Source organism: Dicentrarchus labrax, unplaced genomic scaffold, assembly GCF_905237075.1.
Source record: "Dicentrarchus labrax unplaced genomic scaffold, dlabrax2021, whole genome shotgun sequence".
Lineage (NCBI taxonomy): Eukaryota > Metazoa > Chordata > Actinopteri > Moronidae > Dicentrarchus > Dicentrarchus labrax.
This window is the reverse complement of record NW_026136713.1, coordinates 31983799-32127977: the sequence shown is the minus strand read 5'-3', so window position 1 is coordinate 32127977 and position 144179 is coordinate 31983799. Positions and strand designations below refer to the sequence as shown.

The window sequence follows — 144179 nt, the reverse complement described above, 5'->3', positions numbered from 1 at the left end:
TTCAGAGCTTTATCAACACACTGTATCTCTCTGAATGTAGACAAGGGAGCCTTTCACTCTCACACACATACGAGCACACAATTGAGGCTAAGTGCAATGAAGGTCACACACATCTAATATATACAAACACAAATGAAAACACAGATGCAGGAACATATTTTAGCCAAAACACAGTCGTACTTGCACATCATCATCATCTCACACACACACACACACACACACACACACACACACACACACACACACACACACACACACACACACACACACACCACTCACAGGTCTTGCTGTGCAGACATGAAATTGTGTCTGATTCTCTTTGTGTTGAGTTATACAGACCACATAGGAAGGGAATGTTTGTCTGCTTTGCATCTATTTCAAGTAATAAAAAGTCAAACTGAAAGCCCACACACACACACACACACACACACACACACACACACACACCACGCACACACTCAATCACACAATTTTCTGTGCATGTACTGTAAATAGTCATTCATATAAAGCACACACACACACAAACACGGTTCTCCCCCACATCTTATCTGTCCTTATCACAGGTGTTAAAAATGATACTAATTGAGGTTCAGTTCCATTTAGTGTAGCAGAGTCTTTTCAGTGAGACTACATGCACAATAGCAGCTCCCTGACTCTGTCTGACCTGAATGGAACAAAACCTGAAGTATCATAGCACTTGTCTTTACTATTTCATGTGAATGTCCTTGCTTGTTCTGGTCAGACTTGTTCAAACATAAGACAGCATTTGAAGAATAAGCCTATTTTATTGCCGACATGTGCAGCATGGCTCAGTGTCTACTAGTTCTGCTCCTTCTTTAGATGGTGGTACTGGACCAACTTGAAGGCAAAAATGCAATCTTATATATGTGAGAAGGACTATTGTGCCATCCTGTCTTAGATTTTAATTTATTTTTGTATCGTTAAAGAAAAAAGGATTACACCAAAGAAAAATGTTTAATTGTTTCACATGTTATCGAAAGCATGCATGGAGTTGAAAGGCAATCCAACTAGTGGAGGACAAAGTAAAAAAAACTAGATACATTAGTACTATTAAGGTTAAATACTGGATAAATTAGAACTATTAAGGTTAAAAACTGGATAAATTAGTACTATTAAGGCCAAAAAAAGGAGTGCAATGTGATAGCAGTTGAGCCCCGAGGAGCTGAGGAACAAATGAGGCAAGCACCACAGCACATTAGGGAGGTCAGTGTTGAAGTCAGTCCTGGGCCCGATGTCAGGATTTAAACTATTTCTTACAGAAAATCCTATATGCAGTAACTACTAACACGTGTTTTCAGCATAAACAGTGTCACATAAATACAAACGAATAAGTACAAATGAAGAAAATAGTTTTGCTAGTGACTGTGTGTGTGTGTGTAATCAAGACACCAAAGAGGCTGTAACATGTCTTTCTCAAATTGGAGACTCTAAGTCCATTTGTCACAATTAAAGCCTCAGAGGGCTTCTCAGGGTCCACATCTCAGACAATAAATGAAAGTGACAACCTGGAGATGCATTTAAGTTGGCTAAAATTCCTGATAAATAAATTATCATTGAGATGGCGAAACCCAAACCTTGCACTGTGTGGCTCATGTTTTAGCCACGTGGCCTTTGTGATGCCATATCTGTAGATGAGACAGTAAAAATCTCCGTCCAGGCACAGTGGGTTGAACTACTTTCCCGAATTAGACATTACCTTTTGTCTGGTGGAAAGCTAGGTGGGTGGTCAGTAAGAGGGTAACAAATTAGAGAACTGCTTTCAGAACTTATATCCTTCACAACTGCCCTGATTATGTGGCTTGTTTCTTCCCTTACAGACACAGTACTTTCAAGCCAAAGATGATGTGTAAAACTAAACATGGGACCCAGAGGAGCAGGTTTCTAGGGCGCCTTCGAGTCAACCTGGAACTAATGTGGCCAGGAACATATTGTTATAAGCAAAACAAGAATTGTGAAACCATATGACTCTACTGAGACTAACACTCCAGTATGTACTTCCATGTTATAGTCATAACCATCTTTAGTTGAAAAATAGTATTAGTGGAGACTTTCGGGCACATACAGTACTTCCAGAGAGACAAATAGCGAGAGCAGAGAAAGACAGACACATAGAGGAAAAGGATACGAGAGTGAGACCATTTAATCACATACTGTAATTTCAAGAAGGAGGTGATGAGATGGAATAACCAGACATGAAACAGGATTTCTGCCCCATTTATCATCTGATATCTCCTTCAGGGAGTTCCCTGACCACCCAGCCAATGGGTTTACAGTATCACTCACAGATACTAACGAGAGAGGTTAGTTTACACCAGTATCTGAGAAACTATCTGGTATATCAACGGACTGATCACAGTCTTGACACAACAACCAACATATTTATAGAAGTTACAGCTGCCCGGCGTCAGTCCTCCTCTCTGGATCAGGTAGTGGAGAACATGTTGACAATTCAAACTTCCAGTAAATTCACTTATCACTTGGAATCAGCTCGTGATTGCTCAATTTGTTTGTGGTCGGTCTGGTTGAGAAGTTAACAGAGGCAACTGTATGGTCTGGAGTGGATAAGCAGCTTTACTATTTAATACAGATTGTCTAAATCTACACTTCCACAAATGGTAATGGAAATACAAAAGAGATCACCAGATATCTAAAAATAGACCCATCTGGTCAGTCTAAAGCAAGGCGGGGCTTATCAATCAGACATACTGATAACCTTTTTCATTGAAATGAAACTCTGATGTTCTCAAAATGCAAAGAATCAAGTACAGTAAGTATCCATATTTGGATAGTAGGAGACATTTCTGTTTTTTTAAAATTTGATCTTCTCATGTTCTTTTGTTAGAAATCATTTAGTTTACCCTGGTTGGTAAATTTAACATGCAGATTACAGAGCAGCTGTTATTTGGTGCAGTTAATATAGGTTACAGATTGGTTCAAGGTCAGAATTGTATAGTTTTTAAAGCTGCCATACATAAGAAAATTTTGCTTTGTTGACTTTCTTTCGATTAATATCTGATGGTTGCGATCTATGTAAACTGATTCCAAATCTAAAACCTTAAAATCATCAAAAACCGCAAATAAAAATCCCAAATACATATCAAATGTGTAAATGGAGCTAACTGAATGTGTCATGATGCAATGCAAAGCTTACCCCAGTTCATCTGACATGGATTGCAAGCAGCTCTCTTTCTTATTAAAGCACCTCTTGGCTGTATGTATGATTTCAGCTCAGATGTGGATATTTTTATAAGGATGGCAACCTTCTTTTCAACTGCTCTGGAACAAAATTATCATTTGGAGATTTTAATTTTGATGTTGTGCCATAATTAAGCATAATGCTAATCTGATGATACGGCACACTGATTAACAAGAACATCATATCAAAAAGGTTGCTGACCCCTGGTCTATACAGAGAAAGGATGAATAAAATGATTGAACACAAAGAGAAGAGGTCAGAAAGTTGTGTTTGTCTGTCTGTGATTAGGTGTGTGTGGGTGAGAAGCATGTAAATGCATGACTACATGTGCATATATTGAACAGAAAAACTGGTGAAACATTAAATGATTAAATGTATGAGCAGCTGCAGTTGCTTAGAAAAGATCGGCTCCTCCCTGCATGATGTAGCTATATTTAAATTACATCCATAATGAGGAGCTCATTTCACATGTTTTACCTCTTTTCCCTGTTTCATTTACTTTTTCGTGTGTTCTCATTACGTGTGACTGATCACTGCTATAAGTTCCAAAGATTACCTACATAAAATGAATTCATGTAATACACAGGTTCATCTCCTTTATTTTTTCTTCTCTCTTTCTCACATTCTACCTATCTGCCTGAATATAAACGCTTTTTCCAATGTACATGCATGCTGGTTTAGGCTTGGTCAGAAATAAGGAATAAAGTTGATTTACCTAAAAGCAAAGCTCAGGGTAAATGTGAGCTGTTTGTGTATGTAAAAAACATTCTTCTCTTGTAGTTTATTTCCCCTGTCACACCTTTTTGAACCTTCTCTCTCTCTCTCTCTCTCTCTCTCTCTCTCTCTCTCTCTGTCTCTCAGGTTTCATCATTCCACTGATCATCGTCATCAAAGAAAAACTAACAGATTACACCCAGATGTAAGCACTCAGAGTTCAAGAGGCAGGGTGGATACACGTTAAAAGATTTTGACCAGATTTACTCCCAATTAGAGAAACACAAATAACATAAATCTGTGCGTATGTCATAGTTTTTCCTTGGAGGCTCTGCTAATCCAAAAATGTATCGCCGAGGGTAACATTTAGTCAAATTAGTTGGGGAAATCTTGCAGGCCAAGTTTATGCTTTGTCAAAGTTGAGGTAATATAAACAAATGGCTCATGAAGTATTTCTCCATTAAAATTCACATTATGAACTAGAGAAATTGCACGGCTGCCAGCACTGCCACAACAACAGTTACTATCCAGTCTAATGAAGCAGCGGGAGTAAACAAGTTGGTAAAAGAGAATAAATGAATTTACTTCAGAACGTAAAATATCATGAAAACATGATCAAAGTAGCCAAACTGACTGAGTGAAATACAACAAATGTGAAAACAAGAACTTAATTATTTAATGAGAATAAAAGTGTGACACAGTAAGTGGAGGAATAAGGTAGCCGCATATACATACATACGCATACACCATGGGCTCAACCACAGTGACTGATTGAGTAGCAACGATGGCAACAATTGTAGCAAAAATGTAACGAGGTAAACAATGTGACAATAAAGTAAAGATGAGTGGGACTGTAAAAGAGCGAAGGTAAATACAGTGAAAGAAAGTTAAACAGGAAAAGGAGATTCTAGAAAGAACTGCATCAGTCAATCAATAACCTCATGAAGAACTCATTGAGACCGAGCCATTAAAACTCCATGCTGCTGTCTGCAACTTTCGTAGATCAATATTAAAAAAAAACTTTACTAATAAATCACCCCACTTCATGACTAATGTTTATCAAGATTTATTCTCTTTTCAAGTGTGTGGAAACTAAGCTGAAGAAATGAAGTTCAGCGTAAGTTCAAGCAGGAAGACCTTCTCATTATGCTTCATTCATTCACAACTCTCTCACTCTTCCTTCTAATCACCTGACTATGTGTGTTTACTCTTTCAGTTAAATCAGACGTAATAATAATCTCCTCCAGCCAATCATGTTGCTGCTGTCACAGTTTGAATCCGTTCTCCTCTCTGCTGCTTTCAGCTGTCATTTAGTGTGAGATCAATGCAACCCTCCTCAACCCCATTAACCTGCAGTTCATCATATCCTCATCAGAAGACCACTCCTCATCACATCCAGATCTTCAGCATTCTCTTCTTTCCTTCATCATCATCACCACCACCAGTGTCTCAATCAGGGGGTTTCCTATACTAATCACAGCTTCACCAACCCATTTTTCCACATCTTCAATTCAATACATCGTCAATTAAATATATTTGTTCATTCAAAAATGAAGTCTCTCCTGATTGAAATAGAAGTCTGAAGCAGAAAGCATGGCTAAGAAGTTGTATACATACTCTATTTGTTTTCTTAGTGCCTTTCTGCAGTTGGGTGCATCCAGGTAAAATTTAAAAATGTAACAATGTGTCATTAGGTGAACCCTTTTCACCAAAATTTGCCATTTTGACATGAAATTGAAGTGTAAACACAGGTGTTACCAATGTGTAGCAGAGCCTGTCCAGTGAGTCAACATGCACAATAGCAGAACCCTTAATGCAATGTAACCTTAATTAGTATCATTGGTAACATCCATGTTTAACGTACTATTTCAAAAATTGCTGCTGTGAAAAGCTCTGTTGTTTTTCTGCAGGCATGTGGCTTTGATTGTATGTGTCTGTTTGAGTGTGCAGGTCTGGAGTTTCCTCAGGTCAAACTAAAGGCAAACCTTTCCCAATCACTACATATTTACCAGCTGGGTTTTGCCAGTTTACATTTTTTTGGTGGTTTCAATTTAAGGCCAAACACCCCCATTGTTTCATTAGAATGTATATATAAATGTCTAACACTATCTGGTAGAATTTCCTCCATGAACTTGAGTAATAATCTGATTCCTCACACAAGAAGAGTGCCAAAATATTAAGCATGTTTGACTAATATTCAGGACATCCTAGGCAAGGTCTAAAGTATGGGACTGAAATTTCAGTAAAGACAGAGGGACGGGCCGACTCTCTCACAGTGGGAGGTCGATAAAGCTTCATATTGGACTCTTCTAGTTGTCTCATGGGCACTCACCTACAGCACACATACAGGTTACTTCATGTGTTACATCCTGTAGTCTCACATAATGAGAAATGTGACACTCAGTGTTTACTGTGGAAGTTTATACTTGGCAGGATGGGAAAGCCTTTGAAACAGTGTCTAGAACATCAACAGCAACATCAACATTTTTGTGGTATTAAATAATACCACAAAAATGGTTCCTATTTCTGGTTTGACATTGTGATATTTCCTTGGTTTGATATGTTTCCACGCTGAACAGAATACAGATAAGGCACATATGAGGGGACTTGATTTAGAGTTTAGAGAACTTGGAGGGAGGAGGATGAGGGTGAGATGATGCCTCAGAGATGTTGGTCTACATCTGATGCCCTCCTGAGTTCTCAGGATAATAAATCAAGACAGCAGCACATGGTAAAAATAACCAAATAGACAAATTGACCATACAGCTCAGTCCCACTGAACAAATGCAACAGTGTCTCTGTAACACTAATCTAATCATCTTCGGTCCCAGGTGTAAACAAAGATGGTGCATTCAAAGAGCAGTAGCCATGGAAACAGCTACAAACACACTGAGGTGTGTGTGTGGGTGTTTTGAGCTTTCATGTGCGAGTTATCAGTACCTGTGCAGGTTTCTTTGTCTCCATCTGTCTGCTGCATATCAGTGTGTGTGTGTGTGTGTGTGTGTGTGTGTGTGTGTGTGTGTGTGGTGTGTGTGTTTACCTTTTAAAATCGATTAATAATGAATTAACAGCTGTTCAACAATTGTGCTATGTTCCTGCATTCACACTGTTGTCCTGTTTTTGACTTACATAATCAGTTTTGCCTTTCGGAACTGTTTTGGCCTCTTTACAAATGGAAGCATCCTTGTTTGTGTTTGGGTTCGTTTTTTTTCCCTTGAGAAGTTCCACATAGAGAGAAGGCATTGCTTCCAGGGGTACAGATTTGTGTTGTAATTATTTCAGCTGTGTTCTCTGAGAAATCCTGTTTTATGTCATGGTAAATGGCCGTAAATATTGCAGTCCACAAGATAAAGTTGTCACTGTTGTAGAGAAGAAACCAGAGTTATTAATGTGGAAAATCGTTTGTTGCTGCAATTGGGAGAAAAAGTGTGATAGTGGCCTAATTGAACTAGAATCCAACAAATGAACTGGTTTAAAGTGTTGAATGTTTTCTCAGTGGAATCTGTAGATTAGATTGGACCCGACAATTTTGTCTCTGCAGTTGATCAGTTTATTAGACCATTACACACAAATATCAAATACCGGTATCATCTCGGACCAATTCATGACTTTTGATCATCATGTTACAAAACTTGTCCAGTCCTGTTTTCTTCAGCTAGGAAATCAAAAAATCAGATGCTTCTTGTCTTCTTCTTGTATGTGTATGATTGTATATGTTTGTGTATGTATACATCTGTATGTATATATGTGTATATATGTGTGTGTGTGTGTGTGTGTTTATATTTATATGTTTGTTTGTGAAGCATTTTGTAATTGTTTGTTGTAAAAAGTGCTATATAAATAGATATAAAATATACTTACTTAAATAACTCTTTTCACTTCTACTGAATAGCACTCCCGTTCAACTGTATTTTAATCTTGTCATATTGCTCTCCTAAATATTCTGTGATTATCTTTTAACTAGTGTACTTACACTACCATCATAAGTCTGCTCTGTTGTGCAAAGGTTTAACCTAAGCTTTCCCTCGATGTACTTTTAACTTCATCCATGTTTTGGAGCATCTGTCTGTAGCTGTTCTTTTGTTTATTCATCTACAACACAGGTTTGTGTTTGTGCACATGCATGCTACTGTATCTCAGGGGTCACGGCACTTCGGCATCAGAGGAAGGATGTTTTCACTGCCATTGCTCGGCAGCTATCACCGTAGAGATGGCCTATCGCGGGCAAGGACAGGAGTTCTATTGTGAGAGGTGTGGCGTTAAGGAAGCTGATCTCTGGGAAAATAAGGCTGATATCAGACAAGAGATGTTCATCTTACCACAGAACAGGGTCTTTGCGTGTGTGTTTACAAGTAAGAAAGAGGGGAGAAAGTGAGTCTTTGTCATCTGTGTGTTTCAGTGTGAGTATGAAAGAGAGAGGTATTGTGTGTATGTTTGTCTGTGTATGTGATTGTGTGCAAAGATGAGGAGCAGAGGTGGAAAAAGGAGATCAGGGCCGTGCAGCATCGTATCATTCATGGGTTTCCTGTTGTTTTCTGAGTCACCATAACAAAGGGGGCTTTCATATAGATAAGAGGTAAACAAACAAACACGCAGAAACTACACTTCCCTCCACGATGCTGAGATCTGAATGAAGACACAAGAACATTACTGAGGTCAGACACTGATGATGGATGATAAGGTTGGGATAGCCGTTGGCGTTCCAATTCATCCAAATAATGTTGAATAGGATAAACTGTAAACTGTAAAGTTCCCTGTGTTGGTGCAGTTTTGACATATTACTTATCCTCATTTACTTAATAATAAATATTTACTATATTTACTAATGTTGTATAATATCGATACTTACAAGGGAAGAGGATGTGAAGTTACGTAATAAGGGGGCAACTTAAAAAGATTCTATATTGTAGGGATTTTTTAACAGTTAGTGCTTAAACAGTTACCTATTTAAATATTACAGGGTACAGTATGACCATGAGTAACAATCTGGCGTTAAGGAAGAATTTAAAAAGAACTTATGCTGCCAGTATTTTTAACTACTGTGACACACAGCGTCCAACCTCAACATTTGTGGCTGAAGTGAGTGGCAGCTGAATCTTCCATGGAGTTGTTGGAAAGGGACGCCATGTTTTATAGCCATCGCCTGTTGTTTTGGATGCCATTGAAATTGAGTTAGAAAAGATGTGCTGAGTGAGGAAGTTATAAAAGTATATGACATTTGATATTTCATATTTAAATTTTGACTCTAAATACATTTTCAACGACTGTGTTTCTGTCCTTTACTGTTCATAACACTGTGACAGGATATAATATCAGTCAATGTCTTCAAATGGCAGTTAGACAGACACTCCTGCTGAAGTCCCCTGTAAGCACAATGTTGTACCCCATACTGTAAGCATGACCTACTTTACAGTAACTTATACCATGGTCTGGGTGAATACTCAATTCTGATTGGCTGCTGGGTGTCTATTAATACCTGATGTAGGACGCCTACTAAGTCGTTTCAGTCTGTTTACCGTTCTAAATTAATGTGTGAAATGAATTGAATAAAAACACAACTGTATATGTCATAATATATCAAAACACTGAGTGTAGTCCCTCAGTGCCTCATCCTCTGAACAACACAGGATGGTGACTGTAACAAACAAGCCCCTACACTGCCTCTCTGAACTTAATGATTGTATAAGCAATCCTCCCACATCCATTTGATTTGGGGACAATGACATGGCTGATAGCTAACTTGTCTTGTTGTTGAACATACTGTCTGTCGACCGTAGTGTTATTGACTTTGACTGTTGCTAGCATAACTCTCTGTCTTGTAGCTGAGCCAAAGCGTAGGGAACTAGAAATATCTCCCATTGCCAAGTTGTATCTATGGTTTGTCCTATTTACTGCAGTAGTGAACAACATTTCCATTTTAGGGATTATTTTTAGTGTTATTGGTATTGTATTAGGAAGGACCTCAGGTGTTACCAGGGAAAGGGAGTTGGCTTGTAAAAACACATGAACATATAAAATAATGATCCTATATATTTTTTTCTTTGGCAGGTGACCATGGTATAAGCAGGATAATGCCCTTCGAGGTTTCCATTATCAGGAATTAATGGAGGCCAGAGCCATCCAACGTACAGCCACTTTTTTAACCAGCCTACGGTAAGTCCCTGAGGATAGTGGTAATTGGGAGGAATTTACACTGTACATTGTAGGCCTTAATCTAAAGCAATACCACAAACTGAAGAAATATTAAACACAAAACAAAAATAACAGTTTATGGAGCATTAATAATTTCCACCACGATTGCATTTTCAATCATTTTTTTTTTTATCACATTTCATCATTTTTCCTACAAAACACCCTAAAAGTTGATCATGAAAGAAGGTTCTAATAAAATGAAGGAAGTAAGTTATTGAGCTTAATAAAAAAGCTTTTCATGAGGGTGAGAAAGTGAGAATACAGCCAACACATCAAGCTGTGGGGTTGCACCTCTAACATGTAATAAAGCAATGAAAAAGCAATAATCTTGTGTGTCTGTCAGTTATTATTTTTATTTTTTTACAGTACTGGCTTCATTTAAAAAGGACACATATTTGCACATTTACAGCACTCTACAGATGACTTGCTTTTAGTACTCAGGGCAGCCACCAAACGTTTTTAGTGCTAGGAGCCCACACACATACAAATGCCATTTACCTAGAGAAGAGTCATTCTGAAGAGAAAATGTTAAACCAATTTAACTTTACACAGTATGGTCCATTTGCAGGTCAACCTTATGTTCAGTTTGGTATGTGTGTTTTTCATGCATTCAATCTATAGTAACACAGTCAACAACTCACACATCTTGTACACCTGAGCAAGGAGAGAAGCTGGATACCAGGACAGGAAACATGAACATAGGAAAGTGTCCTTACAAGGAACTCTGTAACAGAGCCCCCAAAGCCCTGCAATATGATGTTTTTAATATTGTGCACCAATTAGAAACCAGTTAATTCTTGTTTCCAGTATAAGTATTTTTTAAAACCCACAAGAGGCTGGTAACTTTCAAGATCCACATCCCCACACTGTGTTTTAACTTGTTCTTGCTGATTAAGACTTCAGCTCAGGAACCCGTTCTTCAAATGTGTTTAAACTAAATTAGGCTAACTCATAGCTTTCATGCTAAAATAATCCTGTTAATTCTCATTTAAATAATTTGGTTATTTGAGCACAGTTGGAGGTTTGATTTGTTAAATGGAGAGTTGAAACCGTGATCAGCATTCCTATAATTAAACAAGTGCTAATGTGTGACTGCAGTTACATGAGGTGTGTTGGGAACCTTCCCGGCATGCATTAGGGCAACAGATTAATGGACATAAGTCTCATCTTCTGCGTGCCCCTGCATTGGTATGGGTATGATTTGTTCTATGTTTAATATAATATATAATAACATTAGATATTACCAGTGAATATGGTCAGACTACAGGTGACGTTTGGTGCGTGCATGGTGGGGTTCTCCCTCATGGACGTGTAAGAGAGTTTTCAATGATAATTATAAGCCTGCAATGGAAATTAACTCTCACATTTTAATGTTAAATGAAATTCCACATGTTCTGGCTCCATTGGTCTTGTAACATTCTGTTTTGTCAAGTTGAGTGTTCACCTAGACCATGGTATAAAATCAAAAAAAAATTCCACATACGAAGAACAGGCCCCAGGTCAATATTAAAAAAACTAGTTGGATGGGTTCATTAGATTTACTGGTTCCAGTTGAATTCAGAATGCCTTTACACTTTTATCTTTTATGTATTGATGTATCTATTGGTGATCAGCCCGCTTATCTGTCTGTCTATCCTTTCATCCTCCCAAAGCTTACATGTATACTTCTGTTGCATCATTCAAATGTTATTTAATAACACAGTGAGTCGAACAGCAGTAGCAGTTATTCTGAGCAGTGACTGTCAAGTCGTTCTTCTGTCATCAGAATGGAAAGAAAAAGCTTTATTAAAACAAGCTTTGCAGACCAGAGGTACAACGCATGTAAAGGCATTAATGGGGGGCAGCTTCTAAATTGGCCTATAAAAACAAAGTAAAACGTAACAGAAACCTGAATCTAATATAAGAGAAGAATGCTGAAATACATACAGACCGAAGGACCCTGTAAATCAACTGATTAGGCCTTTGCAGGGATGGTAAACAGTATAAAAATTAATGGCCCTCTGCATGGGCTCGTGTGTGACTTCACCTACATTCATAGACTTTCATGTGTGAACTGGCGAGTGTGCATGTGTAGAGAGTAATAGGCAGTAAGTCATACTTGTAGTAATTCTGTGGAATTCCTGTGGACCTGTAGCAACACTCACAGCCAATAAATACAGCCTGTTAAGCCGCGCTGATAACTTCAGCCCAGGACTCTGATTTACAGGTGGGCAAACACAAGGTAATTCTGGGTCTCATTGTGGGTGTGTTACTTCTGTGTTAGTGTGGAAGAGATAAAGAAAAATGTACTGGTTAACAAACAGTATGTTACCTCTGACAGTGATAGTACTTTCCTGAATGAAGTTGAAAAAAAATTTAAAAATATGCCGACCTGTGGGTCTCTGTTTTTATTTAAAATACAAGAAGACGGTATAAATGCTCAGCTTGTCACTAATGACTTAGTGTACAAGGATGATCTGGTCATGACCTGGATTTTAAAGTCTCTATACTTTTGGTGCTTATAGTTTAACTAGTTTCAGTACCAATACGGAACATCATATGTAAACATGTTCACTACAGAACCCTTTTTTAATTTAATACAATGTGCTAAATAACTCAGTGTGTGAGTGTTCAATGTTATCTTGTAAGACAACCTATATATTTACCTTAGCTATCTCTGGAGGTGCACACAAATCTGGAAGATTTAGTCTTATGTCCAGTAACGTTTGATGGTCATAGAAGAACGTTGTAGAAGTAGCCAAAACTAATACAAGGGAGAGAGGAGCTCATAGCGTGTCGCCATCGGTCAGCACCATCTTGAACCGCCAACTCCCTAGTCAAGTTTTTCATTCAGGTTTTTCATGTCAGTATTTTGGACGCTGTTTGCATTTTTTTTGTTCCTTTTTATAGATATGTTTTTTTTTTTAGGTTTTGGCAACATTTATATATACTTCCATTTCCAAATACGTACATTATTTAAAATAGTTTTTGGAGTACCTTATCAAAACATAAAATCACCATGGGTCACAACAATATAGAACAAAACCCAACAAAACTGGAGAAAAAGAAAACACACACACACACACACACACACACACACCGTGAGGATGACATAATTATAGTCAAATTATTAGGGTATGTAGTTGTAATCAGTTCCAATATTGTCATTTAGGTAGAACAAAGTTTAGTACAGAGGGGTCCACCATGTCCAAGACTGGTTGCCATGTCTTAATAAATCCCTCAACATTGTCATGTAGGTCAGCTTTTCCAGAGTGAGTATTCTCACTACCTCCTCATAACGTCGTCCAGCACTGAAACAATTTTGATGCAGGATGAGTCAGCTGATGATCAGTCTTCCAAATAATACTGGCGCATGATGATGGTGATTTAACCATTGATAATTGGGCTGTATGTATGATTTTATGTTGTGTTGTCACTGGTGTACCATGTTTTACGACGTTAGTAGATAAGTTAACATATTTTATTATATTCTATCATCAGGATCATATGACTTTCTTTTCTTTATTTTGTTTTACTTTCCAAATGTGAAGTTCATCAGTTGAAAGGCTCAGGGCACAGGTTTGGTTTTGTGGAAAATAATGACAAGTTCTGGTGTTAAAACAAGAACAAAAAATAACCAGTGCAGTGCTTTTGGCTTATGTGCCCATTGTAACCTTTGGAATCAGTACAGAATGATGACGTAGTCTGTGCACATAGCATGAAACTGTTTTTTAGTTAATAAAAGGATGGAAGCTGATCATTCTGGGTAATAAAATCCTGTGAGTGTGACAAAGAGGAGTGTCCCGACTTTCTGGACCATAAATTGCACCGCAGAGGTCAAAGTGCTAAAGGCAGAAGCAGAGAAAGAGACAAAGGTGGCAAAGACAAATGAAACATCCTGAGACGCATGTAAGAGAAAAGTTTTAGCCTAAAAGTGAATGCAAATAAAACATATATCGTATATCTGACACAATACATATTAAGTCATTTAGGCTACAAAAAATATTTCTTACATTTAAAAAGCAATAAAACAAACAATCATCAATAATTGTTCTTACAGTATATCATAGCCGGGAAACTATACAACCCAAGGTTACAAAGTTCAACACCTTTAAGAGTGCAGAGGGAGTGAGAGAAAGTGAGATATGTATGGACTGAGTGTGAAAGGTGGGGGGGCTCAGAACATGAGCTCATGACTGCAGCATTAGTGTAACATTAGTGTTAAGTGCTCATAAAATCCCTCTTAGCTCTGCATTACCTCAGAATGTGGGGAGCAAGGCATGAAGTTAATAATATAGCTGTTATGAAAACTTTCATTTTTTTATGTCTTTAATGAAAAATTTAGAAAAGAGCAGAGGGAAATGTACAAAAATAACACCTCAGAAAGCCATCAATGTGCTTGTTCCCAGCAGCAGAGACATACAAATGATTTCAAGTTGTTATTATATTGTTCAGACAGTTATAGCCACACAGTTGGATGGCACATTGGTGCAGTTGTTAGACCTGATGCTTTTCTCCTGGGTTCAAAACCCCAATCCCCAGGGCATTTCGGTAGAGTTTTTATGTTCTAGCCATGCCTGCAAGTGTTTTCTCCAGGTATTCCAGTTCATGCAGGTTAGCTTAAATTAAATTGCCTGAATGCCCTTGTCCAGGGTGTGCTGGGATAGGCAGAAATAACAACAGCTTTAGTTTCAATAGAAGGATTACAGTTAAAGTAAATAAAAGTTGATTTTAATAAATTTAATTGTATAAGAAATAAATCAACAGCTTATACTTAAAATGCATTAAATACATTAATAACAACCAGAAAACTAGAAAAACCTACAAGAGCCACTCAGCCTTTGAGAGCAAGAACATCTCATTGTTTCATTGCCATGAGGGAGTCTCACACACTCCTGTTACAACCTGCTTGTATCCTACATCTGATGTCATCAGTGGGCAAGCTGAGGCCAATGCTGACCCTGAATCAGTCGGGTCCCAGGTTTGGTTACACTAAGTTAGGTTAAGCAATGTCCTGTTGTATTCTGTTCTGTGCCATTCTGTGCTTTTACAGCTGGCTCCATTACATTACACTTTTTATTTTCCTAGTCTGGGGGCTAAATATCTCCTGTTAGATTAACAGGCCCCCATGGTTGCTTGGACCGATGTGTGTATGTGTGTGCGTATGGTAATGTGCATGTGTTTATGTGCGGTGGGGGGTCAGGCTACCTGGCATCCAGATGTGGAACAAGAAGTTCTGCTTGAAACACGGCTATTGTTTCCTACAAACTGTTCAGGTTTTGTGAAGCAAGCTGATACAGCTGTAGTAGCACCGCTGTTATTGTACTGTAGGAGAAGACAGGTGATAATGGAAGTATGGTAGCAGCAGTGACACTTGCAGGATACCACAGGTAGCAAACAGTAATGGTTGTAGGACTCAAAACAGCAGCAGCAGTAGCAGTACGCCAGTATTGACAGTAGTGGTAGTAGAAACAGTTCTCTACAATACATCAAGCACCAAGTTTCAGGCAATCCATTACAAATTAGGCAGAGGGGCTGATTACAAGTATATTTCTTACCATAACTGTGTGGATTATAAATTAGAGTTTTTTATTATTATTGTTAATAATAATATTGTTATTTGTTTTACCATTCTACCATTAAAAATGACTTTTTTTTTAATTCCACCTGTTTGCGATTTACATTCCCTACAGCTGACTTGATAGAGCTGGTGCACCCTGTACCAAGGCTAAGTCCTTGTTGCAGTGGCCATGGGTTTGAATCTGACCTGTGGTCCCTTTGCTGGGTGTCAGGTGTGCTTTGTGGAACAAACTTTTAATTGCGGAAATATGGCTCTTGCTTTTGTTTCTGTGCAGACCTCTAGCTGGCCTATATGTGTATGTACATGTTTACATATATACATATACCCTTTGTGTATTTTGTTATTTTTCAGTGATGTGTATTTTAGGAAAATGTACAAGCGGCTTATACGTATATCATCTATTAGTTGGTTGTATTTGACAAAGCTGATTTGACAAATGGGAATAAATTAGATTTGAAAAAAAGTTTCAGTGTAAGAACAGTTATGCATTATAGGTGTGAAGGATGTCATAAAAAATGGCAATCAGATAAAAGTTTGTAAAGTTTGAAAATTCAGTTCAGTCAAATCCTTTTTGATGGCACCAAAACAGGAAAGTTAATATTATGGAGCTGCAAAGGTGAAAGGAAATGAACACTTTAATCCTGTTTTCTGATATAGCTGTACAAAGTTTTCAGATTGTCCTTCCAGGTTCTGCTTTAGGGGTCAAGACACCATTACACTCGGTGGGATTGATGGGTTCCACTTCTACTCTTCTTTCCAGCTTTTCCTGTTGTTGTCTAGAATGTGTTGTCCAGCTGGCATGGACACGGTAATGCAAAAAGTCCCCAAAGAGCAAACGGCAAAAACATATTTTGAGAAATGGGAAGTGAATCCAAAGGCTGCCAAAAGTCTCTCTCTCTCTCTCTCTCTCTCTCTCTCTCTCTCTCTCTCTCTCTTTCTCTCGTTTTCTCTCTCTCCCTCACTGTAGCTCTCTGTCTCTCTGCAGCCGTTTTCCATTATCAGTGCCCAAACCAGCTTGTTAAAAAGAGTGAAACTCAAACCACAGTTTTGAAAATTACAGAATTCCTTCATAAATGCCCAACCCTCCCCGCGGCTATGCTGGGTTCAGGCTTGAGGTGAGACCGCCATACTGCAACATACATACATACATACACTCTCTCACTCACACATATACATGATGTATATATGCAGAAACAGCTAAAGGTATATGCCCACAAAGAAATGCTGCACAGAACATACGCATTCATTGACATGTGCTTTAAGCACATAAACACATTTGCCCTAAGAAAAGAACGGGGTCACACAATGGATACATACACACATGCCCAATACACAGATACACACATATACACACAGGGGCATAGTAATAGCCTTGTGGCTACATCGCCCTCTTCCCTTCCCTTCATTCAAACTTTAACCATAGCCATTTCCTACAACAGCTGAGGCTGCCGCATAGCAACTGGTCAGACCTCCCTAGCAACAACAATATTATCAGTCATTTGACCTCTTCATGACGGCAAAGTAAAAATGAAACATTTCCTATATTACACACTGCTTTATAACGGATGTTTGAAAGATTTTCTGCTTTTTTTCCCCCAACGTGTTTGCTGAAAATTGTTATCAAATCTAAACAGTGTTTTGGCCAACAGTGCACCTGGTGACTCTGTAGATTGCTTTTCCAAATCTTTGAACTGGCAGGCAAATTGGGGCAGGTATGGTGATGCTGAATGAATTACACTTTCCTGTTTCTCTGCAGCTGCTGTTTAATTTCCCTCGTGTGTGCCCTCCTATCACCAAACCCTCTCCAGCCTGGCTAATAAATTGTAATCATTCTCAGCTGCTCCTACATGTAAAAGTGTGAAATTACTTAAATCTAACAGCATTCAAGCTTATTCAACTGAGATAAGATTAAAACAAATTTGGAGGTGGACAGCCAGTCTTTCTGAGGCTACATTTAACTTTTGCAGCCGATACAGAGACACAGCATTTGATACTGGACTAGGAAGTTAGAATAACACCAAACCACAAATGTTTCACACATACACTGTTCAGTTTCTCTCTTCATGTGTAATTCTATGTTTTGCTTCAAGGGAAATTGGTGCACTTTGGCCATAATTGTTTCAAAACTGCTAGCTAATTATGACCTTTTGAAAACAAAGTGTACAGATTGAATGTGACATTTTGCTATGCCTGCAGAATATAAACGCCCTCTTGCACTGGCTGAAGCCCAGTAAAACCTAATAATGAAAACAACCATGTCCTAACTAGTGCTTTAACTGAACTGGAAGGTCTCTGCCCACTGGCCTCCAGTACAAAATACACACATTTTGGTACAGTTGTCTATAATGATATCATTGTGCCACCATGGTGAAGTGATTAAAAGACAAAGGTTTTCTCACAAACCACATCATACAGCAGACAGCCATCCTACATGCTTTAGATGCATAAGCTATTCTGCTAGAACCAAAGATACATAATAATCATCAGCAGATGTAGATTTAAAGTCTCATGCAGTAAATCATACTCATATACATCATATACTACAATGTTAATCAAGTCAACATGAACAAAAATGCCTCAGAATAATAGAAAGATTGAACAGTTCCACAACTGAGCAAAGTCTGCTGATGAAGACAGTGTGATACAGTCAAAAGTTTATGAACATGTAAGTAAGCGGACCTTGAATCAAAAGTCAACTTTTTGGTGCAGTACACAACAAACTGCAACAGGCAACACCAATCCTATCTTTTAAATTAAATTTACAATTAACAAGTCATAATCATGAATCTTTGCATGTGCAACATCAAATCTCTCTTTGCTTGGCCTTGCCTGTGTGAAGACGTCTAATGAACACTGTAGTGAAATGTGTATGTAGTTACTGGAATAGGGTGTGGAAAACTAAGGGGTGGTCAATTGTGAAATTACTTTACCGTTTCAATATCAACCCGTCACCCATTCAAAATGATCCATAATTGCCAATCGTTATTGTTTAGATGATTTTAAAATGACAGATTCCCAGCTGCAGTATGAAAAAGGCTGCAGTGATAGTTGGGACATGCAGGAAAGTTAGGTTAAAAGTTCTGCACAAGTAGAGTTACGATCATGTTCTCCTCTCTCTTTCTTTTTCTTTCTCTCTCTCTCTCTCTCTCTCTCTCTCTCTCTCTCTCACTCACTCACTCACACACACACACACACACACACACACACACACACACACACACACACACACAAAACAGCCTTTACCAGAAATAGTTCCAGCCTAGTGCCTGTCACAGTGCATGGATTTCAATGGAGCATACTCAACCATATTCCCACCATCTGTCATGATGATTTGAGAAGAATAGCAGCTATAACTGTACTTAAAACATAAAAGACTGAGTGTGTGCATGCATGTGTGTATCGGTGTATATTTAGGTTTCCTTTGATATAGTCCTCTGCTACCATCTACTGGAATTAAAACCCCATGACAAAAATCCCCCCAATTCTAACTTTAAATAAATCATTAGTATTTACATTTATTATTTTATTCATGACATATTTTACTTGTGTTACAATTGGCTCGCACCAAAGGAGGGAGATGCACACCAAACTTAACATTAACAAACTCAAATTTATTAAAGTTTTTAACAATAATGAGTGAAATGAGGTGTGGAAGTCAGGATGATTAAAGAAGATCAGAGCTTGATGGATGGCGAAGCGACTGACACACACTGGTATCTGGGCAGGCAGGCTTAAGTAGCTGAAAACATTGGCCAGGTGTTCCCGGTTAACTTAATGGAATCTTTGCTCCTTCCAGCCAAGAACCTGCAAGACACACAAAACACATACACAGTACATCAGACCAAAGCTTTGGGAGTATCACAGTTTAGTTTTATCTTATAAAATATTTAGTGTTGACCAGATTTAAATCAGATTTCACAGTTGAGGCTTGGTCACTAATTACATATGCTGCATATGCAGTACATAATTTATGAGCAGAAAAATCTATGATCACATCTACAGTCTCATCAAGTGGGAATTCAGTCAAAATAACTTTATTTTATAGAAGGATGAAGAAAATACCTAAAACATGTTTTAACTGTTAAGGTTAAGGAGTCCATCTTGCACTTTTTGACTCCCAAAGATTCAGTTGTTCTTTTTCTTTTCATCCCCATTTTAAGTTTTCTTACTTTGAATACATTCAAGTGAGATGGGATGGTTTGACTTTGTTTCTTTTCTCTGGTTTTTGAATTGGTCTCACATTTATTTCCAGGTAGCATTAACAGTTCCTAAAAAATATCAGGTTTGCACTTTAGAAATCTGCAGATAGCCTTTTTCCCAGCTGCTTAGACACTCTCTGAGACTCCCATGAGTTTGGTCTGCCTTCTCCCGACGCTGAAATAAAACACAGTGGTTAAAGCCATGGAACTGGAGCGAAGCCATAGACAATACTCTGCTGTGTTTCACTGTTAAACCAAACTATTGCTGTAAGGATGACTGTATTAAAGAGCCAGTGTGTAACATTTAGGAGAATCTACTGACAAAAATGGAATATAATATTCATAGGTATGTTTTCATTAGTGTTTATAATAATGCTGATTTAATTTTTTCATTCTTTTTTAAAATAAATCAATAATTAAACCTCAACTCTGTAATGATTTTCCAGGACAAAATAGGCTATCTTGCTGCAGTGATATCACATGAATGTATGAATAATTATATGACCATAAAGACAAAAGAAAAAACAAAGTTGTAATTGAATCTCACAGACAATGGCCCCCAGGGTGCCCTTCCAGTGGGCAAAATATGATGAAGTGCCCTCTAGGGCTGTAGTTCTGGTCAGACCTTGGGACCCTCATTTCACCATGGTCATTAAGTCGCGACCCACTTTCATAAAATCAAAACCAAGCAAATATATTTTTTCAATTAGGCTAGTAAACACATATACAATGTCATCACAACCTTTTATTTTAGCAGAAAATATACACATATTTTCTTCCCTGTTGATTCTTGTGAATATGAATAAAAGCAATATCATAACTGAAAAAGCCCCACAAAACTGTTTTCACTTAACAAACATTTGTAGAAGCTTAAAATAAAAGTTGGACATCTTATAGCTTAGAATTTATTTGTTATATATTTATTTATTTACTTATTTTCTAACCACAAACCCTGAGACCCATGTGCAGTTCCGTTCCAGTGGACAAAAGATGCTTAAGTGCCTTGAGAGTGCTAATCCAAAATTAGCTGTTTCACCATAAATGCATCACAGCTTCCTTTGAACACTTTTTCTTTTCACCCCTCTTCCTCAAATAGCCTGAATCCACCACTAATTCAGTGTCATGTAATACAATGTGTTTGACATTAGCCTATCCAACAATCAATAAGTGAATGGTTGGTCAACCTTGTAAAAAGTTAAAGCTGCATAATTGTATCTCATTTGTGTATTTATTGGCATCTAAGCAGCATACAAACTCTAAAAACTGAAAATCACACCTTGTGATGTTTCGGCAGAGTTTGGTTTCTCTGTGGGTTTGTCACTACAAGTTACCCCTTTCACATTAGACACAGTCAGATTGATTCTAGGGTAATATAACACATATTGAGTACTCACTACTCACTACTCACTACTTCCTTTATCTGTGGCTGGCCGAATAAACTCAGTAAAGATGAATATTTTACCCAATTTTTCTTTCTTATTTCAATGTATCCCAATCTTTATTCCAAAATCATTCTTCAGGAAACTTGAAGGGGCTATTTCGGCATTTATCTGGAACAACAGGACCCAGAGAATCTGTAATATATTTCTTCAGAGGGCAAATGCTGGGGGGAATGGCCTTATCTAATTTGAACAATTTTTTTAATTTTTTAAGTTATTTTTTTGGCCTTTTCATGCCATGAAACGCAGCAAAGGGCCACAGGTCATATTTGAACCCGGGCCGCAGCAGCAACTCCGTATATGGGTTGCCAGCTCTACTGACTGAGCTTACTGGGCGCCCCAAATTTGCACTATTACTATTGGGCAACCAACGTCCTTATACTCCACTACTGGCTGTGTGCTGACAGTTCACACAATGCCCCAGCGTGGTTGAGATTGGAGGCGGCCTCTTGTTCGCTGTGTTCACTGACAGCTCTGGTTTACACATCTAATGGTTCAATCTGCACAGAATACTGTAAAAATATCATAGTTAAGACTACTCTCAAGATGTGGAACCAGTTTAGACGCCATTTTGGGCTCGACTCCTTTTCAATGCAGGCCCCCGTAAGTAAAAATCACACTTTCAAGCCCTTGCTGAGAGATGGAGCATTCACCCTGTGGTCTAATCATGGCATAAAATCTTTTAATGACTTATATATTGAGGGCGTCTTTGCCTCCTTCCCCCAGATTATGGCTAAATATAAGATTCCAACATAGTGAATAAACAGTAGCAGTAAAGATCCTCTGGCTGCCATCAGGAACGGGTCGCTTTTCCCCCAACTCTCAGTGGTGTTGAGAAATGTGGTTTCGCAGATTGGTTGTATTTTCAAAGTATTTAATTTGACTTCTACACACCTTACACACTGTGTAGGTCTTGTCCATTTTCCCATCGACCTCATAGAACCCAAAATGCTGCCATATCGCAGCTTTTAAAGAAGCTGGTGCAGGCCGCATAGGTTTGTCGCTCGCAGCCATTTTGTCGCCACTAAACTTTGGATGTAAGCAACTCGTACATGTGTTTGGTGCGCATGCATGTTGGCGGAGAACCAGCAGGCAGAAAGGAGAGTTTTCTGTAGCGCTCTGCAGCAGGCGAACAGAATTGTTATGGTTTGGCTTAGTATGTCTTTGTTGTTGTGCTTTTCTTTTTGTCCTCTCGGTTCCCCCTCCCTTTTCTGTTCTCCTGCAGAGCTTGTGTGGGGCAGGGGGTGTGGCTGGCTCCTCCTGTTGGCAGCAGAGGTATTGAGCCTATTCCCTCCACCTCATTAGCCTGGTCTTCACTCCTGCTTGTTTCCAGAATATTCCATGCTCTCACGCAGCATGCTGTTCTTCTACGTTACCTGTGTCAAGATTCGCCAGTGCAGTTCTGCAGAAGACTTCCACCTGCCCGCTTCTGTTCTGGTTTTGGTTCAGATTGTTATTAAAGAATCGTCAGTTCCCACTTCCCAGTGTGTGTGCGTCTCTGCTTTGGAGACCAAGACTTAAAGAACTCAACAAGAATGTTGCAGCATGCAAACTAATTTAATTTCTAAAATTCCGATTATTAACTTATCTGCATCAAGACAGAATCGTTCTAGAGAGAATTGCGATGCACCGAATAATCGATTATTTTTCCCACCCCTACCAACCAGCAACCAGTGTAAGTTAATACGCCACACTTACTGGACAAAACTCAGGCTTTCGAAAATATATCCCGACATTGATCCTGTTTGTTACAGGTGTAAACTAGCTCCAGCCTCTCTTATTCATATGTTTTGGTCGTGCCCGTCTCTCCAGAGTTACTGGTCACATATTTTTGGGACACTATCATGGGTTCTTGACCTTGGACCCAAATGTATTGATAGGCCTCTTTGGAGTCATGCCAACCACAGTGACCCTGCAAAGGCTCAAACTAGATTTTGTAGCCTTCCTAATGTTACTGGCAAGACAATTGATCTTACTTCGCTGGAAGTCTCTATAATAAGTGATGAAGACCATGTTCTGTTCGTTGTATGTATCTGTTTTATATTTTTGTGTAAGTGCAGTTAATATATGCGTGTGTGTGGATGTATGTATGCGTATATATGTATCCATGCACATACTTGAACTCGTCTTACTTTTATACATGCTTCATTGTCCCTTTTTTTTCGCCCAATACACAAATGCACTGAAAATTGTTGTTTTTCAAAAAATGCTAATAAAAAGAGTTTTGGGGGAAAAAAAAAGGCACTCCTGTAAAGAATAGGAATTACTCTTCCAAAATGCATTTAATGACATCAAACTGCCATATGCTCATATATCATTTGTAGACATTTTTTCTTATTTACCAATTGTGCTTCAAATATAGGAGGAAAAAAACTCTCTCTCTTGCTGTCCCACCTTAAAGCCATCACCAACCCACTCCTGGACCTCTTGCACTTTGCCTACAGAGTCTGTAGCTGATGCACTTCATCGTACATCATCTGCACTGCCCAGGAGCCTATGTCAGTTTGTTGACTTCAGTTCTGCTTTCAACACCATCATCCCAGCTCTGCTACAAGATAAGCTCTCCCAGCTCACTTTGACTGACTCCACCTGTGGGTGGATCACAAACTTCCTGTCTGACAAGAAGCAGCACATGAAGCTGGGGAAACATGTGAGTCCTGGACAATCAGCACTGGATCCCCCTCAAGGCTGTGTTCTTTCCCTTCTGCTTTTCTCCCTGTACACCAACAGCTGCACCTCATGTCAACAGTCTGTCAGGCTCCTGAAGTTTGCAGATGACACCACCCTCACTGGGCTCATCTCTGGTTGATACCTACAGGTGGGACATTGACTATCTGTTCTCCTGGTGCAGTCAGAATAACCTGGAGCTCAACAGTCTATCATTCGCACCACTGAGAAGGCGACTGGGTCCAGTTTACCATCCCTCCCGGACCTGCACACCTCCAGGTCCCTCATGAGGCATATGGTCATGGTCATAAACTCTCTGAGACACCTCCCTCTGGCAGGACCCAACCCTCCCGCCATAAGAGCAGTTCCTCATGACACTGGCTATATCTATATCCACCACCCACCCTAAATCTATATGTTACATTAATGCACATTCCTTGGATTTACCACGCACATTGCAAATATCATTAATGCATTTCACTGTGAACTTGCACATATTTTTCACATTCCTGCCAACTGTACAGCTCTGTATTCATATATTTACATTTTTATTGTTTCAGTTTTATCTTTATATACTGTATGTATAAAGCAAATTCCTTATATGTGAAAACGTACTTGGCAATAAAAGTAGTAGTAAGAAGAAGAGAAGTTCACACTGCTGTCTGTGGTGGTCCTGATAGAGTCCCAAATATAGGCTATAGATTTAACTACAGGACTTGTTTCTCACCAATGTCCAAAAAGTCTTCTCTACTCTGTGATTGATCCAAACCTGTACACGATAACACTGTTGTGCTATTCCTCCTGTCACCAGGAGAAGGGTCTACTACTTTGCAGTGTGGGACAGAAGAGAATAATCATAAAGTAATGTTATTTTCATACCAAAACAAAGGTTTCATAAATATTGTTGATTCTTCTCTTATCTTTAGAAGATGATTATTAAGTTATTATCAGTCCATCCGGACAGTACTTTTAAGACAGGAAGAGGGACATTCCCAACCCCAACTGAAGTTCCACTGAGAAGGAGACAGCAGCCTGCAGGACAGTTCATTGTCATGCACAAAAACCTGCATTATTCCTACAGGAACTCCTCACAGCTGGAACATTTCCCTGAGGGACAAACTGCAGGATTACGCCTGTGATTTATTGAGCTGAGAAAGAGGAAGAGAAACCTCCTGTGTTCATTATTTCATGTTAATGCATTTGTCTTCCATATTTCCAAGGCCATCAGTGCCCTGGCAACCTTCAATTCACTGTTATGTAAGGTAACAATAACTGTCAGATACAGTACTTGAGCCATTTTTTAAGAAGGCAAATGGATGTAATAACGTATAAATGCCATGCGGTGGCAGTGTTGGTCCATAATCTTAAAGGACACAGCCCTCTCAGCCCACAGGACAAAGCAATAGGGTACTGTAGGTGCACACCAACAACGGGATAGAATAGAATTGAATTGAATTGGAAAAACGATCTGTATTACACTAATAATAATAATAATAATAATAATAATAATAATAATAATAATAATAATAATAATAATAATAATAAGGGCAGATAATGACCCCTGTAGCCCTCCTCGAGGCCCCGTGCACCTCATTGTGTGCACCATTTCTATCACTAACTAATGATTTAAGTTCATTTGGGTCGCTCCCCCCTCCTCTCCCCCCTAAACTGCTCCAAATTTGTCCGGCACGTTCCCGCTCGCCGATTGGTCCGCTCTCTGATTGGCCTGAGCTCTGATTGGCTGAAAGTTCCGTTCTCGGACAGTCCGTCGACGCAGTTTGTTTCTCGCCTGCGGCTGAAATTTGGACGGCGCACCGCTGCTGGAGGCAATGTGGATATAGAGTTCAGGTTTTATTTTTGTAGATAATTGTCTGAGCACTTGGGCCAACAGGCGGGGGAGATGTAGATAAAGTTTCTCTCTCTCTCTTTCTTTTCCCGGTTCTGTTAGGGGTCTCGACCGTTTTACATGCGGACTGTCATTCAGAAATACTACAGCCTGCAGTTGGAGCGCTCACGTGTTTGACCTTAGCCGATATATTTTTGATTTTATTTTTATTTTTTTTCTACATTTATTGTCGCTCACTTATAACCCGCTCTGTATGCTTTGTGAAAGTCGACCTCGTTTACTGCAAGTTGGCGTTTTCGGTGACAGACGCGTCTGTTTTTTGTAAATTATACCTGGCTTGAATCACGGATTAATTTATCGAAATTATAACATAACTGGAGAGGAAGGTGTTTATCGGGATAAAGGCATGGTATACGTGCAGGTCTGCAGAGGGTAACAGACTGGATCTCATCACTGCTGGGGATTTTACAGTAAGTCCGACTGTATTAATAAGCCTATTTATATAATGTATCCGAGGGTCTTAATGTTTGTCTGTTGTACTGTATAGTGAGCTTACTGTGATTGTATTATCTCCCCATCACCTTTTTATTTCTTTTTCCTATCACGACACTTAAGTTTTATTTAGTCCTGAGTTTAAAAGTTATATTTTGACTTAAATGTATGTCATATTCTTATTTAATCTGAACAATAGTACTGTACAGGGGTTGTTACTTAAAGTTAACTGTTGATTTTTGTCATATCTGTGAATAACAGAGTGATAACACGTACTTCCCTTTAGTAAATCTATGAAGTAGTTACATGATTTAATAAAGAAACATATCATTTCATCCGGGTTTTCCTTTTAACTGGAATGGAAATGAATGATTTTAAACAAGTGATAATTAGAATTCAAAGGAGCTCCAGTCTGGGATGATCCTAATGCGAGCAGTCACAGGTTGCAGGCTCTCCTCCTTAAAGAAACTTTTACTCCTTAGCTTACAGCCACTTTCAGACCCTCTCTGTATGCTTTTTATTATTAATTTAGGGAATAAAGATTGTTCTCCCAGCAAGATAAGTACACCGCTTATGCAAATAAAGTGTGACTGAACCTGACTTTTGTAGGTTGACAGTATATCAGTTATCCTGCACTTTTAAGTGCATAGCAGTTTCTGGTGAACTGAGGTTGACAGGTACTGATCAAAGATACATGTGAAGTACTGAAATAAGATCTCATAAGGTTCAGGGAAGAATTTATGTGGCGGAAAGATTAAAACCACTGTAAGGAGAGACATATGGACAGGTGGACAGAATAAATCTGTAAGGAAAATCCTGACCAGAAAATCTCTGCTCCTGTGCCATGAACACCTTACTTTTTACAGACAGAATACACTGGATATAAGAGATAAAACATTTTACAAGTTAGTGCTTCTTTCGAACATCTACCTTCAGAAATTTTCATCTGGTAGGTTATGAAACCCTCTACGTAAGAGTTAATAGTGTACACACATCTCTCAGTTTTGTTCAGAGAAACGAGAGAATTTTACTTTATTACTTTGCTTTAGTAAAGAATAACTTTATTATTTTCCATGAAGTTGTTTCTACTTTTGTGTCTTTTAAAATTCAAGGCAGATTTTAACATGGATGCTCACCAGCTGTCAGCCAGTTGGTAGTAAATTATGCTTTAATACCATTGCTCTAGCCGCAACAGTTCATTGAAAAATAAAACCATCAGATTGTGAAATAATGAACGTGGCTGGTGGATTCAAGGGTCAAGGTTCAAGGTTACTTTATTTGTGCCCATGGGTAGATTTGGTTTGCAGTAAAACACAAGGCATTAGACAAACATAATCCATGATAATAATATATAATAATAATATATACTTTATTGTCCTTCACAGGAAATTTGTCACCGCAGTCTGTACATGCATACATAGATACGAAGAACAGAGAAAAACACATATGGACACTGCGACATAACAACAGGAGTAAACACTTAATACAGTACATAATAACATGATAAAGGATAAAGATAAAAAAAAAGTGCTCCAGGTTCTAAGAACCAGGACTTACAGAGAGAGATCAATAAAAAGACCTTAAGATAAATAACCACTTAGAATAAAATTCTGGGAATAAAGACTCTAACGGTGGACAATGCAGCAGTTGTGATAAATTGACGATTCCTGTACAGAAATGTTATATAATAGATTAAAATGTGAAATTATTTCTCAGTATCTATAAGTATTTATCTCATATCACTTCCTTTCAGATCAAAGAGGCTGAAAACTAAACCACAATGGAGCTGCTCTGGGTCTTTCTGGTGCTGGAGATGGTCCTGGTGTCCACTGCTGCCAGGGGTGAGTAACAGAAGCACTGATTTCAACAGAGACTTGGAGCATTGCAGTCGTCAATACCAGCAGTAAGATAATGGCAGGAATCACTGCAGCTGGCAGTACTTGTGAAACAAATTCTTCCAAAGGTTCACCTGGCCTGGAATAAATTTCCTTTTGCATACATGCTGTCACACTGCTGTTTGAAACATGGTGGTACAACTGCTTCGACTGCGGTTTCAGACACTGTCTCATTGAAGCTGAAAGTATGATTGGAGGACATTAATAGTTGCAGGACTGAACCTTCTCCTCTTTCTTTTTCTTTTGTATCACATGTTCTTTAACTTTAACTTTCTGCTTTGTAAACACATTTGTTATAATTTATTGGATCATTCTGAACTGATGCATTTGCTCAGATTCTGAATATGTGCAGATACTTGTCCTGGGGTGAACTTTAATGAATGCTTTGCGCTTTAGATGGTTGGTGAACCTTTGACTTTGACTGGTTATTCAGTTACTGTCGGGTATTCTTGCACTCACCTCGCAGTAGTGTGGTTTTATCTCCTCCTGGTATACTGCGCTGTTGGCTGTAGAGTAAAATGCAGTATCTCTCTTCATTAGAACAACCCCACAGGGAGGTTGGTGGTCAGGGTCAGATACAGAGCAGTACCCTCAGGACTCTGCACGCTACCTTGTTTCTTCAATGAAACAAAACCTAATAAAAAATAAACAACAACAGCTACAGAGGCTGTGCACGGATGACAACGATCCCCGGCCTGCAGGCATTATGGGCAGACGGTCGTGGAGTTGGCGCCCGTTCCAGAGATCACACCGATGATGAGTTTTCAGCAGGAACAAAGCCGCATTCAGCGAGGCGAGGCCGAGCCAGCGTGCAGACACAGGGCCGAAAGTAAACACAGGGCCATAGACCGCAAAGAGATGAGATTAGATTAGCCTATTAGGGATGTTTGCTGTGCAATGCCACAGCATTTCCTCCCCCTCACCGCCTGCAGTCTGTCAATGAAACCAGGGCAGGCAGCACAGAGAGACAGAAAGCGGAGGGGGTAAGGGTGGAAGGGAGAGAAGAGGAGAGACATGCAAAGAAAGAGGGTGAAGGAGAGAAAGGGCGGCCGCAGGACATAGGAAGACTGGAGTAATAATGGATGATGAAAGAGAAATAAGGGAAGCTGGGAAAGGAGAAAGTGAATGAGGGGGGGAAGGAGTGAGGAAAAGGGAAAAATGGACAAGGGAAGGAAACAGATTATAGGAAGGGGTGTGAGAGGAAGGGCAGGAGAGCATCAAGAGGACAGAGGGGACGAAATGCCATCATGAACCTATTAGAAACTAAAGTTCTCCCTTATCTTGTGATTGGTTCGACTCAGGTTGCCTGAAAGATCCTCTCTCCTGGTTAAAGTACAGTATTAGCACTGGAGGAATCTGGCTGAAGCTGCTGTGAAATGAGGTTTATATGCAACCCAATTTTATTTTTATTATTTCACACCTTGATGTATTCTGTTATTGTGTGTGTAACACTGACTGGAGTTTGAAAAGGCAGCTGAGAGACATCTATATGTGATGAGAGGGATTCCAGGTTTTGGTGGCCCCGTGGTCTGAGGTTCATGCCATGTAATTGGGAATTTGTGGTTTTGAACTTGAGTAATGCAGCTTGTCATCTGTTCTCTGTCTGTAAACATCCCCTGTTTACAACGTGTGGTATAATATTCAAAACAGAAGCACTGTCTGAACCATGGAGCAAAAAAATGCTGTAACGTGCAGATTTTCAACAAGTTCAAGTTCTTTTAAACCAGAGTTAGCGATCTTGCAAATTTTAAGGCAAAATTTACCTGCAGCTTCATCCAATCCATGGATTATTTTTGCTTTTTTTTTTACAGTCCAACATGTAGTTATGTTATTGCCAATGTAATATGATTTCCACTGACATTTTTTTCTCCGTCAGAGCTGAGCAAACAGCTGAAAATGTTAAATGCTTCTTGAAAAATTGCGCACAAATTACAGAAATTGCATTGCAATTTTTTTAGAAAGGCAGATGCTAATACATTCAGTTTTTCTCCACAACAGTTAAACAACAGAATGTGAGATCCTGGTGACAGTTTGACTTTTAGCTGTTGTGAGAGTTGCCAAAAACAACCACAGCAATCTACCATTGGCTACTGAGCAGTGCAGATAGGAGTTAAGGACAATAAGTGTCGAGGAACAAAACAGAAACTCTATTTTACCCCAGAAGTGGTAGTTCAGGCCCTTATTGGATCACTTCCTGCAACTATATTTGACTTTTTGCATCAGTGTCAACACATAAACAACTGATTCAGAACTGTTTGGTTTATAAATGAATAATGAAAAATAAGACAAACTCATAATTACAATTCCAGTCCTTTAGTACAAAAATCTATTAAATTTGATAGAAACGATAGAGGAAAAGCTTCCTCCGACTGCCCGCCCTTGTCGCATTCTCCACTGCACTCGAAGTGACTCAGAGAAACATTTTTATTACTTACTTGGTGACTCCTGAGATGTCCCAGAGAAATATGCATACCAGAGGTGGGTTACTAAGGGCAACGGTATAAACAATGAACAATAAAAAGCAAAAATATCATAGGACACATCATGACATTTGAAATGAAAAAACATGATGATGATCTTTTGTAGCCTAATCTGTTTGGGCAGTCCCCTTTCACACACAAGGTTCAGTTACAGTAAATATAACTGCTATAATACAGTCTGGCTGACTGTAGTAAAGAAACAGCTGAATGAAAACACAGCCATGAATTGAAATAAAGAGAACAAAATCATTCCTTTCATGGCAAATAAATAGATCCCAGAAAGCCCAAATAGTTGTAATGACTGTTATTGGTAGTTACTTTTTCCTGGCTGTCCTTGGAGTTGGTGGGGCCTGACCATCAGATGACACTGAAGGCAGGAAGCAGGAACATTTGAGTAGCTAATGGCCTTGCTGGATTCTGCAACAGACAGAGGAGGAGAAAAATTAGAAGATGGAACAGTACAGTAAAAAAGGAAAAGAGATACAGATACAGATGAAGATAGAATAAGCGAGGAAAAAGGTAGCCAAAGACAAAGAACAGATGGGGGAAGACAGTGAAAGAAAGACAGACAAAGATAAGCCCAGACGTAGAGACAGAAAGAGATAAGGAAGCAACATTTCTGCTCTTTTTGCAGCAGATGTAGAGTCGTATAAACTGCACTGCAGGCTTACACAACCACACTGTTTGAACCAGTGTCTGGACCTCTGTGTGTGTGTTTGTGTAGCTGAGCATGAGACTGAGCAGCTGAGAGATTAGTATTCTCCCCTGTTAGCTGAACAACACTGAGCTTGAATACAGGGGTCAAAGAATTGTAGGTAGGCCAATGCATTCTGGGCTACCTGCAGCTCTAGACAGAGTTAGGTTCAAGTGCGAACAATGGAAAGAAAAGGTCCATCCTAAAATACTTTTTACACTGTTAACAGAGCAATTTGACATTTTAAGAAATATGTGTTTTTGTTTTCTTGTCAAGAGTTACACAAGAGGATCAGGGGATAATAAATTCACCGTGGGACATATCGGCAGTTATGTGTGGGACTTTTTTGACTAGTTAACTTCCAGTAACTTCCTAGATTCTCCACTGTTTGCCTGGAAACCTTAGCCTGGCAAACAGAAATGAACCTCTCAGTTCATTTTCCAGAGCAACAAAACTATCTCAGCACCTTCCAATTATTTGGGGATTTCTAAATGCAAGATAGTAGCACTTTGGTCAACTTTGGTTGTTTTTAAAGTGCTTAACAAATAAAGTTGGATTGGATTGGATTGGATTGAATGGTGGTATGAATGGCCCCTAAAAAACTACGCCCCTTACTTCAAGAAAACGCCTTACCTGATGTCACGACCTGGCTCAAAAGCCATGAAAAAAAGAGGGAGGTGCCAGTTAAAGGCAAATAATAATGTTTATTATTGTAGTTCTGACCTTCTGGATGTGTGGAAGCAAGCTTCATCACAACATCACCTGACAATCCAAGTTCAGATTTGGCTCGTATTCCGTTGACACTGCCTTGGTAGACGTCACACATCATGCCAGAGATTCCAGTTCTCACCCACACTTTGAATTCCCATAGGTTTGGCTTGCCTTGCATATATTGCTTGATGCTGCTGAATTTCCCCTTGATAGGATACTTTCATACTGCCTTGACAGCTTGTTATGCTCTCTACTTATCATGCTAAAAGAAATATGCATCCCAATCACCAGCCATATAGTCACACAATACTGCCTTGACATAACAATAATGCATGTTGTGCTCTCTAATTATCATACTAAAAGGAAAACATGCATACCCCCACTTATATCCACACCCCACATTCAGGAACATTTTCACCGTTCCCAGAACTGAATTGTCTGTTGATATCCTCTTTGTGGACAAAGTCATAGAGTTTTAGGTCAGTCTGGTCAAATTAACTACATTTTTTAGAGATAAAACTTTTAAATCAGTCAAATTTGACCAGAACACAACACAAGGGTAGAATGTATACTGTTCATGTATAAAGAAAATACTCTGTTTCAGGCAGTGGTGTAGTGGAGGGAATGCAACCTGTTTGGGCCCACTGCAACAAGCCTGCTATTTTGACTACCACACTCACCCAGTGTTGTAGAATTGCAACAAATATATAACAAGCTCTAAATGAAATTTGATGAATCTATTCCACAATAACTACCTATGTACATGCTCTGGACATTGTAATAACAACCCAAAAAAATTTAAAAGACATTTTACTTACTTGAATCTGATGAATCTAGTCCAATGAAACAAAGAGATGTTGTTCGAAGGAAACCTTGAGAGGTTGAGTGAGTTCATGGCCATAAGGCGGGACTTATAAACAAATGTACCATCCAATAGCATTGTGAGACTGAACAATAGGACCCAATGACTATGTAAAAAAGGTAACGTTGTAATTTTACAACAAGGGGTGTTACAGGGTTAAACAAAGATGATAATAGCAACCCAAAATGGACAAAGGATACGATGAGGAGTGTTTATCACCCCGTTCTATGCCATAATGAAACAGACTGGAGCTATAGCCAATTATTTGTAACATGGAGAGAGCTGTTTAAAACATTGAAAATGGATGTCCTGAGCAACATTATATGGTATGACAGTGTTTACAAGCACACAACTTCTGCATGTCAACGCCCTTGAGACTTTTGGATTGGTTCTGCAATGCAAGTTTTTTCTGAAACTCTAATAGTTTCCACCCAGTTTTAAGTTCTCAGTCTCTATTGAGTGAAGCGTTTAGAGACTTGAGACTTGTGAGTCTGTGTTTCCCTCCTTTTCTAGTCTTTAAGCTAAGCTAAGCTAACTGTCTTTTGACTGTATCTTTAGACAGTTTTGAGAGTGGTATCGATATTGTCCTTTAACTCTCCTACTGTATGTATTCTTTTAAAAACGAGGACAGGACAGGGCATTCCTGAGTCCATTTTGTTGTGTGGTAGTTTTTCCTCCTGGCCGAATGTAGATGAAGTAATACTACATTAATATTTCCACTGGAGCTGCAAGTAAAATAGTTATAGCTTCCTTTTACACCATTCTTCTCTAGCATTTAACAATCTAACAAGAGAAACCCATTTTAGTAGAGCAGATGTTGCATTTTGAGAAAGTGTCTTTAATAGAAAAACGTACATAAACTGCTCTGTTGCTTTCTTGGGGCTGATGATGAGGCAGGTGATGAAGAGTATATTAAAGAAACATTAGACATCTGCGCTGAACAGTTGAAACATTTGTTTATTTGTTCATATGTGCATGCCTGTGTTTCTGCATACCTTTGTGCACACACACACATACACATACCTTAATCGTGCATGTGATGTGAAAAGCCATGTGTATGTCAGATGGTTTTTAGCATGTCAGATGGTATTTACATAAGCCAGCTGTTAGACACTTCACGGTCAAACAACTGGAGCAGGACAGAGGTACTACTACTAATAATAATAATAATGTGATAGTTACCCCAGCAGAGATTTAAAAAATGTACAAATTTTTATTTGCCTATACCTGTGGTGTTGAAATGACCTACAGTGTGTATCATCACATCATATTCTGCTCCAACCCTTTAAAGAAAGGAAAGCATATACCAAGAAATTGGATGACGAGTGTGGGTTTGTGTACATTGTTTCCTGATGCACCGTTCTGTCTAAACAATTTAATGTTTCCCGGGTGATTGTGCCGTATCGACCACCCGCTATCCAGAGGGACGGAGAGGAAAAACAGAGATGGGAGAGATTTATAGTTAACATCAAGTGAATTAAAAATGCATCTTCATTGTATTGTAGCTGCCAAAACGGAGACGCAACAGAGCAGGAGGAGAGAGCATCGTCATTGCAGACAAAGACAGGCAGACAGTGTAAACAGCCGAATACACAGATGCTGAAAATGTACACAACTGTGCACAACTAGAAGACACTACCCATAAATATGACTTAACACATGTAAGCACACACACAGCCCACAATCACTTAACAACCTCCTGTCCCACACACTCATTACTGAGGAATGTAATTAGCATGCTAACACTAACAATGATACATAGGAGAGAATTGCGGTTAGGTGAAAAGGACTGGAGGAGGAGGAGGAGGAGGAGGAGGAAGCATGCAGTCCCCGGAGAAGAAAGCAGTGGAGCAACTAACAGAGCTTTAAACTTTTGGAAAAGTATGAAATGTTATTCTAGCTTGCTTCTTGGAAGACAGCCTGATTCAGGGCGGAAACTTACGATTAATCTGCTGATTATTTCCTTGAATAATTCATCAATAAAATGTCAGAAAATAGTGGAAAATGTTTCCAGTTTTCCGCTGTCCAAGCTGAGGTCTTCAAATGTCTATTCTTGTCTGACCAACACTCAATTTAGATAGATGTGTTATTTACCTGCCTACCTGGTAAATGGTCTGGGAATTTAACTTGCAGGGCTACAAAAGTAGTGCCGTCTTTAGTATTATGAAGGCTCCATCACTGAATATTGAAATTTGGTGATGCATTTGATCATGAATGCATCACCAGTATGGAAAGCACTGGTTGCAAAGGCCACCATGTAACAGTAAGTTATAGAAGTCCAATGAGTAAAAAGGGTTCTTCTTTAATTATTCATATAAATCATATAAACTACACCCATACTGTTGTGTATTTTGCCACACACTGTGTTTCAAATGAAAGCCTGCTAAAGTAAGCACTGATTAACTGATGTCATAAAACACATTGTGTTTGTTGTGGTAGGCATCTGCCTGTCTGTTCATGAGAAGAATGGAGGAGGAGGAGGAGGAGGAGAGCATCTTGATTCCTCATAGAGTAAATAACTGCATACCACAGACAGATGCTTCAAACACACAACTTTACCTCATTGTAAACAGACACACTCATACTCTCACATCAGTAAATCCCCTCCACCCCGCTTCTGTTTTTTAAGCATGCAACGTGTCCTAAGTCGCAGCTAACTATCGTAAATACCATTTGACATGCTGACAGCCATTATATGGCCTGATGGTGGTGGTGGGCATCTGCCTGCCAGCCTCAGTGTTTGCAGTTGAACCACTGGATCCAGACTACCATAGAGGGTTGAAACTATCATCAGCATCCACGGATGAGTGCACTTTCTTTAGCACGGGACCAAAATGTATTAATATTTTTCAGTTAGGGAAGAACATTTTAAGCCTGTGCCAATTTTTACACTTTGTGCCAGCCCATTAAATTGTGGCTGCTTAAGGTGGAAAGCTAAAAAGGCCTAGGAAGTGATTTGGGTCTCATTTTATCATTCATGATGATTTTGTCCTTTATATAAGAGAAAAGTGACATCTATTGCATGTTTGTGTTCATTGATTACATGGTGATTAACAGACAAAGGGAAGCTTCAAAGGGCACAAATGACTCTCTGAGTTCCTCTTGTTAAATCCTAATGTCGGGGCCAAATGTTGTCTTATTGGCTGTTTGTACAAGTAGAGCTGTCGCTCCCAGGAAAAAGTCCAAATAAGACTTTTCTTCCATTGTCTATTGTAAATATTTTATTTTAGAAGTTTGGGAGTATTTGTAGACTTGACATAACCTATACAAACAGTCTACCTATACAGTCTAGAGTGAGATGTCTATAACACATTATATACACACATCACTGTCTGTGTTTTGTGCTCCCAAAGAAATTAACCAGCACAGACATGAACGGGACCTTAAGAGGCAGCCTCTCTCCCCCACACCCCACTGTTCTCCTTAGAGTTTTACAGGGCCTGTTAATGTTAGAGGCTATTAGCCCACATTTAGATAAAGTCAATGTTTGCTTTGACTTTGCTAATGGTGGGGTAGTATTGGGGCTGTCTGGACGTTCTCTCTGGGGGTTGATGGAGTGTCTCAGTGATGTGAAGATGTGATGTGTGTTTGTGGAGGGGGTGCAGCAGGGAGAAGAGCTACAGGAGAAGATAAGATAGCAAAAGAAGGCTTTGTGGAGAGAAACAGTGACAGACAAAGAAAGAAATGACCCCTTAACATTCCCCTTCCCCCCAAAAAACATCCTATACCACAGTATCTGACAGTAGCACATATTCTGTATCAGCCGGATTTAACTCTTCATTTAAGTTATAATTAAGTAAACTTTGGGACCTCCTTTAGAATAAATAGCAATGGCACAGCATGAGTTTGTACTAAAAATGTACAGGGTTAGTTTAAGTTAAAGGATATCTGACAGAAAAAAATAATAAAAACACAGATTGGGAGAAACAGTTGTTATAACTATACTGCACAGCATACATGCGTACCACAGTATGTAAAGAGAAAGTTACGTTTTTGAGCTCATAGTTGTAGAGGTTGAGTTTTTGTCACCAGGAAGGTGGACGGGTATGTCTGAGTTTGCTCTGTATGTTAATATTCTGTATTCATCCATTTCTCATTTCTCCTCATCTTGTAGCACACAACATGATGTTGGATTTTACTAAGATTGGACATTCGGCATTGCAGTTGTATTTGCAGACATCTTCACATATTTCAGAGTTTCTCTCTGTGTTCTTTCTCTTACTCTCTTTCTTCCCCAGCTTCTCTGTCTCTCATAGTGCAGTATTGTGTGGATCGTGGCGCCACAGTGCTGTATTGTGGTCTCAGTGGGGTTGGGGTATGTTTGGTCAACGCTACAGCACTGTGGGTCAAAGGTCAGCCAGTAGAGCAGGGATGGGGTCAGGGAGAGTGTGTGTGTGTGTGTGTGTGTGTGTGTGTGTGTGTGTGTGTGTGTGTGTGTGTGTGTGTGTGTGTGTGTGTGTCTATGTATGTATGTAAGGTAGGGTCAGAGAAAACACATGCCAGCACCAGAGGAGACTGTAATAACACACCAGGAACCCCACAGGACAACACACACTCTGCTTTCACTACTTTATCTCCTCTCTGTCTCAGTTCACTAACCTTATTGACGTGTAAGTCAGAAACAAACATTAATTTATACATTCAACCCAACTGCTATGAAGATAATGAAGTGAAGCGAAATGAAGTGTTCCCTGCAGTGTAATTTTTAGGGTTAAATGTTTTTTGCAATAATGTCAGTCAGTTTGGTATAATTTATTGAATTATTCATGAAAGTATGTTTTACATCAGCGAATGTCAGTGGAGTTTGTGTATCCCTGCCTCAGATATCCAGTTCTCTATACCATGAGGTAATATAGCTTCCCAGCTTGGCTATCTCTTCAATGCACAAAACGTGTTACATATGTTCACCATGTTAATGTTATTTGGTGGCAGAATGTCTTTTTATGGTTCACCACATCCGAGTCCGTAAGCAGATTCCATTAAAGTTCACTCAAACTACACAAAAACAACAACCGCATTTCTCCTGGCGGTATCTAACATGCAGATAGATTGGCTCTCATCAATAAGCATTGGAAATGTGTACACACACACACACACACACACACACACACACACACACACACAGAGGTTCCAGCTGTTTTTCCTGATGGCGTTACAAATGAGACTGTGAAAGGTGATCACTGAGACAGGAGACACAGACCCTTGTTTTCTTTGGGATTTAGCTTGTCAGATTGAGTCTGGTGGGGGGTCGATACGGCACTCAAGGCAGCTGTGTGTGTGTGTGTGTGTGTGTGTGTGTGTGTGTGTGTGTGTGTGTGTGGGTGTGTGTTTGTGTGTGTGTCTTCGTGTTATTGACTGTGATAGACAGAACGACAGAAACACGATTACCCGCAACCAAAAATACCACCATTAAGACCTCAAATGTGATTGACATGTTATGGACAGTCAGCCACACTCTCTCTCCTTGGTTGTTTATTAGACATACAGATGACCTTTGACCCCAGGAAGTGGTGGCTGATCAGGGGCAGGATGTTAAGGCAGACGGCTTTAGGAAATATTTTTGTAAGCTGTTATAGGTTCTAGCTATGACATATCATGCTTGTTCTTTTGAGCTCTTATTCATGTCAATTAGAACACGTTTGGTAATGCAAAACCAAGTCATAGACACATATTTGTACATATAGCATACAGGTTGCATTATTTCATCTAAAACGACATGGTTCTCTAGGAATATGCATGGTTAATATATTGTTTTTTTGTTTTTCACTACTGCGTCCCATCTACAAAAGCAGGAAATGCTGTAATATCCCTTATTTAAAGGAGCACAAATGGCAGTAGAAACAGTTGTGGTTTTCCTTGTGGCATGTGTTGCACAACGACCCAAAACGTAAAACTAAAACATGGCACAAAGTTGAAAACCACCACATATGAGGGGACACAAGCACACTGGTCTTTTTCTGCAGTGCCAGCTGTCGATGTGGAATCCATACTGCAGGGGGAATGTGAGAGGAGTGTGAGAGATGTGGGGGTGGGTTCAACAAGACGGGAACTCTAGAGGGGTATATACACTGGTGACTGTCACTGCATGGCCAGACAAATACTATTTTGCCATCTCAAAATTAGAATGGTGTCAGAATTCAAAATGTCAAAGATTTACATTGATGTATTTCCTCATGTATGTTTATTTTGGCATCATTCATCATTTGCCACCAATATCCGACACACACTGCTTACATTACTGTGTTTAAGTGTGAAAAGCTGTGGAAAATTGTTTATAGTAACTGTAACTAGTGCGTAGGACGTGTTGTCCCACCACATTTGGAAAATTGTTTATAGCTGTTCTGAGAGTCCACGCTTCAAGGTGGAGTGACAAGTCGGACGTCATCGAGGGGGGAAATGCAATCATTGTTTGCAAACTGGGAATAACAAAGCACATTTTCAAACAGCCTGTCCTGGAAGACATTCACTGTGTTGCAGTCATTTGTACACACAAGAAATAGTTTTGTAAAGAATGAAAAAAGATGAACAGATAAGTTCAAACCCAGCTTACTTTCTCACCTCCACAAAGCTAACCAACAACTGCAGGTAGTGAGTGTGAATGTAGGATTGTTGCTTTGGAAATGTTACAGAAATTGACGGACCCAGCTCCCTGAAGGCAAGTCAGAGGGGGTGTCTAAAGCTATTCGACCGTCTGACAAGCGCTTCTGATGAGATATACTGCGGCCTTTAGTCTGTCTTTATAGTTTATGGATTTAGCTCAAGTGCTGTGAATCTGTCTTTAAATCTTATCATATCTTATATAATCTCATCTTGACCTTAAAATTGTTGAGTCTGCCTATAAAAGCAGGCATTTTTCAAATAAAAGGTCTTAGGGTTTGATTCATAACTACGACATCTGAACCTTCTGCACTTGGCTTTGGCCTTGTTGTTTTGTACATATGACGTCAATTACATGTCTGTCCACGCTAAAAGAAGGATCCCTCCTCTGTGGCTCTTCCTCAGTGTTCTTCCTTTTTCCCCCTTAAAGGGTTTATTTTGGGAGTTCTTACTCGTGCAAATCAAGGGTCTAAGGACAGAAAGTGCTGTATGCTGTACAGATTGGAAAACCATTTGAATCAAATATGTGATGAAAATGTAAAGTTTTTAGCTAGAAAAATATGTCTACATTGAGCTTGACCTCCTGCTCATACACAAAGGCCAGAAGTTCATAACCTAGAGATTTAGACAATGTGTTATGACACAATGCTGTACAATTATTTCTGGATCTCACATGCAGCCAAAGTAGACAGTGCATCATGTGTTGATTATTATTAATAATTTGTAAAGCAACACAGAATGGCATGACTGGCATTTCTTGCATTTTTCCCAAAGTAGCAGGCAAAACATTGACAAGATCTGTTAAAAATACAAAAAACTGAGTATCTCCAGATATTGGTTACAGCCACAGTGAAATAACCCCACAGTGATCCCCTGCCAGTAACCACACAGTGCTGACATCTTGCTGAAAAGCCTCAGACCAGTTAGCTCTGTTAATGATTTCCCACTACATGGCCCTTCATCACACTGGTCAGCTCAGCATACGTATTATCCGGAGGTAATCCCTCTGTTGTGCTGGCACCATTATCACACAGGGACACAACAGGCCTATTCTTCCACACGTAATTAACAAAGGTACTTATGGGCTGCTTTCTGGGATTTAACGGTTGTGTTGTCGGAGCTTTAGAGAAGGCAGTGGGATGGAGAAGGTGGGGGAAAGGAAAGCTCGCAGATCAGTGGTTTTGTGGAGGTTTAGGTAAGTAGCTGTAACTACACTGGATTATATGTGTGATAGTTACGGTTAGTGTATTCTTCTGTATGTAATGTTGCGGTTCTGTGAAACCCACATATGTCCAAAATGCCAGCTTTTTATTAACTAAGAGCAACAGACCTTTTTTTAGGTTTGTGACAATGCATTTTAGGATAATCCAGTTGGTTCTTGTATGGTTTATTTCACTTAAGACACATGGGAATTGTCTGAACCCATAAAGTAAATTCTTCAGTTTGTCAAAAAAGATTTAGGAACACCAAATTTGGAGATGGTTTTTACTCTACAGCTACATTTTAGAAAGACATCTACTAACATCAACTTGTTACTCCAGCCTTTCTTATGCTATAGTTACTAGCTACTTTTAAGATTTGGATTTTACATAAAAATCATACAGTATTATCAGTTTATAAAATATGATGTATTGTTGTAGATTCAACTTCCCAACAGCGTGAAAGTTGTTCAAATTCACTCCACCTACATACACTGCTTAAATAAATAAGAACACTCTCAAAGGCTTTGTTCTGCACAATGAGTACTTTCACTTGTGTTACCTGAGGCCCCTACACACCCATGGCTCACCTGCACAGGTGTTTTCACTTAATATCCCTGATTAGACATCTTCTTAAGACCGTGTGGGCGTGTACAGACTGTTGTTTGACGTCTCCCCCAGTCTCCTGCTATGTTTGTTGTCACCTGTTAGGCCGGGATAATTTACACCTTTTTATCACTCTTATTAGTACATTGAGTTTGGGGACATCCCTCCAAAGCTCAGCCCAACATCACCTGACTAAATCTAATTTAAAATCTAAAAATTGAATAATTGAATGGACTGGTCCTTTATCTGGAGCAGGGAGGTCAAAAAGAAGACTGTAATGTAGTGGTAGTTTTATTTTTTATTTCACTTCCCATCTGTAATTATGACACAATCACATATATACTGAATGATGAGACAGAAACAAGAACACGAGATGAAGAAAACATGAGAGAGGCAGACAGAGAGATTAGTCCATACTGACAGCTACAAGTGACACGATGACTGATTGATTTCAGGTGGAAGTGTGTGTGTGTGTGTGTGTGTGTGTGTGTGTGTGTGTGTGTGTGTGTGTGTGTGTTCGGTAGAGACTGTGCCCTATCCATCAGCACTTCTCATGCTCTGTTCCTGGCTCGCCCTGTGCGTCATGGTATGTGCCAGGACTCATATTTAGTTCGGAAAATGAATGATTCAACCTGTGGATATTCTTACTTCTTACCCTGAGAATAAAAGCAGGACTCAAGACAAAACATTTTCTGAACTAACCATTGCTATCAAAAGCACTGTATGGTCATGATGATATTTACACTTGGCTAAGATCAACTTAAAGGGTCAGTATGCTTCTCCCCACTCACCTTTTTTATGTAAAAACTAGTTGGATATGTGTGGTTTTTGAAGTATTATTTTTATTACTCATATATTACTATATTACTACTTTCTTAGAGTTTGTACGAATGAATGAAACACCACAAATTCATTTTAGGAGAGACTGTCTGATTATCATGTCTTGCCCACCTCTATACCAGCAGGGTTATTGCCCCACATTTAAAGTATTTATTTTTGGCTTTTATTGCCTTTATTTGATAGCATAGCTGAAGACAGACAGGAAAGGGGGGAGGGGAATGACATGCAGCAAAGGGCCGCAGGTCGGATTCGAACCCTGGGCCGCTGCAGCAAGGACACAGCCTCGGCACAAGGATCGCCAGCTCTACCCACTGAGCTAACTGGGCGCCCATTGCCCCACATTTAAAGGGTAATTCTGTCAATTTTTACTTATCTTGGGGTCTAAATGACTCATAGGTACAAAAAAATATCGCCTCAGCCGTCCACTGCAAAGTGGGGTGCAATGCCTGCAACATAATCCTTGGAGGCAAGTGCAAGGTCCGTCCACTAAAAGTGCTTGTGTTTGCCACTGACAGGCTCAGATTAAAGAGATAAGTTAAAAGGGTTCTTAAAACAACAGAGTCAATAACACAAACGGAAAGGGTCTGAAAAGTTGTATCTCTGTAGGGATCCTTTCCATTATCTTGTCTGACACTTAGAATAACAATCTGAGCCACCTATCGTCACTTGCCATCAGGTGAAAATAAGAAACACTAGTTGGACTCTTTTTATCGGTGTGCACATGATGTAAGTGTGCAGGCTCAATCCCATATTGAGACATCAGTAGGATTGTTGCGTTTTCATCTGGCTATTTCCCTTCTTCATTTGCAGTTTCCTTTCTTTTTAAGACGTTGGGAGACATTTAGATGTTAACCAACATGGCAGAGATTAGAGAAAAATAGGTATAGGTTAAGCACATCACTCACACACTCACACATACACTCATAGACACAGTAGGCTAAGATGAGACAGTGACCTGAGCTGAACAAATGGATTTAGTCACGGCTGAGGATTGGTGTGGAATGTGGGAGGGGGGCGTGTGTGTGTGTGTGTGTGTGTGTGTGTGTGTGTGTGTGTGTGTGTTGTGTTATGTGTTATGTGCATGCTTGGAATGTCTGACTCCCCACCCAGTGAACCAGAAAACACACAGGTGGAGATGTGAGGGTGAGGAGGAGGAAATACTGGAGGAAGAAGGTTCTGTTTTTTCTCACTAGGAAGCACTTTGTAACCCAGGTTTTGAAAAGTGTTCTATAAATCAAATAGTTTAACTTCACCTACAGAACGTAGATGTTTCTGACACTGTTAATAGGGATGTAATATTATATTATTATATAAGGATTGATTTGGTGAGTTTCAGGTCTTCATTATAATGCTGTTCTGTGACACATTTTACCTTCATCAAAACATTGCAGCTTCTGCGATTTGCATACTGCACCTGGCCTGCCTAATGCAATTTTGATAATATTTCAATTCATTGTGCAGCCTTAGTCTTAGTAGTCATTGAAACATAGTCATTTTGTTTTTATTTGCTTGATGAATAACTTCATAACGTATTAAATTACCTTAAATTAAGAGTGTATTTGTAATGTACAGTAACTCATTACTTGCTGGAGACCACAAAAGTCTGTTGGTCTTTTTTGTTTTGGCCTTTCAGGGTCACCTACACGAGTACAACCTTTGTATATCTTATCTGCAACTAATTAACTGCTTAAAAGCAAACTACACCAATTGAGATGTTTATAAACCCCCTCTCTCTCTCTTTCTCTCTCTCTCTCTCTCTCACCATCTCTCTCCTCTCGTCTCCTTTTTATATGTGTTATGTCAATATGAAAGGCTCCCTTACAACAAATATTCACCTCTTTATCACTAAAGTGGACCACAACAGGTGGTGGTACTCTGTGTGTGTGTGTGTGTGTGTGTGTGTGTGTGTGTCACTGCTGTTAATGAGTAACAGCGTCTGCCTCCAAAATGCTGATAAAAGTCAGGTCGAGGACACCGATTTGCTTCACACACACATGCACACAAACACTCACACACACTCAAGAGTGTTAACTATTTCTTATCTTGCACCAACTATGTCTTGCCTTATCTGTAAGGCACGAGGCTCTCTGCAGACACATACACACAATAGACACACGTGTACACACACACACACACACACACACACACACAACACACGTAAACGTACTATACAAATGGATGCATTTACGATGGTCACTTTGTTGAGCTCAATAAAGCTAAATGTAGTTGTTTACCATGAAGGGTACGTATGTTTAATTGTACTTTGGTTTAGAGGGTCATTGCTGTGTTGTGTGACTGTAACCTGACGGTGACTAAATAAGTGAACTGACCTGACCTCGGATTCCTCACATGCAACCACAACACCTGCCACTGCTGCACTTTCTTTGTAGCCAAACAAGTGTTTGTTAAAAGTCACTGGTGAAGGTTGGCTAGAGTGAAACGCTGTCTGCATGTCTGAATTTCCTCTCTGTGTAAAAACACCGCTCTTCTGTTCTTTTTTAGTCATAATAAAGTAACTAACTGTAAGATCTTAAATGAAAAACTTGCATCTGCTCTACCAAACACAATCGGACATCATTTTCCTCACCAGTTCCCTGATGTCATTTGTCTTATATTTTAATGCTTGTGCATAAAACATATATAGGTGGTTATATTTTGTACCTTTTTTTTGTTTCTTTTAAAATATTTCTAGATTCCGAGTTGCACTAAAGCACCTTAAATGAAGCTGTCTGAACCCTGCAGACTTCTGGAGCTTGTTGGCTGCTGCTAGGTTCATTTAAAAAATATACACGTTTTTAGAATATTATAGCTTATAAATATTTAATGCATAAATGTTGGTGATCCAGGATGAAGGTAAGATCATTGGGTCTACATCGGAGCGTCTGCTCCCTGTCTGTCTCAGGTCTTAATTTGCCCTAAAATGAAACCCAGCCCTCAGCCTCCATACACTGTCCAGCCAGGAATGATGCACACACGCAAATACACACACTGAACTGGAATAGTACTTATGGCCTTTGACCTACTTTCAGTCTTTTATTCCTCCTCGCTTTTTCTTTCTCCTTTCACTTTCTTTGCCTCCTTCTTTGTCCCTTTGGTTATGGAGTTAAAAGGTGATGTTCTAAATTTTATTTAAATGATTTATTATCTGACCAAAGTGTCACTACAGCTTGCACAGTTAAAAAAGTGGAGTAATCAGACATTGCTCTCTCTAATTCTGTATATAGATTATGCTTTGTTGAGTAAAGGTTTGTTAAACAGGTGACATGATTTTGCTTTTGGATACACTCTGTCATCACAGGAGGCAGGTGTGGCCTTTTAATGTTTTAACTGTCAAACTGTGAAATCTCATCTTTTTATTTTTCATACCCATCTGTCTGAAAGACAGAAGTAACAAAGAAAACATCCGTCTGTGTCGTTACTGGTGAGCAACTACCATATCACTTTTCAACAAGTCATGACTGCAAGTTGTTAATGGACCAAAGATAATGCCTCAAAATCTGTCAAACGTTTTGTCTCACAGAATGTAAATGTAATTCAAGGGTACAGGAAGCAAAGTACATTCTGTTACGGTTTTTATCCAAGGCACTCATTAAAATGTCAGTTTCCTGTCCAGTCTGTAGTTAACCTGTAAATCCTCAAATGTTAGCAGGTAGTGGTTTGTGTGGATTAAGTCCTCTCTCTTTATCCCTTCTTGACTCCCTCCCTTAACTCTCTGCGTGTGTGTGTGTGTGTGTGTGTGTGTGTGTGTGTGTGTGTGTGTGTGTGTGTCTTTTCTGCCTTCTTTCACACATTATTTTCCTTATTTTTCCTCCCTTACTGAACATTCTTCACTTCAATCTGCATTTATACAGTATAATGGCCCATGTTGTTATTACACTCTCACACACACACACACACACACACACACAGAGAGAGAGACTCACATTCATGCATGCAAGTGCATGGTGTGCATGATGTGGTTTCCTTAAATCCCTTTATAAGCTTTAAAAGAATTTTCTAGGTTCAAACCGCCTTCAGGTTCTTGGTGGTTTGTAGAACTTTATGTTCTCTGTCTCGGTTTCCTCAAAAGCCTTGTACCCAATTTTCCCATGTTCGAGTATCCCCTGTCTTCCCTTCGTGAGATGAAACTACCGTAGTGTTTATTTTGGGACCTTGAACTACATGTTTCACAGGTTGCCTAGCCATTTTGTGGAATTTGACTTTCAAAACGGAAAATATATGGATTTAAGGATGATTTTGTAAGAAACTTCATCCTCTCTCTAGACATAAAAAGAGAGATTAACTTTCTGTTTTGTCACCAGTATTTTCTGATAAACATTCTTTCTCTAGTAAACACTTTTACTACAGATGCATGCACCAGAGGGGAGCCATTAGGATTGTTCTCTCCATAAGATTTTTAATTTTAGTCTTGGTTCTATTTCCACTTGAGAGATACTGAGGTTATGAGTCATGAGTTGAGTCATGAGTTTGGCTGTTCTAATGCTATCAAACCAGACAATTAAAAAAAATTAAAAACCATTTATCTATAATGCATAGGGTTGCAAATTGTAAGCACTTTCCTGAATTGATTAACATTGGTAACACGATCCATTAATCATTAATATTAAGATTTAGCTTGTACCAAACAATACCAAAAGTGTTTTTTTTCCTCAGTCAAAGCTGTATTTTCACAGCGACATATTACATATTCTCTTGCATAGCCCATGAAACATATAAAGACGTAGAGGCCCTGACATATTAAACACATATAATTGAACATCAGATTACATTCAGAGCACGCTTATAAAAATAATATTTGCTAGCATGCAGTCTTTTAAAAAAGACACTCAAAAACAACCATATGTAATCCTGCAATAGGAGAATATAACAAATATAGAATTCTGCTCAAATGTAATAAGGGATTACACGTTTATTATATTTCAGATCTTTATTTGTTGTTGCATCGATTAAATTCCAATTTGTTCAATCAAATTCATCAGGACCAATTAATTAATTGTTGATTAATCATATCATCCCTAATAATGACACAAACAATGACATATAAACTGTTAGCCGCTCCTGGGGGGATTAGCCACAAGCTAGTTTTAGGTTGTACAAAACTGCTGCAGTAAATTATGCAAAGAGTAGCAGCAAGTCTTGATTGATGTTTTAATGTAGACATTTTTTCCCACAGTTGCATAAACACAAGACGGGATTTCAAAGTAGAAATTGTTACCATAATTGCCTTTTCCTTTTCCCTCAGTTAGTTAAATTAATAGTTTTCATAAATCTTCTCTGCAGTATTCATTTGGGTGGGGTGTGTCATTAAAAATGATTCATAACCTTTTAGTCCAGGGTTGTAAACTGAGCAAATGTATTGCTCTTGCCAAGTGTAAACCCAACAGGAAAAGATCTGTGGTAGATTTTGCACCTTGCCCCGCTGGTTTCAGAACATTAACATGAAATGTAAGCACTGGTCTTTGTTTTTTGAAGGAAGAGCATGACTGTATGGCAATTTTAGATCATTTTTTATACTTAATGTTGGGTCATTTGGGTGTTATTTCCAACTGAGATTTAGGGGAATGTTTGAGCTTAAATCTTTAAAAAATTAGAATAAGTTTTTCCTACACAGCAACTTGTTTGGTAGGTTTCTTCTAAATAACAGCATTGAATCTTACTCTTAATCCCGAGTGTTTGTCCTCCAGTTAAAGCCGACAGGTGCAGCAGCAAGAAGAGAAGAAAGGTGGAACAATATAACCAGCTATTAGAAAAGAAGCTGTAGTGTAAGTAGCAGAGAGAAAAAGAAAGGTAAATATGGAGTAAAAGGAGAGAGAAAGTAAGGACATGAGAACAAATCACATCTCTAGGAAAGATCTGAGATTATTATCAGGTCATAAAATATCAGATTAAAACAAACTAAGAAGGGATTACAGAAGGTTTTACACCTTTAGTCTACGTGTGTGTGTGCTCTCAGAAAGCCAATGGTGTGAGTCGCTCAGGGGATCGGGTTGCCGTATCAACCACTCAGCAGATTCCTCAAAAATTTTTCTGGCCACTGTGTGTTTTTCTTTTCTGTGTGTGTGTGTGTGTGTGTGTGTGTGTGTGTGTGTGTGTGTGTGTGTGTGTGTAAAGTAGCCCTTCAATGATGTCGGTATATCCTTGCCAGCCTCAGGCATAGTGTTAACTGTCAGGACAGAGTAACAAGCAGCAGTTGACCTATTGTAGAGGTGGAAGTGACTACGTTGGAACGAGAAAGTGTCTGTGTATCTGTGTAAGTGTGTGTGCGTGCGTGCATACACCTGAAGAAGACAACTTAATGTGTACCCATCAGTCAGCCTGTTGCCTCAGGCCAGAGAAGGGCCTGGGTGTGTTAGAGTGTGTGTATGTGAGTGAACTGCAGTAGTAGAAGGAGATGTCAGACAGTTTCTGTTGGGTTGAATCTGTCAGTGTGAGCAGCCCGATGAAGAAAGCACAGCTTGGTTCAGCAAATGGGGCGTTAGGCAACAAGCAATCCCACTGGTCATAATAAATTTAGAGAGAATTGATGTGATAACAGGATTCAGGCTTATAAAGAGAATTCAGATACAAAAACATAATAGCAAGGGATTACAGGATTTCACCGAAAGCATTGCGTAAATAGTGGACTTACGGGTATAGGGGTAATTTGAGTACTGCACACACAAATTCTCATTGAAGCACATTGCGAAAGGATAAACCTTGGGCCTATTTTATAAACTCTGAGCTTAGTTAAAATTACAAGAGAGAAAGAAAGAGGTAAATGTTACTTTTATAACTGATCCGATAATAATGATGACCTCTTGTGGACCCGGTTGTCTTTCAGGGCAACACACATAGCTCAGCATGCATACATGCACATACACACACCTCTACCTTGTGCAGTACATCAACGCTGTGTCCCGCTGTTAAGTGCTCTCCATCAAAAGCATTCCTCAGCTCTCCCCTCTCGCTCCAGTCTCACTTTCCTGCCAACAACAACGTTGTGTTGGACTCCGCAGACCCATCTGACTCTAAGACCAGTGGAACGTTAAGGGCATTAAAAACCGAACTCTCGGTCCAAAACCAAATCATAAAGGGCAGTCCCAGCTCTCACGCACTGCCAAAATATGCAACAGAGAAAATTACTGAATTAGCAGGTATTTTTTCGGTGCTTAGACAAATGACAAAGTGTTTGGATGCTAAAGCAATTTTTCGACTGCTTTTCAGAAACCTCAGTTGTGTTCTCATGATGGAGGGTAGGTGTTAATAGTTCTCTTTATAATGTAAAATCGTATAAGAAAATATCACTCATGGAAATGTCTGTGAAAGACATTAGTGAGTCTGATTTGAACAAACAACGCTGTGTTCAGACATTAGCTGGCAGCGATCTCTGAATTTCAAAGAAGTCTGTAGAACTGAGAACCAAAGAAAACATACTAATCTCTACCGTGTTATATCTGCTAATGTTAGCGTGTGAAAATGCAAAAGTGTACCATCAGTATTTCTTGCCTGAAGCAAGAAAAACAGCCTATCTGCACTTGAGTGTGATGACTAGTATCAGAATTGATGTCTATAGACTATCCTAGATGAGACAAATCTAAGAAACATAATCCAGTGTTATCATGACTAGACTGTAGTAGACCACAGTGGACAAACTGGATTTGTTAGGGCTAGATTGGACTAGACGTTATTAGAGTAACTAATCTTAACACACATACAAGATACACATATTTTTAGATACTGTGTGTCTTACACTTCAGAGGGATATCTCTGCTAAGAAATTATCAATAAAGACTCTAATAATAGAATAATATAAGCCGGAATGTAAATGACAACATACATGACTCATATTGTAGCCTACAGCTAAATAACTGACTCAATGGCCACATTGTATTTCCTGTTTATATACAGAATAAACAAAACACATCAGTAAATTTGTATAGATTTTGTCACATTTGGACAGTCAGGCCAGCCGTCTCTATGCGAAGCTAAGCTAACTGTCTTGTGGCTCGAGCTATATATTGAACAGACAATTTCCCCAAATGTCATCCTGTTCCATTAATGGAACTCAAGCAGTGTATTTACAGTTGTTTTGGGAGTAACGAGTCAAACAACAGACTGTATCAACTGATCTCTCCTCTGCTTTATTTGGCCTTCAGCCACCCTCCATGCAGAGGATGTGCAGCTCTGAGGTGCAAGGACGTGCACGTCCAAACTACCTATACTCTCCCTGTGTAGAAGGGAAACGAGATGGAGGGTGTGCACAGTGTGTGTGTGTTTGTGAGTGTCTGGAGGCAGATAAACAAGCTTCAAGGTGCTTTACATTGTTGTGGGGAGCCAGTTGCAGGCAAGGGAACACCATAAGCCCCAAATGGACAAAACAGACCAAAGTTTTAAAGGCCTGCAATTTTATTCCCCCCCCCACACACAGATGCACACACTAAAACACAGACACAGGTTTCCTAAACAGTATATAAACAGACAAAGATGCACAAGCACAGAGACACAGACTGTAATTAGCCCTAGTTTGACCATATACAATATTTGTAGCCCTTTCTTTCCTTTAAACAACACATTTTGTCAAAGATGACTCACACATGTGCGAACACACACACTGACCCTGTGTCTCGTGAAAGAGAAGAATAGATTTTTTACTCGCTTCAGTTTCACCCCTAGAGACAGATTTAAAAAGACTTAACTTTGGTCATGGGCTGTGGAGGAGGAGGAGGAGGAGGACCACTATGAGGAGGGGAAGGGAAAGAGGCTGCTGGTGTGTGTTCCCTTCATCGGGTAGAGATGTAGGAGAGGTTAACTGGCGAAAGTTGAGAGGTTCAGGTAGAGGTCCTGCTCCTGTGATCCTCTGGGGAAGGAACTGGGGAAGTTGTGTGTGTTTGTATAGATCTGAAAAAGGCAGGAGACCAGTAAATCACCCAGGAGAGACAGAAGAGATACTGCCTTGAACGAAGAGGATGGTGTGAAGGAGCATGATGAAAGAGAAAAGCGAGAGCAGGGAGTAAGAGAGTAAAATAGAGAAAGGAAAAGAGTTATGACAGGGGAAAAGAGAGGACAGGAGGAGGTAGTAAGGGGAAGCGAGGGGTTAAGGGCAAGAAAGAGAGAGGTAGCAGGGGAATGGTAAGAGTTCAGGGGAATGAGATTTCAATCTGCTGGAGAAAGAAAAGGAAGAAATAGATATAGAGAAAGAAAAAAAAGGAACATTAAAGGGATCCAGTTTATATACAGAAAGGAAGGAAAGGGTAGATAAGAGAATTAAGGTAGGACAACTGAAAGAAAGAAACAGGTGTTAAAGTAAGAAAATTTGATTTTAGAGGGAGATTGTAAAAAAGGAAAAAGCAAAAAAGAGAATGACAAAAGTGAAAGAAGGTAGGGAGAAAGAAAAGAAGAAAGAGTGAGCTGTCGGGCCCCTGATGAGAAAGCCATACAGTTGAACGAACACATTCCCCCGTGCAGGAGTGAGGAGGATGGAAGGAGGGAGGAGAGAGGAGAAGAGGCTCCCCGAGAATACCTCTGTGTGACTAATGTCTTTTTCACACATTTCACCTTCACACATCCATCATTGTGTCCACCTCCTCCTCTCCTGTTAAAACAACAGCCCGTCGTGACAGCAAACACTAGAAGACTACTGTAACTGTTCTCCTTTTTTACAGTCCGCTTCATGTATACACCACTCGACTTCACCTTATTCATCCCCTACCTCTGCAGTTGCACATTGGAGGAATAAATCAAGTTGTTTTGTTTTGTTTTGGTGACAGTTGACAGCTGGTCTTTGCTTGCCAATGATGTGAAGTCTTGGTTGCAAAGCCATGGTGGTTACTGCTCACGCTAACTACCTTGTTCTTCTGAAGAAATGCAAAAAAAATAAATACTAATAGGTAAATGCCATCTGTGTGCTGCAGAGGATTTTTAATGGGAAAGGAAATCTTTCACTTGTACTTAAAACGGCAAATGTTAAAGAATAATTTAATCCAAACTAAGTGTTTTAAATCATCCTGCCGAACTGTGTCTTTTTTTTTTACAATTTAACCCATCATCTGACCACTTGCATCCTGTCCGGTCTGATGTCTTTGTAGTTTTCGATCTGTGTTTCCAGAACTTAACGATTACTTTGTAAAATGTTATAACCAATAGAAAGATCGCCAATACTACTGTATGAAAAGAGGTGGTCCCAAGTTTTAACAAGCTGTATTTATCCTTATGCACAAACTGCCAAAAGCTGACGAAAAACAACAAAATACCAGAAGTCTACAGCTGTTTATTAAACCCTTCAGTCACAAGGGCAAATTGAAGGTCTCCATACACAATATCAGTCTGTGTTCATTCTCTGTGATAAGAAAGTAACAGACAAAAGGGGCAATAAATGAAACATATGTGTTTACATATGATTCTACTCTTTATCGGACCATACATATTCTTCTAGATAAGCCTCTATCAGGCACATTGTTAAAATCAAGCCACCTTTTGTCCTTTAAATCTTTCTTAAACTACAGGTCATGACCTGAAGCTGGTTGTTTTCTGATGGTTTTCCATACAGTTGCCTTTTGTAGTCTGTTAGGACCCTTTGTTTGCTACATGGTGGCCTATTATGTGTTTTAGTACTATATTAGGAGGGTATTGTTTTAACCCAGAAGGAGTAGAATGAGAAGCCAAACAGAGATGTACAGTATGCAGTAAACCTTGCTAACTCCTACACTGCTTCCATCCCTCTATCTTCCTGTTTGTCTTTCTTTGTACTACTCCTGTTCGGCCATATTTCATTCCCTTTCTCTTCTCACAGCTACTCCCTTAAATTCCATCCTCCCTCATTCCCTTCATTTCCTTCCTTCCTTCTCCTTCCTCTCTTTCTCCTCCTCACCCCTAAATTTGTTTTCTCCATCACCCCCTACGCTATTGCTCTAATTTCCTCCCGTCGTTCCCAGTCAGTCAGCATGTTACTTCACCCCCTCTGTTTTTCTAGTGTGCAGTTTCACAGTAGACCGGCTACTGAGCGGTCAAGGTCACGCCTGATTTTATGTCTCGACACGACATCTCAGTTGATATTAGCTTGGCTTTGTGTTTGCTCCCTGGGGATTCTATTGTTGCCGGTATTCAAATGTCAGTGTTTCAGCTAAGCCATGGCAGACTTCTTAAAGGTTAAAGGATCACTCCTGTGTGTTAAAAGCCATATTTGGAGGCTTCTTTGGTTCTGAGAATAGTGGTGAAAATGGGAGGTGTGTTGTTGCACACAAGGAAATGTGGGCATGTCAGGAGAGCAGGCATTACAAGAGGTCATCCTAACCTTGATGTCGACACACCTACCGCTCTCAAAATGCCTCCATCCCTCAACACAACTACTGCTACACAACTACACAACTACTACTCATACTTTGTGAAACCACACATTGTCAATGATAAGTATGAACATTGAACATCTTGAATATAACTTGAGCGCTTAAATGAGCAGTTGATTAATCAATTAGTCGACAGAAAAATAGTCATCAACTTATCGATTAATCATTGCAATTCATGCCAAAATAGTGAAAAATGCCGGCACCCAGGTAACTCACCTGAACTCCCTGTACTCAGGGCCGATTCAGACCAAACAAGGCTCTGTGCTAAAAACACACAAATCAAATCTGGTGTTGGGTGTGGAGTTTATTTTTCAGAGTGTGGCTAAAGGCTGAGTCTTACCACAGCAGCCAGGGTTTGAATGCAGCCTGTGGCCTTTTAGTGCATGTCATCCGTCTCTCTCTCTCTCTCTCTCTCTCTCTCTCCCCCCGCTTTGCTGTCTATCCTCATCCATCACCCCCCCAAATGGAGCATTTGCTACTTTTCTTTGTCATAATTTGTTGTAAAACAAAGAGTGTAAAGATATTTAATGAGCTCACTTTGGGACCCTGGGAAGTTTTGATGAGCACTTTTCACTTTAACTATATTTAAAAATATATTTCATAGATTAAAACTATTAATCTAAAAAACAATTGGCAGGATAATCGATAATAAAAATAATCATCAGTCGCAGTCCTTTATAACCTGAACCCAATTGCAGGGAGGTATCTGGCAGTGGATGTGAAGGTGAACAAAGTTTTTTGATGCCTCCATGGATCATAGTCCTTGCAAGGAAAATATTGTATCTCTGGCAGAATGGGTCAGAATCACCTATTAAGGGAAAGATTGGTTTGTGCAATCAAACATTGCGGACACTAATTAGGCTACAGTCGCTACCACTCAGTGATTCCCTTCTTCCCTTCCCTTCTACCCAATTCAAACTGGATTTTGCTGCAGCTGGAAACTTGAGCTGTAAGCAAAAGTGAAAGATTTCATTAGTAGGTTCCTATACGCTCAAATAACCTGGCTGTGTACACTCTCTGCAGTATTCTGATATCTTAAACTTTGTGTAACTAGCCTAAAGAGGGAGTAGAGTCGTAAAGGGTGAAAATATATATATATATTTATCTGAAAATATCATAGTGTTTCATTCATAATCTCACTGACTCTCCTTCTCCCTCTCCCACCCTTAAGGTCCACCCAGGGTGTCAGAGCGGGTGGCCCATCGGCAGAGCATCCGCCTGGGTCGCACCATGAAGCTTCCCTGCCCCGTCGAGGGTGACCCCCCGCCGCTGAACATGTGGACCAAAGATGGCCGAAACATCCACAGTGGCTGGACACGGTTCAGGGTGTTACAGCACGCTCTGCGTATTAAAGAGGTGGAGACTGACGATGCAGGGACTTACATCTGTAAAGCTACCAACGGGTTTGGCAGCGTGAACATCAACTACACTCTCATCGTTATAGGTAAGTGGTTTTTTATCAACTGTGGCATGAGACACTGATACAGTCCTTTGCATTACATTGACAAAACATGAATACATTGCACCATTGCAACATTTTTCAAACAAACTTGGCATAAATCTACCAGTGTCATCGCTTACACAGATGACTACATAAGACTTTTGTTGAAAAGTATTTTACTTTTTGTGTTTATGTGTGTGTTTGTATGATGACAAACAAATACAAACCCACCATCCATGACTAAAGCCAAAGATTTTAGCTTTCTTATTTCTCTAATCCTCCCTTACTTTTTCCCATTAATTTAAGTTTGCATTTGGTCTATTTCTCTCCTTCATTACACTTCATGATCACACATGATGATTTTTACCTTACCTTTCATTTCAGTACTTCTATTGACTGCTGTGTAAGTTTCGAGGATATAATTAACCGGGTTAGGTTGGTGGGGCCTTACACAGAAATCAAGCCTGTACAGTTTTTCAATGAAGCGATGCTTTTGTCTCAGTGCTTCTGCTTGTGCGTGTGTAGGTGTGTGTGTGTGTGTGTGTGTGTGTGTGTGTGTGTGTGTGTGTGTGTGTGTGTGTGAGTGTGTGTTTGTGTGTATGATTATGAATGAGTCTGTTGAGGAAGATGCTTTTGTTTTTCCCCCGGTTGTGTTTGTGTGAAAGGCATTGCGTCAATGTGGTCTGGAATGTCACATCTGTGTGTGTGTGTGTGTGTGCGTGTGTGTGTGTGTGTGTGTGTGTGTGTGTGTGTGTGTGTCAGTTTTGATGTCTCTATAAAAGACTCATTGTTGTGCCTTGTTCTTTTTTTTACTTTACATAATAACTTTCCATTCAGAAAGCAGAGTCGGTTGTCACTTTGTCTGGGTGTGTATATTTTGTTTGTCTCATCATGTGGTGGCTGTTGTCGATGACACTGTGGACTCTGACGACCTTGCTGCTCAAATACAGATGTGTTTCTTTCTATACTCAGACTGAAATGTTCACTTCCCTCAACTCCTATCCATGTAAACAAAATATCTGGAGGGAAGACAGTGTGTCAGTGCACATTTACACACGCAAGTCCGTGTGTGTCCCCCCCCCCCGTGTGTGTGTGCATTATCCATCTGTTTGTCTACATGCCATTCTGTATGCGTGTGTGTGTGTGTGTGTGTGTGTGTGTCAGGTTCCAGCGATCCAGCGAATCTGACTAAAGCATCTCTCTCTGCCCAACATCAGCACTTCAAAGACGGGCTGGAGTAAAATGCTCTGATACAGATATTACCAGCCAATAACAAGATTGTACATGATGGATGTTTATAGTGTATTAATGAATGAATTTGAATTCAATATTGTGCCTCGGCCAATAGTCCGACAAAAGTGGGAATCTTACAAGTACTGTAGAAAGGAAACTGAATGACATCATGGGTTACCGATAAAGTTGTGCATTGTGCTCTCTGTTTATAAAACTGAAGAATTTTTATTTTAAATCTTGTTTTTGTGACATGAGACAATTTACAACCCTCAAGAGTAATAAAAGGGTTGCTTTTCTTCTCATAGATGCAGCTTTATCTAGAATATCAATAGATATTATTGTCACGTTAACTTTTCATTAATAAAACAGCAGATTTGACCACTGTTTATTCCATAAATCACATTTTCTGTTGTCAAGTTTGCATTTAATTTTTGAGTAGCAATACATTTGTATTCTAGGATTAAAAAAAAAAGTCTCCAGTAATGATTATCGGTATGTGATCCAAAGATGTATCGGTCTTGACCTAACTTCAAAGGCGAGCTGGCATACAGAGGGCAGCAGAGCGGGGTGGGGTGAGTGGGGGGCAGCAGCTGCCGCTGAGGTCATCCAGGCAGACAGCTGCTGCCTTGCTCTTTCTCTCTCCTTCTCTCCCTCCCTCATTCACTGTCCCTTTCACATAGTCACACACACACACACATTTGTCATTTAAGTTAGTCCCATTGAGCACCGAGAGTCACTACTTTGAATGAAAACATGTGACTTCTTCTTTGACAAAAGGCTATTACTATTTGTATCGATTTAAATGCAAATTTAAAATAGAGATGTACCATAATTGTTGGGGTTGATAAATTATCATTAGATAATGGGAAATGTATAGTATTTTGTTCTATTGTTCAGATAATAAAATCATAGTCAATAAATAAGTCAGTAATAATACTAATTTATTTTGATATCATATTCAAAACATTTGATAGGTTTTATGTTCTTCAAAAGCCAAATTATGTTTCTGAAGTTTTTTGATGTACTGTTCTAGAAAAAGTTAATGAGCATTTGAAGAGTCAGAACTGTTATTTTTTGTTGTTGTTAACAACAGTTAACAATCAGAACTATAGAATATTAAATCATCCATCTTTGCTCGCTACATCTTAGCCTTTCTTAGCAGGTAGGAATAAACTGCAAGTTATGAACTGAATAAAAAATACAAAAATGTGAATTTATCCGTCATCGTATCGGTATTAGCCATTGTTGTCATCTGCTGATTCCAAGATCAAAAGTGAACTTGAAAATCATCACTCATTGGTTCACTTGAAATATTAGAAAACCAGAGCTTTGATGTTGATATGGACTGACACAAATTCTACACACATTTCACAGACAAAGTAACCCAACTTTTATCACAATATCATCATATCCCAAGTAAACTGGGATCAAGTCACCAAAAAAAAAGTTCACATGCTCTACAAGCTTTAGAGGCTACATAACTACATTTGTAGATTATGCAAATGGTACCCACCAGTGTGCTCCACCAGGTTAACCTTCAGAGATGATCCCTCCCTGTAATTCAAGCCAGGAATCATGCCACAGCATCTCCTCAGAGAGGCAGTTAGCGTGGAAAACTTTGTTTTCATAGCTGGAACAATCTGCATAGGCAATGATGTTCAAAGCATGAGAGAAATAAATGGATGCATGGATGCAGCTGTCTTCTGCCTAAGTGGTGGCCTGTGTTCATCAGCTTAAAACTAGATGATAATTAGGAGTTTTTTATACTTTAGCTTTGTTTTTTGTTTCTCAGTTAAGTGTTTTTCTCTCAGCTGTTTTGCTTTGCCTCCTCGCTTCCTCTCATCTCTCCTCCTTCTCTCTGCTTTCATCTCCTCTTCTGTGTGGTCCTGTGGTAATTCTTCTATGACTGCGCTCCGTTTCACAGTAATGAGCCCACACCTGCATCTTATTGTTATTCCCTTGCAATTTCTAGTATCTTTAACACCTTTTTCCCATTAGCACTCAATCTCGGCCCTCATTCCTCCTTCCTCAGTTGGCCGACTCATTTTTCCCCGACCACGTCTTAATTTGTGTCAATATTTTCACAGTTTCCCATTTTTCCCGGACATAATACAGCATGTGGCTGGAAGTGATGGAGAGGCGTTTTGTGAAGGCAGGCTTTTGTTGGCGGGGTAAATTAGAAGATTCCTTGGAGTGTTTGTTCTTTTATTGTGTGTAGGTTGGCAAATGTTTGCGTGAGTAAATAGTGTGTGTGTGTGTGTGTGTGTGTGTGTGTGTGTGTGTGTGTGTGTGTGTGTGTGTGTGTGTGTGTGTGTGTATTTGTGCTTGTTTATCTGAGGGGTTGTGCACGTGTGTATGTATGCGTTGGTGTGCACAGATTTATGGGACCACCAGTAAAGTGTAACTGAGAAAGATATTTTTTCTGCTCAGCAAACCTCAATGTCCTTCAAAAACCTAATGTTAGGAGGGCTCTGATTTCTTCCTCCCACTCTCTTTCTTGATGCTTTTTGCTGTCTTTGTATGAAATTCTGTAATTGTTTGCCTCCTCCCAGAAGAGTGAATGATAGAAGATTTATAGTTCAAACCAGATGTGATGACAATGGGAGCGTGTCTGGAGCAGAGTTGGGAAGCCGTGCGTAAGAAGGAAGGAAGGAAGCGGTTTGGAGTCGTGTGTGTGGGTGTGTTACTGTGTGTTTTTAGTGCCCATGAATGTGAAAATGCAGTTTTATAATCATCAACACCCTTTTTGTCTAAGAGTGTGTTTGCATGTGCATGCAGGTCCATTCATAAGTAAATGGTTTAGTGATTTGTGGTGATTTTTACAGCTCAGACATAGCAGCTGACATCTGGTCGTAATTGGCGAACAAAGAGGAAAGAGAGGCAGAGAAAGATATAAAACATAGACGTGTTTAAACGTGTTTAAATAAATGAGCTTGTACGTGATTTATGTTCATCAAGCAGCAGATACATAATGAAAGTTGAAATAAGTAAAATGGAGACGCAAGATGAAACGTGACAAATGGGTAATAAACACAACGGGACTTGAAAGAGTGTTGTTTTAGAAAAATGATTCAGTTCTACATTTTCCCAAATGAAGCTCTGCGGTTTGCTGTCAGAATTAGCCCTCTACCGCTGCTAAACTAAACTAAAATCTATTATGACTTAATACAGACTGACATACTGAGGTCTCACAGCTCAGTCTATATGACAATTGAATGTGATGTTGATTGTAGACAAATTCAAATAGTAACTCCAGTCTTAATTTTATTTCACAACGAGGATCCAGTTCTTTGAAAGCCAACCACGTTCCTTCATTCAGGTTTATTCCGTCTCCATTTAACTGTATTGCGTGTGTGAGACTGCAGCTGTCTTCTGGCCAAAAACTTACACATCAGATTAGGTTGCAGACCAACATCATCTCTCTGTCCCTCAGTTCCTCCATCCTGATGCCTCCTCTGTTTTTGTGTTCTCAAATTACGTCCTTTTTTAATTGAGATATGTAGTGCCTCATCTGGAGAGGATGTAGAGGTGGCCAAGGTTTGCAGCCTAATTGGTATGACTCACTCACTCACTCACACACACCCCCACACACACACACACACACACACACACACACACACACACACACCACACAAGGAAAAGAGTGTGTGTGATTGCACAGTGCCTAAAAACAATCTCAAATAACCCGGTCTCTTTCACGCACACACCCTCATCCACCTACTTGCAAACACACCAGGGCAGCTGTGTGTGTGTGTGTGTGTGTGTTTCTGTGTGTGTGTGTGTGTGTGTGTGTGTGTTGTGGATTTAGTTTTTTTACCGCCAGATTCTTCTGCTCAGGTTACACACGCAGCACTTTCTCACTAATGGCAGAAAAATGCATGGAGTGAACCTGGAGCTGCAGCTCACTGGTTTGCAGAAACCACTCAGTTGGTGTTCAGTTGAGGGCTTGAGGCCTCACAGGGGATTTTTTGGGGGGTCTCAATCATGATTTACAGAACATGAAAAAGATGTTATTTTAAAATGGAGCACAGAAATCATTGTGCGGTTAAGCCCCCCTCCTCTTGAACTATATTGTTGCCTTTACTGGGCTGGAATCCATTCTGTTTCTCCCTTTGCTTCGTTCTTGCTGCCTGATAAAAATACAGAAAAGGTTAAAGCACGAAGTAAAAGTTGTGTGGTTGGTTAATTTTTTAAAAGTTTATTTGACAGTTGACTGTATAAACTAGTAGTTAACAAAGGCTTCTACTGCTCCTACAGTTGCTGTAGGTTTTATGTAATACAGTGATTACAATGTCTCTTATTTCTTTCACTTTGTTATACTTCAAAATATAGTTAGTGTATGTTCTTTATTTATTTATGTTGTGAGACGTTGTTATATGTACACTAAAAAAGGTAATAAACAGTTATGGCAGCCCCATTGGCATGTCCTACTAAGACAGAAAGGCATGGGTAGAGAGACAGACAACAACAAACGTCTCCAGAGTCGAACCAGGGACATTGGGATTACCTGATATGCGTCTTAGACCATTAGAAAATCAAATATATAACTTTAGAAGGCTGAACTGCTGGTTAAAGTTTGAGTTGTTAACAGTTGCATAAAGTTAAAACAGAGCTGACAGTGCAGATGCTTCCATATTTCTGTTTTCACTGTGACACTCATTTCTTGCTGCTCTGCGTCAGATCTGTTCAGTTCATGTTGGCCCTCCTGTTGGAACAACATGCCGCCCGTACAGTGAGGTAGACAAAGCTGTTCCTCCGGAAATCAGGGTGGCACTGTGGAGAATGGAGATGTAAACATGCTGGTGTGTGTGTGTGTGTGTGTGTGTGTGTGTGTGTTCGTGCTCGTATGAAAGAGCATGGGGCGGCGGGGGGGGGCAAAGAAGAAAGAATGGAGTCGAGTTTCAAAAGCTGTTTTCCGCCATGTTGTTGAGTCCAGTTGAAACAAACACACTCAGATGTACAAAAAGATATATGTGGGATGTAGCTCTGTGCATATACACACCAACAAGACAGAACAGGAAAACATAACGTTATTTTTCCATGCACACACATCACAGACAGATGTGAACAAAATACAGATGCATTCGCACACATCCACACGATCTCACACTCCTCAGGGGCCCTGGCCTCCATTTCACGGCTGTCTGTCCCACATCCTCTCTTTCTGCCTCGTTTCACTTCCAGCAAAGAGACGGAAAGAAGATGGACAGGACGGAAACACACAGAAAGAAAAGAATAAAGCTTCGGCTTTTTTTCTGGCTTCAGTGTGAAGACGTCAACAATTCTGGAGGACAAAAAAAACCAAGAATAATGATAATGGAAGTTTTGGAAATCCAGGTCCTAACAGGTTGAGATGTCACGCTTGAATCCAAACCACTGTAGGGATCAAGAGAGGTGTATGTACTGTATCTCTAGAAATTTCATCAAGAGAGCAAAGACAGGAAACACTTCACAGTATGTCCACACTGATTAATTTTAAAGTATTGATACATCTGTGGAAAGTGCAGTATAAAAACACCACAACACTGAGCAGCTCCTCTCTCTTACCTACCTCAAACCTTTCTTCTTCTCCTCGATCTCACAACCCTCCTCTGGTCGTATTCCTCCTGCTCTAACTGCCAATAGGAGATGTCTTTTCTCTCTTTCAACTCCTCGTTGTTTCCCCTTCTGTTTGCCTTCAAGCTCCATTTACACTTGTGTATGTGCATTTATGTGTGTGTCTGTGTGAGTGAGTAAGTGAGTATGGCTTGCATCTACTGATTGTATGCCAAGTCAAGCTCTCGAAGACCCCTAATGGGTCTTAAATACCCTCTGCAAGCTTTAACTTCAATTCTCCGTACTAGATGCCATCTGTCAGTCAGCGGGCCTTTTTCTCAAGGCCTGATCTGTGAGTCATTCTGGAGGGGAAATCCACCCTAAAACAGAAATAATGCACGTTTTCTATTCATTTGGAGAGTTTAAAAGCTATTGTCTTGCACTGAAGAATGAAATGTCTTCACTTCAGTTCTTTTCGATTACATTCCCTCTCTCAAATCTTCCAGCTCCTGTCACTCAGATATGAGTGGAAGCATCTACAGGTTACATGCGTCAATTCTTGGTTGTAACAAGACATCAACTAGTTCTTGCTTTCTGTCCTCTACACATCCCCTTTGTGCTACCTACCTCTCGCTCTGTTTCTCCCTTTGCTTCCTTTGTGAACTCTGTTTTAGGGTTAATTTCATCTGCCAGCTGTTCTCAAAGTGTAAAGCAAACGTGTTTTCACTCTGGGTTTCCGCAGCAACTCTCTCTCTCTTACTAATATGAGGTGTAACTTTACTTCTCTGTATGTGTTTTGGCATAGCGGGCATCCTTTGAGTACAAAATATAAGTAACGAATGTAGCAGAATTTAACACGGGTCATTTGGTGCAGTATTACTCACACCATGAAGTACACTCTGTCCCTGAATATGAGTAAAACTATGTGAAACTGAATATTTGAGGATGTGGGCTGATTTAAAGTAGCTCAGTTCCTTAGTTTGTTTAATGTAATTAAGACCAAACTCCTCAGTGTGAGTCCAATAGTAACAAAAGATGGCAAAAGGGGGGGAGGGAAAGAGAGGGGGAGGCAGAAGCAAGTGAGGAGAAAATGTGTGGTAATATTGAGGGAAAAGTGTGAAGAGAGCTGTAGAAACTATTAAGAGAACTGTCAAAATACATGTTAAATACAAATATTAAAATAATAATGACAAAGAAGGCTGAGCTACAGGTAGGGCTAGATATTAAACCTCAGTATTTCTTTGGTAGAGGTTGAAATGTGTCTAATATCTAATCTCTGGTCACATAGTTCCTGATTCAAATCAACATTTTACCAGTTTCAGAAGAAAATATTTTGGATATGAATCCTTGTGTTTAGGCAACTTTAACATTTGACAACCTTGGCTTCTTTTGTTAAGGAAAGAAAATGGATCAGCATTTCTCTCAAAGCAAGGTACTGATAAAATAGTATATTTGTGTCCATACTCAAAGTCAGATATGATGTTGGCACTAGTAGTGATACATTCCTATTCGCCCTAAGCCAGAGTAAATTTTAAGATTGATCAAATTTGTCAAGTAACTGGAAAAAGAAAAAAAACTGAGAATCCTGGAGATTTCTTAAGTGCTTCATAAAACATGAAAATCAGTTATCAAATACTGTTTAATAATTTTTTTCAAACAACTAATCGATTTCAGCAATGATGTAAGTGACCAAGTGAGTAAACTTGGGTAGTGGTAGTGATTGAGCAAGGAGAGTTCAGACATGTGAAAAGCATCAGCGAATCCTCTCAAGGAGACACTCACTGCCGATAGAGTGGTGCTTGTCGGAGATCTGCCATGCGGGCCCCCACCCCACTTAACTGCCACCCACCACCAACCCATCACCCCTCCCCACGTACAACTGAAAGGAACGAAGGTGCTTCAGCATCCTTCGCCGCATAGCTCCTGGTTCATCACACGCAACAATGACAACTCTGACGTTCTCATGACAGAGGGGTTAACCTCTTCAAAACCTCATCAGTGCAAACACACACACTCACACACACACACACACACACACCACAGAAATGATTGGGAGGAGGAAGAGGGGAAGAGGGGAGGACAGATGAGAAGATGCAAGAAAGGGAGAGGAGAAGAGGGATTAAGAAAGAGGAGGGAGAGGCAGGGAGCACGACAGATGGAGGAGTAGATAGATTAATGGATACATCAAGCCAATTTTAGGGATGCACAGAATTCTTAAACCGATACTGATATTTAAAATAGCAATTGTATTATTGTAACAAATGTTCTTTTTATTCCCCCTTTTGTGCCAGAGAAACAAAGAAATGTACAAAAAACATGTATCTCTGCCTTGTTGCTGCTCAGTCTATTGTTCTTCTCATCCAAGAGGTGAGAAGCAGAGGTGAACAACTGCTCGCTGTCGGTATTTGTGTGAAATTTGTGCCGTTGCTTGAAAATGGAGGTGATTATTTCTCCAATATCTGAGTTGTAAATAAAAAACACAACATTTAGCCAAAACGGATGTTACACACAACAGATAAACGATATCGTGGATGCCATCTTATTTACTGGTGGACCGATGTCAGCCAACAGAGTGAATATCGGTGCATCCCTAGCCAATTTTTTTAATGTAAAATATTGATATTGAAAGTTGAATACATATTGATAACTGTGTATTGGCCATTAATAGTTTTGTAACATAAACAAGCAAACAAACTGTGATTGATTTGATAAAGACCCATTAAATTTGTATGTTAATGTAGTGAATTGTGAAAAAAATACATTTCTTGTTATTTATTCGCAGACATATATGCCTAACTTAATAAAATTGGGCGATAATGCCATGCTAATGGGTAGCTTGACAGGGAATCAGAAGATACAGATGAGCAGAAAAAGAACAAGAAAGATTCAGAAAATATGAAAAGAAGGAAGGAAGGAAAGGAGCGTGAATGGGAGAGCGCGGGCATTCGTGTCTGATCAGAGCAGTTAGCAGGGGAGCTGTGTACTTCTGAATAGACAGCTTAGTGGCCATTATGCGGTCTGGAGGATTTGTCCTGTTCACTATTGTTACCCTCAGGAGGTAGCAGCACACATACACACTCACGCAGACACACATGCACATAATAACACACACACACACACACACACACGCTCTCTTCCTATTTCTTTCTTTGATTTTCTTCCATTTCACACTAGTTTTACTTTACTTTATGTCTCTATCACATACATAGATAGAAAAGATGCACCCCTAACTTACAAACACACACACACGCTATGCCCCCAACCCACCACAGCACCCTGTAACTCCATAATAGGCCAGTCTATTGACAGACCTGCTTGTTCGCTGAAGGAGTCTTTTCTCATTAGGGCTGGGATTTTGTTGCTGGCCCTGCAGCCTCCATTGTCCCACTCAGAGCGGGTTATTAGGCCTTCCCGCATTAACAACCCCCCTTGCTGAATAGACCAGAGAGGAGTGGAGAGCCTGCGAAGGGCAGAACAGGGTCTGGCAATTAGCAAAGACATGTTTGAAGAGAGCAGGGAGAGGAAAGAATGGAGGAATCAAGGAGAAAGAGGGAGCGGACCTGCGCTACAAAAAGGCTTCTTTTGAAGTTTTAGAAACTTTTGTCTGCTTTTTGCTGCTACGCTCTTGCGCCGTCATCAAAGCCAAAGACTGGTTCTTCAGCACGCAACGTCCCTCCTCCTCCTCTCTCTCCTTTCTTTTCTCTCTTGTTCTTCTCTCATTCGCTACTCCTCTCCCTCTCCCCGAGAATGCATTTGTGTCAGCACTGAAAGGCCCTATATCTTCTGCAGCCGGCTTTGATGTCTTAATGACGACGTGAAGAGCGAATTATGCTCAGAGATTCCCCCTTCAGTCTCCTTTTGTCGCTCTTCAGATTCCAGCAGTTACATCTGGCTTTTCCAATCTCACCTCACTGACAACAAGCAGAAAAACACTTGCATTTAGAAAAAAAAGCAGCAGGCATGGAAAAACTTGTTCCGCTTATCAGAAAGGTTTATCACAGTTTCAGCTATGTATCCCAATGCCAGTGTTTTATCTGGGTTTGATAAAGCCTTGTTGCCCATTCAGTGTTTTCTTGTCATGTGGTGGTAGAAGACAGATAGACTAAACTGGCTTTTGCCACCATGCCATATCTCAGCTCCAGGAAGTTTGATAAAATGCTTTATCGCTTGTAGTTTTTAAACATTTAACATAGCTGAGGGGAAAACGGGCAAACAAAAAACACTCATTACAGAAAATGACTGCTGACTGAAATATCCTATGAAATTATATGTAATTTGAAACAATGTCACTGTAAAAAAAAAAAAAAAAAGACAGACTGGTTTTGTTCAGAGCTATCAGGTGTGTGTGTGTCTGCATGTACTTACTTGCACAATATCGCTGCATACCACTGCATTATATTTCACATAAATGCATGCACAATATGTTTTTGCTGTGATGTCTGGATAAGGTGTGTGTGTATGTGCAGCTTTTTCCCCGTGGCTCTTAGACAAACACAGTGATGGTTGTGCGGCGCCTCTGCTATCAGCCTGAAGTTTGATCAGTGTGACAGCATACTGAAAACTGATACACACACACACACACACACACACACACACACACACACACACACAAAAAACACACACAAACTGTGGCCATGACCATAATCTCTTGTCTACATTCCTTTGTTCTGCCTCTATTTTGCATTTGTCTATGCATGTATACTACATTTTTAGATTTTAAATGTATACATTTTAGGTCATATCTCTTTGTGGCTCATTCTGTATTCAGCACATTACATTTCTTTCAACTCCAGAGGGTTTGAGCTATTATGAGATTGTCCACGCTTTCATTCAAGGCTAACATCCTTAGACAATTTCTCTGTAAGCAAGCGTTACTTTGATGGGGGGGTTCGTTCAGAGTGCTTCATGCCAGCATTCGTTGGATTTAAGCCGTTGTGACGAGCGTGTCCTTTTTGGTTCTCTTCTCCACTTGGCCCGCAGACCAAAACTCTCAAAACAAGTGAAAACAGAAGTACGACGAAAGGAAGGGAGAGCGGAGGACGTGTAGATGCTGTCAGACATGTCGTTAAACAATGAGAATAAGCCACAGAGTTAATACCGTCAGCCGACGCAGACTCTTCTCCTCCTACTGTACTGTAATATTACTGGTTACCTGCATTTATCCATCTGAGACTGAGCATGTGGTATCTTCAGTGCCACTGTGTCACATTCTGAGAAATATGGCACTTTCTTTACTGTAAAAAGTGTGTTTAGGGATTTGAAAGGATTTTCTAAGCCTAAAGGGCATAAAATTCCCTAGACCTGTCGATGATCTGTGGGTGAAGAGCTTTTCACCTGACAGCAGCAATGTGTGCTGTCAGTTTGCACAAGTACGCTCCAGACAATATGGGCATACTGCAAACAACTGCCTGATGCATTGTGTTACTTAGTTTTACCCAGTTTTTAGTCTTTTTTTTGTCTAAACTTGGTAGCAGGCATGTAGACATACGCTCCTTGACTACAAGACCAAACATATGCAAGAATCTGTCCTGCTGAGTTGTTTTCTAGAAAAACATTGAATATTGGAGGTGAGTAGGCAGCAAGACAGCTTCCCACTGGGTGCAGATAAATAGTTGCATTATTATTAATCCGCAAGCAGCTCTGATTAACACAAATGAGTGTTGAACAAAGCAGGCATTGGGGTGAGTCATGTTGAAACGTCGCCCAGCGGCGCATCGTGATGAGCGGGTTAGTTTTACATTGTTGTTAATAGTTGTTCATCAAAGAAGGCTGTCAGCATGTAGCCTCACACAGCAGAGCGTGCCAACATCTTTGAAGTTAAAGAAGACGGCTGCGTATTCTCAACACATATACTTAAAAAACGTACAAAAGGGGGTGTAAACACTCTTGGCACACTTGTGAGCACGCATGCAGATCTATGCAGAAACAATCATACATGCAAGTATGTGCAAAGCAAACCAGCTCACACATGCATACTTGTGCACATGCATATGACATACCCACATTTATGAGGTCCAGTAGTTGCTTTGAAGTGTGACTTGCTGACATTCTAGCAGGGATCAGAGTTAACACTCAGCACTGAGCAAAGCAGCGGTAGGGGGACCTGGGTCACACAGAATTCATCAATAATTTATAATGTGTAGATTACTTTCCAGGGAATATTAGGTGGGTGGAGTTAGCTGCATCAGCATTACGCAGTCAGGTCTAGAGAAATATATGATGTAAAACTGACCTTTACCTGTCAGTGAGTCTGATTCCTCTAAAGCTTAAAAGCCAGCAATTTGCTCTCTAACCTAAAATGTATTCACTTAAAGTTCCAGTGTGTAAAATTTAGGAGGATCTTTTGGCAGAAATTCAATATAATATTTATAGGAACGTTTTTGTGTATAATCACCTGGAAATAAAAATTGTTGTGAAACCATAGTTTCTCCTACACAATTGGAGGTCTGAGCTGTAGTCAAATGGCTGCAATGTGCAACTTCACCGCTGGATCATAAATGAATGTGTTTTTTGGTTATTTTGTTTTACATTTACTTTACAACTTTACAACTGCACATCTTACCTAACTTTTTGACTTGTACAGAAAATTGTACACTCTACAGAACTTAATATGAAGTACTTGAATGTTTTTATTTTACCTGTCAAAGGCTTTTTATCAAGTACTTTTCTGTTTTGTAGTTAATGAATTGTTGTGGTCTAACAGATGATACATTAGATAAGACAGGAAAAGGAGGTAGTTGGAACTTCCACTTGACTGTAGAAGCCATTAAATGAAAAAGCTTCAGGAATCATGGATGAAGAGTCAGTAATAAGGAGTAGACAAGTCTTCTGAGAATGGGGAAGTAGGTGAGATTTAAGAGGAAGGACTAGTGCACTATTTTAGGAAACCAAAAGTAGAAATTATCTTCTTAGCCTTCTCCGCCTTAGGTGGCCCCACAGCAGTTGTGATCGCACCTCGAGTTGTGAAAATGAATTCAGAAATGTAAGATGAGAAGGAGGTCAAATGGGGAGAAAACTACTAAAGTACTAATGAGTAGATATTTAACTGGAGTATAATTTGATACAGGGGAGCAGAGTGGGTGAGGGAGAGAATGATTGAGAGTTCAAAGACCGGAGCCGAGGCCGGCGGTTTACGTTTCAAAGGCGGCGCGTGGCGATGGATGTGAGAGATTTGTTAATTCAGCAAAGCAAAGAGCTGCCTTGATGTTTACTAGAGTTACATGAGCAGCAGCTGTACGAGCACACACACTCACATATACATGCATACACACACAGGCACCTTTACAGTACACACAAATATGCACTTGAATGCGATAGATAGTGTAGACTTTCAGGCAAATGCACACATAAATGCAGGCAGATGCACTAATACACACTTAAGCACCCAATAACAAATACACATTGCATGCACATGGTCATGCTTTTTCACTCAAGGGCACAAGCACATTAAATAACCAAAATCAACACAGACAGAAATACACACAGATACATCCATAAAAAGAAGACAAACCCACATACATGATTTGCACATACTTTACGCAAAAATATGTACTCACATAAACTTGCATTCAAAGACATATTTATGCAGCTGATCTCTTTTTGACCAAACATCTTTTCTTTTTAAGACAACATGGCACTTTAACAGTGATGTATAGGGGCCGCAAGTACATTGGTAAGTTGTTTTACCATCAGTCGTCCTTAAGGAATTACTTAACTAACGTTTCTGCCTAATGTTCTGTGCAGCGGACCTTCACACAGGAGAGAGGCTACACTTTGCCAATGGGGACATCATCTATTTCTGGGTTATGGCAGTAGTTTTTTATAAGCCAGGATGGTTTGAGGTTGGAGCAAATGACTAAATATATCTGACTTGGTGCATCTTAAACAGACAGTGAATCCCTTCAGAACATAGCACACACACTGGTTGCTGTTGAAACTGTTGGTCCGTACTTTTTGGCTTGTAATCGCTTAAAACAAAGCAAGAAGTACCCATGACCCTTTGTAGCAGGTTGCATATGTCTACAATTACTTATAGACGGCATAAAAAGTAAAACTGTCCAATACTTTGAAAGAAAAAGGCAAGTTTTGATGTTTCTGTGCATGTTTGTCTCTGTTTTTTGTCTTTCTGTCTGAGGCATGGATTTGCATGAAGTATATGTCTTGTTCTTTTCCTATCATGTCAACTGACATAAGTGGACACCAATAACTGGTGTTGATTAGGGTCTACGCAGAGTTTTAGGGAGAATAAGTCAATATTTTTAGGATTAAATCAGACTGAAAATGCCAAGTACATCAGCGATAGCATCTTTTAGTTTTGTTTTATTGGACATTGTGTGATGGACACCTGGTAGACAGATGAAATTAAGTGATGCAAAAGAAGGTAGTGAACTCTGTTAGCAATGAGTGTATTGGGGAAAAAAAAAGGTTTTGGTCACCTTCATTATATTAGTATTAACAGTGCAATTCCCCTTTAAACCCATGTCTGTGTAGTTAATTTAGAGCTCTCTGCATCTCTGCATCTTAACAGTCCTTCATAGACTGTCTTGCAAGTTTGCATTTATGCCTCTGATCTTATATGTGATCTGCACTTCCTACATATTGCTGGATGTTGACACACTCTGTTTCAACATCTGTGATCTCAGAGCCCACTGTGAGCAACGGACATGAAGTAATTCAGTAATTCCACTGAATCATTTCTGTCCTTGACTGCATCGCCTCCATCACGTTAAACTGCCGGGTCGAGGGTCAAGGCTTAAGGCTGCAGCTGTATGTTTGCCAGATTCCTGTGTGGCATCCATATCGTCTCCATTTTAGGCAAATTTCGGGCTGTGTTCCACACTTGACCCCGCTGCTCCATCAATGAAGTGTGAACAGTGATGTAAAACAGCTCCATCAACAAGCACACACACTGCATATGCATATGGAAAAGAGAAAGAAAGAGAAGGATGACACATAGAAAAATGAAATGAACTCAACCAGATGCTTTGGTTTTACAAACACACACACACACAGAAAACCAAAAACTTGATCCCTAACTGTATGTTTTCAGAACTCATAAACCCAATGGCTGTGTGACGTTTATGAGCGAGTATATGGAACCACTTGTGCCGCGTGCCTGTATGTTATTTCTTCGCTCTGTTGACACTTTACGCTCTGACACAGTCCATGTTTAGCGTTGGAGGAGGCCAGGGTTCTTCGTGTATTTTCTCACTGTTGGTTTTCTCAACATTTTTCATGTCATAACCAAACCCAGGCCTAGTTGTTAACCTAAACCTGACCGCCAAGGGTAAATGGCCCGTGCCTGGCCGCAGCATCTGAAAATATACCAAAGCTGAATCTAGGAGTAACTCTGCTGGAAAATGGATCTGGACTTATTAACGCCCCATAAAAATGTGGCATGTTAATCACATATTGTGTATTTGGATAATATCAGATGGAGATTGAACGGGGCAGGATTTGTGCTTTGTCAGCTGGAAGCGACACAGTTGATGTCTCTCTTCCTTCCCCTCCTTGCTACACTGAGGCAGCAGTTGAAGAACGATTTACTGAAATACTTGGAGTCAGAACCGGTATATAATGTGATACTTTATTGATCCCTAGTGGAATCATTTTCTTTCTTTTTCCTCCTCGCAGGGAGGTCAGGGGCCAGGGTCGGCAGGAGGAAAGCAGATAGGGATTTAGTTTCTTACTCAAGGAAAATCTACCCTAAAACACTTTCACAGAGTTAAAAAGGAAAGCTATTGGTGATGTGCAGTGCATGTCTGTGGTGCTTAAATGTTTTAACTGGTTAAATGTATGAGATGTGATGCAGCAGCTATAGTACAGTTTGATTGTTAAGAATCTGTTAGCTATCTAAAGGTATAAAGGTAAAATGTATTGATTGCTTCTGTTGTACTTTCACTAAGGTAAGGGTGGCTGGCTTACAAATAGATATGGTCATAAATCATAACAAAATTAACAAAAGTCTATTCCGTTGTGGCTTAAAAGATTTAGCTAAAGTCAACACCTTAACAGTTACAAGTTCCTGTTAACATTATAAGCAACCAAGTGACAATAGCGACAATACCCATCTCAAGTGAATGCAGCATAAAATCACACTTGTGCCCTCATCTAATCCCTTAAACTGTAACTGTACTGTTCATCAAGTGAGACTTGACAATGAGATTGCAGGTTGTTGTTAGTCCACCTACAGAATAACAATTCTTAAATCAAGGTGTTTGACCGACATGACAAATGTTAAGTTGAGGGAAAACCAGCCGGAAAGTGAAACGTCTGAGTTTATTCTGCTGTTCATCCTGAGTCAGTGTGGACAAGAGCGCTAACCAGTCACCTCAAAAGATAATATGAATTACAACAGAAAAGGACACAGGGTGAAAAGGGAGAGAGCAGTACAATATAATACAGCTGTACAGTGGATCTATAAAGTGTCAGTGCCGAGGGGTCTGGAACTATTTTCAGCCTGTAGGGGTGGTAGATTTTACTTCCTGGAACAAAATTTTATTGCGAGCGGTTTTAGCCAAAACTCAGCTCCCTGGCTTAAATTAGTTACCTGGAAGCGATAGCTTATTGGGGATTTTGTCACGAGGAACTGAGACCTTTAGAGGCTTTGCTGTTCTGAATGGCATTTTTTTATTTTTTGTTATTCAACACTACAGCCTGACCTTCATCTTAAGCCAATTGTACTCTTGAGAAAAAACTTCACAGCTACATTGTTGAGGAGTGAAACAAAAGAACACCAGATGTTTTAAGCTGTGATCATAGTAATATTTACTAGTTTTGCCATAAAACTGCCTTTTTTATCTACAAGGACAATGTGTGTGCATAGTTTGTAGCTTCCTGATCAAACACAGAGTAGTCACATGTTGTCAGTCTTCATCTACACAAGATCGTATTTGTCTATTTCATGTTATTATTCTAGTTGCATTTCTGGAATGAAGCAATTTGTCTCACACACACTAGAAAAGGTAAAAATGTGCATCATCAAGCCTTGTTACATGGAAAGGATAATTTCAAAGCAAGCAATCTGCGGTGAGCAGTGGTTGATCAATGAAACAATTGGCCCAATCTGTCTCTCTCACTTTAAAATGGGCCCAGTAGATTTGAGTGCTCTTGTGTTTAAACTTAAAATGCCTTCCGGTGTGTCCCTGGTTTTACTGCGTGACTGACAGCTGGACAGACAGACTCAGACATCCTGCTACCTGGTTGTGAGACATGGCCCAGGCCGAAGTGAATGTAACAGGCCTGACATAGAAAGCAAATGCATACACACACACACACACACACACACACACACACACACACACACACACACACACACACACACGCACATGCATTGAAGGTTAACCCAAGAGTGGAGAACAGCACCTCTACCTCCTCAAAGTATGACACTACATTATTATTTTCCCTAAATGTGTGTACAGTATGTGTAGGTAGACAGAGTGGAAACAGCAGGTCGCTTTTTTCGTGACCATACAGTCACCCTCCTCCCTCATGCAGCTACTCATACCTCACACACACACACACATTTACACACACACACAAACACAGGTGGCTGTAATTACTGTGTTGAGCCCATTCATGGCACAAGATCAAACTGCGGTCTGCTCGGCTTCAGGAAATACAGAGCTCTGCTTAGAGTTAGACACACACACTTATACACACACAGATGCATGCACCTTCACTCTTTATTTCTCTTGTCCTCTATCGAACGTGATGCTGGCATACAAAAGGTTTCCCCTAAAACTGCTTTTGTTTAGTCTGTAAGTGAAACGGAGCTCTGTTTGACTATGTTGTAGAAACTTACACACTCAGTGTTTACTTCTGCAGGGAGAGAACAGACAGAGAAGGTGGAGAGCAAGGGATTATGGGTTAGATAAGCCTGAAATGTTCAACATCTCCAATCTAACTTAAGAATATACACGGATGTTTTTTTGCTGCAGCGGTAAGCAGAACTTGCACGACCGGACCAGCTGGGCACAAGGTTATAAAAGCAGTAATAATGCTGCTACAGGAGTGGTCAGCTCTTCATATTGATGACCACGCGTGTTTCTCTGTCTGCCGCCCTTTTCACTCCGTTGGATATTCAGACATCAGACATCCAGTACTTAAAGACAAAAGAATGGGCCATTTTGTAATGAAACTATGAATGGATTTACTATGTATGTAGAAGAAGTTTGCACAGTGAATGTTCTTGAATTTGGCAACATTTTGACAAGACAGTCAGGCCTTGGTCAGGTTTTTTACCCCAGTGAAGACCTTGATGGTTGAAACATTGCTTTACTCAGGACTTGGAAGCCTGGGAACTATATTCACCTGCTGCCCAGTCATTTTTAGCAGTTGATTAGACATCCTTCATTTAAAATTTGTAGGGAGATGGAATGTCTCTCCATACCGATGTGTGGTGTGTTTGCGATTAACTTATTAGTGATTAGTTAGGATTAATTCCCTGTGGGCCCGCAGCCCGCAGAGACAGGCTTTGCAGGCGGCAGGTAAATGCCTCATGATTGTTGCTGGGGAGCGGGAGGTCTGGACTACCTTGCTAAGCCTGCTCCCAACGTGACCAAGCCTCCGGATAAGTGGCAGAAAATGGATGGATGGATTGTGATTGTTCAGCTGTAGATAGTAGCCTTTGTGGTTTGGTCGGTTTGTGTGAGTGCACAGTGTTTTAAAAACCTACTTAACCCATTTCAATGCAATTTGGATTTGAATTCACCCTTTTAGCAATCCAAAGCATTTTTTTTTAGTTGCAACTAAGCTGCTGAGTTGTAATATGACTTCAAACCTTTAGTACTTTTGCTGTCAAGGCTTGGAACAAACTCGGGTCCTGTCTGAACAGCAGAAAGCTTCACAGTTACTTTTGCTGCAACCTAATTCAGTTGTGAAACATTGAACATTTTGTTTTACTTTTAAAAATAGTTTGAGAACTGATATGCATTGATGAGGGAAGCCTTTTTAGATTCAGTGACTTTGGAAAAACTGAAGCTGGTTATTCATGTCAAGTGCACTACTGATCAAAATTGTTACCCATAGATACCCGTCCCTCTCTTAAAAAAAAATCTTGTCAAAAGGCACATTTCTAGTCAAGACTTTATTTATCCATTCTTTAGTAATAAAACCTGAATAACTGAGGATTCAGCCATATGAACCTCGACAACTTCTTTATCTTTTTCTTTAGTAATGTATAATGTAATATCACACACATACACACATCCTGAGCCAACCTGCTTTCACTTGCCAGCCAAAAACCTCAGTTAATCAACTACATACCGAGATCACTTTATGAAATAGTTTCTGTGTAAATGCGCGTGTCTGGGTTAGTAAGTCTGTATGTGTGTGAGGGGGTGATTGGCTCACACACACAGGTTTGTATAAAATAGGTCAAAAAGCTGGAAGCAATTCCCGGCCGAACGTTGACGTGTGTTCATCGTATTTCAGAGAGCCCAAGCCCGCAATGGCACAACCTGTAATCGCATTTGTAAATAGCATCGTAAAGTTGCACTCGTAAAAAGGTTTGTTGTTGTCCAAGGGGGCTGGGGGAGGGGGTATTTGGAGCAGAAAGCCCGGTCAGGTGTTGGTGTGTGTATTAAAGTGTGTCTGCGTGTCTGCATGTGTATGATGATGAGGGGTAATTAGATCAAATGTTCCAGAAACATTTCAGAGCAAAAGATGTTTAATAACTTCTGAGGATTTTATGTGTGTGTGTGTGTGTGTGTGTGTGTGTGTGTGTGTGTGTGTGTGTGTGTGTGTGTGTGTGTGTGTGTGTGTGTGTGTGCGTGTGTGTGATTCAGTGATTTAATGAACATTGGGAAATGTCATCACCTCAAACACACATCACCACTGAGATCACTGACCACTAAATACTCTGGGTTTACACACACACACACACACACACACACACACACACACACACACACACACAAGCTGTTAATCTGTCATGTAAGCCAGTGTTGTCGTTCATAGAGAGTAACATTTAACTGTTAGTGTACGATTGTCTGTTCTGCGGTTACAGTTAATAAATCTCTCTCTGCGCTGTCGCCTTTTTCTCTCAAACTCTTCATCTCTCTCCTGCTGCCTCTTGACCTCCTCTAAAAGTCATTCAGTTCCCGTGTTGTTCCCTCTCTTTCTCCGTCGCAGCCCCTTTCGATGTCTCTCTCTCATGCTGTTAATGGAGGACTGTGTAGCAGCACAAGTTATAATGATTTCCATAAGGCTACACAGCCTCTCCACAGGCGTGAGTGTAAATCACAGTGACGTGTGCGTGTGTGTGTGTGTGTGTGTGTGTGTGTGTGTGTGCGTGTGTGCGCTGAGTAGAGTACACGTGGACTAACATACATCTTGCTGTTTTCTCTTGAGAATATGACATTTTAAAGCCTAGAGACTATGACTTTTTCTTCTGGATCATGTGTTGGAACAATGGATGTTGGATTTTGTGAAATGGCTTTAAAGAAGAAAATCCAAAGGCAGAGCGATTAAAGGGATTCTAACAAAAAAAGGGACAAGAAAAACAATTTTCCTGACAAAGTGATAAAGTTAAAACCATAATAATAGGGTTGCAGCTCATGATTATTTTTATTAGCAATTCATATTCTGGTGATGTTAAAGGTCCAAGAAGACCAAAAAACATCAAATATTGTGAAAATAAAATGTTAGGATCAATTAATGTGTAATTTGTTAAATTAACTGATTAATCATTTAATGTATAAAATGTTGAAATGTGTTGAATGCTGAATAACAAGTTTCCAGAGCCCAAGGTGATGTTTGGTAGAATCAACAATCAAACCCCAAAGATATTTAATTTACAGTGAAACAAAACAAAGAGAAGCAGCAGATCAGCACGAACCAGCACATGTTTGGCATATTTACTTGAATATATTGATTAATCACCTAATCATTTCAACCCACTTCCATATGCACAGAATTTCATTTTTTCAGCTGTATTACACAGTCTTCATCAGTTGTTAGGAATTTGTTAAGTTGTCATGGATATAGATTTGTTCACATCTGAGCCCAGAGCAGTAGCTGATTTATTCATTACAGTAGTTTGTTCATCTGAACAAAGTCCATGAAGGAGATATGGTTGAAAGCTCCAGGAAAAGCTAGTTAGTTTGGTTTGGTTTGTTAAAATATTATCCTGATTGTCAATAAATGTTCTGCATTGCAACCCTGAACTGCGTGCTGATTCACTGAAATATCATTAGTGTCCTGCAGATGCTTTGTAACTATTTAACATTTATTGGTTTTATTGTTTTGATAAATTACGGAAAACATATTAATTTTCACATTAATATCCACGTCTGTACAGTCTGGTGATATGGCTTGTTCCCAAGTACTTTAAACACCTAGTGCCCATGGAGGATTACATGAGCTGCTAATTACATATGAAACACAAGCCATACTGCTGACAGAAGGTTTCCACAGAACATCTACAGTATTACATTTGGGATCTGGAGCCACAGCATGTAAAACTAACCATTTATTATAATGACACTGTGTGTAATGCTGCAACTTGTGGCAGCTAAATTCAAATAAATATTCCAATGATTACTGTGGCTGGAGAGAGAAGTATGTGTGGAACGTGGGGTCAAAATGCAGTGTGTGTGTGTGTGTGTGTGTGTGTGTGTGTGTGTGTGTGTGTGTGTGTGTGTGTGTGTGTGTGTGTGTGTGTGTGAGAGAGAGACAGAGAGAGATAGGGTCAGACAAACAGAGGGAGAGCTTTTGGATGTCTCTTTCTTCACCCACAAACAAAACCCTTCCTGTAAAATGTATTTATATTATATAAATGTGCATTATATTCCAACAGCAGCAATAATGTGCTTATAACATAAGAAAGATCCATGTGGTTCCATTGTTTCCAGAGTATCATTGAACTGATGGAGTTATAATGACAGTGTGTGTTTTAGGAGGGGGTCAGTGCACTGACTGGCCAACAAACTGCTGAAGGACAAATGGTGTTTATTCTGCTGGTTGTTACAGTGGATGGAGGATACATCCAAAACTGTACTGAACAATGGGGTTCTAAAATGTATCTGTCTGACACTCAAATACAATATTTATCATCTTATCCTGTTACCCAGGCTCTTCTAAAATAGTAATCAAAGAATTTCTGTGGTACCCATCATTGCACCTACCAGAGGTCCTTTGTTTAACAGATTCTCAAATTCTTCGAAATAAAATAAATAAATAAAAAATGATACATGCATCACTTCCTGCAGACTAGACTATATGATCTTCCTCAGGAAATAGTTATGTAGCAGCAGATTTAGCTGTAAATAGGCTGAATACCTATTGTTTTAATGAAGATTGGATAGAGACAGAAATGGATGAATCTACTCTGGATGAGAAGTCCTTAAAATGTTAACATCTACAATACCATGACAGATGAGCAACTCTTAACTACTGCTTCCAATGTCAAGAATGAACTTTAAACCTCACTTAAAGAATAAAGTTAACTGTACAATAACTTGCTTGAAACATGGCTCAGTTAGGGTTCGGGTTAGGCAGTAGATCAAGTTCAAATTTGAGTCAAATTGCAATCCATGAGAATTACGAAGGGCTAAAGTTCAACTTTGTTCAAAACTGCAATCCTCTGCAATATTTAAAGCAAGCTATTGTTGCTGAAGCAAAAATAAACCCTCTTGAGACCGAGGTTTAACTGAATAATGTCTCTTCTTCCAGTCTGCAAAACATATTGTAAAACGTACACTTACACAGCTTTGTTGAATATTCAATTCTGATTGGTTCATTACGACTTTCTATTGTCCGTCATTTCTGAATAGTGAATAACAGACCATTGCTCTGGACCCAGTTCAGATCATAGAATCTGGAGGAACTGCAAAGCCCTGACATGAAGGAAACATAGAGATGAGTGAGAACAGAAACGTCCACATCAGTATTAGTCCCATACTAATGTTTTAGCCAAAGCAATGAAATCATTTTCAAACCCTATTTCTATAATAAGTAGCAATGTAATAAGCAGGATCATGTACAGAGCGCGGGTCATTATTGCAAAATAAACCCTGATACTGTTCACTTTAGCTCCTGCTCAAGGCTGGATCAAGTATGAGGCGAGCTGTGCCTGTGTAAAGCCTGAAACTGTGACCGTAGTCAGTTTTAGAGGACTAACAGTGGTTTACTGGGTTTGTCAGATACACAAACTCACATCAGGCTGGTTTTGGCCCTGATGCTGCAACAACCAGCGGTCAGTAAGAGCTGACACAGAAACATTTCTCTCTCTCCCTCACACACACATACACATACCAGCCCTAACACATGCACACACACAGAGGTTCTGTCCACATATCCAGTGTCTCTATATTAAAACCTGGAAGGACATGACCCTTTAGGAAAACACTGGCCTCCTGGACACACTCACACATACAAACACACACATTTAAGCACACATACACACCCACACACTGGACTGTTGGGAGTCATATTTCTGAGCGTGCTCATGTCCAATTGCTGCCTTTTCTCTACAGACCTTAACGTAAATACAAAAGGAGGTTATACAAATACACACACACACACACACACACACACACACACACACACACACACACACACACACACACACTCACACTGGGGTACCCTGCCAGTGAATGTGTGAAATGTAGCACACTGTTGAACCATTTCCCCCCTGTAGATCAAAAGAGAGGTGAATGAAAAGAAACAATGAAGAAAAGAGGCAGAAAATTAAACAGAAAGCACAAGTGTGAGGAGAGAGAGTGAAATAAATGAAGAGATCAAAAAAGTAACTCATACATGATAAAAGGAGCATTTCAGATGTTTTATACCATGCATGATGTTGTGCAAAGGCAGTTGAGGAAGGAAGGAAGTTTTACAAAATTATGTTTAAAAAAACTGCAAGCAAATGTCTGTATACTGATGATACACAACAGGTCACATAACTCCAAATTGTAGACTCTGGGGGGACATTTGTTGTAGTCTATGCTCATATTGTCACATAAAGGAAGATATCCTCCCATATCTTCTGCAACTTCAAATTAATACACCTGGGAGAAGGGTAAAGACAAGAAGAACATGATGTGGGAAATAAACATTAATCGGACACATGTGGTCCAAAAGCTTGTGGTAGAAGTGAATGCATATATATATATATATATATATATATATATATATATATATATATATAATTCTTGATGGATTTTTATAATTTTACAGATTTTTGTGTCTTTGTAGCTCATGTTGGATGTTCAACTAGAGTTCTTAAGTTCAGTTGTTTGCATGAAACCAAGGGATTTCCGATTCAGGCGTTTTTGGCCGTGATTCCAAACCGACCCCTTTAATATTGGGTAGATTAAATGTGTATCTGACACATTGAAATAACAGCTGTAGCCTACTTACTCTGACACACTTTATTTTTCACCCAAAAAACTGAAGGGCCTGCTTCAAAAATATTGTTTTATTGATGTGATCTACTACAGAGAAGACTTATTATATGTTATATATATATGATTTGTTGAAACTACTCAGTCCACGCACGGTTGTACAGTAATGTTACAGAGTGAAGTTCTTCCCTCACAAACAAACAATCTTTGGCTGATTACAAACATAACGATATTGATCCATTCAGATATGCCCGGATTAAACCCTGGAACGATATTCCTTTGGATTGGCTCTGGACTCTTCAGTATGTAGCTGCCTTTAGCTTATTGACACTATGTATACCCTCACTTATACAGATTGCCTTTACATATGCATGACTCTGTGTATGTATGTGGCCATGTGAGTGTGAGTGTGTGAGGATTGGTTGTTGTAATCTCCAGCCAAAGTATCTGGCTGAACATTAGAAGGTGGAACGGGATCAAAAGAAAACATTTTGTTTATTGAAAACAGCTGAAGCAGGGAGGGAATATGTTTTCCACTCTGTATGTGTTCAACTTGAAACAAACAGTGAAACATTAAGTCTACCCCGCAACCTTGCACATACTGAGCCAAAGAAAGGTGTAAAACTGCCTCCGCTGGCGGAAACTGTTTCTGAAGCCTGGATGTCTTAACATGTTGACAGACGTGTGATTTGCTGGTTTCACACTGAAAGATAATGTTACAGCTTTACTCACAAAAGGTCCAGAAGGTTTTAAAAGGTGTTACATCCCAAACATGTGTCAGGGAAGGGCTTTTTTAGCAGGACACTGGGGCGACTAACTTGTGTACAAGAGTATAACGATTGACATTGAATCTTTTAAGGCAGAATCAGATATTTATACTTATATAAACAAATCCACATCATTGTTGGTTCTCTGTAAAGAATATTATAAAGAGGGTTGTTCTGCTCTGGACCTGCTCTATGTCAAAAGTGTCCTGAGATAACTTTTGTTATTCTGTTATTTGGCAATATACGAATAAATAGAATTGAATTGAATTGAATTGAACTTCTAGCACTCAGATAAAGACAAAGATGGAGACAGACACAATATAAAAAGGCTTTTGTATATGGGACATTATTACACATCCAAGTAGTAGGTAAACTCTGTATAGTTCTGTGATTAACAGATAAGACCATGCTTTGAAATAACTACATTGGGATCTAAAGAAAGAAGGACCGATTATTCCAATAAATGTACTTCTAGGTATGTGATGTACACACTTTCCACACTATAGTAATCCAATTGCACATAGTGCCAGGGTAGAGAACATGTAACTTTTCATACTGTGTAGCTCTTTATGTTACCTCTATCTGAAAACTATAAGTGTATGTATAGTTTATATTGTTAATCCAAACACATGCACTGGCAGATTTTCTGTTGCTGATTTGTCTCTACATCAGTGTCACAATACACAGCTGCTATACATAGGCATATAGATGTTTTAAATTTGGGAAATACTTTGATACTTTTGGATGTATGGCTGCACTGTATGGACAGTGGAAGTGTTCCAGGACCCCCTCTGTGATTGGGTCTGTAGGAGGTCTGCCAAGTAAGGTTTACAGTCTCGCACCAGGCCTGGGGGAGGGTTTTCTAGCTGTTGAGAGTGCTAAACCATGTTCCCCCTTCAGATCAGACCCCCGTGCCGCCCGGCTTCAAACACGCTGCCCTTTCTCAGAACACGCCGTGCATGTGGCAGGAGGGAGGGATGAAGGGGGAGTCATAGGGAGGGAAGGGGGAGTGAGGTGCAACGGGAATACCACCACCTCAAGTTACCACTTAGTTAAATAACGTCAGAACACACACACCCACACATGCACTGACACACCCATATAGGAATTCATATCACACAAACACACACACATACAGGGTCTGCGCCACACGGACTGCCAGTATGCTATTAATACCAGCCCCGAGGATGCAGGTCATGCCTCCTATTTGCATTTCAAATGCGTCTTACATTCCATCATCCAAATAGTGATGCTTTAAAGACATTTGGCGCTGCATTAAACACTCCGAACTTTCAGGTGGTCTTCTAAAATCCACCCACAGATCAGAATATGTACCAACATGCACGATAAACATATCCATTTACAATTACGCACGCACTCTCATGTATTTCCTGCAGGTGGTCCAAGGCTGTTTGGTTCCTTTTTCTTTCTTTGCATAACTACCATCAGGTTTTGGTTGAAGTTTCGGGTTTGAGCCAAGTTAACCGCACACAACCCCCCCCCCCACATGTATTTTGACAGACCTGATATTGCACTGTATCAGCCCTCCCCACCTCCCTGTTAAAGGGCCCCTCAGTTACATTGGTTCCATCTTGAAGCGGTTCCTAGCGTGAAGGTCCAGACAGATGTTTGTATCTTTTTGATAATAGATGTGGGAAGACATGCTGAGGGAGTGAAACTGATATGCCAGCGTGAGAGTAAAAGCAACATGATACTGTAGACGATATCGGCACATACAGTATGAAAGTGTGTGAAAAAGAATTAGCTCTGTGCACCCTGTTATTTTTCCCCGAAAGTCAATTTTGGGAAAACTTTTCTCCCTCTTTTTATATGTTTAAGGCACATATTTATGGTCATGCTCTCTCAGTGGCATGACTCAGGAATGAATGATTTTATGATTAAGGGTAGTGGAATGCTTGCAGGAATAATTTTAGAGCTTTCTTAACCCGTGACATGCAGTAGCAACGAGTCTCTGGCACAGTCACACTAATGGACAGACATATCATATGATTTGTCATTTCAGTACTGGATGGAAAGTACGTTTTTGAAAGCCAATAGTCTCTGTACGTGTACGTGGCTTCAGTCCTGTGAGCTGTAACGCCTCAGTGTCACCTGTTGACCCGCTGTGACCCGACTTTACCTGCCACTCCCTGCCATACGCCTGCTTTTCTATCGGCTAATGTTTTCCTACTTTTACTGCTGTCCTTACTGTAAGGTATAAGTATTTTAAACAGTTTATAACAGCGATGCTTCATCTGCATCCAATACAAAGAGTAGAGCAATGTATCACTGATATCTTAGATTTATGTTACAAACAATCATACATCATGATCGGCTGCATCACATAAAACAACTGTCAGGTGCTGACAGAAAACAGAAAAAATCCTCTTAACTCCCTTTCACTCATGTTATTTGTTTTGCATCAGGTGTCTTTGCAAAGTATTACTCGTTATCCACTATTCATTAGCTGACAATCTACTAATGATGCGCTTCTTGTCTGTCTCTCTCCCTCAACAGATGACTCCGGTTCAAGAGGTGAAGCAGGAACAGCCAGGAGTGACTCTGAACATGCCCCAGACTTGGCTGGAAAACTGGGTAACCACTTTCTGAACACATCACTGCAGGCACACAAGCATTTTAAAAACGAGAAGGAGGCCTAGAGGTGACACTTTAGATAGCTGAGAGTGTGTAACATTTTAAAAAGTACGGTAGCAGATTGTACAATAAACACCTCGCACACTATCAGAGGGGAGAAGGTGAGGGTGTATGCCCACACACAGGCACATAAATACACACAGGCACACATCAGGGGGGTTGTTTGCTCTGATAATTGGCTCTGACAGAGTGGAGAGCAGTCTATTTGTGTGAGGTGTGATTTGGTGGGACACATTCCTCCCCCCCTCCCCTTAAGTCTCCCTGGTCCCCTTGTCACGTAATTTAACCCTTCTTTATTTGCTAGTTGTTTTCCTTTTATCCAACTCTCTCACCTTTCCCTTCTCCCTCTCTTCCTCTCTCACACGACGATGTCAACAAACATTTACTCTCTCTTTGTTATTTCACACACATTCTTTCTCTTTATCTGTTTGCATCTCTGTGCTCACACACAACCAAACGTACACAGTCACTGCTTTGGCTAATGTCGCCTTCAAACCAACTTTAGCCCCCTATATATTTGAATGAGGTCAGTACAGCAATGCAGCGGGCTGTAAAAAAGTTGATCCTCACTCAACTTTCACTGTAAGATCATCCATCAAGGTGGCCAATCAAGTAGATGACATAACGTGAACAGTGTATTTAGCTGTTTACCTTGTGATCATTGCAACGAAAGATACAAATTATTGCGGTGGTCTGGAGTTGTAAAATCCTGTTGATGACCATTGTGCAGTGTTTTGGTGTTTGAGAAGTCTTTAAATGCATTAACATGTTTCTCCAACTGGATCTGGATTGTATTTCATTGTTAAATGTACAGATACATCTTCAACAACATTGTGTGTAAATTCAACCTTTAGAAGAAATAGTTTGTCTTTTTGGAAAATCTGCTTATTCCCTTTCTTGCCAAGAGTTAGATGAGAAGATCAATACCACTCTCACATCTGAGAGTTGAAGGTCCAGTGTGTAACATTCAGGAGGATCTATTGGCAGAATTGGAATATAATATTTATAGGTATGTTGTCATTAATGTACAATCACCTGGAAATAAGAATGAGACGTTTTTATCTACAGATAGAGACATCTGGAGACATCTCTATCTAATTTGTTTAATCCATACACAACAGCCATGTTGAAATAGCAGTTTGTAGTTTTATGGGCAGTTATGTGTTAAACTAGGCTAACTACCTGCTGGCTGCTCGCTCTATACATAATGCACGGACATGAGAGTGGCATCAATCTTCTCATCTAACTCAATCAAAACATGTAGACTGTGTTCGAGCCTAAGACAAGTCCAAATCCTGACCTAAACCATCCTTCACCATAAACATCAAATAAATGAAATCCTAAGTCTAATATTAACACTAAACTCCCCACCTGAATTACTAAACTCTAGTTAATCCAAAATTGCCTCAGTATATCAAAAATCTTTTCCATCTCACAATCCAAGTGAGAAATCATAAGTCTCTCTTTTTCTCCCCCTCCCTCTGTCTCTGGCGCACTGTCTGATCAAAGGTGGTCAGTCGGAGGGTCAGCAGTATTTTTACACTGTTAAGTGTGGCGTTGAAGTGGCCCTTGAGACCCTGAACAAGCCTGCCCTTTCGCCCGTTCTGGCACTCACCTTCTCCCCTCTTCCCTCTCTCTATATCACTGCTAGGTCTGTTCGCCCTCACTTCTCCCCTCTCTCTCTCTGTTTTTCTTTCTTTCTACCTCTGTGCCCTTTCTCTTACCTTTTGCTTTTTTATTGTTTTAACTCTCTTTGTTTTCAATTTCTCTGCCATCACTCCAGTTTTATTCGTCTGTTTTTAGCAATCTGTCAGTCCTCTGTATGTGTTAACCTTAATATGAACTTCACTCTTTCTCTGTCCATCTGTTTTCTCCTTACCTTCTGTTTGATTTGGTTCAGCTTAGACAATATAAATCAGTTCATTTCTGTTGCACTGTGCTGCTTTTTGTTCATTCTCTAGTCTCATCTTTATCCAATCCAGTTCAGCTGCACTTTGCGCTTTGGCTCTTCCCTCCTCTTTCCAATTAATTTCAGACTAAGCCACTGCAGTTAATTTATGTAATCATCAAAGTAGGATACTGCCAAAACAGTAAACTATTAATCATTGTCTTCTACTCCTCCACTATACTTTCTTCACTCTCTAGTAGATCTATTGACTCAGTCTGGTCACAGTTCAGCTGTAGTCCAGTAGCTTTTCTTAGACGCAGGGGTGGGGAGGGGGGCAAAGGCGAGACTTAAAAGCCTTTCGGGTATGTTTGTTTTGTCATCCTGCCCAGCTTCCTGTCGGTCAGCACAGAACTATATTCCGCTGAGTAATGCAGCAGTAGTGAAATCTCCACATTTGAGCGCGCAAACCCGTCACATAACTCTCCCCCCGGTTTGTTTACCCAGAGCTAGAATAATAACTGTGTCCACAGAAAGAGACGCAACCGCTGTAGTTTCAGGGTGATTTATCGCCCTGGTTGATGGCTATCTGCTGTGGCTAGAACATGAGGGCTGTAAAATCAAGCGCTCCTGTGAATTATTTCCTCTCCTCCCTCCCTACTGGATAGTTATTTCTCCTCTTTGATCTGATTTCACTGCTCACTGATGTGTGTTTTTTAAAGAGGGATATGTGTGTATGAAAAGATGGGTTTAGGTAAGGTTGGTTCAGTCATGCAACTGCATGGAGGGATGTGGATGTTTGAATAGGTGAATGGGGTTAACTAACCATTTTATGCTTTCTAAGACAGGATTTGCATGAATGAATGGATGTTTGGTGTGACGCTAAGTCACGGTCTGGCTTTTTATGACTTGTGCATAGATATGCATTCATGACCGGATATTTACAGCGATGTCACATAGCTGTTTAGCAAGTTCCTGGGTTCTACAGAGGAATCTCATGGATGCATGATTTGAGTTTAAGAGCAGCAGAAGTGTACAAACCTGGGGCCAGAGGTGCACAATCAGTGGAAAATAAGGAATCTGGTATGTGTATATGCATGTGTTCGTGTGTGCAGGTTCCCGGTCATGTGAGTAAGTCTTTTCGGGGAGAAGGGGAAGTGATTCAAACATTTTCTCAAACAAAACAATTAGGTTTATTACAGCAAATTAGGTTGTATATACCAAGAGTCACGCTGCCATATGTTGTTACAGCACAACATGGAATTCATGGCAATGCCTATGGCCATGACCTCAGTTTGTTTGACGCTCCTCACACAGCTAAAAAAGTCCATTACAAAGTCTTGTGTTCAGTCCCCAAAATTAACTCAATCTGAAAAAAAAAACCTCTGCAAATTGAGATGATTCAGTTTGTTCCCAATTCTGCTTGTTTACAAAGTTTGTAGAAACACGTCAGTATGTTACAAGGAAGTCCTTTTTCCCATCAGGCATGAATGTACTTGTGTGTAGATGCAGATTATTATTTACTTCAAAGAAGCTGATTTGTAGTGGAAGATTACGCACCGGTGCAGAATATCCCTGGGCCAAAAAAATGTTATCACATTGCATCACAGTTGCTGCAGATGTCTGTGTGCATAAAGGGTTCAACCAACAAAACGTCAGATGGAGCAACAAGAAAGCAACAACACACAGTTCATAAAGCCAAGCAAATATGCATACAATATCTGTGTGAGAAATAGTTACTTTTCTGGAGGTAATAAGCCAACAAAAGCTGTTGCTCATGAGGCTTCAAACATTTCTCAACACTCTCTCTGTGTTACAGCCTTTTCAGATTGCGTGGCTTTGATAGCTCCTTACGTCTTATAAAAGTCACATAAGACTCTTTCCACTGGTCTGAAGATCAGAACACTGCTTGTAAATATAAAACTGCTCTGTAAACCATTTATCTCTGCTAATACCTTCTGTTCTCTCCTTTCCTTTCCTGTCCGCCCTTCTTTTTCTCCCATCTGTAGCTGACTGACATGAAGAGTGTTCATGAGTGTGTCTGTCTTAAACCACGCAGTTTAAGTAACTGAACATTAAGCCCCCATGTTCTGCAGGCAGCCAATAGCAATAGAACTTTCCAGTGCTGTCTTTATAATTATAGTTTTAAATTCTCCCTTTTGACCTCTCTCCGCTCGCAGTACGTCCACGCTTCACTCAGCCGTCAAAGATGAGGAAGCGCGTCATCGCTCGCCCAGTGGGCAGCTCGGTGCGTCTGAAGTGTACAGCAAGCGGCAACCCTCGCCCTGACATCGTCTGGCTGAAGGACAACCGGCCGCTGGTGGACGAGGATGGAGGAGCGGGAGAAGAGGAAGGGAAGAAGAAGAAGTGGACTCTGAGTCTGAAGAACCTGACGCCCGAGCACAGCGGGAAGTACACCTGCCACGTCTCCAATAAAGCGGGAGAGATCAATGCCACCTACAAAGTGGAAGTCATACGTGAGTTAATGTTTGGAAGAATCTGCCCAGCTGAAGTGTTGTCTCCCAACAGAGCAGGACAGATCAATGCCACCTCCAAAATGTACCACCATCCTCAATAAGATAGCAGAGATTGAACCAGTGCTAATGTCATTATAAACAAGGCTAGAAAATAACAAATTATTACTTTTCAGATTACAATTAGTCTTTATTTAGTTTTTGATTATTATTTTTTTACTTGTGGAAAGGAGGAAGCTTTGTTGTTATTATTGTTATGTCAGTCAGTCAGTCCTTAAAACCTTTATTACAAAGACATTATGGATGGTAGATAGAGAGCATTCTTACTGAAATGGTTATTATCTTTTTCACAGTGACCATTTGTGAGCTCTGTGTTAAATGTTAGAGATTAGTACCTTTGTTCATCTACATAGCTTTCCACCCATGTAATCTTACTTCTGCTTGTCATGTGTTAATGTCATGTGACAACAGGATATTATAGCACTCTTAATTCCTGATTTCCATTTGAAATGTTGCCATCCAAACATTAGACACATGCATGAATCATCTCTCTCTGATGTCTTCTTTTTTATTTTTAAGTTGGGGTGCAGTTGCAGCTACAGAAAATGGAGAAAAGCAGCAAAAGTTGAAGCAGTTGGAAAAAGCAAATTCTTCACTGTTTATTTATTGTCAAATGAATAATGCATTCATCAACTAATTGCTTCAGCACTACTTTTAAGAGATGTGCCTGTAAAATGTGTAATGTATATAAAAATTGTGGTAATTTCATGCCGTGACACATCAGAAAGCACATTTTTGGAGCTGTGGTTGTTGTTGCTGCTGGTATATGATATAGTGGCATATCTTATAACAGCAGGAACGTCTCTCACCCAAACAATAACATACATTATGCTGTACACAGTGTATGTATTATTGTTTAACTGAGAGGCCTGTCTGACTAAATAGCAGGGTTTGCAAAGGGTTTTGTTTCCATTCTGACTCACAATATGTAGAGTGTCTAAGATGATATGAGAACACCATAATTAACTTTTCAACTATTTAAATGATTTGCTGGCAAAGAGTCTGATGCCAGTGATCAGTCTTTGCTTTCATAAGAGATCACTGCTTATTCTGTTTGGAGGACCTGAGTACACATTTCCATCTTGTTATAAGAGAGAAAGGCGTGGAGAGTGATCAGCAGGTTTCTCTCATACCATTTAATATGTTATGTTAAAAGTGTTTATCTACACCAAATCATGGCGTCATTTTCATGGCAAATGTTGTGGAATTTGTCTTATTCAGGTTGAATTCGCACAATTATTGAATTGGATTCACACATTTCCACCACAGGAAGAGTATATAATGCACTGCACCAAAAGTTGCTTTTAAAAGGGTCCTTTCACTTCAGTGGCATTTATTGATCACCACCAGGCTCGTCAGTAAACATAAGTCAAGCGAGCAAGGAATGTTCAGCAGGTTTTTCAGTTTGGACGGGAACCCAGCTGCAGTTTCAGTCTAAAAAAGGTCTAGTTTTACTGTTGAAAGCAGAATGTGTGTTATGATGAGTTCTGAGTGTTTTCTGATGTATTAGGTTGTGTTGGAAGGCTGCAAAAGCTGTTTTCAGTGCTGAATGATTTAATGTTAAGTTGTTTGGTGAGGCTTAATTTGTGTGTGCGCACTGCAACTGTACTGTTACTGAATGTGATAGCTCTGTTGAGAGCCTCAGACTAGCTCCTCTCACTTTACTCGACACATCTGTTGTACATTAAAGTACAGCTGTAGTCTTTCCTGAACGACACTTACGCACACACACGCACACACAAACAGAAAGGAAGTAAATCAAACCACTGCTCGCGTCTGTCAAATGTGACATTTTCTCGATCAGTAGAGATTCACTCAGCTGTCAGTCATTCACAGCTGTTAGAAAGAAAACTAGAAAAAAAGGGAGTCCAGGACAGAAAACCAGTAAAGCCGTCACAAAACATCCATAAATAGAGATGTTGAATATAGTACATCAGGAACGTAATTCTTAGATATGATCATGTATCTGGTTGGAATGGGTCTGCACCTGCCTTACTAGGAATCCTTTTTTCTGCATCCCTCTTGAACATTGCCTTACCCCCTAAAAGAATAATTGTTGGTTCAATTCCTGGCCACATGCTCCAAAAAAATAGGGGGCTTAATTTAATCTCCTCCTCTCTCATCTCATTTGTGTTTATTCGCAATACTCGCGCCAGTAACTATGAACTGCTGAACCTACTTACTACAGCACTATGGACCCAAAATAAACAGATATTGCTCTGATGTAATTGCAATAAAGGGATCAAAAGGATGCCAAAATAACTACATCATGATGCCTATTTGTAAAAAGTCTGAATTCATGCTTTGTCAGGTCTGTCCGTAAGACAACAAGCAAACAACTTTGTTTTTTACTTGTCTTTCCATGTGTTAGCTGAATGAGTTCTGGCAGTTTTGTTTGTGTGTGAGGTTTCTTTGCATTTCATTGTAGGTAGCCATGCTTACCAGATGCCTTCGGGACGTGCTGTGACTACATTAACACATCTTAGTTTAAATAATTTAACTTATAGCACCCGAAACTCTTGACCTGTGCATCACTGTCTGTAACATGCATTGAAAGTTCCCACTGCTAAGTGTTCCAAACCTATTTCTAAAGTAAAACATACACCTCAACATTTCCACATCACCACATGAGCCTCAGAGAAAGTTTGGAAACTATAGTTCTTTCCACCTTGAATGTATTAATCCTTTAACACAGGTAAAACTGAGAATTCCTTTAATTCTGTTTAAGAGAAAGGTTTCAAAAAAGCTGGTGTCAAACTGGGGTAAAAAAAAAACAACTTCCTATACTTGGGTTACATTCTTGTGAGATTGTATTGTACCAGATACTGAAAAGGAGACTTCTCTGGCAGGTGTGTTTATTCTGATGCATAAACAGAGAAAGAAAAGGCAGGAGCTGAACATAAGGAATCTGTTTGTGTATCTTCAGCAAAGACGGCGGATGTGGTGCTGAATACAGCAGACACTGTAGATAATGCTTGTAAACCATATTATGGTCTCTCAGGGCTGCATTTAATAAACAGAGTATAGACTCATTTCTCACTGTGCTTTTCTCCGGATTTTAATTCTGATTACAGCTAAATTTGTTTGTCAACTGAAATGGAATTAATATTAAATATACTTTCTGTGTCTGTGTCTCTTTCTGCAGAGCGTACCAACTCTAAACCCATTCTGACTGGAACTCACCCTGTCAACACCACCGTGGACTATGGAGGAACCACGTCCTTCCAGTGTAAAGTCCGCAGCGATGTCAAGCCAGTCATTCAGTGGCTTAAAAGAGTTGAACCTGGTGATGAAAACAAATTTAACTCCACCATAGAGGTACAAACACACACATGTAAACCAAATTCTCTGCAGCAAGTTAACTAGTGATATATGTCTGAATTTTTCAATAAACTCATAATTTGTATGATTTTATTCAAAGGTTGGAGACCACCGCTTTGTGGTCCTGCCTACAGGGGAAGTTTGGTCACGTCCTGACGGATCCTACCTCAACAAGCTGCTGATAACCAGAGCCAAGGAGGAGGATGCTGGCATGTACATCTGCCTAGGAGCCAATACTATGGGCTACAGCTTCAGGAGTGCCTACCTGACGGTGCTACCAGGTCAGAGAAAGAAAGAGAGAGCAATGTGCACACACAGAAAATTGTATATAATCATGTGTAATTTTCTCTCTGGTTTACAATAGAGGAAGATACTTGACAAGCAGGTTTGATTGGTTGTTTGAAGTTGCTACCAGTTACATAAAAAAACTAGACTCTACTAGTGCTAGCCTTTATAAGACACATTTCAATATTTCATACATTTTTAATTTGATATATAATAGTGGCAAAATTATCAATAAACCATTGTACTCCACTGGGTGCCTGTCTGTAACAGCACCAGCTAACACAATCAGTTAACAACAACATGGTAACAACATGTCAGGCTTATATGCTTTATGAGCCACCAATCAAAATAAACAGTCTTCCTCATTTACCTCACCTTTGCAAGCAATAAAGCATAATATCACCATCAGCTAACAACATGCTATCTTACAATAACTGGCTAACAGCATCTTAAGATAACTAGTCTGTTTCCATCACTGGCAGCATGCTCAACCCACCATGTTTTTCCTTTCGTTAATTTACTCATCTCTCGCTCTTTCACAGATCTAAAGCCCCAAAGCAACTCTGTCCCCACAGCAACGTCCCCAGGCCTCCCCTGGCCCGTCATTATAGGAATACCAGCAGGCGTCGCCTTCATCTTAGGCACCGCCCTTCTCTGGTTCTGCCAATCCAAACGCACCTGCTCCTCTTCCTCTTCCTCCTCCTCTGCTCTTCCTGCCGCCCAGCGTCTACCTGCAGCAAATCGTGACCGAGCCTGCCCGACGGTGCCTCCTCAACCGGCCAGCGGGGATAAAGATTGTCTTTCATATGAGGACTACATTGCCCACCAGCAGCTGCTTCTGGCTCAGGGAGGCGCTGGATTGGCTCCTAAGGTCTACCCAAAGATCTACACGGATATACACACACACACGCATTCACACGTGGACGGGAAAGTACACCAACACCAGCACATTCACTACCAGTGTTAGCAGCGAGGCTAGCAGCACGCTTCGGTGTTTCACGTTCAACTCTTACACGAACATGTTCCTGTGCATGCAGACTCATTCACAACAGTTCATAACTAACTGCTGACATACAGAGCAAAGAACAAAGAAAGCTACACACAAGAGACCATGCGGATTCATATACAGAAACATGTGATCACGCAACGCTTGCTCTTGCTCATTCTGCTGCAGCCACGTTATTGTGTAAACGGACTTATTCAAGACACAAACAATGAAGAATGTAAAGAAAGAAGACAAAGATCCTTATTTTTAGCCAATCTGGAGGACAATCCAGTGAAATCTATGAGAGAAATAATCCGAAAATATGTTTTTTTCAAACCTTTATATATATAAAATCTTTTCTGTAGATTTTTAAATCTCCTCTTTTGTTGCCCAAAAGCCTTATTTGAAGCCACAATGAACTCTGCAGCTTCAAGGTAACTTAACACAACAATTCTCTGTCTTTTAGTCCTTTGGACACAACCACAACCTCCTCAGTAACAGTAGAAATACAACTTGCCTCCACTACAAGCCTCCAACTATAACTACTCATGTATATTTTGGAATACAATTATAAGGCATTTAGCACACTACTTCATCCTGGGTAATCTATAAAGAATAATATAACATGTGATTAATGTAATAGCATAATTTCAATAGCCCAACTGAGCCATAAGAAACGCAAGTCAGGACAAACTCCCACTGTATCCACACCCTCGGGAAGGATGACGGCTTCTGGTTTTTGCTTCTCCCGGGTTCAGCTGCTATCAGGGTACTAAAGAGCTGATGTCGAACTGGGTTACCCGAACAGCATGGATCTCTCTTAGTAGACTGATTTTAGCAGCAGCTACAGTGCGATTCCTGCTACAGCCAAGGAGCCCCTCCAAAAGCACATCTACTGACAGTTTCTACCCCTTTACTTCCCGGAGAACAGTGGCATTTCCTGTTTTGCGTCGTCTTTTTTTCAGTTTTGATTGACGCTCAATGACTTCGCAAGAGAGGGATTAAGGATATCAGTTCTCCTCATGTCATCCGTTCAACCTCTTTAGCCAACAGCACAAAGGGCTGAACGTCAGTGCCTCTGTGTAAAATGGTGCCGTCTGAGAATTGTTTCCAGATTTTGTGGATCACCGTTGCACTATTGGATATGTCACAGATTCTTGTTAATCTGTGATGAGATTTAGAGGGCTTTCAAGAGAGGAACTTCATCCTAAATTCTAACTCAAGGATGAGCCCTCAACTCAAAGCACCTCACAATATGACCTCAAGTGTAATGGAACAGGTTTTGCATGTGATCTGTTCTGCACACATGGTGTTGTTACAGAGCAGAGGCACTCATGTTGTTGTTGTTTTATCTGAAGAGGAAAGGTTTTGGATGAAGGGCTGCCTTCTCACCCGTAGAGCCCTCTGTCACTCTGATCAAGAGAATGGAAGATGTTGCAGTCAAGAGATTCTAGATGCTAAAAAAGGTAAAATAATGGGAATCAAATATCAGTATTTTTATCACTAACATTTAGAGCCATATAATGTGCAAAAGTTATTTTTATTACTATAGCAATACCCACTGACAAAACCCCACAAACTGCTCTTATTGCTGTACAGTGGCAAAGATATACATTGATACATTCAGAGATATGTCTGGGATATTTGGTTCTGCATATATTATTCACGTATCTGCATATTTACCACAAATTTTATTGACCACTTTAAGAAAACCTAAACATCCAAAACTTGGTACCATGGTACACCTCCAAAGGTGTTTTCACACCTTTTAGCAGATTAGACTTCCTCTCAGGACTGTGTGGATGTGTACAAAGTGCGTCTGATTAAGATTTCCCTCACTCTCGTGTAGTTTTGTTGCACCTTTTAGTGTAAGACAATGTACAACTGTATCTTTCTCATTCATAGATTGGTAAACATTGGGGTAATTCCCAACATTGCTCCTCCTGAGGAGAGGTATCATCAACCAGATTAACTGAAAACACCTGTGTGGCTCTCCAGGGCCTTTCATCAATGAGTTCACCAGCAGCTGCTATGAGTAAAGCAATTCATGCACTATATAAATTATCCCAGAATCAGCTGTTTTCAAAGCCACTGTAAGCTCAAATTGAACAGAGTGGATGTGAGATTAAGGTCACATTTACTAGGTGATGATCTTGTTCTTTTCACTAGCACTAAAAATCCAAAATCTAAAGATTCCTTTTAAAACTGCAGCTACTGAAGCATCAAAGTTATCTGCCAAACTAGTAGCAATGTAGTATTGGTTTTGACTGATTTCCATCTTTTCTTGTTGCTTGGTTTGCTTATGTATTTCAATGACTTTGTTATTGTCGCATGTGTGTTTTCACTGCTTCTGGTAAGTATTAAGAAATTTCCTCACACTAGAACGTGATAAAATCACTTACATCAGCCATGTTTCCATGAAAGAGACCATGCGGATTCATATACAGTGTCCACAACTTAACAATTAAACATAAAAAACAACGTCAATGTCATTGGTCCATCTGTCGGATGCTTCCTGTATTTTTGAAAAGTACTCCCACCCCCGAACAGGGACTTTTTAGGGGGTAAAATAATGGCCCCAGAACTTATTTTAGACCCCGGTCCCTGTGGTGGAAACACACTGAGTTCCTCCAAAGTTAGTCCTCTGGGGAAAGTTGGTGTGGTGGAAACGCTGCTATTGACCCAAACCTCATCAGAAACTAGCCCCTACAAACCCTCCCAGTTACTGTACAACAGACTTTCTTTTGCTGTTTCTCAGGTGTCCATCTTGTTGTTCCTGTGTGTGAATCTGACCACTAAATAAAAACTGTGTAGAATGATATGCTAAGCTAAGATTTACATTTCATCTGTTTTACATTACAGCAATCTCTGAAGGCACACTCAGTGAGGTGACTCTGTCCGGAGATGTTTAAACAACTTTACAACCTTTACAAGGGTGTGTTTCAACAACCATGTGACAGGAAGTGATAAATTGAAATCACTTGATAACTTTGGATGCACACGTGCTCGATCCTTAGTCTGTATTTTTGCACAAATCTCTAAACCTAATTAGGAAAATGTACAAAATGATTCACATGACTCACATATGCATTTTTTTTGTAATACTCACTGGTATGTTGTGTGTTTAAGTGTGGGTGTGTAGACCAGAGCTTTGACTCTAACTACCAGTCAGGCCTCTCTTTCTTTGCTTATTTTGAATCCCTTACAGAGATTTTGTTTTTGTATTATCTCACTTTCTGAAGACTTTTAAGAAAGACAAAACATGCAGCCCTCAGATAATAGGAGCCACATCTGTATACCTGCACAAACAATTTCACAAAATTATTTAACAGCCTGTGACCATATTGTATTTATTGTTCATCTTTCCACCAGAGCGCCCTCTCTCCTATATACCAATTGAAATACATGTAAAGTTCAAATGAAAGTACATCAGAACAGCAAAGAATACGCTTATCATAATAATTATGGTACAATTCCAAACAGAGACACATGTTCATTTATTTTCCTCTCTACAAACAGCTTGAACTGAAAATAGGTCTTGCATTAATAGCTCTCCCTTCAACATGCGTTCTTCTTGTCCTCCCATCTTTTCTGTTTTCAAACATCTGTTGACAAAGTCACCCCGAACAGCTGGTGTTCCTTCATTGTAAAGTTTTTCTTCCCATGTTTTAGGGGCGGAAAAAGTTTCCAAACAGTAAAGTTTTCCTCAGTCAAGTTTTTCTGTGAAAACTCTCGTCACTTGGGTTACCTGTTTTCATTCATTTCACGTTAATCCCAGTTTTTTTGTGTCAAAGCTAATGGACTGCCAGTAGACAGACTGTGTATATGTGCCCTTACCACTAGCATGTACATGGGATGACATTAGTGTTGAGATTATACTTTTAGATAATTTAGTGAGAAAGCCTTGGACCATTCAGTAGCTCTAGCAACACATTGGCCCACAAAACATTATAAATGCTAAATTGTCTCAATATTCAAAAAGAAAGGTGTCTAATTTATTTTCTTTTAAACATGTTTTTTCTTCATATAATTGGGCATTATACTGCATGAGTGGATTTTGTGTTATAGTAGTAATGTAAGCTATGTAGCAAATACCATGTTCATGTCATTGTAAGATACTGTATTTATACGTTCGGACGGAATATACGAAATTTTATCGATAATCTTTGTATCGACAATCTTGTACAGGCTATTGTCATTTAGGATAAAATTTTGTTTTCTCCCATTGTAATCATGTTATTGGTGCCATTAAAAAAGTCAAATCTATCATTGTCTTTTCAGTAGTTTTTTCCTTCAGGTCGGTCTCTCTCTGTGTTGCCTCACAGAAGAGATTCTTGTCCAGTGGTGTACAATACCTCACTGTACCATGGGACTGTCTTTAAGTGAATGTCCTCTAAATAGTTGTAGCCCTTCAATTGTGATTTGTTTCATCTGTCAACGTGACTGTCTGCGGAGATGACAGATGGACATGCGGTGCGTGCAGATGGAGGGTGTGAAGGCCCAGCATCTCTTTCCCTCTCTGACTCATTAAAGGAAGAAGATGATGAAAGAAAACACTGTTGAAAGGATGAGGCACTGCAAAGGGGTGGAGGTGGCAACAGGGCAGGGCATGGGAACAGAATAAGTAAAATAAACGACTTAAAATGGTATTCTTTAAGTTCGCCAGGTTTTTAGTAACATGTTCTTTCTTCTTAGAGACTGAAACATCTTTAGCCTTTGTGCTGCCGAAGTTGAGCATCTGTAGGTGGCGCTCTCGAATTGGTCACAGCGCAGCGCATCCCTATCTTTGAATTAGCTCTTTGACGTAACAAAAATCATTTTAGTGCATTTTTTGGCCACTTGGGGGCAGCAGAACAAGCAACAGACTAAATATTAACATTGATAAATTCTAAAGTAGATGTGGCTAACACGTTAGCAAACAGTTACCAGTTTACACATCCAGCCGACATTAACATTAATTTAGAGTTATGTTTTTGTGCAAATATCTCCTATGAGCTGTTTTTATCAGCAGGTAGTGTACAGTGCCTGGAAACAGTAAAAGTAACCAACAAGTTTTTAAAAAAGAGCTGAAAGAACGCACCATAGTGCTGAGGGGGAATTGCAGTCAGATGTAGTCTCTGTGGGTTTGTCATTAGGAACAACTCCTTTCACTTTATGTGTAGTTATTTGATGCGTTTTTATTATAAAAAGTGAAGCTTTGGCTGAGGTGCCCCTGACCCTGTACAGTAATCCATTGGTTCAACAGATGTCCACCAAAATCTTCCACTGATTATTCCAAGGTGAAAAAATGTATGTGATGTATTAAAATCAATAAAGGTTAAATTCAGTCAGTGAAGTTATTGCACTGTAATAGTAAATTATGGGTAGCTAACAGGCATTTATTTATATTAAAATGCCATTATGAATTTGCTAGAATTAGAAGAGAATTTTGATTTGAATATTACATTTCAGAGTTTCACAGCAAAAAACAGCAAAATGAAACATCCCCAAAATCTACCCTATAATTGCTTTGCCTTCCTTGTTTCCCTACATTTCATTTAAATTGGATCAGACATCACATAAAATGGACATGACCCCTGTGTGTGTGTGTGTGTGTGTGTGTGTGTGTGTGTGTGTGTGTGTGTGTGTGTGTGTGTGTGTGTGTGTGTGTGTGTGTGTGGGGTGTGTGGGGAAGTTTTAGAAATGAAACACTGAAAATATACAAAGAAGCAAATCATCTCACAGGAATCTGCGGTTTTGAAATGTTTGCAAAGTCAACAGTTACTCATGACTACGTGACCTAACCCAGGCATTTACAAATCCTGGATCATGTGGATTTCTATGCATCTGGTAAGCTTTACTAGTAATAAATAAATAGCAGAAGTGTTAGATTTAAAACTGTGAAGGACATTTTACATTCTACATTTTTCTAAGTGTGAGATAAGAGCAGAAGAAAACTGTCCTGATGGAAGATATATATGACTTTCCCAGGCTGTTTCCATCCTTGACCTTCAACTCCCATTCTTCTCTTATCTCAGAGATTAGTATTTTTCCTGCTTTTCTGTGTTCCTGGTTATCTCCTGTGAGTTTGATTGACTTGAAGAGTTAGTGGAGGGGAAGATGGGGAGGACAGAGACGAGAGGAGGAAAAGATGAAGAGGAGCAGGGAGGAGGAGGATGACACAGACTGGAGCCGCTGACAGATGTGTTGAGCTCACTGCTGCTCTGCAGTGATGAGAGGAGATGAGAAAATGGAGAGGAGATCAGTGAAAGAGTGTGGAAGTGTCAAACAGCGGGGAAAGAAATGTGCAGAACAGGATGGGAAGAGGAAACGTCACAGAGGCCCGATACCTTCGGTCCCATCTGTCTCTGCTTTGATTTTTCATTTGGACACTTGAATCAAAGAATTGTTCACTTAGGAACAATCGAACAAGTAATGCCTTTCAATTTCTTAGAGAAAAACAAAATATAATGTGGTCAGTCAGTCACACAGAAGCATCCACTGTGTAGTTTTATTTAACCTTTGTTTAACCAGGTGAAAGGCTCAGTGAGATTATGAGCCTTTTTAAGAGAGGTCAGGCCAAGAAGTCAACATACAGTAAATGTCTTACAATAATAAACACATGAAGAGTCCTGTTACACAAAAGAGCAGATGTTTTCCTGTTAAAACATACCTGCGGGTATTGAAAGTGACCTTCCAAATCAATACCAAAAGCATTGTTGACTGATCCACAATGGAATTAATGTGAGCTTTAAGTCGACTGTGGGTAATTTCACGAGATGTGTTGTTTAATTACAAACAGTTTTTTTTATTTTTAAAGGATTCTAATATGTAGCTGATGTTGTAAATAAATATGAATCCATTGTCAGACATCCTCGAACTGTTCAGTTTTAAAGGTGAATCTTGAGCTAGTTCTTTCTTTTGAGTTCACATGGCACCAAACGTCAGTGCAGATTGTCTATAGGTTAACCTGGAAGGCACATGTAGCCTTCACATTTTGTAAACTGCCTTTTTCTCACTGGTAGACTTCCAGTAAAGCTATTGTTGGTTTAGCTGACAAGTGCGAATCTACTGGAACCCTTCCTCCCTCTGTCAACAGGGATATTATAGAGTAATCTGAACAGAAGAAATGTTGATTATTGTTGTTGTCTGGCAGAGAGATGCCTTAACTAAAGGTAAAAAGGTTTACAAAAAAAGATTTTTCATGAAGGAAAAATGTGCTCTATCGTGAGCCGCTGTGTGGATGAGCAGGAGGGTGTGAATTGACCGAAGACATTCCTGAGCTGTTGAGATGAAGGATCAATCCTTTGTTGGGTTGAGTTCACTGTTTTCTTTTCTTTTCTTTTGACATAAACCCTCATTACGTGTTTAATACAGCAATTTAAAAGTGTTTTACGAGTGTTTTCTGGTTGTTTGACACAGAGACACAACAATTTGAACTACAAATACCAGAAATAATGAGGTGTGTGTGTAATTACCATATATCAATAGACACCAAAGAGACAAAGGTAAAAATGTAGATTTGCAAGTCCAGTGTTCTCTGGGTGTTGGATCCCTTGCTTGCTGCTCTAGCCGGTGAGCACACTACTACCACCATTTATTTTTGAACAAGTAAACCATCACAGTTATGGGCACTCTTCTCTATTGCAGCCACACTTCCTTTGGTCAAGGAGATGGCTGTGTTCAACAAAATCTAGTCCATTGCCAGAGCAAATGTTTAATCCTTTGGACCTTGAGGTCTTGCGGGACCTTTTGCTCTCTCACAGAGTGGGTTCTGGTGTGCGGTTGGTTGGCTAAAAAGGGTGTGAACCCATGGAGGAGATTCCTGGGTGCTTGAGTCAACAGCAGCTGTGGTTGGTGATGAAGGGAAGCTGTCCAAAGAGCTTTTTACCGGCAACTGCCTTTTCACTGTGAAAGGACGTCTCAGGTGAATGGAGTCAGTGACCATGAAGGGCTCACACAGACGTGCACCTGGGGGAAAAAAAACACAACACACATCTACTCATAGAAACCCGACAGATAACGATACATACACACACTCGCCCGGAAAAGAGGCTGAAAATGTATCTGCGACGTGTGCCTACAGCTACACACGGAGGTTTGCACACGCACAAAAGCACAGATTGCATGGCGCACACTCACATACACACAGATGGGGAACAACACAGACACCTGGCTGGCATTGAAGCACTGTTATGTTTGCATACCTCTCCCTCTCCCCACTCATCCTCCACACAGCCACAAAGCTGCCATTAAAACTAGGAAAACAAAAACACAAAAAAAGAGGCTAAAAGGGGGCAACAGGCGGCTTCCATCCTTCTCCCACCCATCCCTCCCTTCCACCCTTCCTCCCTTTCTCCGTCTCTCCATACCAAATGTTTACCTCCCGCCCCCCACCACCACCACTACCGTGAAAAGAGAGGGATGTGGACAGACAGGGTGAGAAAAGAAAGAAATCTGGCAGAGGGGAAGGGAGCCAAGGCCTTTAAAGTCTGCCACAGAGCCGTGACAAAAGCCTCCTAATCTCGGTGTTGTCTTTCGGCCCCTTTTTCTCCCCGCACATCCTGCCAAGTGTGTGTCGCTCTGTGTGTGAGAGAGAAAGAGAGAGGAAGAAAGTCAGACTGAGAGTGTGTTATGCAAGCTACAGTGTGTGTGTGGATTTGTCTGAGAAAGCAGTAAAAGGCAAGGTGTGTTTGTGTGAAAAGAGACTGTGTGTGATAACAAAAGTTAGTGGGGGGTGTGTGTGTGTGTGTGTGTGTGTGTGTGTGTGTGTGTGTGTGTGTGTGTGTCAACTGTCAAATTCAGCCAATCTCATTGACTGAGAAACTGATTTATTATTGGTTGAATTACAGAGCTCTGGGTGTCCACCAATCAAGACTCTAACGTACATCTTCCAACAGCAGCCTTCCGAGGGTTAAGGTGTGTGTGTGTGTGTGTGTGTGTGTGTGTGTGTGTGTGTGTGTGTGTGTGTGTGTGTGTGTGTGTGACAGGAAAGGAATCTTTCCACAGCCGTGTTGACATCACTCAAGCATGCATGGGACAGTTGGAGGAGGCTGGGCCCCTTCAAAGGCAACAGCATGCCTGCCTTCACATGTGGGATGCCTGTTTGTGTGTGTGTGCGTGTGTGTGTGTGTGTGTGTGTGTGTGTGTGTGTGTGTGTGTGTGTGTGTGTGTGTGTGTGTGTGTGTGTGTGTGTGTGTGTACTGAAGAGAATACAAGTGGTCCAGGTCACCCATCCTCACCTGTTCCTCTTTGACTCATAAACCACCCCTATTCAACTCTCTTCTGCTAAAATGCAGCAAAACTGCCTGTGGGTGTGTTTTTGTGTGTGTGTGTTGAACAATTCCTCAATCTCATTCTTTTCACCCTCTTCAAAAGCAGCAGATGTGAATGGACGTGTGTCTGTGCGTGTGTGTGTGTGTGTGTGTGTGTGTGTGTGTGTGTGTGTGTGTGTGTGTGTGTGTGTGTGTGTGTGTGTGTGTGTGTGTGTGTGTGTGTGTGCTCCTTCCTCATCCTGTCGATCCCTATCAGAGGCAGCTGTGGTCCAAAGGCCTTCACACACAGCAGAGGTATGCATACTGGAGCTATCGTGCTATACAGTATACAAGGCTGAGATAGACTGTAGTGCCATCTACAGGCCGATCGATTTATTGTGAGCGCAGCGTGCAGTAACTCCGATTTACTTCCATATTTAAATAAAGGATTTCACTCCCAGAACAAATGCTGCAACTACATTAATGAAACTGAATATCACTGAGGGCTGGGGCATTTACAATGCAAGCTGGGAAGGAAATTTAGTTTGTTAGTTTCCTTTATGTTACTTTTAAAAACAAAATAAAAATTATAATACAAACATATACATAAGGATATTTTTGTGATATCAAAATAGTTTGAACAACATCACATATAAGATGATGAAACTGATAATAAACCTTGTTCCACTGTTAAGCATTAAATCATGAATTAATTCACAAAATATGGCAGATTTTTTTAGGGGATTTTCCCTACATCATCATATCGAGTGTATATCGGAAAAAGCTATAGTGAAATGCTTTGGAGCATGCTTGACAGAACATGCATTAAAAATCCAAGCCAGGATGTGTTATGTAATGACACACAAGGATGCTCAGTCTTTTTGGTTTGTGGCCTCTATTAGGGAAGGCACAAAGAGGGATGATCTCAGATTGTAGTTTGTTTTTATCTTCAAAGAGTTAAATCTCTTCTGCAAGTCAAAAATGTCAGGAAAAAAATCATTTTGTGCAGCAAATATGTATTTTTTGGTTCATCTTTCTAACTTTATTGATCATCTTAAAAGTGGATACTAAAAGTACAGAAGCTTAAAGTGCTCACGTTATAACAAAAGTCTTGTTTCAGCAAATGAGTATACAAATAGGTTAAAAGACATTCTGAAATAAACAAAAACATCTTCTTTAGCCCTCTTCCATTTAAATGTTAAACAGTAAAGGTGATGGGGATCACAGATCATACACTCTAGGGCATGAACAGGAACGCTTTCTGTGCACCTCAGAAAGACAAATAGCTCCAGTGTGAAATCATTTAGTTCATGTCGTGTCTTGCCTAGAGGGGATTACACTTACAGCACCAAAGGTACAAGACTGAAATACTGAGTGACAAAGTGTGAAATCTGGATCAGATTAAGAGAGAAGCTTCTCTTTCACACACGCACAGAAAGATGGAGATGGAGAGACCGGGAGAGGGAGGGGTGAACAAGCTGTGGGAACACGCTGCTGAATAATTACCACTGACATCAGAATAGTTTTCTTTAGCTCTCTGAAGTGGCAGGGCTCATTTGTACAGCCTGGAGCCATGCAGAGGTGTGTGTGTGTGTGTGTGTGTGTGTGTGTGTGTGTGTGTGTGTGTGTGTGTGTGTGTGTGTGTGTGTGTGTGTGTAGGAGAAAGTAAGAGAGGGAGGGAGATAAAGAGAGGGAAGGAGATGCCTTGCATGAGAAAAGAATGGTGTGACTTTATTTTAAAAGAAAAGTGAAATATTACTGTAATTGTGAGAGGTAGAGCACAGAGTGAGATGACCCAGTGTGTGTGTGTGTGTGTGTGTGTGTGTGTGCGCATAAGGGAGAGATTATTCTGATTTAGTCTTCTCCCTGTCAGTGTCTGACACCATGACAGCTTAGTCTACCCCAGGGAGCCATTTCTCTCTAAGTGGACCTTAAAAAACAGGAAACGTCTTCAAATCATCACTGAAGCGCAGAGGAGGATCAGGCCTACTGACTCTGTACAATACCCTTTAACTTCACTCACACACACACACACACACACACACGCACGCACGCACGCTAGTAAGTGCCTGAATATATCGTGCACAAACACAGAACACACACACACACACACACACACAGTCACACCTGAGCCCTCTTCAATAGACACCATTCACCACCCTGACAACCCGGGACAATAGAGGCAAAAACGCAGGTCGACAAAGAGAGAACGGACCTGTCTGAACACATCTGGCCGTCCTCGCCACCCGCTTCACCCGCATCAACTGTTTCTTGCTGTGATGACTTCAGGTGATATCATGTTTCTATTTGGATACACTTTGCTTTGCCTTCACTTGCAGCTGTTTTGTAACAAGATTTGAGGGTGAAATCACGAGTCATGTTACTGAAGTTACATGCAGCAGGCTAGGAGTGCGGAAACTATTGTTGAGGGTTGTTAACTATACCGCTGCCTGAAGGCTTCTCTTGATGTTACTAGAGCATTTGCCTGCAAAGCTAGAAGTCTCATCTTGTAGAATCCAGTAAATGGACGGATCTTTTGGTGAACATAATCCCAGTTTATTTAGGTGCAGCAGAGTGAGCGTCACATCATATAGCGCCTGCAGCTAGAGGTTTGTAAGACTCTGTGGGTTGAGGCCTGCCGGTTTCTCTGCTGGATTAGTGAAAGTAATTCACTTTCCAAAATAAAATTAAAAAAAACCCAGCTAAACAACTCAGATTCTAGTAGGCAACCTGACCAACACAGATAATAGGTCAAATGTGTATTGGATTTCATCTGGATAAATACAGTATTATGGCGGGATGATCAAAATACTTATGGTAAAGACAATGCTGAAATTTTCATCAGTTTAATTGACAGAAACAATTCAGCAACACAGAACCTGAGTTTAATCAATGTACAGCACAATAAATCCTGGCTCTGGTTCAAGACTAATACATTTACTTTCACCTATACATCTGGGGTTGTTAAAACACCACACACAAACTGTCTGGCGACTCATTTTAGGTTGTGAAAGACATAAATACCTCTATATACATGTCAGTGGTGAGGTGTCTTTTCTCTGAAGACTTTATGACGTGTGTGTTTGTTAAGGAGGAGGGCAGACCAGGGAGGACATGGAGTGTCTGAAAGAGGAGGGAGGTTTGAAGATGGGAGACTTCCATCCAGAACTCTGGCCGTATACGATATCCGGGGTTGCCGGTGATCCTTGAAAACAACTGGGAGACAGGTGTATTTTATCAAAACCTTGAAATAGGAACTTCTTCCCCATAATTACATTGTGAGCAACATGATGGAATAATAATAAATAATTCCTTTAATTGTTATTGTCATGAAATGACCAAAACCAATACTGCCTTAGTCAGTCTCTCAATACTGATCTATTTGGACAACAATGGAGTTCTATAGCAATGTTTCTCAAATGGGAGCATGTAGAGATTTGAGATTTAAAAAAATCATCAAAAAATCAAAAATCATGCATAATTCCTAAAATAAAGATACAAGTTCAATTAAAAAATGTAAATGTAAGTTCGATAAACCCCCATTTAATATTCCTATTTTCAATGCAATCGTTAACTGCTGTAAATTGTCAACTGCCATAAAACCTCACAGAAGAAGAAAGCAACAAACACAATCTAGTTCACGATGATGTTTATTCACTGAGCAGTAGCTAGTTTTGATATTGAAGACGGAAATAAAGAAAATGGATTTGTTATATTAATCAGACTTATCCTTTAAATTATGTTATTGAATTAAGCTATCAAAAGCAAAATTAATAAATTCATAAATTTTAAAATTGTAATTTATGAACGTATAGATGCATTTGCAACTTCTGGTTAGACTCACAATCGCTCAAAGAAGATACTTACAACGGAGTTGAAATAGCTTAACCTGTGAAAGTTAGGACATGTAAAAGACCAATATTCTGATTTCATTATGATGCCTCACCTGACGGTCGACGAGCGAGCTGAATGGTTGGCCAACGTGTTCTGATTGGACAATCTGTGAGAGACGGCCCCTAAACATAACACCAGAGAGATTGGACATTAATCCTTAACACAGGTCATACACACATAATGGCTCCTAATGGTTTTAAAAACGCATGAGTTATTTCTGGGACATTATGAGGCTCTTCTTCCATCACATGAGCTTGCTGCAAGTTTAATTTGGAAAATCCTCCAGGAAGACAAGATAAATGGGTGAGTCATCTTCCTCACATTTCTCACTCTCACTCATTCTCACTTAAAGGTTGCTACAACAGGGCCAAACACCAACAGCGTGTACACAACTGTCTGCTACAGACAGCTCTATAATAAATGGCACATGTCATCCTTATTTAGTAATAACAATAAATTCAACTGTCAGTGAAGCATTTTGAATAGCACAATAAATCTGTTGCTTATTCAATATTATGATTTCCTTCAATACAATGTTTACTTAACCAACCACTTACAAATACTATATGGTTTTACACAATCCTAATAATATCTGAAGTAGTGGTATAGGTGTAATCCTAAACATAACAACAACCAACATCTGTATTGGTTTAATCACTGTGGGTGGTCAACCAACCGTGGAGTCCAGTTGCAAGACGCCTTTGTCAGATGATTATAGTGTAATTATGTCTGTCAATGTGACACATTGTTTATAAATATGCATACCTTTGGCAGAGAGAGAGACAGTGAGACTTAATTGTGTTATATCCCAGGCAGCTTAACATGTGATCTTTTAAAGTGCCTTCAGTGCCATGAGGGGTCTCAAACCTGCGAGCTCGTTCAGGCAGTCAACACGAGCTGCACCTCTCTCTTCAAGGCCCATTTACAAAAATCTATATCGGTTTAATAGTTACATTCTATATTTAGATATTTCCACCAACAACAAAGTGAACCTGTAATATTACTCTCTACCTGTTAAAACACTGAAGTCACACAATAACACACACAAACTAACGGTGGTGGACCAGCAACTCCCGTGTCCTTGCTCCTGTGAGTGTGGGGGCTTTGAGGACAGCATAGATGAATATAACAGTTTCAGTTCTGCGTCAGAAAGGGCTGGTTGATGGCGAGGTGAAGGGCTAAATTATTTCAAACATACTGTACACTTAAACTGATTTTGTTAGGTGGCTAAAATACATTTTGCTACTGCTCACATCCACAGCAGTATTTCTCTTTGCTTCTCTGACGGCTTCTCCAAACTGAGGGCTCGCCTCTGTGTGTTACTGTCGGTAAAACACTGACTATGGGTAAGTACCTCATACAATCCCCTTTTAGCAGCAACATTTCCCATTTCTCCCTCTGCCTCTCACCCCAACACCCACCTGCAGGCTCCGGTTATAAGATATCTGCAGGAAGTGATGAGGTCGGAGCCTAGAAGCAAAACTCTAACTATGTTCTGCTGTTGTAACAAACATTTCAAACGTGAGTTGCCAGAGAAGATCCAAGGTTGAGACATAGACAACAGATATTTCTGTGGTGACGAGCAAATACAGGTTTTATGACAGACGGAGCAAAACACATACCCATTCGTCCATCTTGTGGAGGGCTGATTAATGACAGTCTGGGGACAGTGTTAGGCTGAAAGACAGAAAGAGAGAAACATCACATACTTTTATTCTTCATGTAACAAAGTCTTTAATTATCAGAACACAAATTGTACAGCAGACATGGGCGGTGAAACAATTAAACTTACTTTCCTGAACAGACTCCTTTCATCCAGCTCCACGTTTTCAGTGCTGCAGGAAAGCACACTTCATTATTAATGTTCATGTTCAGTTGGCTGAGAGCTGCAGTGGTGCCTGAACTTTGTTATAACATGCCAAATGTCTATCTAACAACTGAAATAATTTCGTTCCAGAGACAGATATTCACTAGGTGAAATACTGACATTTATGTTTGAGGAGAATTCATAACAAATTTCCCTACATGGTTTGCAGTACATTGTTACAGAATTATTATACTAGAGTGTAACAACTCATTTGATTAAATTTATGATTACGCACATCCTTTCAGTAGTAATTTCTTCAGTATTTCAAGCATTTTATGCATTCATTGGTTTTAAGGGAAACACATTGTAAGACTAGTCTATGATTACACTATTTTATATCTTATTGAAAACATTATGCATTTCTCCACAGTGCAACACTTGCAACTGCAATACACCAAGAAGCTTAGGGCTTGTCTAAAGAAAACAGATTTTTGTGAGACTTATTGTACTTACTACATATTTTTAATTCAGTTCAGGAACACAAATCTAAATATTTTTAAAAGCACTCTATAATTACAATGTATTATTCCTATTAAAGCCCTTAAGCATTCTGTGTTCCACATTAACTTTGCATGACAACTCAAACAAATCACCAGTTTACTTTTTAAATCAAAACAGAACTGACCCTGCAGGCATTGCGGTATTACTGCAAATGGGGTTAATATTCACAGTCCATCATCTACACTGCTTTCGCTCACTAGAAGAAACTGAAGTCTCGGCGGATAAAACAACATTTGTACTATAAAGCTCAAGCAGACAGTCTATCTTGTGTCAACTGTGTCTCGGAAACCCAGTAGGGAATCCTGACTAAACCCAAGCGAAGCTTAGCTTATTCAGGTGTGTGTGTACATAGCCGCAGGGCAGGGCAAAGCTATACAGCAGCTAAAGCTAACATAAGTCACCGGGGCTGAACCTAGGATATAGCTTGTTTGCACTGTGAAATACCTCCTATATTCTCTCTCTTGCTCTTATGCTGAGAGGTAATGAAGGGCAGGGTAAAAAAAACAGAGGTTGGGTGAGGAGAGTGCAAATCAAAGATGAAGGTTAAAGATGTTCAGAGAGACAGTGGACAGTTAGGGAGGAACAATACTCACACATTAGTTGTTGAGGAGTGTCTTGAGAGGGACATGGGGGAGTTATATGGGATCTGTAGGACTGACGCCAAACAAGAAACATAAACACAATATGAACAACCAGAATATTCTATTCATGATGATGAGACAATATGGTCATGCAGGGAATTGTGTGTTTTAATGACTTCCAGAGATATGAACACAAAAACAGGACTTGAGCCAGTTTTATGGTCAGTCAGCAGCCTAATTGGACCAGACTCACGAGATCATGCCACATGTAATAATCTTGACAACCTTAAAAATAGAATCATTCTCAAAGTTTAATCCTGATATATACAATTTGGGGGATATACTCTTTTTGTATTACTTAGTACTCTGTTTTGAGCCTTTCTCAAAATACTTTTTCTATCACCATGATTTACATTGCTTCCTTTTTCTGTCACATTTTTAAACTTTTAAACTAAACTCTAAATCCAAAGGACTGTATTGAGTGACTCTTAACTGTGAACAACAGTAAGACAACAGTTGTTTGGTTGTTCACATTATTATTAAAATATTAGATTCCAGTGTGAACCAGTCCTGAAGTGACTCGCATGACGAAGGTCAGAGTGAATTCTGATAGGACTGTTCACACTGAGGTCCCATTGCAAAAGAATCAGTCCTGAATCTGATTTAAAAGTGTGATTGTGATTTATCCTGTTCACATTGTCATGAAAAAAGCAGATCTAAGTCACATATGAGCAAAAAATAAAATCCTATTTGGGTCACTTTGGCCTGCAGTCTGAACAACGTGGCCTATGAGATTGTTTACCTGATTTTTGTTGATGTGAAATGTGGGAACTGTGGCTCATCTGAGGCACTGGTGAAACCCTGGCACTGAGTGAAAACAGTAATCAACAAGGTTAATCAGTTCCAACAAAGCAGACATAGCTGCCTATAACATAGTTATAATAATAACTACATAAATATTAAAATCTTTTAGGAGAATGTTTGTGTTTTCTTACAGTGAGTCTACCTTTAGTTTGTTTTTCACAGAACATTTCAAAGGGATTGCAGTACACATAAACTATAGGTGAGCTAACACTCTACATTAACACTGCAGGCTGTAACATTTGTTGAAATTATTCTTCAGATGCTTATCAATGTGTAAGCTAGACATTTCATTTAAATACAATTAAAATATTTTTAAATACAGTTTTTAAAAGTGCCTTTCAACTAATCCAGGTGTTTGCAGTTGCAACAGACCAGGAGCAGATGTGCCAGGAGTGACACCTAGTGAGAAGTGAGGCATAACAGCCAGCTGGTTGTAAATAACTTTATATGCTAAGGTGCTGCCAAACTCAAACAGGCACACACCACCACCATAAAATCCCAAATCATTACCAGTTGTAGGTTTTACTACCTCCACAGATCCTCATTTACTCTTGTGACTATTACTCTTTATGAGCGTCATGATCACTGATGCCATGCAGTACAACATACTGTATGGTATTTACATCTCGTGTGAATGAAGGATGCTGAAAAAAAGATCTACAGATGAATGAAACATCAGCCAAATGCTTGTTGATAAACATTTTGGAAAGTAAAGTAAATAGTTTTCAGGATATTCTGATTTGTGGAGCAGTTAAAGACTGCCTAATTACACAGTAAAGTGGCTGTGAAAGTATGTAGGCAAACTTGACAGCCACAGATCAGATTTACAAGCTTTAACAAACGGGTTGCCTTATAAACATTGTGAATGTACTTTAAGAGTCTCAAATCTTGGAGAATAATACAATTGTAAGACACTCAATAATAATGACAGATGAGCTATTAAGACGGGTTACTCATCTTTATTCTTCCCATAATGTGTGTCTGAATCTAATATGAGTATCTACATGCTGTACCTCTGATGCTGAAGAGAGTTTTCCAGCTTAGCAATGTAGACGTTCTGCTCATTCAGCTTCCTTTAAAGGGAAAATAACAACTTTTCAAAAACTGTAGTTTAGTAATGTGTATGAAAATGCAATATAAAATTATGGTTTAGCTTACTTTGCCATCTGCTGCATTTCCTGCTTCATCTTGACTAATATGTCTTCTAGTTTCTCATTCTGTAATGGATTAAATGAGCAGGTGTGACTATTTTATACTGAGCAGGAAACTAATTAAATTATAAAGTTGATATGGTTGGTTGGTTAAAATCATCTACATCGTACATGCTTTCCACATAGCAAAATTTATGTAACAGCACTCATCCTCAAAAATATACCTCCCAAATGAAGAAAAGCAAACCCCTTAAAGACACACACATTCATGCCAACAAATATCCACGTATCTCACCCTTTGCTGGTAGTGAGTCAACAGTCTCTTTTGATGTCTTGCCTGGAACATCAAAACCTGAGAAAAGGGAAGAAACAGTGCTATATAAAGTCTGGACAAATCAATAATAATATATACAAATATTATAAAGAACATATTCTAAAAATATATTGCATGTATAAATCTACAAAACTGATTTTTGAGCAAACCAGCTTGAGCAGACTGATATTAATAACAGTTAATATGACTGTTTTTTAATATTCTATGATGTGTAGATAGAAAACGGCCAAACTTTGCTGATTTCTGTGAAGTGTTTGGTTGCCACAACGTTGATGTCGGAGAACAGGGCCTTCACCTCCGAGCTGCTCTGTAACAAAGATATTTCACATGACTGTTACGGGAGTAGGGTTGTCAAAAAATATCAATCTGTTTCTTAAGTTATAAAGTGTGATGTTATCCCACCAAAGGATGTGAGTAGTGAGAAGAAAGATGCTTACTTTGTCAGAAAGAGGTGATACTTGGCATTTGGCATTGCATATTAAACAACTGCCTTGTTTGCCTGAAAGAAAAATTGCAATAATATGGACAAAATTATAGAGCTAAGAATAAAATGCATAATCTTTCTACTGAATAGAGGACATTTAGACTCTAAATCCAATACAGCAGCTTTACAAAAAGGGTTCTCAAAGGGCTTCTGTCTGAGACCCAAGATTAATGAAGTGCAACCTCTGGGTCTAACCCTGCAAATGCAGTGCAAATTAAAATGAACTCTTGAAAGTCAGATTGATATTAGACCCATCAGGAACAGACTAACAGTCTTGTGAATATGATCATTGGCTCCCAAAGTGGGACCAAGGGACCTCCAGGAATAGTTCACGAGGTCCAATATCCAATGTTGAACGGTGTAATTTTACTCTGATTTCATTTGAGGTTATGACGAGAAGCCCCCACTGAGCGTGACTGGATCAGGGATGTCATTGTCTGTGCTGTAGCATAACAAAGGCCGAGAACAACATCAAACTCAGTGTGGCAACAAATAATATCTCAAACTCAGCTGCCTCTGGGAAAGTGTATTCAATGGGGGACTCGTTTGTGTCTTTTTAGAGAGTTAGGCATTAAAAAGTTTAGTTAGAAGATCCAAGTGAGTCCCCAGCTCTGCAGTATCACCTGAAGTCCAACAGATGTCCCTGTCTAATCACTCTTTCACATGACTGGGGCAGCAGCAGCAGCAGCAGCAGGCACAGTGCAACTGAACGTTAAGATACACCCATACATTCCCAACAGTGGTTGTTTCTAATATCATACACTCTTTTGTTTTTACCTTTCTGATAACAGACACTACAGATGACATGGCCACAGCTTGTGACAGCCAGTTTTCGCTCTGCAGTGGGGGAGAGGAAGCAGTTGTTGCAGCATATCCAGTAAGGCATTTAAAGACCTGCAAGAAGATAAGATTAAGTTAACAAGCTAACTAACGTTAACACTCTCTCTCTCTCTCTCTCTCTCTCTCTCTCTCTCTCGCTAGGAGTTGGCGCGTTAGCCTAAACTAATTTAACGTTAGTTATAACAGTTAAGTGTTTTTTGGAATCACTGACTTATTTAAAACCCTGACTGTGATTTTCAAAATGTTTAGGGTAACTTTACGACCCGGCTAACCCCTCCTCACAGTAAGGTAACGTTACATGTAGATTTAATACGTTACCTAGGGTGTCCCACTGCAAGTGAAGCTAAATGCTAACGCTAACTACCTGGAGCTAATAACGGACCTGTGGGAGCCACGTCATGTAACGTCATGTAACGTCATGTTCCAACTGCGTAACGTCACCTGAACACAAGGTACAGTTTGTCTGTTAGTTAACGTTAATTAACGTCTGACGTTAGTTAATGAGCTGAAGTTAAGAATAGTTATATCTATTTATATATTATTTATATTACTAAGGTTAACTACTGTAACTGTAAACCCAGATTTACCTTGTGGTACTAACACGTAACGACGTCAGGTTGTTATATTAGCTAACTTGTTATCAGCTAGGTAACTTAACGTTACACACAGTTATAAGACTTTAAGTTAGTTTAAGTTATCTCTGTTAGATTAAGTTATTAAAACCTCTAGCTGGTTTATAAAACTTCATCACAAGTTAATATTTGAGCGTGAGGTAAATTATTTTTTCACAAAAGGGAAATAATCACAAAAAAATGTCCTTCAAATGGCTTTTATTATTTTTCCATAGTATCCTATGTTGTGTTCCCTTCTAAAGAACATGATCTGAACTGAATCATATTTGCTTATAATGGGGCCAACCAGCTATAATTATCCATTTATTTTAACAGAAGTAACAGTACAGAAGAATAATTGTCCACATCTTACACAAACAGCATTAAAAACTGTCTTTCCTCCTCAGTCTGTTTCTCCATAGGCCCATGTCCATGTCACCAGCTGTTTTAAATTAAAAGGGCTCTTCTCTCATTGCCAGTGTTTATAGGGATAGGGTATACATGTTGGCAGTACAGACAGGAGGACTGGTATGGGCAGGACATGCTGTAAGGTCATCAGGTATAGAGCTGACAGGTCAGAGGTCATCATCAGACCAGCTTCTTGGCGATGAAGAAGTCTTTGAGTCGTTTCATCTGCCAGAAACCAACGGACAGCAGGATAGAGGTCTGCACCACGGCCCACCATAACACTTTACTATTGGTTTCTTCACTGATCTGACGAAATACCTCCTCTTTTTCCTGAATGAGAGGAAGGAATATAAAACACAGGGAAGAGAGAGACATGAAAATGGTTTCAGAGAGGTCTTTTTTCAAATATTAAATTTTTAGCCTTACATTTTATAACATTTGAAGAGATCCCATGCAGTATTATTTTTTTCAAGTCAGACTGAATCTCATTAGCACTAGCATGGTAAATGATAAAAACATTATTTTGTGGTGGTTAACTAGCTTTCAGTCCTGGATACTGTGGATTTCATATTAGCAGGTACCAGACTGCTCCTTTCCTGTGAGCTTATGCGATGTACTCACATTTACTGTCATATCATGGGATTGTTGTTTGCAGACAGGACAGTAAAATACTCATTTACCCTCTGGTACTCCTGCTGCCTGGCGATGTACATCATCTGATCTATGAGGTGGCTGAGGCTGTTCTCCAGAGTCTCCATGTTGTCTTTGGTCTTTTCAGTGTTGGGGTTGATCGAGTGCTCTCCCATCTGAACGTCCAAGTGCAGCTTCTGTACATTCGGGGTTATTTAAAAAAAATCTATGATTACTCAGCACACAATTTACAGACTTGACTCAGTGTGTGATATGTTACTGTAATACTGCAATATGTATGTGTTGCTGTATGTTTCGCTCTGATTATGTTAAATTAATTTTTTGTTTGTGTCCATAGGTCTCACCAGCCTCTCTCCAGCAAAGACAGCAAACCTTGTGGAGTTGGTCTGGAAGCAAAGGTAGTGTTGACCAGAGGCGTGAGCTGTGAAGGTAAATTTACCAAATTTACCATAGCGTTTGGTCATCAGAACCTAGAGAGCAGGATAGACACTGTTAGGACAACATTTCTTCAGCTATGAGTCAACAAAATGGAGATGTGGTGGTTTTATTTCTATTGGTTGGTCGAATAAAGAGGAAATTATGCATTATTATATAAAAAGGAATCAAGTGTAGCTTGTAGATCGTCTCAATGTCCATTTATTTTTTGGCATTGCAAAAGTGTTTAAAAAGTTGAATTTTAATTCAAACTAAAGGATCTCATATTGGGACCATATTGGCATCAGTGGAGCTGATCTGGAGGTGTGAGACCTTAATGTTCTCATATAATAACACAGATAAAGTGCTGTAAGTTCTCATCAGTCAAACTGTGCAGTGCTAATCTTTAGTACCACTGTGTTAAATGCATTTCCTTGTTTGGGTTGAATGGGGAAACCAGCCAGCACATGTTTTAGTGTACCATCGTACACATGTTTGTGTGGCCCTGGGTTAGGTGATAAACCTCTCCTGTGAGTGCAATACCTCATGGTTTGGGTCTCTGACTGTCACAGTGACGCCAAAGTGAGGGGAGTGGGTGAACGTCTTTAAATCCCAAGGCTCCAACAAGAAATAACCTGAATGTAAGACACACACAGTCATACACAGTAGTAGTCAAGGTCTTTATTAAGCTTGTAACAGTTGAGATAGGGATTAGATTGAGCATGAATAGGAAATAGAAATTGTTCATTTCATATTGGGATTTACATTAAAATCCATACATAATATAGTATTTAATATATACATTCCTTCACACTTTAATGGTTAAACAAATGTTACTTCTCTCTGTCTCTCATTGTAGGGCTCATTGTAGGAAATATAGCACCCTTTGATTACAGTGAATGAAATGCTCTATTATCTATTATCTATTTCTATTTGCTGTTGTTGTTGAAGCACATAATAAATTCTTTAAGGGTCAGTTTGGTCAGTCATGAATGGCTTTTGCACACGCTGAAATAAGAGACATACCATCATGGAAGCACATATAACATCACTGTGTCATTCAGCAATCAGTTTTAAAAGTTAAATTCCACACTCTTTAACCTCTGTTGAGATTGTAAACGACACTCAGGAGGAATATTCCCTCTCCAGGACTCACCAGTGACCAGCATGTCTTCAGGAATCTCCTCAATGATGCATTTTTCCTCCTGCTCTCCGAGATCAAAATACATGGCTGCTGCCAACACAAGGTAACACTGGAGGAGAAAGCCAATGCCTCGCAAACCCATTTTCATTTAACAATGAGCTATTAAATTACAATACACTCGACAGAGACCAAATGTTTCGCCTGCGGTTCCAATTGATTTTTTTTGTCTTGATCCGCAAATTCTAACTTAAGATTGAGCTGTTTTTCATTGACTATACAACACCCATGTCCTGTAGGATATATTTCAAGTGGAAGGCAATAAGGGAGTTTGAGCGTGAGAAAGCTCACAGGTGCTGCTTTATGTGACGAGACATTCTGGTCGTTTTGTGACTGATTAACCTGCGAGCCAATAGCAAGACTGCTAAGAATAGTGACAGATCGGGACTGACCACTTGCAACAGACACAGATTATCCGTCAGTAGTGCTCATACTACACTGTATGAGCACTACTGTCCTTTTAGACATCCCTGGCACACAAGATGCAAGAAGAGCAAGTAACATATTCAAGACGGTCTTTGGTCGTCCCTGTAGGCCGAGGGTACTGTTGGGTGAGAATATGTATGAGCACACGCTGTAGTATGAGGATTGATGGTTAATCTTGGCAATTTAGACAAATTTGCTTCTCATCTCTGGCCTACTGACTTATTTCTAATTTCTTCTCTGGGATTTTTTGTAGTTTTTTTCCAAATATGGTGTTCACCTTTTAAACAGTGAGGATTACCGGTGTCACAGTGTTTGTTACCACAGTATGAAAGAGAGTCCACATCTCTTTGGAAACTGAGTGGGAATTGTAATCCAAACCATTACATACAATAGTTGCCATATGCTAACCCTAGATGAGGTCACTTATAAAGTAAACCCCCACACACAGAATAAACCCTTCTTATATTTAGCATCTGCAAAAGTTGTTATTCCTCAAAGTAAGCAAATAATCAGATTTCCTTCCCCTCCCACACCAATATATATATATATATATATATATATATATATATAAATAATCCTGCCATTAGAACATTAGATTAATTTTTATATGATAAAAGATTTAGACTAGTTTTGTAATTTATTCCAAAACATATCTTGTAAAAGTACTAATTATCTGAAATTCACTGTGTACCACGTTGTGCTGCCTATCACTCAGCCAGTTCATACAATATTCCCTTCTACCATTTTTAACAGATTTTTCTTGTGGCAAGAGTATCGATCTTGTTGTTTGTTGTATATTATAAACACTCTTGCAGGGGGACACAGTATATGCTAATTTACACTTATGTATCCTGATTTCAAGAAAATGTATTTGCAACAAGACCCCTTGTTGAGTATACACATCATAATGTATTCTTCATTATATAGTACTGCATACTAGGTGCATACTTTACTCTTACCTCTCTCAGAAGAAAAGCCAGAAACAGGATCTGCTCCTCTGCTGTTTCTCCTGATTCTCTGCATCCGTAATTTTCCTCTCCCTTGTCATTCAAAGCAGAAGGAGCTCTCTCAATCACCAGATGTTTAGTTCTTATTGCTGTTCAGTATGTCATCTGCAGTATGGTTTCTGTGTTGCATGGTGGGAACGGGGGGGGGGGTCACAAGTGATTCTATCTGTTTTACATATTCACACCAGTATTGTTCACCAAAGAAGAATTTTTCAATCTGTTTGAAATTGTGTTGTCTTCATCCAGCCAGAAACCTTTTCTGAAAAAAGAGGTCACTTTTTGTGTAACTGGTGTCTGTTCTGCCTATTAAACAGGACTCTTGCTTCGTGCTGGGATGTGCTGCACTGGACGTCACAGCATGAAGTGAGCTCTGTGAGATTTCAGGCCTCGTAATCTAAATCAACATTTGGTGAACTGTTTTAAATACTTGGTGAGCACATCCATCCGTTTTATGACCAACACTTCATCAGGACGAATGCTAGCCAACACCGGGGCTTGAACCCAGGTCATCCAGTTAAAAGCATTTCTCTCTGCACTCAGTTTGATCCACAGTGTTCGTAATATTAACTTGGGAGCCCAAATGTAATTACACCCAAATGTGTGGTTGAGATTTAAAGGTCGCACTGAGCAGAAGCACTAAAGAAGTGTTTAAATCCATATCATGGAAAAATGACTCACAATTGTTATTGTGATTATGTAATGTGAAGGCAATAAAACTCCAAATATACACAATATAGTATCTTTCTTCAAAAAAGAGTTATCAATGATGTCACAATAAGATATATTTACACTTTATTGACCATACAGACTGCATACATTTTTTGTACATTTTTTGTATTTTTTTTTACAAAAAACTTTCTTTATTGAACTAATATCTAACAAAATGAATACAAATTATTACTTTCAGATTTGATATACTGTACACTACAGGTTAAAATCCTGTCAATAAATATATTCTTTATCTTCTGGAAAGAACCACAGTGCCTCTGTAAACATTATGTTTGAATGTGGCGTAGTTTAGAGGGCCGTACATTAATTCTATGGCTCACTTTTCTGCTAGTACTACTGCTAATGCAACTGTTGAGGCATCTTGTTTTCCCCTGTGCCGAAGCTGATATTATTTGGATTTTCTGTTAAGTATTTCTTGGCTATAGGGACTTTAGATCTTATGTGGATTTATTTCAAAATCCACTAGATGAAAGCTGCTTGGAGTTATAATCCAGTGTGGGCAAACAAACGTCTGTGATCTTCAGAAACATCGAATCTAACCCAACTATAATGTGAAAATGTGTTTTCAGTTAAGAGCTGGGTTTCTAACAGCATTGTTTTATCCCCAGACAATTTTGATAATCTGCCAAAACTGAATTGGTGTCTAATAGCCATTTTGCCAAACTACACCTCTCTAGTGCTGTCAGATCAATCAATGAGACTTGAGAATGAAACAATTTTTTTGCATCAGTACGTTAGTCATATCCACAGAGATAGAGCCAGGGAGGAAAGAAGGGAGTCCTGTTGATCATATTTATGCCTCATGAGAATACACTGCAGACCTTTTATTGTTGTTTCTCCGTCTTCGTCCTTTCCTCCCTTTCCTGGCTTTCCTCTCTTTCTTCTCTCTCCTCTCCTTCCTCTCTTTCTTCTCCCTCCTTTCCTGGCCTAGTCATAAACAGTTGTCCGGAAAGCACTTCCTCTCCTCCTCCAGCAGGGGGCAGGCTGCTCCGTTGTTGGCTGGGTGCATTAGGACATAGCGGGTGCGGTGCTGCACGCCTGAGTCTCCACACTTGCCTTTGCACAAGCCCCAAGGAGACCACACTGACACCTCACAGTCCAGAGGAGTATCTGCAGTGAGAAGGGAGGAGGGGAGGGCAGTGTAATCACGTTAACATTTGGGTTTTGCTTGTAATTTAGTTTGAGTTAGTGCTTTTCAGCACTTGCACGGGAGTGTGTTACCTCATTTTTCAATATTCTGTATTTATTTCAAAGTAGCAAATGGTCATGGACATTTGTGAGTGGATATTTGTGTTTTCTTTTATAGGTTGGAATGGAAAGAAGAAATTTAGTCATAATATGGAAAATCACTGCTTCAACCCTGACTTGTCTTTAAAAAGGTGAATAAAATAATGAGAGTGAATTACAAGAAGCGGTGGTGTGCTATGTGTGCAGCACTTTATGAACCCATAGCTCCTTGTTATAGATTCTTGGCAGTTGTTGTGCTGCTGGGGTCACGTTTGATTGTGACTCTGAATTTTTTTAACCTTCATTTATTGAGTGAGTTTTTGCTGACTACTTGCTCTTTGTCGGTATAGTCCTGCCTTACATTCAACAGTGCTACCATTTAATCAGTCAGCTGCAGCAGACAGAGATTTAGAGCCTTGCTAAAAGGCACCTCAACTGTAATACAGGGAAAGGGGCGCTACTTTTTTATTCATTTCTTCAGCTCCCTTTCTCCAGTATGGTGAACTGGCCGGGCTACCTCAGTCAACCTTGCATATAGCTGATATATATCACAGACTTTTGTCGGTTGTCTGTTAAAGAGTAGAAAAGCAGAAGGATGGGAGGCGGTACGGAAGCTACATGGATCGACGGTCGGATGGAGGGATGGAACAAGCAAGTCAAATCCCTTCATCTTGTGTGTCCATTAAGGACAGAGGGAATGATAATACGATTAGATACTGAAAGATTTATCCTATATTAAATTGGCATTATGCTTTACAGCTAGAGCAGGTGATTGCTAATCTGTAATGAAAGCTTTTGTTCAATCCCAGGGGAGAAGACATGAAAGAGATGGAGGGATTAATGGAGGGTGGGAAGGGTAAACAGATGGAGGGCTAGGATGGAGCATTGGGATCAAGGCAGGAAACCCCAACAGATTCTTGGCCCCTGTCTGTTGTTTGTTGATGGGTAGTCAAGGGAACTGACTTGGAGTCTGTGATGCTGAGTCAAACCTTTACAGTCACCCTGAACACTGAATCTGATTACCGCACAGTCAGCTCCACTGCCAGGTTTACATGTAAAAAAATATTTCTTGGTCAAGTCATCTGTTTAGCCTTTCTGTGGTAAATTATGTTTTTATAAAAGGTTATTTTTTCCCCTCCTTGTCATACTGGACATCAGTCACACAGACTGAGGCCATTACTTGTAGATACACACTCTTCATCTTTATTTTTCCAAGCTGTCTTTCTATTCTTCCTTGCAGTCGGGCTGTTTTACTGTTACCACTAATCTGTACAACAGGGAGTCTTAAAATTTAACAGTCTGAGAATGAATATTAAGTAAATCCAGCAGCTTCACCTTATGGATCCAGCTCTTGTTAAAACATGCGTGCCTGCATCCTATTTTGGGTCACGACCCAAACATTGCTGTACATAATTTCTACCTGCTTTTCTTAAAATGTTCTTTCACTTTCTCAGTCTCTCATCTTTATACTGTTCCACTGGATGCCAGATGTGCCCCCGGCATTTTCTGATGCCCTACCCTCACTTGGCTTCTCTGGTTTCTGGTTGGAAGTAATTGAGTTTGTGTGTGGCCTGTAATGGTTCCCAAATGCTTTCATTTGAGTCAGCAAAAGATTAAGACCCAGGCTCTGAGCATTGTGTGAAATCTTACCTCTGTGTTTTGCACAACTTAGAGCATATATGGAGTTTTTCTTTTCTTTTAAATTGGTATGTTATTTGGTCAAGGCAAGTGGAATGGAGAGAGGCACCTAATGGTAGGATGCAAACCTGCACTACTGCAACAACATTGTTTACTAATCTGTATTTCAGGATATTATGCTGGCTGTGTTCACACCAAAATGAACTGTTTGTATCCTTGAGGCTTAGCAAACCCTGTTAAATGCATTTCCTTCCTCATAAATTATCTGCAAAGTTCAGTTTTTGAATGTTTAAAATCATTTATTTGCTAGCTATAGGCTTCTTCTTATATTAATATGCCACATTCTAGCCAGCGAGTATTTATGTTCCTCAGACTTACTTATGACATTGTCCTCGATCTCGTTTCCTGTTGGCAATTGGTTGGACTGGGTGGGCTCCACAGGCAGGCTGATGATCTGATTGGTCTTCTTTATCTTGGTCAGCACTACTTTGGCAATGGGTGGCAGGTGCTTCAGGCGGGGATAGAAAAAGGAGTTGGCAGGGTGGCTAGGGAAGGAAGAAGTGATCTATGGAGGGGAAATGGACAAGGTATAACAGTGAATATATGGTGATTCATTGGACTCAAAAGGAAGCATCAGCCTTTAATAGTGACATTCTTTTAATTATGATTATGATAATTATGATCTAAGTGTGTGGGGTATTTACCATGCCAATGATTTTCAGATGATAATAATAGTTTGTTCTGTCATTTGTGTTATCTTTTGTTATCAGATTGATTTGATTTTGCTTCTTTGTCTTACAAAAAAGTGGTATTAAATAATGTGCACTTCTTTACCAACACTGGTTTTATCAGGCAACATGAGTTTATACGTTCACAAGTGATTTTCAGACTTGGACTGACGCATGTTGCTCTTGGCTCGGGCTGACCCACCTGAGTGATTCTATCCTGTGGGATGGTCTCAAAGTTGGGAGAAGAGAAAGTGAACCCGCTGTCAGTTCCTGCATCATATGGGAAAAGCTCCAGCGACACATTTTCTTTCCAGTGGTCGCCATCACACAGGTCAACACTGTCCACACCCACAAACCAGTCTGGGCTTGGAACGATGCGCACAATAAACGACAGCTGCAGAGAGAGAGGAAGAAGTAGAGCGTGGGGAGAGACATGGAGCGTAGAGAGAGAAAAAGGAGAAAGAGAGGGAAATGAGGTGGGTCAGAGTGATTGATGGAGATAAGGAGAGAGAGGAGGAGAAAGTCATGAGTGGAAAAGAGAATGGAAAAGGGTTATTTTGTGTCACCCTATATGATTTGGTTTTCAGTGTTCTATTGCACACAAAAACATTAAGAGTATGAACTACACTGCATACTGGATTCTCTAATGACTAGAGACTAGCCTCGCGTAGCAGCCCATCTCCACACTTTGTGTCAGTGCTGTGCCAGTGTTGCTGGAGAGTTACAGCTGACTCATATAAACAGGTCCAACAAGGCTCATGGGTAGGTCCGCTTTATAGAAGTCTTGTGTATGAAGTGGTTGTATCCTCACTGCGCTACATTTTTAGAAACTATGATAATCTGGTGTCGTGGTACCACCCGTCTCCCTCCTCCTCTCCTTGGGAAACCAAAGTATAAAAATCGATGTCAATGAATTTCAAATATTTATTGTTTTATTCCATGTATTCTTCTTTCTTGACAGACTTGCTATTGTAGTCTTGAGCTGCTAGCTGGTTGAGTAAAGCAGTGGATTTCACCTTTAAATCAACCAAATGTGATATGTATAACACTGTGCTATACTGTGCTCAATTAAAAGCAATGTAACATTATAGTAGGGATTTGTAGTCCAGTAACTCATCCACCTTCCTACACATGGTGTAATTTCAGTACCAGAGTATAGTTTGTTTTGTGTTAGTGAACGTTTTCTGTCTCCAACTGGCCTTTTTCCATTTCTCTCACTCTAAAACACCCCTTCTTCTCCTCCTCACTTGTCTCTTATCCAAGCCTAACATTGTGTTTGGTCAGACTTGTCCCCAACTTTATGATCTACCCAGACACTCATCAGTAGGAAGTTTAACAGCCAACTCTTGCAGAGTTTTACATAATTTGTAGAAGCATAAATTAGGCTTGCTAGGTTTTTTGGAAGCTCTCTTTAGGGTGCAGTGTATGGAAAAAACAGTCTGGAGCTGGTTTTATAGTAGCATTAACTGTTTTGGTGCATCAACACAGTTAAAAATGCATAATGCAGCTCTCTCTCAAAATCTAATGCTTTAGTATGACAACTAGGTGATTTTAGTTTTTTAACAACCGTGCTCTCATTTTTATAGTTTTGGCTGTTGTTACTGACAATCATTGTGCTGGGACATGCAAAAACCTCAATTGAAATAACTTTCTCTCTGGTGTAACCGAGGTATATAAAACACTTAGTTGAACGTTAAACAACAGTGAATCATTATAATGTTACCCTGCTCACCTACTATGGTAGGTCAGAGTTGTAACAGTAAGGACCTCTGCAATGTGCAATGGACAGATTCTTTCTAAGACATCCATTTTTACTTATAAATCAGTTTATTATATGGTGAAATTGGAAATCTGCATCATCTATGCACTCCAATGTAAAGCTGTGTCTATTGGTAGTAAAATGTTATACCTGAGCTTGATGGGAAAAACTACATATGACGATAAAAAAAAAAAAATCTGACCGAAGCTAAGGACAGCATAGGATCACCTAGTTATATATATATAGACCTGTCAGAAAAAGGCCTCTACTATGCTATATGCGCTGACCCAGACTGAAGGACACCAGGTGTTGAGTGACTTACATAGGAGTGCCTTGCGAAGACCTCAAACTCAGTGTTCATCTGGCCCGTGCCTCCCACAACAGCGGGAGCGGAGAGGATCCCATAAACGCTCTGGATGCGTTCGCCGGCCGCCTCAACTTCCTTCATGAGTGTCCAGGCCTCGCCTTTCTCTGCAAACTCCCTCACTCCGTTGCTGGCAAACTCATTACGCTGCCAGATGTGGTAGTCGGAGCTGTGAGTCACTCCTAAGAACAGAGAGAGGGAAGTAAGTTGTTGCAACAGGTATTGATTATAGATAATGTAGATAAACCAGTCATACAGTTTATATATATCTCTGCAAAAGGATGTAAAACAATTGGCTGATATTAATCAGGTTGTATAACTTAACATTTTGTCCTGGGTGGATTATTGAGAAGATTTCATTTTTGTTGATAACAGAATAATAAGTGGCATTCAATGGGAGACATTTTCCCATTTGCTTTCTGTATACTGACCAATCAGGGCATATTTTTCTCTGGATTTCTCTTTATGCATTATTTCACCTTAGCTTCCTGTAACTCATCCAAACAGTATATATATATATATATATAGATCTGCTGTCAGTACTGTGACCAGTGAGATTACAGTTCGACACTGGCTTGCTGTGTACTTACCAATAATGTTTGACCATTGTGCAGGGGGACGGTAGACAGGATACTGTTTAGGGAAAGCTGCCTGGGTCCACTTGCCAGTAAACGTTAGCCTGTACTGGGCAGTTTCTGAAGCCGTGCACATGGGGACATCAGTTGGAACAGGCATCGACTGAATGCCTTGGCCCAGTGTCAGCATCATGACAATCACGTGGTAGAGTGCCTCAGAGATGGAGAGGAGGTTCCTTGTGCTGTCCATGATAAGGAGGGCTGTTTTGGGGGAGGATGAAGGACCTGAAGAAAATATATGAAAAGGAGGACAAACAAAGGAGAAAAGTCATCAGTATTAGTACGTTTCTATCACGCTGAGTCATCCAGCTGAATTGTGTACAGGTATAGTTGCCACACTTTTTCTCTCTTCTGAGCTGCTGATACACCAGAAGTTATTTTTATCAACTGTCCCCATAAATGTCTTTTCAGATAATTTTGTCCTTCCAAAGAGGATTTATTTTCTCTTTTTTGTGCACATTCACTGCCTCTGTAAAACTGTGATTTGCAGGTAGTTACCATTTGTCTTATTTATTTTGACGTCTCTACTTGACAAGACTGACAAGCAGAATTGGTGAAAGGGCAAAGCGTCTAGCTGCAGCATCAGTGTCGAGTTTAACAAGAGGGGCATGTGAGTCAGAAGGAAAATTCTTTGCTTAAGCGTCCTCCACTGTTTTTCCACTGACTTTGAAACTCAGTTAAGCTGTGTAGGATCTTGTATTCATTTAGATGCAAACTATAAAAGATTTGAAACATTTGTTGTTGCTGTAGTTACAGCCTGCTGTGCACTACAGTGCATTCATGACTCAAAGATATTATTTAGTTGAGTAAAGCTGTTCCAGCTGACTTTCCTAACTTTGGATACCTCATCACATCATCCTCACTAAACTGTATACTTCAGAGAAGCAGCAACATCATCCTGTAATCTCAGTGACTCTTTATTGCTGTAGGTCTCAAGTCCTTCTCTTTTAACAGTGTGATTATAAACTCTTTCATAAATATGTCCCTGTCCCTCATTAATGAAGTCCTGTAGCTTTCCATGAAGCACATCCTTGCCTCTAAGAGGAATACACATGAACAGCATGCACATAGAGTGATATAAGTTTTAGTGTAATGCCTAATCAAATAGACCACTTAATATAAACAATTCAGTTCTGCTTAATGCTGAGTTAATACATGTGTAGACTTACTGTTCTTACAATAAAATGTTCTTAATTTATTCTAAAGTGGGTGCTATTGCAATTAACATATTTTCACAAAAGTAGAATAGGATGTGTTCAATGTTTGTCTGGAGATGTTACATTCTCACCTCCTTGTCATATGTTTGCTTACTCTGTCTGAATTAGTTTTCGCTTAGATACAATTCCACTGTTACAGAAATAATTGCCAATAATTATACATGCGTGTCCCTTATAATACAGCTGTCATTCCCATTAATTTGCGCAGAAAATGTAAATGTAAACATCTCTGTGCTCTCGTGTGGCAACAGGATGAAGATGTGGTGTAGAAACTACTCACTGATTTTTGCTCAGGGTTCCAGATGAAGGAAGGATTGCAGCAGATGAGTGGAGAGGAGGGCTGGAGGTGAGGAGAAGGGGAGAGGAGAGCGATGGATGGTGGCTGTCGGGATGAGTGACTGCGAGGCTCCAAGTTCTCTTTCGGCTATTTATGTCTTGCAGGAGGTTCACCCCTCTCTCTCCTAACCCTCTTTCCCTCCTTTCTCACTTTTCTTCCCCCTCCTTCCCCCTCTTGCTCCACTCCCCTCTTCAACTTGCCTCACTTTTCTTTCTTTCTGATTGTCAATGACTTCCCTGCCCCCTTCATGCCCTTTGACTTTGGCTTTCCCTCCTCCAATGTCCTCCTCCTCTCTCTCCTACTCTTTTTAAGTAGCCCATTAACTGACTAATGTGTTCAGCAGTTCTGGATGCACAGCCAGGGGTACTGTGCAACTCGGCAGGTAGAGTGTCATTTCACAGTGTGATACGGTAGGTCTCTATACCTACAAATATGAATAATGAGGATAATAATGTATTTCTAGAATTCTCTGTGTCTCTTTTTTTGAGTATCAGCTGAGCTGCTAGATCCAATCCCAACTCTTGTAGGGAGTTATAGTGCCTGTGTCATAGTCAATTTGCATAACTCCTTTGATGTGTTTTTCAGGGCCTCGTAAAGTCAGGCGAGTCGAGGCATCGTCCAACAAAATGTCGAGGAATTATAGGCTTTAAGATACAAAGAGATGATGTGTTTGATGGCACTGGGTCAGGTCCTAGCAGAAACCTTACACCTTCAAAATATTATTTTACAGAAGGCTATTTCAGGTGTGTATAGTACGAATCAACTTGGACCCAATCAGGGATTTATTCTGTTTACTTCAAATTGTGTATACTTCAACATTATCTAAACCGAAACCACAGATTTTTTGTTTTCCTACCTTCCGGGCAGCAGTTCATTCATTCACTCAGTGTCCTGTAAACATTATACAGTTGTCACATTGTACTGGAGTAAGAGCTGTAACTAATGGTATTTTCCTCATCGATGGATTTGTTGATTATTTTCTTGATTAACCAATTTCTTTGCCGTCTCAAAATGTCAGAAAATAACAAAAGATGCCTCCAGATCACAGTCTACCAGTACCAGAAGTAGCGTCTTCAAATAGCTTGTTTTGTCTGACCAACAGTCCAAAACCCAGAGATGTTCAGTTTACAATATTATAAACCAGGGAAAAGTGGTAAAATCTCCCATTTGTTCCACATTTAAATGCAATTAATTATTTTTCAATCTAAAATCCCAAAACGACTTATGAATGACTACTTGTGAACTACAATGTGAATATGAAAAGTAAGACAATAAGCAAAGCTGGACATTATGAAAACATGAATGTGACTTTGGTCATTTCTTATATTAACTAAGCTGTTTCAGCTGATGAATGTGTGACATTGAAGCTTCTGGGGATATCTCTGGCTGGAGCGGTTGCTCAGTGCGGTTGAGGAGACATTTTCTTATTACTCTGTCAAGTTTTGATTTGCCACCTTTTTTAGCATAGATATGTCTTGCCAGTGGCAGACTTTGATTTGTGGTAATAATATCATAATGACTTATTCAGTGGAAGCTTCTCTTTTGCAGCCCCTCCTTGGGTTTAAGGATATTGAGGCCTTTATATTTTTACAAGAGCTCTTGACATTTTACAGCTGTAACCACAACAAAAGGTCAAAACCTCACTAAAGTAATGCATTCATTTATCATCACATAATCAACAGATTATCATCTTTTGAGCTGTAATTCCTAGCACACATTTTCTACAAATAAACACTAGACATACCGTAAATCAACTCACAAAAACAAACATTGCTCCAAACATGAAGTGTATGCGGTCAGGTAGAAAACTCTGCTTTAGGCAGGACGTGAACAGACGATGCAGTGTCTCTCAGTGTTTTACAGTGTGTGATGTGTGACTACCACACCTAGGGGCAGCCATGATAACAGCCGCTGTTTTCTCCTGGATCCTGTGTTATGTGTCTTTAGTCTCTCAGCTGTGTGTGTCAAGGTCGGGGGTGTGGTGCTTGACTTACTGAACCTGGAGGTGGCAGACAGAGCTCCACATACTCGCGTGCAAACACATAAATGTGCCAGCGTGCTGAATCAGCCCACATCTAATGATTGCCATATGGTCACGTTTCTTACAAACACACACACACACACACACACACACACACACAAACACAAACACATACAGACCAGTTGCCCTCACTCAACCTCACTCAATTTCCAGGATTTATTGTTTAGACTTTAGACTCCGGTCTGCTTTCAGTCAGTAGTATTTGAAGAGGGAAAGTGAACTCATCACCACCATCACAACTCTTGCACACTGAACAGTGCGGCACTGTATTCAGTTTTATCGAGGGCAGAGCAAAATTAGAGAAAGAAGACACATGAGCAATGGGGCTGAAGTGGGTAGTTTTCAGTTTTGCTCCCTGGATATTATCACACATTAAAAAGCAGCCGGATGCAATATTCACTAGAAAAACCCTTCCTTTATATTTTTGGTGTCTGCAGACATCCACACTGCAGCAGGGTCCCTGATCAAGCCCCTGAATCCCATCCAGCTCCTGGTCTGTTGCTCTGTTACAGACCTCTGACCGTTGACTTCCCCAGAGAGCTGAATTGCCCCCCAGGGATCAATAAAGTATCATGTTATTAAGAGTCGTAGTAGGTATGTTAATGACATTTATATAGGAAGACCTTCCAGCAGACAAAACAGTCTCCACTCATGGTCCACTTACACACTTCATCTGGAACTTTGAACTGTGTGAAGTTTGCTCAGTAGTCATGGAACTATAAATGTTTGAATTCTCCATTATTCCTGGAAGTAAATATGCACGTCTGTACTTGCTAGTTTTTGATCTTAAGTAATGTAATCATAACAAATAGGCAAGTCGACAACTTTGCTAACATCCATCAAGTGCGACAACAGAAGACAAAGCAAGCCAGCTAATATTATACACTCGGTGCACACCGCCTACCTGAGCAGTGTGTGGTGACTACTGCGCTGAACAGCTTCATCTGGCACGCATGGCGTGTTTATACCGACAGAGTGTGAGCTGCATGGAATGCTGCTGCCAGCCATATCTTTCTATACTGAATTTGCCCTTGATAAATAACATAATAAAAGCATTGTTAACATATGAATGGATTCTGTTCACAGAAACACCAGAGCTTTTAATCTAAAACAAATTGAATTCATATTTTTTTCCATGTCTGTGACGTATTCCACAGATATAGAAATTGAAACTGTAGTGAAAGGTGTATATGTTGCTGGTATATAGTTGATATGACTATGAACAGACCCTTTTTACTGTCTATTTCTGACATCCGACCCTCACACGCACCTCAGGCAGGCAGAGGGACATCCTTTGTGGTGTGTAAAGCGTTATGTGCGTTACGTTAACAGTTTGGCCCACAGGGGATAGATTTTGCTGAAATCCCTTATGAGGACTTCACAGGCCATTGAGGAATTATTTACACACCACAAGGTATGTCACTAATTTTGGTGAAACTGGATCATATTTTATGGAGAGAATGTTGTCTGCCAATGATAATACTTGATTGAAATGAGCTGTAGCTACAAATACTGTGATACAGTGCATTGGATAATTGAAATGCAATGAAATTGTAATGCTTGAAACTTCAGAGTTCATTCTTGACCTTGATCTTCACTCAAGGTCCACTCACTTGTACTGGAGCTTTTTAACAGATTACATAGACTTCATCTGTGTGTTCTTTGTCTATATGTATTTTATCCAATGTTCCCTTACGGTGTCATTTCTGTGTAATTCCTCAGTCTTCTACAGCCTAAGTATGGAAATGTATGATACCTTGCAACCTGGATCTCCATCGTCTAATTTTATCTTATTGCATTATTGCCTCTTCTGTTGTCGTGGTAATGGTAACTTCACAGGTGAACAGTGGCTTTATGTTTTCAGCATGTGTGTGATTGAGTAGGAAAACAACCCGTTGCATGTTGTTTGAAAGGAAGCTGTAAATACAGGCGGAGAGAGAGAATGTAGGTCAGGAAACACCACAGGGGCCTGGGGACAAAGAGGAGAGTCTGGCACGTGTCTGTTGCAACTGTGGTGGGAGTTGAGGATGTGGGTACATATTGTGGTGGGAAGGTGGGAGTACTGATTGCATCCTATGTGTTTCAGTGGTGAAAACATCCACCATTCCCGCACTGGATTCAAATTACCTACACTTGCCTGGGGGATTCACAGGAAACGATATACATACTTAATCAGCATTACTGTAGTTTCATCTTATTGATACCAGCCCCACTCTTTACTGATCGCACTCCTACAGCTATATCAGAGCTCTGCTAAATTAATGCCATACAGTCTCTTTATGGAAAGGTGGCCACAGGGAACAGATCGTATTTGTCACACAAAGGTCTTTTTGCTCATTTTTGACGATTTTTGTTAATTAAAGGTTTTGCAACACCAGAATCGAATAAGAGGTAACAATCATGGTGAGCTGTTAGATGACGAGCTGCAACAGTTCACAATAACCAGCTCATCATCAGGATAAACAACACAATTTGCCATGCTGTTGCCAACTCCTCACCGTTGTTTGGCTGCACTGTTAACAGATACACCAGTTGTTGTTCTTCTGTTGCATTTCTGACACAGTAGCATAGTAGCTGATAAAGGCGTGTTTGCATTTTCCAGTTTCTGGGAACTCTAGGAAAACTGGCCATTACGGCCTATATTTTAAATGATATTCCTGCTTACTGTTTTCTTTAGAGACATTTCAGACGTAAACACATCTGTGTAGATTGAATCAGTTTATTAAAGAATCTGTGAGTTTGTGAGCAGCTCTCAGTCCTGTGTTTTCAACTTTAGTGCAGGGTTGAGATTTGATTATATGTGGGTTGCAGATTGTGCGATTATCAGTTATTACTAATTAAACGACGGTGGGTAACCAATACCATTACAGATACAATGATATAGTGCGAACAACAACACAGCAAGTAATCTAACTCACGCAACAGCGCTGTGTACAACTCCTTTACTACCCCACCTTTAATCAGCTAATCAGGTGGAAGTAAGTGTCCTGAGTAACCTGCAGTGCCTACAGTTAATTGTGACCCTGTTAAGGCACTGGAAGGCTCAGTGAAACCTGGGGCAGTACAATATTTGCCCCTGGCTGCACCCACTAACCTCTCCGGAGCATCATATCTGTAAAGGTTGTGAAACAGATTCCATTTTTTTATATGCAGACACAAGCTTTCATTGCTGAGAAATATAATCCAGAACTGGTTTACAAGCTGGAACCGGCCGAGTAACATCGCTGAACTTTCTAACAGAAAGTAGGAAGTCGGGCTGAGCACACAGACTTCAGTGACCGGGTGAATGTCAAGATGCTGAAGGCCGCCGAGGGGCCACCATATGTCAACCCGCTGGACTGGAAAGCCTGTAAACAAAATAGCAGAGTTTGTTGTTGTTATGTTAATGGTCAGCGTTGTTATGGTGACAGAACGTGAGGTCATTGTTTTGACTCCCTGGCTTTGGTTTAGCACTATTCCCACAGTGAATCTGGAAATACTGATAAACAGTCGTGCACGCATGGACACAACAAGAGGTTGAGTCATGTTTATTAAGTCACACACACACACACACACACACACACACAAACACACACACACCATATGTAAACAGTGACTGACATTAAAGCTCACACACAAGAAAAAACAAAAGACACGTCAGTCACATGCCATTTTTTATGAATCAGTCTGTGTGTTTTTCTCTTGCTTTCCCTCATACACACACACACACATACACACACACTGACACCTGGTCTCAACATTCAACCTTTTTCACTCTGTTCTCTCCCCTAACCTTCACTCAGAATATCCCCGGGGCCTTGTTGGAGCAATAATCACCCCTGATTTCCGGGAATAATTTCCTCCTCTGTGTGGGAGCAATCTGTGTGCATGTGCATTCATTTGCACATTTCTGGATAAACTGTGTGTATTTGTGTGTGTGTCCTCTAATCGAAGCTGCAGGCCGATGGTGATATTGTATATCCATGTAGCACATGGCTCGCTCTGGTTTGGATGAAGCTTTACTCATGTTTATGCTCGTGTAATTTTACTTTAGCTGCTGTTGTGCTTTTTTTGTTCAATGTTGAGTGAATATTTGTACTTCCATTGTAAATATACTGCTAGTTTCACCCACATAGGCCTTATTATTGGCTTCTTTTAGTGTTGGTCGTACAGGAATTCAATTACTGTCTGACCTGCCTAAACCCTGTGATGATACATTATCTGAGTCCTACTGTTTGACTCCACAGAAACAGACTGCTGGTATTGTAACTGACTTTGTTGAATGTTTGTGCCATCAATCATCAAAACCCACCACTGTCAGACAAGCCAATATTAGATGTCGAGACCAAAATTTATATCTGAGAACTGTGGATGAACAGCTCTGGTCCAGGGTATTAGGTGACCGCAGAGTATTAAAACACAACGCGTATAAATTTAACTTTAGGAAAACACAACTGCTGAGTTTGCTGTTCTCGCGCCCTCTCAGTCGTTCTTCTGTCGTTCATCGTGATTTGCTGAGCAGTTGGCACCTGGATTGCATTGCTCAGTTTCAGTGCAAACGCCTTTAAAAAGCTGCACAAGGCAGATTTGCACATGGGCAACTTCAAGTGGCTGTGAGGGGTCATTTGGAGGATGTAATGGTGATGAGTGAACCTCACTGTTTGCCAAATTTTACTTAGGGAAAATAAGCTACTGGAGCAGAAAGGAATAGTTAGCCCATTTTTCCTGATGTTCTGAGAGTTATTGGTAGGATTTCTTTGTCTGCTTAAAGAGCTTGAACTGGGTCAGGAACTAAATGCTAACTGCTGTAAATAGGCTACAATATGAATACAAAGTATGACACTATGACATTTACTCATGATGGACATTGGAGGTATTGTTTTTGCTCTAAATGCATAAATCACACTAAATCTAAAAATATTTGTATCACGTCTATTCATTTAGGTGCTAACTAAAGTACTCTTTTGTGCCCCCCTGGGGAGAAGCACCTCACAGTTTGACAAAACCTCTGATCTATTGAACATTCTCTGTGTAATTTTATCTAAAACTCTTGTCTAGTGCAGCTTTTAGTGGTGGTTGGACCCCGAGATATATATATATATATATATATATAAAGATAGATATAGATAGATAGATAGATAGATAGGTTACAGTACTTTATCTGACGTGTCCATTTAAAAGTAAGCTCTCATTTGGTTTTAATGATGCTTTGTCACAGGTTAAGAGGCAACATTTGCATAGTCTGGATATTCAAGTGACATAATCCCTTGTATAGTTTTGAGTATCTGTTAATTGTTGATAAATCTGTTAATATTTGCATTTTTGCTTCAGAGAATGACTCAGCTCTGGAGCTTTGGTGGTAATCAGCAGCAAATATTCAAAGATTAGGCAGATGGCGATCAATTATCAAGTGGACACTACATTAACTTACTTCACCCCTCCAGTGAGAAACACAGAGAGAGGGACGTTCTCTGGTATTACATTACGAGGACAGGGTTGATATTTTACAAGCACGGACCAGGTAAGTAACAGTGAACACACCTGTTTGGTGCCCATGTAATTCAGTACCAAGTTGGTTTTGATTGCTTTGAAGACTTTAGAAAACATACTGCTGACAAAAGAAAGCCAACAGAGCAGACACATATGTGTGATACAGGAAGAGAGAAACAGAAAGAGGCGGGGCAGGGCAAGCCAGTGTGTGTGTGTGTGTGTGTGTGTGTGTGTGTGTGTGTGTGTGTGTGCGTGCGTGCGTGCAGCGGTGTGCGTTATGATACAGTGTGTGTACAAATATATAAAAATCTCAGAATTTAAAAACTAAATATCTGCCTAACGAACACATATCCAAATACTCAAAAATTCTGGTCCAGCCCTACAATGCATTGATTATTACCTGTAGAAAAGGACATCAGCTAAATATTTAAAATGGTGGACAATGGCCAGTTAAACTTCCACGAGGAGCAAGAACAAAATATTTTGTACTGTGTGTTTTGATAAAAATTGATTGGATTGTCTTTGAACAATCTATAAAATATCTGCAACCGCAGCCTTTCCCTTTTCTTTCCCCGTGCTAATAAATGAAGAGGCCTATCATTTGTATCACGTATTTCAATTTTGTATTGCTTTTAGTCTGTTTTTATGTCCAGTGTGGATTTTGGTCTCAATCTTGCCGGTTGCTTAAAAATGTTTTGAAATAGGGAATCTGATTTTTATTGCCGTTTCTGCAGTTTTATGTCTTCATATTCTTCTGTCTTTATTTCTCTTTCTCCGTCTGACTATATTTCAATATTTTCACCCCCTACTGTCTCTGTGTCCCTCTCTCATCCAGGTTAGACAGCTCCTCCTACCTCCTTCACAGCCCCTCATTCTCTTTTGCCCTTTTTCTTCCTCTCTCTCTCTGACCCACTAAAGTGAGATCCCATCATGTTTTTCCCATCATGCTCTCCACCCACCCTGCGGTGAGGCGGTGAACCCCCGGCCGGAGGTATAAAGGACATGATTTACAGGGCCCCTTCGCAAACAAAAAAAAGGAAAAAGAAAGAAAAAAAACATTAAATGAGAGATCAGTTTTCCAGCACAGTAGTCTTGTGCTGCAGTGCAGGTTTCACTCTTCAAAGTTTTGACTTGAAATATGGTGCTCCGTCCGTGACATGGTGTGGTCCAATTTTGTCGGGTTGCAAAAGTGCCAAAATGTGTTTCCACAGGAGGAGAAAACTGTGATAAAGCCGGTTTCAGTTTTCTCCCTGTGTGTTCTGTTGACACGTCTGGATGGAGAGACAGGGAGATCCAAATGAGGGAGGAAGTGGGAGCAACAGTTAAGCATTAAGGCCCGAGGGCTGTGGTATTGACACATTGTAAAAAAAAAAAAATGTTTTAAAAGAAAGCATGGGATGTAAAGTCCCAATTAAATGGAGTCTGGCTTTTTCATCTTGTTGGCCAGTTGTTCATACAAAGCTGAAGCATGCCACCCTCGACATGTTGCTGCTGTGAGAGTCGATTGACGTGATGATGAACTACAGAAAGACAGTGTTGTGCAATAAAAAATTAAATAATAAAAAATCTATTGCATCACTATCAAAGCCCTAATTCCTTTCTGAACAGACATTATTGGCACCGTCAGTGTGAACAACTGCGATAAACATGTTATAAACATGTCAGATTTTCTCAAATCTGGTCTGGATTTCTGATACTCTGCTACACAGATGGATGTTTTGACAGAAAAACGTTGCACAATAGCAATTTCAATCACAAATATTTTGGATTGAATTACTGAAGCAATAACAAACAACCTGCTTCATATTTCCACACATTTACTCCTGGGATCTTTCCAAAATAAACACATTCATCTGCTATTGACTACATTGTATAAAACAAATGGTTTTTTTAGGTTACACTAAAGAAATCAATTATGGGTTTGACTGTATCACTGATTCTAGAAAGTCCTATAAACCCAGTAGCCTTGAGGTCAGAGCATCAAGCTTGTGCCTGGAAAGTCACTAATTTACATCCTGGACAGAGTTAAGAAGAAAAATGAACAAAAGTTTCCACTCCCTAAGCAACCGAAGCATTTTAGTCCCCACTGGTCTGGTGGAGTTGATCCATAGTCAATAGGAGACTGTGTTTACCCTGGAAAGCTCCCAGGTGTTATTTTGTGAAGTATGAAACAGGTTGTTTCCAAACATTTAGAATTTTACTCTGGTATAACTAACCCTAACCCTGGCTAATTGTAAAATAGCTAAAAATGATGTTTTGGAACTGGAGTGAGAATCTGACCTCTAAGTGCTGAATTTATTAAGTTCTGATATTTCGACTCCTGCCACAAAAAACACACTCGTCCTCGCACTCGATGATTCATTCTGTGCTGGGGACAGAAATAAGAAGTATTTGAAAGTCTGGCTTTCCTCCTGAAAATCTTAACACACTTCTAATTTTGGTACAAATCTGAAATGCTGCAGTTGTAACTGTATTCTTTCAGCAACCAACCCAGTTGCACTTTCCATTATTTTCCTTTTATTATTATTATTATTATCCTGTTTACGAGGAGCCGATATTGCCATTGTCAAATACCACAATATACCTTGAAGCTAGCATTAGATGTATTTTGAGGCAAAGAGCTCACACTCTCATCTTTAGCACCTACCCTTGCTTGCACAGTGTCTGTGTTGTAAATGCAGTCACATGTGCAAGGACACATGTTTGTTGGGGAATCAAACATGCAACTTGTTGGGTACAAGGTGATCTTTCTGCTGGGCATGTCACCATGCGTTGCAACATAATCAGAAAGATGTTGAATCCTGGTCAATATCTCACCTCTCCTTTCAGCTGAAAGCAATGCAGACAGACAAAACATTCCTCCTGAACCAGAACACTGCCAGACAGTGACAGACTAGGCCCATAAATTTCACTGCTGGATACACACTAGTACATCTGTGCTTCAGTGTCAAAACAAACCCCAAACACCCATAAATAAGGGTTATTGCACTTGCATAACCACAACTAAGAGTAAAGCTGCTGAGGGCCTAAAATGCATTTAAAAAAAACAACATGAATGTAAAAAGAAATCATGTAGAGAGTTTAAATATAATAAACTAAGACATCAAATGAGACAATGGTGTGCTCCTCTGTAGATATTCAGTACTGTCAAACACTCCAGTTGCTTTGAGAGTTTTGTTTGTGTTTCTTTCCATGTTCACGTTTGGCTTTGATGTACAGGATTTTGATATGTGCGTGGCTTATTGTTGACATTGAGGATGGGTATGAATAGAGATTTGGACATGTTGATTCAAATACGATACGACAGCATACAGACATTCAGTCACACGAGAAAAGAGAGTCCCAGGTTTGTTTTTTTGTCTGTTTGCTTACCTGAATTTGAACTTTAGATTGTCATTTGTTTTTAAGAAGTCAGTCATTGCGGCAGCTGTGCACGCTACTTGAGCTCACAAAGATGAGATGTGTAAAAGTAAGGGATCACCAAAGTTATAACAACTAATTCTGAAGGGAAAATAAATGTCTCTTCATAGAAATCCATTCAATAACCAGACTTTTACTCTACCCCTCAGAAGAGTAGTAGTACAGTAGTTTACTAAGGTTAAAACAGGTTTACAGTTGGCCCCCGACAGACCTAACAAATCCAAAACCCAGCATGTAATCAGAATAAGTTACAAACCGGCCACTTTAATGGTTTTACAACATATTCTGGGTATTTTCTGTTTTCTCATCAATTCTGATTATGTAATCGAAACTGATAGCATTGCTTTTTCTGAATAAGATGTGTTAAAACGATCAGGGCTTCGAATGTACTGTACACAGAGGCCTTGACTAGAGTTTGTTTCTACATGATGATTAAATGCTGGTCTGAGGATTGAGGCTAATTATTGACATCAAGGTCTAAACAAAGCTATAACGCAGAACAGTAAAGGTAATAGGTTAAACACTTAAACTCTACGCAGACATTTCCATTCAATGTATCTGAAGATTTTCAATAAGCATCTCAATTATATCATATTGTTATTGGCTGTTACAATGTTTCCATTGTGAGCTATTACAGATGTTTGTCACTGCTGTGATCATACTAATAAATGTAACCTTTTGATGCAAACAGGCTTATGGAGTTAGTGAAAACACACCTGTCAGGTCTGTTCATGTGGATTTAACATTGACCTTCAGTTTTCAGATGGTGAGGGTCTTGACTCGCTGATAATGCCTCAAAAACATATTTTACTCACATTTCACATCCAAATAATGATGATTATGTTTCTCCGCCACCCAAGAAGTACAGTGTGTGACAATAATATGAATTATAAACACCATTATCACAGTAAGGGTTAGATAGTACTTAGATTTAACAAAATAAAATAACTTGAGCTATGGGTGGCTTTGGATAAAACTTAAAGTACGATTTAATTAAACCAGGATGAACCATCAAGCAATGTCTGTTAGTGAAAGTAATGCAAATGACCAACCATATTTCCTAATGCGTCCCTTATGTGTAACATCACTTTTGGCTGTTGGAAGGAGCTTACGGCTCTGCATAGTATAGGACACACACACACACACACATACACACACACACACACACAGTGATGGTGGCTCACTCAGTTTTTTCACTTATGCTATAAATGGATGGGAAGTTGTTACTCTGTCATGTTGTCATGTACCTGTATTGTAAATCCATCAGAGGTTACAAGTATAGGAATTTACATGTTTTGCCTTGTATTTGATGATGGGACGCTAGCAAGAGTCAACATCAATAAAGAAACAGATCCTTCAAATGGTCTGTTGAGTAGAATAAAGCTGGGGTCGGGGTAATCACAGGTAAATAAAAATACTGTCATTAGTTTTTATTCAGAAACAGCATTGATACCCAGTGTGTATCGCTGTGTATCCTGCTGACATATACAATCTTTCCTTTTAAATCAGCTGTTAAAACAGGGTTAAAATGGTGAAAAAACAACAGCAAAAATAAAGGAGCCAGATTTGAAATGTAACATCTGTGATAATCATGCATGGATAGTCTCCAAAACTGAGCAGCTCACGAACAGGAAGTTAATATTGTGAGCACTGTGGTAGTGGAGCTACAGTATCAGACTGTAGCAACCGGTAACACTAAACATCTTGTGTTTAGACTCATCAGTGTTTCTGAGACTAGGTTTAGATAAAAATTACATTTTGAAGAACAGGAGATGTAACAAATAGCCAGATGTGTGCTAGGAACATTTGTCCATTTGTCCATATTAAAAAATTAAATGAAATACTTGAGGATACCCACAACTGAAAAACAGGCCAATGTGAGGTTCTCTACTTGAATTGTGATTGTTGGAAGAGAAATCTGTTGGACAAAAGTCCGTCCAGCTGTCAGGCTTTGATGCAGATGAGTTACTAATATTTTGGAAATGAAGAGACAGGGGAGGATATTAAATTATCACTGCAGTCAAAAGAAAACCTCAAATCTCTCAAGACGTATACTTTTCACCCCGCAAAAAACATCCATCTTAAACTGTTGTGTTCCTTGAAAAAAAAAAACGTGAAAATGTGAGATAATTTCACTGGTTCCCAACACAGTCCAAAGAATGTTTTTAAAAAAGTGACGATTTACGAAATAGGGATGATATCACTCCAGAGGTATCAAGATAACATCACTTGAAAATTGCTTAAACAAGCCAGTTTGCTTTAGTCAAATGACCTCACCCCTCTGGCAGATTTTGGAGAAATAAGATTTTAAGACTCAACACTACACTGAATGACTTGTCAAGATGGATAGTTTTTGCAGCACAGGAGAAAGAGAAAACCGATTTTCATTTTCCAGGTGACGCCAACAGTTTTCACAAAAAAGTCTACAATTGGCTTTGAATGGTTTCCACAGAAATAAAGGTCATCTCACTCCCTGAGCATGTTGGAGGATGATGTCAGCTTTAAAGTTAAGGTGAAAATGAAGCGAAAGCCAAAATAGAAAATGTAAGATTTCCACAAGACTGCGGCGTTGCATAACAACACTTGGATAGTGATGATTTGTCTCAAATTCCCTGGCGGCATATGAAACTCCGGCCAGTTAGTTCTGCAAATGAAAGCCTGATTGACGGCTGTTGAAGTAACTGGAATACACACTAACACTCAGATGACATTGGGCGAAGTACCATGCACGCAAAACAATGGATATCACGCACTTTTCATGCACTCAGTGACACGACTGCGCTCATGAATAAAGAACAGGATGAATAAAAATGCAAGAACACATACAGAAACCTTGAGTGAAGATGTGGTTTGATATTAGACCAGATGTCTGCAGAAAGAAGAATTTATAGACTTTCTGTTTTTGTTATTATGTGAAGGGAGAATTGCACTGCAGAAGAAGTACAGACGCATTCACACACAGTCATGAAGTCCCATAAAAATACAGACATTTCTTCACTGCATTATTGCAGGACAAGACACAAGAGACTTTAATACGCCCAGCACATACAAGCACACACTTAAAGTATTCTGACACACTAGAAGCTGTCACACACACTCACACACCTTATCAGCTTTCGGCGAGGCAGCCAGGAAATTTATCTTGTGTTTCTGGTGTCCCTCTCTGTTCAGGGATTTACTGTCCCTCTCTGAGGAACCGTTAATGCTGCTCCGCTTTCCAGAAATCCTGCGATTCCTAAGAACACAGCCATACACCAAATGCAGAAGAGTCTATCAGGAGAACCTGCTGTTTCCATGAAACTGGCTGACCAGGTGAATCCAGGTGAAACTTCTAATCCTTCACTCAGCTCACCCAATAAATCGCTTTCTGCCGTCAAAGATTTGGATGGGTTGAAGCGGGATTGTCTGAGCTTCGAGACAGTTCATACACATACTGTACGTGGATTGTGTCAAAGCAGGTGTGAGTCAATATCACAGTCACCAAAACTGCCAGGGCCAGTAAATATAATGGGATTTGTGCTGGTGACATTTCTCAAGACATTCAGTGCTACCTCAGGAGGTACAACGGAGCAGTAAAGGCATTTGAGTGACAGTAGACCACATTCACTATAATTTAGTTTGTAACATTTAACATAAAAATGCCTGTGGCCGAATCATAGACTTTATTTATAGTGTTTTATAGTGTGTGTATATGTAGATGTATTTATAGTATGTATTACTAAAGGAAGCTTTAAAAGCCCCAACTATCATTTTTAAAGCTTGTTACTCTTGACAGTTGTTTGGGCGACAGTATGGCTCCTTGGAGGGACAGAGAAGTGGCCAATGCAGCTTTATATTTATATGTACTGTAATTCTGTGTGTGTGTGTGTGTGTGTGTGTGTGTGTTATTCCCGGTAGGCATCTATAGATAGTTTTGAACTCTTGGTTATAAAAAAGTTTTTTTTTTTCCATCTACCTTTCCAGTACATTTCATTGATTATCAACTATTGCATGGATGCCATAGAATTTTGCACATGCATTAATGTCCCTTCAGGTGAATTGTAATAACTTCAAACAATATATTTTGCCATGCTGATGTTAGGCTTCAGCTCAATGCACAGCTGTGCCTACAGTGTGGTTGTAGTTTTGTTATATCAAAAAACACACGTGCATGCAGCCTAATACAAAAATATTTCATGTTGTATGTAAATGTTAAATTAGGATGTATAACCAGAAATGTATTAGCCTTACTTCAGTACAGGGAATTCAAGATCAGAGGGAGCACAGAAGCCTGCTGATAAAACTGAACCTTTTACTGGGGAGTTCATTAATGTATTGTTTCACTGTAATACTTTGTGTCAGTGTAGATCAACTGGAGCACTGTGAACAATGCAATAAGACACTAAGGTATAGAGGGTGTTGAGGTGTCAAAGATTTGATTAGAGATTTGAGCACATGACCTTTTAGCAATACGATTCCCCTCTTAGCTGCAGAATGCCCCGGACATTTGAGGTAAATTTACTTTCTTTTTGTGGGTGCAATACTGCCAGAGTTGGTTCTGGCCAATTTCTTTTGTAACCTTTTTAAGTATTACTGAGACATCTTTGTGCCAAAAAAGCATTAGCCTTGATTCATGTTGACATTTGAGGAAAGTGCAAAGAAAATAGAGTAAAAAGTGAGTTTGAAACTGTAGAGTATTTATCAGCGCGAATAGGAATACTGAATGTGCACACTTCTGTCATTTTTTGTTATTTTTAGTGACAAAAACTTCTTCAAGCTTTAACAACTCAGTATTTAAAGCCACTTTGATTAATAAATAAAAGTAAGGCAGTTTTATTTATAAAGCACGTGTCATACACAAAGGTAGATTGAAGGTGCTGATGTAGTTTTCGCCATGGTCTACCTACATGCTTTCATATCAATCAGGTGTTTGATTTCGAACTTGCCTCCCTCCCTGCCTTGCGTATTATGAATTATTATGAACCAATTCCTCATCTTGTATAATCATCAACAATCATTTCAAGTGCATAGTGTGATTTTATATTGTATTTGTGACACTACACAAAAGTAAGATTATTATTCATTTATTCTAGCAAAAGTCTAAGTAACTGGAATCTTGATATACTTAGACTTGTATCTGTGAAAGAGAGAAAAAGTGAGATAAGAGTTATTATTATTTAATGAGAATACTGTAACACCATAATCCGTTTCTTCCTAGCCCTGGTTTCCTGTGACGTCTTGACAGGGTAATTAGAGCCACACTTTGTTTTCATAGGTGTGAGTAGTTAGTGCAAAGTAATCTGTGTAAATGGCCTTGCCAGCTGGTGTCTCTCAGGTTTCTCTCATGAAATAATGATGAGGAATGTGAGAACTGCTAACCAGAAATCTGACAGCTTATGGCGATTGGGAGGAAGACTTACCACCTCTGCCTCTTTCTCTCTTTGTGTGCCTGAGACACGCTGAGAGGTTAATGAAGGCAGAAATAAAAGATGAAGGCAGAACCACACAATGTTTTTTAAATGGCAGCTGTGTGCTCACATTTAGGTGTAAGTGCACTGCATGTTTGCTAAGATGCACATTTTGCTAAAGGGTATAGTTTTGGTCTAACATATCTGACTGTGAATATCTCCAGAAATATCCTTGGTGTATGTTCACACTCATTTAAAATTCCCCCCCTGGAGAGTTCATTATCTGTATGATAGGAGGCCAAATGAATCACTCCTGTCTCTCCTAAAAAAAAAAGTAACTAATTATCTGCACATAATGAAATGCTGTAAGTAACATTCTCAAAGACAATTGTGCTCTTCACACAGAAGAAATACTAAAACTGTAACGTGTTTACGTTGTTCTATATTCTTAAACACAGTTCTTACTCTAAACATAACCTCCAACTGTAAAAGAAAAACATCAGTCCTAGCATTATTTATAGAAATGAATGCTACAAGCCCAGAGTTTGTCCTGATAAAGGACTAGTTCCTCAGCCTCCAGGCTTTCTCCAAGTAAATCGCTAACTAAAATCTTTTGTATTGAAAAGCAATCTCTGAGTAAATTCACCCTCATGCACGACATATGCAAGGTATTTGCTGCATCATTGCACCCATCGATGTTACAGCATCTCCCTGTTAGAGAAAAGCAGGAACTTTCTCCATTTGGCAGTCATTAAACCAGAAGACTGACCCAGATAGAAACTTGGAGAAAGATGTTTAACACAGTCATCTGTTCTGTACAAGACGATGTGTACATCTGGCCTGCAGACTGGCCTAGTAGTTGGAAACCTTACCATAACTGCGAAGTTATTGGTTTTCCCTGTGACAACAACTCTGCTGTGCCCCTTACTGACAGATTGCATCAATCTGTGCATCTGTCAAAGCCAAATCATGTGATAGGTGAAGTGTACAGATAGTGGTACAGTTAGTGTTGATGAAATACTTGATCAAACTTACATTTAGCTGCTGCAATAAGACCTTTTTTATCTTTTATTGACTCTGCATGCTGTAATGCACCTGCTTCAATAATCCGTCTGAAGAGGTCCCATTGCAGTACACTTGCAGGATAGGTGCATAATCGTGGATCTCTACAGTTACTGACATGCTAACATTTATCCTGGCTGCTTGCCTTTCTGTCTGTTTTGCATTTCCCTGTGTATATAATATGCAAGATCATCTGCATTGGTCTTAACGCTAAGTCATGTGAAGGAGTCTTCCCTCAAAAAGCTTCCTGGATCAGCGTTTGGAAAACAGGCTGTTATTAATCTAAGACTGAATGAAGGACTGCCATATGATGTGAATTTGTTCTCCACTGATTCTGAGAAGAATGCTACTCTTGATTTGTTTAAACACAATACTGGACTCTTCTGCAGAGGTTTAAATGTTTCTTGGAAATATCCCGGTTGGGATTAAGTTGAACTTTGGAAATACAAAGAAAACCTGTGAAAACAGGCTGGTATGGGGACATTGGTTAAGATGCGAGTATGTCAAATGAGCATCTAAAATGTCTTTAAACCTCACGTATACTTTTAATACCCCCCTGTCACTGGCAGGAGGTTTTCTGTTGTGTGTGGATAAACTAAAGATGTTTCACAAGAACTGCCAGTTTCAGGTTGTATTTCTGTTTGGTCTACAAACAGAATTTCATTTGTTTTTAGACAAAAATAATCATAATAGTGTACGTGACAGGGCCACAGTGCAGAAACAACAACAATGTTTATTGTTTCCGACATGATGCCACTCAACCGACTAACAACCCAAGAAAGGTTCACAGAAGACAAATGTACGACCAAATGTTTATGCAACCATTCATTGATTTAGTTCCGTACTATTTTTGCATATTTGCGATTTGTAAATGATTTTATTGGCATCAGTTTTTGTCTGTAGAGCAATTTGACCAATCCTTTTTGAAAATGAGTCACTTAGGTTGCTTATTGGATCGTTGAGCAGCGACTGAAACCTGCTCACGCACACCTTCCCACCACCAAACCAGAAATCCTACAAGCAAGTCCACTTTGTGTAGCAATAGACCGGGCGTGCTGCGAGAAAGTAAACAGGGTTTAGACTGCTTTCTTGAGCTGCCATTTGTCACTCTTTTTCATTGAAGAGTGCCTCATTGGAGGACCAAAAGTATGCACCGTTCCTCCTGTACCATGATTGTGTC

General features: G+C 39.8%; 4 protein-coding genes and 2 long non-coding RNA genes across 8 annotated transcripts; 2 read left to right on the top strand and 4 right to left on the bottom strand.

The window, feature by feature from the left end:
• Positions 1-25760: 25760 nt before the first annotated feature.
• On the top strand, positions 25761-96785 carry fgfrl1a (fibroblast growth factor receptor like 1a). Its single transcript, XM_051419446.1, has 8 exons — positions 25761-26304; positions 28080-28167; positions 54703-54975; positions 83372-83449; positions 87575-87871; positions 91074-91246; positions 91350-91530; positions 92077-96785. Exons 2-8 carry the CDS (start codon positions 28107-28109, stop codon positions 92499-92501), a joined length of 1488 nt encoding a protein of 495 aa, XP_051275406.1. The 5' UTR covers positions 25761-26304; positions 28080-28106; the 3' UTR covers positions 92502-96785.
• On the bottom strand, positions 27583-32977 carry LOC127374321 (uncharacterized). The gene is made up of 2 exons (XR_007887022.1): positions 32925-32977; positions 27583-31118 (listed from the first exon to the last, which is right to left on the bottom strand). It is a non-coding gene; the product is annotated as an uncharacterized LOC127374321 (long non-coding RNA).
• Positions 96786-104582: 7797 nt separating the features above from the next.
• Positions 104583-112672, bottom strand: LOC127374312 (probable E3 SUMO-protein ligase RNF212). Of its 2 annotated transcripts, none has more exons than XM_051419488.1 (13): positions 112587-112672; positions 112206-112322; positions 111382-111443; positions 111177-111251; positions 110906-110962; positions 110618-110676; positions 110473-110532; positions 109398-109462; positions 108608-108668; positions 107439-107481; positions 107269-107323; positions 105699-105768; positions 104583-104968 (listed from the first exon to the last, which is right to left on the bottom strand). In XM_051419488.1, exons 2-13 carry the CDS (start codon positions 112312-112314, stop codon positions 104839-104841), a joined length of 846 nt encoding a protein of 281 aa, XP_051275448.1. In that variant the 5' UTR covers positions 112315-112322; positions 112587-112672; the 3' UTR covers positions 104583-104838. The 2 variants fall into 2 exon arrangements, with proteins under 2 accessions (XP_051275448.1, XP_051275449.1); XM_051419489.1 differs by having other exon boundaries at positions 112633-112660.
• LOC127374318 (uncharacterized) lies at positions 112185-117761 on the top strand. 2 transcript variants are annotated; one of them, XR_007887019.1, is made up of 4 exons: positions 112185-112305; positions 114276-114367; positions 115502-115599; positions 117301-117761. It is a non-coding gene; the product is annotated as an uncharacterized LOC127374318 (long non-coding RNA). The 2 variants fall into 2 exon arrangements; XR_007887020.1 differs by lacking the exon at positions 112185-112305 and adding an exon at positions 112663-112720.
• On the bottom strand, positions 113082-115810 carry si:ch211-255i20.3 (transmembrane emp24 domain-containing protein 11). Its single transcript, XM_051419492.1, has 5 exons — positions 115509-115810; positions 114896-114987; positions 114283-114408; positions 113968-114114; positions 113082-113617 (listed from the first exon to the last, which is right to left on the bottom strand). Exons 1-5 carry the CDS (start codon positions 115642-115644, stop codon positions 113468-113470), a joined length of 651 nt encoding a protein of 216 aa, XP_051275452.1. The 5' UTR covers positions 115645-115810; the 3' UTR covers positions 113082-113467.
• spon2b (spondin 2b, extracellular matrix protein) lies at positions 117762-125700 on the bottom strand. Its single transcript, XM_051419481.1, has 6 exons — positions 125564-125700; positions 124022-124291; positions 123390-123613; positions 121511-121702; positions 120959-121145; positions 117762-118825 (listed from the first exon to the last, which is right to left on the bottom strand). Exons 2-6 carry the CDS (start codon positions 124254-124256, stop codon positions 118647-118649), a joined length of 1017 nt encoding a protein of 338 aa, XP_051275441.1. The 5' UTR covers positions 124257-124291; positions 125564-125700; the 3' UTR covers positions 117762-118646.
• Positions 125701-144179: the final 18479 nt, after the last annotated feature.

Coding starts and splice junctions, on each gene's coding strand:
- si:ch211-255i20.3 (XM_051419492.1), bottom strand. CDS start 115,644: ATGAAAATGGGTTTGCGAGGCATTGGCTTTCTCCTCCAGTGTTACCTT. Junction 114,988..115,508: donor TGAAGACATGCTGGTCACTG/GTGAGTCCTGGA, acceptor TCTTACATTCAG/GTTATTTCTTGTTGGAGCCT. Junction 114,115..114,282: donor TCTTTGCTGGAGAGAGGCTG/GTGAGACCTATG, acceptor CCGAATGTACAG/AAGCTGCACTTGGACGTTCA.
- fgfrl1a (XM_051419446.1), top strand. CDS start 28,107: ATGGAGCTGCTCTGGGTCTTTCTGGTGCTGGAGATGGTCCTGGTGTCC. Junction 28,168..54,702: donor GGTGTCCACTGCTGCCAGGG/GTGAGTAACAGA, acceptor CCCACCCTTAAG/GTCCACCCAGGGTGTCAGAG. Junction 54,976..83,371: donor CTACACTCTCATCGTTATAG/GTAAGTGGTTTT, acceptor CTCCCTCAACAG/ATGACTCCGGTTCAAGAGGT.
- LOC127374312 (XM_051419488.1), bottom strand. CDS start 112,314: ATGCCTTACTGGATATGCTGCAACAACTGCTTCCTCTCCCCCACTGCA. Junction 105,769..107,268: donor TCCACAAGATGGACGAATGG/GTATGTGTTTTG, acceptor TGTTATGTTTAG/GGGCCGTCTCTCACAGATTG. Junction 104,969..105,698: donor GCTCGCTCGTCGACCGTCAG/GTGAGGCATCAT, acceptor CCTGTCTCCCAG/TTGTTTTCAAGGATCACCGG.
- spon2b (XM_051419481.1), bottom strand. CDS start 124,256: ATGGACAGCACAAGGAACCTCCTCTCCATCTCTGAGGCACTCTACCAC. Junction 123,614..124,021: donor ACAATGGTCAAACATTATTG/GTAAGTACACAG, acceptor CTCTGTTCTTAG/GAGTGACTCACAGCTCCGAC. Junction 121,703..123,389: donor TCTTCGCAAGGCACTCCTAT/GTAAGTCACTCA, acceptor CTCTCTCTGCAG/CTGTCGTTTATTGTGCGCAT.